The sequence below is a fragment of the Crotalus tigris genome, unplaced genomic scaffold (assembly GCF_016545835.1).
Source record: "Crotalus tigris isolate CLP2741 ecotype Arizona unplaced genomic scaffold, ASM1654583v1 scf7180000018825.4774228, whole genome shotgun sequence".
NCBI lineage: Eukaryota > Metazoa > Chordata > Lepidosauria > Squamata > Viperidae > Crotalus > Crotalus tigris.
In genome coordinates this window covers 266,851-400,000 of record NW_024097215.1, presented here as the reverse complement: position 1 = coordinate 400,000, position 133,150 = coordinate 266,851, and the positions used below count along the sequence as shown (strand labels likewise).

At 43.7% G+C, this 133,150-nt stretch overlaps 3 protein-coding genes and 1 long non-coding RNA gene across 8 annotated transcripts; 2 read left to right on the top strand and 2 right to left on the bottom strand.

Moving 5' to 3' along the window:
* The first annotated feature begins 1,868 nt into the window (after positions 1-1,868).
* Positions 1,869-17,760, top strand: LOC120314024. The gene is made up of 5 exons (XR_005558315.1): positions 1,869-2,094; positions 2,240-2,428; positions 11,220-11,349; positions 15,765-15,856; positions 17,631-17,760. It is a non-coding gene; the product is annotated as an uncharacterized LOC120314024 (long non-coding RNA).
* A 21,576-nt stretch (positions 17,761-39,336) lies between these two features.
* LOC120313992 (major facilitator superfamily domain-containing protein 8-like) lies at positions 39,337-96,885 on the bottom strand. 4 transcript variants are annotated; one of them, XR_005558311.1, is made up of 13 exons: positions 96,401-96,885; positions 63,875-64,060; positions 59,172-59,234; positions 58,646-58,765; positions 55,756-55,835; positions 53,249-53,567; positions 49,642-49,715; positions 47,598-47,681; positions 46,383-46,512; positions 42,426-42,548; positions 41,744-41,874; positions 39,872-40,090; positions 39,337-39,751 (listed from the first exon to the last, which is right to left on the bottom strand). XR_005558311.1 is itself a non-coding variant. In XM_039356570.1 (12 exons), exons 1-12 carry the CDS (start codon positions 96,474-96,476, stop codon positions 40,001-40,003), a joined length of 1,476 nt encoding a protein of 491 aa, XP_039212504.1. In that variant the 5' UTR covers positions 96,477-96,885; the 3' UTR covers positions 39,339-40,000. The 4 variants fall into 4 exon arrangements, 3 of the variants coding, with proteins under 3 accessions (XP_039212504.1, XP_039212505.1, XP_039212506.1); XM_039356570.1 differs by having other exon boundaries at positions 39,339-40,090; XM_039356571.1 differs by lacking the exon at positions 96,401-96,885 and adding an exon at positions 94,545-94,593 and having other exon boundaries at positions 39,339-40,090.
* Positions 96,886-97,597: 712 nt separating this feature from the next.
* POLR2H (RNA polymerase II, I and III subunit H) lies at positions 97,598-105,420 on the top strand. Its single transcript, XM_039356597.1, has 5 exons — positions 97,598-97,865; positions 100,153-100,236; positions 101,904-101,997; positions 102,752-102,835; positions 104,812-105,420. Exons 1-5 carry the CDS (start codon positions 97,793-97,795, stop codon positions 104,927-104,929), a joined length of 453 nt encoding a protein of 150 aa, XP_039212531.1. The 5' UTR covers positions 97,598-97,792; the 3' UTR covers positions 104,930-105,420.
* A 3,019-nt stretch (positions 105,421-108,439) lies between these two features.
* Positions 108,440-132,941, bottom strand: LOC120313987 (thrombopoietin-like). 2 transcript variants are annotated; one of them, XM_039356559.1, is made up of 7 exons: positions 132,841-132,941; positions 125,465-125,556; positions 119,913-120,449; positions 116,727-116,854; positions 114,819-114,905; positions 112,134-112,298; positions 108,440-109,032 (listed from the first exon to the last, which is right to left on the bottom strand). In XM_039356559.1, exons 3-7 carry the CDS (start codon positions 119,983-119,985, stop codon positions 108,853-108,855), a joined length of 633 nt encoding a protein of 210 aa, XP_039212493.1. In that variant the 5' UTR covers positions 119,986-120,449; positions 125,465-125,556; positions 132,841-132,941; the 3' UTR covers positions 108,440-108,852. The 2 variants fall into 2 exon arrangements, with proteins under 2 accessions (XP_039212493.1, XP_039212494.1); XM_039356560.1 differs by having other exon boundaries at positions 119,878-120,449; positions 132,841-132,934.
* Positions 132,942-133,150: the final 209 nt, after the last annotated feature.

Genomic DNA, 133,150 nt, shown 5'->3' with positions numbered 1-133,150 from the left:
CTTGTCCTGCATTCAGGTGCTTTAGAGAATAGGTTGACCCAGTGGTGAGATTCAAATATGTGAACAACCGGTTCTCTGTGTGAATGCAGCTTCTAAAAGTCCATTCTGGGCCTGGGCAACAAAAAATTAGCTACCAGTTCTGCCGAACTGGTGAGAACTGACTGAATCCCACCACTGGGTTGACCCCCTCTTCTTTGTGGCAGCCCCTCAAATATTGGAGCACTGCTATCGTGTCCCCCCTCGTCCTTCTCTTCATTAAACTAGACACACCTAATTCTTGCAACCGTTCTTCATATAGTTTAGCCTCCAGTCCCCTGATCGTTGCTCTTCTCTGCACTCTTTCCAGATTCTCAACATCTTTTTTATATTGTGGTAACCAAAAATGGATGCAAAATTCTAAATGTAGTCTTACCAAGACATTATAAAGTGGTATTAACACTTTGCGCGATCTGGATTCTATAGCATTAGCAATAGCACTTAGACTTCACATTGCTTCACATTGCTTTACGCCCTTTACAGCCAGTTTACAGAGTTAGCATATTTGCCCCCCAACAATCTGGGTCCTCATTTTACCGACCTCGGAAGGATGGAAGGCTGACTCAACCATGAGCCAGTGAGAATCAAACTCCTGGCAGTGAGCAGTGAGTTAGCTGCTTTCTCTCTGTTAATGCAGCCTAGGATCGTGTTGGCTTTTTTGGCAGCTGCAGCATGCTGCTGGCTCATAGTGGAAGGATTGTCTACTACAGTGGTTCTCAACCTTTTTAATGCCGCGACCCCCAACCGGTCGTAAGTCGAGGACTACTCAACCAGGTCGTAAGTCGAGGACTACTCAACTGGTGCAGCACCGTTTGCAGAATGGGACTTTTGGCGGGCTCAGCAGGGCAGAGACAGCCTGGACAATTCCTATTGTCTTTTGAAAGCCAATAGAATTAGACTCTATTCAAGAGAGTCTATTCTATTGGCTTTCAAAAGCCAATAGAATAAAAGGGAGTAGCACAGCTAAAGAAAAGGGGGAAAAATGGCGGACTGCGTTGTTTGGCGACCCCCGTGAAATGGTCGTTCGACCCCAAATGGGGTCCCGACCCACAGGTTGAGAACCACTGGTCTACTAGGATTCCAGGATCCCAATGGCCCCCAAAGTCCTCAGAAGCTAAATTCAAGGGGGACTTTTCCGTCGTTTTTTTAATGACATTAACTGAAAAGCATTGGAAGTGTTGAAGGAAAAGTCTTCATCATGGTTCAGTCCAAGCCGGGAATAAACAACATGGCGACTGCTTTAGAAAGAAGGTTGCAGTTTATTGAAGAGGAGAGCCAGACAGGAAGATGGCTCTGGAAGAAAAGAGAGTGAGTACATGTAGGGAGTCGGTTTTTATACCCTCTGGAGCCTTTTGTTTGAAGTTGTTCCTGTGGTATGAACTTTGATTTGAGTCTGAGGGTGCCCTTTGGCATCTGTGGGTTAATCCTATTATGTCCTGTCTTAGAGTTTGGGTGGGGTATATAGATTTTAGATGTCTTTGTCTTCCTAAGCTTCTAGCTGGGGGCCTCCAACCTTCCTGGATTATTTACATCTGCATTTCTACCGAGTTGGTTTCTATTTGGGGGAGGGAGACTTGGGGTTATTAAGAAAACTGGCCATGCTTTTCTGCCTCTTTAAGATCCTTTGAGGAAATATATTGTTCTGCCCTTTTAATATTTCCTTCTCTGGGGGGCTGACTTCCCACAGAAGGATTTGATGCTTCCATTCTAAGTGACAAAAGCAGCATTACATTGTCACAATGCAAGCCCCACCCCTTTTATATGTGCAAGTGCAACATTGTGATGCGCATATGAAAGAGGTTGAGCATCTGAAACAACAATGTAACACCAATCTTCTAATTTGCTCTCCTTTTGAACTTCTCTATAATCACCTCTAGTTTAGCTTGACAGTAAAGGCACACCTCATTTCATTGTGTTTTGCTTTATTGCACTTCGCAAATATTGTGGTGTTGTTGTTTTTTTACAAGAGTTTCCACCAGCAAAAAGATTACAACTTCCTGAAGGCTCAGGTGGCGATTAGCGGGGGTGTTTTTTAGCAATAAAATATTTTTAATTAAGGTATGTGCATTGTGCTTTTCTTAAACATAATGCTATTGCACACTTAATAGACTACGATATAGGGTAAACAGAACTTTTATATGCACTGGGAAACCAAAAAACAAATTGTGTGACTCACTTTATTGCAATATTCACTTTATTGCAGTGGAACTGGAACTGAACCGGCAATATCTCCGAAATATGCCTGTATTTTAATACGAATTTTTCAGACGGTAAAACTCAGTGAAATTAAAGCAACTTCATCTTTTAACCCGGCTCCTGTCAATGTTTTTGGAACGTGGTCTCCGAAATCCACAGAGGCTGAGACCTTGGCTTGGAAGAACATTGAACTCAGGTATGGTAGAATCAGGGTTATCTGCAGGATGGGGTCAAAAAAGTCTAACCCAGGGGTCTTCAAACTTGGCCCTTTTATGACTGGTGGACTTCAACTCCTAGAATTCCTCAGCCAGGCACTCGTGCCTGGCTGAGGAATTCTGGGAGTTGAAGTCCACCAGTCATAAAAGGGCCAAGTTTAAAGACCCCTGCTCTAACCCCAACCCTCAATTTTTTAAACAAAATACCTTGAAAAACAGAGAAGGGGGTGTGTAACCTGAAGATGGGCTTAGACACAAGTATACAGGCAATCCTCAACTTACAATCACCCTCAGAACTAAAACTTCCATCATTAAGCAGTCCCACCCAATTTTGCGACCTCTTTTGCTGCAGTCATTAAATGAAACGTCATGTCATTAGGTGAATCACGCAGTTGTGAGGTGAATCTAGCTTCCCTGGTCGTCATCTACTTGTCAGAACCCCCCTGGGAAGGTTGCAAAGGCTGATCACGCAACCTTGGGGCTCTGTATCAGTCGCGAGAGGGCCTGTCACTTTTTTCAGCTCCATCGTCATTTCCAATGGACACTAAACGAATAGTCATCAGTTGAGGACTACTGCATATGGGAAACTTAGTGTAGTATATTTGCCAGTGTAGGCCTATCCGTGGATGAGCCGAGCTCAATTTTCAGGGTGCCTTTTGGCAGCAAAAATTCTTGCCTTATCTGCAAATATATACAGTTGTTGAAATTTTGGGCTAGAATTCGTCCTGTGTTCGGATCTTGCTCAGTTGCAAATTCTGTTCTCTCAGCCTGCCCACCAAAGGAGTGGTGTATAAATAAATACAGGGAGGGGGGTAGTTCATGCCAGGATTTCTTTGGAAGGAGCACGCAGGGCACAAGCCCTGAAGGGTCCTTTCACGTTAATGTGTGAGGAATATTTATTTTTCATAATGTTAATGTTTTTGTGCTGTAAGCTGCCCAGTGTCGCTTCAAAATGAAATGGAGGGCAAATAAATTTCAGGAAGAAAGGGAGGGAAGGAGGGAGGAAGGAAGGAAGGAAGGAAGGAAGGAAGGAAGGGAAGGAAGGAAGGAAGGAAGGAAGGAAGGAAGGAAGGAAGGAAGGAAGGAAGGAAGGAAGGAAGGAAGGAAGGAAGGAAGGAGTGGGATGAAGAAAGGGAGGGAGGGAGGAAGGAACGGGAGGAAGGAAGGAAGGAAGGAAGGAAGGAAGGAAGGAGCAGGATGGGATGGAGGGAGGAAGGAACAGGATGAAAAAAAGGGAGGGAAGGGAGGGAGGGAGGGAGGGAGGAAGGAGGGGAGGGGAGGGAGGGAGGGAGGAAGGAAGTGGGGGAAGTGTTAGAAGTAAAGTCTTCATCCTGGTTCATCCAAGCCGGGAATAAATAAGCAAACATGGCGACTGCTTTGGGAAGAAGGTTACAGTTTATTGAAGAAGCAGAAAGATGGTTCTTCAGGAAAGAACAGAGGAGAGAATGGTTGAGCACATGGTGTTGTAGGTTTTTATATCCCCTCTAGCCTTTTGTTTGGAATAGTTTCCTGTTCCTGTGGCATGAACTTTGAGGCTATTTCCTGTGCCACGTATTCTGACCTGAGTCTAGGTGTGCCTCTATGGTATACTTGATGGTAATGGGTTAGTCCTATTATATCCCAAAAGTCATCTCCTGCTTCCCTGGGGCTGGGCTAATGACTCTTAAGAGTTTCTTTGTCTTGAGTTCCCTGGCTCCAACCTAGGACTGGAGCGACAGTGCGCGTGCCCACAGAGAGGGCTCTGAGTGCCACCTCTGGCACCCGTTGCCATAGGTTCACCACCACTGAGCTATTGCATTTCATTAGAGCAGCAGTGCCTGGCAAATCTCCTGGGGGTTCCCATTGCTGGCAAATCTCCTGGGGGTTCCCATTGTCTTCTCCCCCCTAATGGTCTTATATCTGCATTTCTATGAGGTTAGCTCTTGCTTGGGGCAAAGAAATTTGGGGCCAGGTTTGGTTTCTGCTTTTCAAAAAATCCTTTTGGTGAAAAATATATTTTCCTTTTTAATATTTCCTTCTGGGGGGGCTAACTTCCCTCAGAAGGAAGGAGTGGGATGAAGAAAGGGAGGGAGGGAGGGAGGAAGGAAGCAAGCAAGCAAGCAAGCAAGCTTATCTAAGCTCACTGGGTAACTGCCATCACACAGCATATTTAACCCGATTATAGACTGAACCCCTTTTCTGGAACGGCACAATCCACTCAATTCTAAACTAGCCGAAACAGCTGTATTCACACCACACATCCTGCCACAAACTATCCAGGTTAACACTAAGCAATTCTGGCCTGTCAGGCGAAAGATTTTGCTAGGCCTTCACCTGATTCTTCAGGAGGCGCTTGAACACAGCCAGTGAATCGAGGGCTGAGATAAGAAACAAACCAGACCCTCCCCGTTTCTCCCCACAGCCCAGTTCTGACTTCTCTGGATGGTCCCATCCCTTCTGATGCCAACCTCACCCTTGGCTCCTGGACCCGCTAATCCCCTTTGCCAGCATGATGAAATGGGTCTGGATCTTGTTCCAGCCTTGCTTGGGTCTCTCCTGCCGATGGAGGAAGGACCAGCTCCGGCTATTCCCCTGCCTGCAGCGATGAAGGGGTGACTGGAATGGCGTATTACGGCTCTCCCCTCCACCCACACACCCCTCAATAGATGGCAGGCTGAATGGCTCTCCTGACAGCTTGCTGGTGGAAAGGGCACAGATGGGGGGAGGGGGGAGAAGACAATGGGAACCCCCAGGAGATTTGCCAGCAATGGGAACCCCCAGGAGATTTGCCAGGCACTGCTGCTGTAATGAAATGCAATAGCTCAGTGGTGGCGAACCTATGGCAACGGGTGCCAGAGGTGGCACTCAGAGCCCTCTCTGTGGGCACGCGCACTGTCGCTCCAGTCCTAGGCCTTCAGCTGGGTTTTATAAAACCTTTTTGCTTTAGGCCTCCGCCGCCGTGTGCAAAAAAAAAAAAAAAGGTTCAATCAGTCAATTTCAACTTCTCGCGGGAAAAAAAAAGATCTTGCAAAGTTAAAATTGATTGATTGAACTTTTTAGTCCCACCCAGTCTGCCATTAACACCGCAGCCACACCCACCCAATTGGCCACACCTATCCGGCACCCGACAATACATAAGTGGGTTTTGGGTTGCAGTTTGGGCACTCGGTCTCTAAAAGGTTGGTCATCACTGCAATAGCTCATCCCAAAGGTGCTTTTTCAAGTGGCAACTGGACTTTCTTTATTTTTCCTTGAAGATGTTTCACTTCTCATCCAAGGAGCTTCTTCAGCTCTGATTGGATGGTGAGGAAGGGAAGGATTTATATTCCTTGCAGATAGCTGGTCATTTGCCTTCTTTTAGCTCTCTGTTTGTGGACAGACAGGACCGCTGGTTTGAATGGAAACCAAACCACCACTTCATAAATGCATGGCACAACATAGGAGAACAAACCCATCAGGACAAGATTCAGCAGTCCATCTCACTTAGAAGACAAAGGCCGCTCTTTCAAAGATAGCAATGTTCACATTTTGGATAGAGAGGACCGCTGGTTAGAAAGAGGGGTCAAAGAGGCCATCTATGTCAAAATTGAACAGCCCTCCCTCAACATAGGATACGACATCATCTACCTCCAGTCTACAACACAGTCCTCTCAGCAGTCCCAGGAAGGCTCCACACCCATTTGCACCAGTCAGGTGACCCTGAGGACACAGATGGCCTCAATGACTCTCTCAAAGAATGCAAATGACCAGGGGTCTGCAAGGAGTATAAATCCTTCCATTTTCCTACCGTCCGGTCAGAGCTGAAGAAGCTTCTTGGATGAGAAGCGAAACGTCTTCAAAGAAAAACAAAGGAAGTCCATCTGCCTCTTGAAAAAGCTCCTTTGGGACAACCATGACCTGTTTGACGGAGAATCTCCATAGACATTTGTGAAAATGGTGTACAGGTAGTCCTCGACTTATGACCACAATTGACCCCCAAATTTCCATTCTAAGCAAGGCCATTTTTAAGTGAGTTGCACTCCATTTTACGACCTTATTTTTGCCATGGTGTTAAACCAATGACTTTGCTTGTCGGAAGTCAGCTGGGGTGGTTTTTATAAATGATGATCCCGTGATCCCATGGGTATGCTGCAAGGGTCCTGTAAAAAATGTTCATCATTTGTCATTTCCAATGGTAATCAATTTTTGTTGTAATGGTTGTTTAATGACCATTTGTTTAATGACCATTGTATCCCAGGTTTACCTAATGGGATACAATGACCATTTGTTTAATGACCTATCTGTATCCCAGGTTTACCTAATGGTGAGTCAGAGGGCAAAGACCGGGTTTCCTTCTGCAGTTCATTAAGTGAACAACACAGTTGTTAAGCAAAGGGATGGTCTTTAATCAAAGCTGTTGTTGAAAGAAAAATCTTCATCGTGGTTCAGTCCAAGCCGAGGATAAATAACATGGCGAGTGCTTTAGAAAGAAGGTTGCAGTTTATTGAAGAGGAGAACCAGACAGAAAGATGACTCTGGCAGAAAAAAGAGAGAGAAAAAGGGCTGAGCACATGTAGGGAGTGGGTTTTTATACCCTCTGGAGCCTTTTGTTTGGAGTTGTTTTCTGTTCCCTGCTTTAAGGCTTTGTATTTCCTGTGTCATGTATTTTGACCTGTGTCCTTTTGGCATTTGTGAGTTAATTCTATTATGTCTTGTCTTAGACTTTGGGTTGGGTATGTAGATTTTACATGTCTTTGTCTTTCTAAGCTTCTAGCTTCAACCTTCCTAATGGTTTACATTTGCATTTCTATAGAGCTGGTTTCTGCTTGAGGAAGGTAGACTTGGGGCTATTAAGAAAACTGGGCATGCTTTTCTGCCTCTTCAAGATCCTTTGAGGAAATATATTTTTCTGCCCTTTTAATATTTCCTTCTCTGGGGGGCTGATTTCCCACACTGTTTTCACTTTAACTGCCAGAAACTGCCAAAAAAATACCAAAACCCACAGCCAAGTGACCACAGATGCTGCAAACAACTGTACAGGCAAGCCCAGTTGCCAAGGGCCCACAATGTGATCATGTGACCAGGGAGAGTGTGATCATCAGAAATTCAAAAATGGGTCATAAATACCCTGGGGAGGTCTGTCATAACTTCAAACGGTTTCTAAGTGATCAGTCATTAAGCAAGGAGTATCTGTCAACGTCAAAAACCTGGATGCATTCATTTAGCCAGCCTCACTGCCTCAAGATTTGATGGCTGCCTTTATATATCACACTAAGCCTGGTTAGTTTGAAGATTTGTTGATTTTTTTTTTTTCAGTTTAGCCTGGTTAACCAATATAATGCAGTGTTGCATTTCGGCAAAGCATTGCTGAGGGGAGAGTCTGTAGAGTACGTGCACAGCATTGGGTTGAGTCCATTTCCAAGGCTGAATCTGGTGGCAAATACAAAGTTAGAATTAGCATATCTGCAAAACTTCAAGTGGCCACTAGCTGGTAGCAGAGAGTTAAAGAGTTAATCAGTGCATCCCTTTGCTGCCCTCTAATGGTCAACCAGATTTTGCAGAGTCCAGATGAGTTGCACCACCAATCTTTCTCAAGGTGAGTTGTGCCAATCCAGAATGCAAAGGACTGTAAGGCAGGCTGAATGCCGAAGACTTGAAGCTTTCAAATTGCGACGTTGGACAAGATTCTTGAGATTCTCTTGCAATGCAAGGCAATCAGATCAGTCAATCCTAAAGGCTGTCCTTTAGAAAAACAGATACTCAAGCTCAAATCCTTTGGCCACCAAATGAGAAAACAGGACTCATTGAAAAAGACCCTGGGAAAGATGGAAGCAAAAGGTGAAGGGGACGGCTGAGGATGAGATGGTTAGATGGTGTCATTGATGCAATGAACGTGAATTTGGGCAAACTCCAGAAGACAGTGGAGAACGGGGGGGGAGGGGGCTGGCATGCTGTGGTCTATGGGGTAAGAATCAGACATGACTTAGCAACTGAACAATAACAACCAAAACAAAGGTCAGGGGACTGGGGGCTAAAACATGTAAGGAATGGTTGTTGGAATTGGGTATGTCTAGTTTGATGAAGAGAAGGACGAGGGGGGGACATGATAGCAGTGTTCCAATATCTCAGGGGCTGCCCCAAAGAAGAGGGAGTCAAGCTATTCTCCAAAGCCCCTGAAGGCTGGACAAGAAGCAACGGATGGAAACTAATCAAGGAGAGAAGCAACCTAGAACTAAGGAGAAATTTCCTGACAGTGAGAACAATTAACCAGTGGAACAACCTGCCTCCAGAAGTTGTGAATGCTCCAACACTGGAAGTTTTAGGAAGAGACTAGACAACCATTTGTCTGAAATGATATAGGGTTTCCTGCCTGAGCAGGGGTTTGTACTAGATGACCTCCAAGGTCCCTTCAAACATTATTATTATTATGGATCATCGCACAGTCAGCCAGATGTTCAGACTGGATTTGGCATTTTGTCTACCTATCGAGTCCTTACCCAGGACCTGGGATAGGCAGATGTGGATGTTTGATGGTATTACAGATATCGTCGCAGGATGGATGCAGTTCCTAGTAAGGCCACCTTTTGCAATTGACTAATAGCGAATTTGTCAATGCCAATGGTGTTCAAGTGGTGCTCCAGTTTTATCATTATTATATTATTATTATTATATTATATTATATTATTATTATATATATAATAATAATATATAGTAATTATATCATTATTATCATTATCATCATTATCCTCATTATTATTACTGTATTATTATTATTAAGGGCCTGACTGTGGCCAGGCCAAGCCACCCCATAGACTTAAACCATATTTTGCAATCCCAGCTTGATTGACGAGTTTACAGTTCAACAAACAAGCAACGTTGAGTCAATAATTAAGAGCTGTACTGTAATGGGCCTGTTTGGGTTTCCTGGACAGTCAGTTACCTGATCTCAAGGTCTCTTACTTCAGCATTGACACATATAGATTGCAACTGCTACCTGAAAGGCCTTTAAGAACTGCCAGTCCCCAAGAAGAGAAATGGTTTTCTGCAATTCAGTGAAGAAAGAGAGAAGCAATAGATTTTAATTACTGGAAGGTGCCTTGATGGTGTACATATAGAAAGGGGTAGCAGCCTTCTGGAGACAAAAGAGAGATCAAGGATAGGGTCCCCCGGCCCATTAGCCAGACCCGCTGCAGAATCTGACGTATTCAGACAAAATAGCTTTGAAATCGAAGTGGCCACTCTAAGCATAACCTATTTATAATCCTTGGCATATGATCCTTCGTTATTCTCTTTTCATCAGATGTTTATTAAGAGCCAAGCAGCAGCGGATGTCAAAGGCATCTTTGCATTTAATGTGCAGGTCTTCGGAAAGGCAGATGTAGTGGCAAGCAAAGCTGATGGTTTCCAGGGCTGGAACAAGCCAAGATGGAGACGAGAGATTAACTCTTTCCTTCCGAATTTCAGATCGGGGAAGGGGGAACTTGCTTTGCATTAAGGTGAAATCGCCCCTTGGCGCTGACGTGAACTGCATTTCATTAATTAAAAAAAAAGAAAGAAAACAATTAAAAGTCCATCGCTGAAAGGCCTCTAACGTTCTAATCGGGTCCCAAAGAAATCAGCCGTTTCAGCATCTCCCGAATTGGACTGAAGTCTTGCCAAGCCGCACTGGAGGGTCACGGAAGTGCTGAGTGTGGTAAGATGTAGATCTGTACAGAGGTGATTCTTCTAAAGAAGACTGTCTCTTCTCCCAGCTCACTCCACTCCAGAATAAGAACAGAACAGAATAACAGAGTTGGAAGGGACTTGGGAGATTTTGTAGTCCAGGGGTCTTCAAACTTGGCCCTTTTATGACTTGTGGACTTCAACTCCCAGAATTCCTCAGCCTGGCTGAGGAATTCTGGGAGTTGAAGTCCACAAGTCATAAAAGGGCCAAGTTTGAAGATCCCTGTTCTAGTCCATCCCCCTGCTCAGGCAGGAGACCCTATATCATTTCAGACAAACAGCTGAGCACCCCCCATTTTTGGAGGCAAGTTGTTCCACTGGTTAATTGTTCTAACTGTCAGGAAGTTTCTCCTTAGTTCTAGGTTGCTTCTCTCCTTGATTAGTTTCCATCTATTGCTTCTTGTCCTGCCTTCAGATACTTTGGCGAACAGGTTGACCCTTTCTTGTTTGTGGCAAGATGTTGGAACATTGCTATCTTGTGAACCCTAGTCCTTCTTTTTATTAAACTAGACATACCCAATTCCGGCAACCGCTATTGCATTAATGATGATGATGATGATAATGATGATGATGTTGGAAGGGACCTTGGAGGTCATCTAGTCCAATCTCCTGCTCAGGCAGGAAACCCTATACCATTTCGGACAAATGGCTGTCCAGTCTCTTAAAAACTTCCAGTGTTGGAGCATTCACCGCTTCTGGAGGCAGGTTGTTCCACTGGTTAATTGTTCTCACTATCAGGAAGTTTCTCCTTAGTTCTAGGTTGCTTCTCTCCTTGATTAGTTTCCATCCGTTGCTTCTTGTCCTGCCTTCAGGCGCTTTGGAGAATAGCTTGACTCCCTCTTCTTTATGGCCACCTCTGAGATATTGAAACCCTGCTATCATGTCACTCCAGTCCTTCATTTCATTGAGCCAGACAGACACAATTCCCTGACCTGGGGCTGCAAGACGGTGGCTGGGAATGATGGGAGCCGTAGTGCAATGCAATTTGGAGGGCGCCGAAGGACGGAAACCTCGGTCCCGTTGGCAGAAATAGGCCCGAATTGGCTTTCAGTGCAACAACAATAACAACATCCCCTTCCTCTGGTTATCTAGATCTTTTCATTTTCATGGCTTCTGATGCTCAGTCAAGCGGAGGAAGAAAAGACTGCCTTGTGGCAGGAAATGTTGACAGCTTGGCATTTTGGAGACCTTGACCATCGGGGAAACAAGACAAGCTGACAAGGTGAGCTTTTCCCTCTGCGATCCTAGCTTGCCTCTCTCCCCTCCTGCCCAAATTACGCCTCTTCCTCATGTGGGTGGTTTGGGGGAGGTGGTATCCATACTGGGGCTTTGATCTCTTGCCTTTCATTTCATTCTCCCGATCAGCCTGACATACAGAAACCAGGATGCTTTTGGTAGCAGCTTTGATGCCTTTGGGATTCAGCTCTAAACTCCACATAGGGCCTTTTTAAGAGATCACGCAATTACAGGATCATAGGGCTGGGAGGGACCTTGAGGGTCTTCAACCCTCTACCCATGGCAATTGTGAAATATGGTCATAATTCACCTTGTTTCAGGGCCATTGCAACAGTCTGAATGGTCACTAAATGAATTGTTAAGTCACAGACTACCTGCAGATGAATAAGCACTACGTATAGTAGTGGCCAAAATTTTGGAAACCTTTTGGGAAAAGTGTGCAGTAGAAATGCCACCTTTGGTTAAGTTTCCATCCATTTTTCTTCAAATTTCTTTATAACTGTAGCCTTGTTCACTTAATAATACTATTTCTGGGCAACCAGTCAACTCTTTGCACCATTCCTTTAATTTTATTACATTTTACAAGTTCGCTAAATGAAAGAACACAAAAAAACCCCAACCAACTTGATAGCGATCACATAACACACTGACCAATGTCCTCCTCTCGGCTTCAATACATGACATCAATAACTGGATACTACTGTGATCTGATTGGCTCATTGCCAAAACAAGACGACACCCAATTGGCTCTCTAAACACTCATGCTCATTGGCTACAATCAGATGAAGGAAAGCTACCTGATATCAACCTGAGCAAGTTGTGCTTCCTTTTTTCTGGTGATTTGGCTATAACTTTTCATAGAATACAGTACAGATAATTGAACAAACTATGTTGCATTACATTCTTGATTAAATTATCTTTCCATTGATATATAATTTTACTACTCCCCCCAAAAAAGTGGTGTTATTGGCTATCAAACCTCAAAAATACACTTTTCTTCCCAAAAGGTTTCCACAATTTTGGCCACTGCTGTATAAACATGAGGGAAAGTAACAGCGTTCTGTGTTTCGACATATGGTCTGTGCTGTGGCATCATGTCATGTTGGCTACATGACCACAGAAATGTCTTCGGATCACGCCGGCTCTTTGGCTTAAGAAACAGAACTGGCACCACCCTAGTCTAAAGTCAGTTCACAACTAGCAGAACACTGTTTCCTCCGGGTGCAGATTTTGACATTTCTCTCCATCCCGTTCCATCTTACTCATTACAGTCCACCGCTCAAGCTGGCCTAGCTTTTTCTGAATTGTGCCTTTTCTCTCCTATAGTCCTCTGAATTTTGTGTCGTCTCCAGATTTGATAATTTTTCCTTTACCTCCATCTGTTATTAACAAAAATCTTGGAATTGCACAGGATCCAGGACAGAGCCCTATGCCCCTCCACTCAAAAGCGCTCTCTGAGCTGGATTGAAAATATTTATGAGTACGTTCTGAGTGCAGTCACCCAGCAAACTGTGAGCATAATGTGCCCTGATGGTTAATTCGGAAACCAGGTTAACTGGAGGCAAACGCACAGCAGCCCAGTGTACGGTGTAAAATACAGTCATTACGCAGGACAATTTTGCAAAAGCTATCTTTTGACATAAGGAGGGAAAGACCCAATTTAGCACTACGAAAGGATCCAGATGGAAGAAGAAGTTTTCTCGTGATAAATTTAAACTTCATCTTTGAAAGAAACCAAGTCACCCTGCAGCCAGTCCAAAAAATCAGAAGTGGGCAGATGGTGGGATCTAGTTCAATTTGGAATAAAATTTCCAGATCTGCCAGTTCACAGCCAGATGCAAAAATCATGCCTTTCACTTCAGAGCATTCTGATCCCAGGAATTTGTTCTGGGTGCCAGCTCTTATTGCCCACAAAAATCTACTCCTGGTTATTCCCAACCTTTTTTTTTTTTAACATCAGCTGTATAATTTAGTTGGCTACTTTTGTTAAAAAGTAAAGGTCTGGGGAGATTCTTCATCATCCAAGGTCATGGTTGTCCCAAAAAGCAACTGGACTTCTCGTTTTTTTCCTTTGAAAAAGTTTCACTTCACATCCCAGAAGCTTCTTCAGTTCTAAGAAGTAAAGGATTCACCTAGATTAGGTTAACATTCTCTACTGCAGCCATATGAAGCCACAGGGATGGAAAAGTGACCACCGGCATAGGATGACCCCCCACAGTGCAAATCTTACCCTAACATGCTTGTGTGTTGACATCTAATGCAAGTAACATGAACTTTAGGTTTATATCATGGCAGCCCCCCCCCAACACCTGTGTTCTGCATGCAATCAGCTCCAGAACATCAACACCTCGTTGCAAAACAACTGTTTGCTCCAAGTTTGAAGTCCCCTGCATTAGTCAAACTGATTTTGAGCTTAATGATAGCTTTAATTTTGCCTTGTTTTCTCACCATAAGAACATAAAGTTTTTAATGTGTATGTTCTGTAAAATCACCTTGACTGTTGTATGGGCAAAGAGTCAGGATATGAATGAATGAATGAATGAATGAATGAATGAATGAATGAATGAATGAATGAATGAATGAATGAATTGCAAAACCTATGAAAGAATCAAGGTGCGTTCCATTTCTCCTTTGTATTAATAGCTCGTTCATTCATACAAACCCCGCTCAGCTCAAGGCAGCATGAAAAAGTATGCCTTTCCCATCAAGCTTTTCACTGCTGTTATTTGGAGTCCTCTTTTAATGATATTGGTTTGGTTTTCAATCTGGATCCTATAGATTATGTTTTATGAAGCCCTCTTGTGTGCTTACGCAGGCAGAGAGGTGGGATAGAAGATAAAAATTAATCTGAATTCTCAGAACGTTGAAGGTGACTTTATTATTATTAGACCATTAATTAAAGAATTGTTTTACAGGTAGTTCTCGGGTGATGACCACAGCTGAGCCCAAAATTTCTGTTGCTAAGCAAGACAGTTGTTAAGTGAATTTTCCCTCATTTTAGGACTTTTCTTGCCCCACTTGTTAACTTAGTAAAATGGTTGTTAAGTGAATCTGGCTTCCCAATTGACTTTGTTTGTCACAAGGCCGCAAAATGTGATTATGTGAACCGGGAAATTGAGGACCTTGGTGCTCTCTGAGCTGGGTTGTTTTCTTGCAGACATTTCATTGCCAAACCAGGTAACATGATCAGTGCTAGAAGGGAGTGGGATTTTTCCCTTATTTTTATACACTAGTGCAGACATGTCAAACACAAGGCCCGGGGGCCGGATGCGGCCCGCAAAGTGGTTTCATGTGGCCCGCAAAGCCATCCAGGAAACAGTGAGGGAAACGGCCCCTGCTGCCTAGACCCTGGCCCAGGCCAGCCGGGAGCCAATGTACAATTTTGTGGCGGCCATCTATGCTGAAACACATTCAGTCTTAGCTCCACAAGACCGTCTAGAAACAGCAAGGAACCAGCCCCTGCCGTGTCGGCCCCACCCCCTGGGTGCATGGTGGGGAGGTGTCACCCTTTGTGAGGAATGAAGAAATGGACCATGCTTTGGCGCTTGCCCCGGTCCCACCCCCTTCTGCCAGAGACCCTCAGATCTGTCCCACTCCTGCCCAGGCCCCCACAGGCACCCTTGACGCGAACGATGTAGAGCTGGCCATGCCCACCCAGTAGGCCACACCCACTCCATCCACGCCCACCCAGTAGGCCGCACCCACCCTGGCCACCACCCCCCACGGCAACCGCAATGCTGACATGGCCCTCAATGAAATTGAGTTTGACACCCCTGCACTAGTGGCTTGCCCTGTCAGTGTTGGAGGGAGTTTTCTTGGAGGTTCCTTGATTAAATTGTTGTTTATTATTAGTTCGTTTATCTGAGTTGGTAGTTTCTTGACTGGACTATTGTTTACTGCTTGATTGTTGTTCTAGCATTAATCTTGGTATTAATCTCTGCTTGTCTGAGTATTGATTACTGACGAGGAAGCATTTTGGTCTTTTTATTTTGTATTGTTTTGCTTTTTTTATTGTCCCATACTGTCCCTGATAGCATGTAGATGTTGTTTGTCTCTGTGTGTCTATGGATGGCTGATTGTCAGGGTGCCATGCTTCCTAGAATTCTCCAGCATTTTTGAATTTAGGATGTTCCCAGTTTCCCAGTTGAAACTATAGTTACGTTTGTCCATGTGATGTGAAATTAAGGGAAAAAAAAACCCTCTCCCTTCTAGCACTGATGATGTTACCTTCATGGGTAATGAAACGTCTGCAAGAAAACAACCAAGCTCAGCGAATACCAACAACCTCACAGTTCATCCCTGAGCTGTAAATTTTCTATCGGTGTGATGAAAAGTAATCCTTGTTCTTTAGCCCTTTCCTCTATAACTCTTTCATTTGTTCTTCCATTTTTAATATCCTAGTCTGGTCTTCTCCAGATTCTTCTCCAGTTTGACCATCACAGGCTGCTACAAATGATTTTCTTTCATACTTCAGCCATCCAAAGAGCACCCAGGTAGCACCTTAAGAAGAGATCGATATTCTTGGGAGAGAACTGTTTACTTACAATGATGGCTTAGTTCTGAACGGACGGCTTATAGAGTTGGGAAACAGCATGCTCCAAATTTAGAAGCTGTCAGGTGGAGAGAATTTTTCTTGGAAGTCCAACTGAAAGATGGGATCCCTGCCCTGTTTGTCATCCTTGTGGGAAATAGAAGGAAGTTGCCTTTTCTGAAGAGATGAAAGGTGTAGGAAGCATTGAGCAGAGATAGAATTTACCTTTTGAGTCTGGGAATTGCGGGTCCAATCGGAGTGCAATTCTGCCATCTCCTGGACATGCGTACAAAGAGCTCTCCATAGCTGCTCTCCCCAATTAAGTACTTTGCCGATGTTTGGGACTTGCTTCAACCTTTCAACAGAGTTTGTCAACAGTGGCCACTTTAAGATGTGTGGACTTCAACTTTATGCCTTAGACGGGACTAGAACTCACAGTCTCCTGGTTTGTTGGCCAAAAAAGATAGCCAGCCAGATTTCATACTTAAGGCAGGATTAGAATCCACAGTTTCCTGGTGATTGGCCCAAAGTCACTCAGTCGGCTTTGATGCCTAAGGCAGAACTAGAATTCACAGCTCCTGATTTCTAGCCTGAAGCCATAACCACTACACCAGTGGTGGCGAACCTATGGCACACGTGCCAGAGACGGCACTCAGAGCCCTCTCTGTGGCCACACGGGCCATGCCCCGGAGATGGCAACCATCCCTCTTCAACCAGCTGCCCGCTAACTCACCGAGGTCCCGCGTGGTCGGATCCGTTCCAGCATGGCTGGTTTCCCTCCCCACTGTCCCATCCCTCCTGGCCTCGCATGCTCTCCTTTTCCCTGGCACGGCCCACCACATGGCCTTCTCAGCTGTCGGCTGGCCTTCCACCTCAGAGGTAGCTTCTCTGAATTGCTGGTGACGGGCTGCAGAGCCCCAGAGAGCACCGGTTGAGGGGCCGGCAGGCTGTGGCTGCTGACGGACATTGTCGGCCCCATGCACTTGCTGGCCTCTGGTGGCTGATGGTGTCAGGCAGCAGCCACCCTGGCCCCTGCCTCGCCTTGCCCTTTGACAATGGCACCCCCGCCCTGCCTCACCTTGCTTTGCCCCACCCCACAGGATGAGCCTCTTGCCCATTGCCCCACCTGCCAGAGACCCCCTGGATCTCCCCCAACCCTATCCAGCCCCCACAGGTGTCCCTCCCCACGAGCAACATTGAGGTGACCACGCCCACCTTGGCCACACCCACCCAGTCTGCCATGACCACCACAGCCGTGCCCACCCAGTGGGCTATGCCCACCTGGCACTCGGCGATAAATAAGTGGGTTTTGGGTTGCAGTTTGGGCACTCGATCTCTAAAAGGTTCGCCATCACTGCACTACACCAAAGTGGCTCTCCGTGAAGTCATTTTATATCAATTATAATTATACCAATGATATCAACTTAGGAAGCCTAGAATTAGCATCACTTGTGTGATGGAATGTAGTTCGGATTCCCAGGCGGGAGGGGGTGCATTCCAGAGGAGCAAGAGACAACTCCGTTCAGACAGTTTGTGTGAGAGAAAGAGGATAAAGACAGGTCCTCCTTAATAGTTCCCAGAGTATATGATAGATGGGAGTGCCAGCATGCTTTAGTACGGCAAGATCCTGTCTTATGCATGAAGATCTGCTTGAAGAATTACATCTTTCTGGGATTTTGGACCCTGACGCTTGCCTGATGACATCATATTTGTTGTGTCATTTGCCTCCTTTGTAGAAACTCAGCAACTTCCCTGAAGCCTTCAGAGGCCCTCTAAGACGTGAAAATTAAGGGGTGAATTTCTGGAGTTTTGTTCTGTTGCAGTGCATCCATTTCCAGGGTCCAAGAAAAAAAAAACATTCAAGAGAAGAGCTGAATTCACACACCACCCTAAACCAGACCAGTAACTGACTGAGAATTTGAACAACTTATTAAACTTAATATTAACTTTTTATTATATTGTTATATTATTATTATATCTCAGTGGCTGCCACAAAGAAAAGGGAGGCAAACTATTCTCCAAAGCACCTGAAGGCAGGACAAGGAGCAACGGATGGAAACTAACCAAAGAGAGAAGCAACCTAGAACTAAGAAGAAATTTCCTGAGAGTTAGAACAATTAACCAGTGGAACAACCTGCCTCCAGAAGCTGTGAATGCTCCAACACTGGAAGTTTTTAAGAAAGACTGGACAGCCATTTGTCTGAAATGGTATAGGGTTTCCTGCCTGAGCAGAGGGTTGGACTAGATGACCTCCAAGGTCCCTTCCAACTTATTATTATTATTATTATGGATCATTGAACAGTCAGCCAGATGTTCAGACTGGATTTGGCATTTTGTCTACCTATCGAGTCCTTACCCAGGACCTGGGATAGGCAGATGTGGATGTTTGATGGTATTACAGATATCGTCGCAGGATAGAAGCAGTTCCTAGTAAGGCCGCCTTTTGCAATTGACTAATAGGGAATTTGTCAATGCCAATGGTGTTCAAGTGGTGCTCAGTTGTTTTGGGATTGCACCCAAGGAGCCTATGACTATTGGTACTACCCCTGCTTGCTTTTGCCACAGTCTTTCTATTTCTATTTGTAGGTCTTTGTATTTTGTTATCTTCTCCAGTTCTGTCTCTTCTATTCTGCTGTCTCCAGGCACTGCCACGTCCACTATCCAGACTTTTTTGTCTTTCTTATCGACAATTGTTAAGTCTGGGGTGTTATGTTGCAGGTGCTTGTCTGTTTGAATTCTGAAGTCCTAGAGCAGTTTAATTTTATCATTTTCTATGAGTTTCTCTATTTTATGATCCCACCAGTTTTTGCTTACAGGCAAATGATATTTTTTGCAGATCTTCCAATGCACCATTGTTGCTACTTTGTCATGCCGCTGCTTGTAATCAGTCTGTGCAATTTTCTTGCAACAGCTTACCAAGTGGTCCACTGTTTCTTCAGCTTCTTTGCATAGGCGGCACTTACTGTCTGTTGCTGTCTTCTCAATTTTGATTTTGTATGCGTTTGTCCTTAAGGCTTGGTCTTGTGCAGCCAGAATTAGTCCCTCGGTCTCTTTCTTCAATTTTCCTGCTCTTAGCCATTGCCAGGTTTTATTATTATCTGCTTTTCCAGCTATTTTTTCATGTATTGGCCATGTAGTGCTTTGTCTTCCCATGCCTCTATTCTGTTCTTCATTTGGTCTTTCCTGTAGGCCAGTTTGGTCTCTCCAGTAGCTAGTAAGCCTTCCTGATATACTAATTTCAGTGCATCTTCATCATTGTTCTTCAGATATTCTTCCAAAGCCATTTTTTCTTCTTCAACCATCTGATGTACTTGTAGCATTCCACGCCCACCTATTTGCCTTGGTAGATAAAGTCTGTCAATGTCACTGCGTGTATGAAGGGCATGATTCATTGTCATTATTTTTCTGGTCTGCCTATCCATTGCTTTTAGTTCTGCTTGAGTCCAGTCCACTATTCCAGCTGTGTACCTAATGACTGGGATTGCCCAGGTGTTGATTGCCTTTATGGTATTTCCTCCATTGAGTTTGGACTTTAAGATCTTCTTCACTCTCTTGATGTATTCACGTCTAATCTTTTTCTTGACTTCAGTGTGCTTGATGTTGTCAGCTTGAAGAATACCCAAGTATTTGTAGTACTCTTCCTCATCCAGACTCTTAATGTTATTTTCGTGGGGCATCTTGATTCCTTCAGTTTTCATTATTTTTCCTTGTTTGATAGTAAGTGTGGCACATTTGTCCAAGCCAAAATCCATTACAATATCTTGGCTATATATATGGACAGTGTTGAGCAGCGATTCTATTTCAGATGATGTTTTTCCATACAGCTTCAGATCATCCATGTAAAGGAGGTAGGATAGTCTAGCAGATGTTTTTGATGTTTGATAACCATGTCCTGAGTTATTCAGTATTGTTGACAGAGGAAACAGTGCAATAACAAATAGTAATGGTGGTAATGAATCTCCTTGAAATATTCCTCTCTTGATATTAACCTCTCCCAGCTTCTCACCATTGATCTGCAACTGTGTCTTCCATTGTGCCATCAATCTTTGCACAAATTTTCTGATGTTTCTACTGACTCCTGTTATTTCTAGGCACTTTATTATCCAATCATGTGGCAGAGAGTCAAATGCCTTTTTGTAGTCAATCCATGCCACATTCAGGTTGGTCTTCCTTCTCTTGCAGTTTTCCAAGATCATTTTGTCTATTAGGAGTTGATCTTTTGTTCCTCTGCTATTGGGGCGGTTTCCTTTCTGCTCAGGTGGAAAGAGATTGTTTTCAACTAGATGCTGTTGTACTGCATCAGCTACCACACCAGTTAGTAATTTGAAAGTTGTTGGTAAGCAGGTAATTGGCCTGTAGTTACCTGGTGTTGCCCCTTTTGCTGGATTTTTCATTATTAGGTAGGTTTTTCCCAGTTGTTAGCCACTTTTCAATTTCTCCTCCTTGTAGTATATTGTTGAACTGCTTGGCAATGAGTGGGTGTATAACAGTTAGATGTTTCAACCAAAACCCATGCAGTTCATCTTCACCTGGTGCTGACCAATTTTTGATTTTCTTTGCTCTTTTTTCTACCATTTTTGTTGTTATTACTAGTTCTTTCATTTCAACTTCTGTTTTATTTGCATCCACCTCTTTTAACCAAGCCGCATCCTTGTTGTATTTCTTTGGGTTATCCCATATCTGCTTCCAGAACTGCACTGTTTCTTCCTTGTCAGGTACTGACTGATTCCTTGCAGTTTCTCCATTGATGGATTGGTAGAAACGTTTCTGATTGGATTGAAATTGGAGGTTCTGCCTATAGTTTGCAATTCGAGCTTCATATCTACTGATTTTCCTGGCTATAGCTGTTATTTGTTGCTTTATTATTTCCAGTGCTTCCTTGATCTTCCTTGTTTCTAAGTGGTATTTCTTGATTAGGTATTCTTTGGTCTTCTTGTTCTTCAGCTTCTTTTCTTTCATCTGTTCTAGCTTGCTTGCATGTGATCTTAACTTGCTGATCTTATTTTCTAGTCTAACCTTCCATTTTTGTGATGCACTGTTTGTTTGTTTTTCTTCTTTGTTGATTTTGCATCCCAGGTATTCAGTTATAACTGCAGCTGTGCTGTACATTAGTTGGTTTGTTTCTTGCAGTGAATTGGTGCTTATACTTGCTATTGCAGTATTTGCATCTTTTAATGCTTGTGCTAGCTGTTTCTTTGGAACAAGCTTCAATGCAGGCAGCCTTATTCTGTTGTTTTTGTGCTGTTCTAGATGCTCAGTTATTCTTTGTTTCAATTCTTTTATTTCTTTAGTTAGAGGGTTTTGTTCTTCCTGAGGAAGAGGTGCCTGGTTTCCAAATGAGAACAGTTGTATATCTCTGCTGGATTCCTTCACTGCCAACTCCCCCTGGTTTGCCTCTACATTCTGAATTACTTCTGGTAAGGCTTTGATTTCTTTGCCCTGGGTAAACCTTTGCAGTTCGTCCAATTCTGTTTCTGTGAATATTTTATTTCGTGTTATAAATCGGCGTTGATCTGCTAGTCTCTGTTCTGTTATTTCTGATTCTGGATGTTGTTCTTTCCAGAACTGGTGCATTCGTTTTAGATATCCTCTTCTTGTTGGACTTGATCTGTAGTAACAGATCATTATTTCTTTGTTTTCCATCACTGTGTATCTGCGACGGGTAAACACCTTTTCTTCCAGTAGTTCTGCAGCTGCTGGCCCTGGTTGCTCAGCCAACAGTCCTGAGTCCTGTAACCCATTTTTCACCAGATATCCAGGAACTCCAATATCTAGTGCGGACCTTGTTAACCCGGGCGACGTCCGAGCCGGTATGGCATTCTGAAATTTACGTCTCACCATATTTTTTATGGGAGAGACACTCTTTGTCTGACTCCTCTGATGAGACCTGTCCAGTATGGTTGAACCTCTGGCATAGCTCTCATCTTCCTCAGAGTACACAAGCCCCACAACCACGTTATTATTATTATTATTATTATTATTATTATTATTATTATTATTATTATTATTATTATTAATACTATTACTATTATCTTTTATTCATTAGACATGAACCTCAGTCAACTGAACATTCAAATTGGCTGGCGCTGATGGTTGACACGGGTTGCTACCAGCATCCTAGGTGTCAACCAGGTACCTCCTTAAAATATAAGATGTTCCAAGTAGCGCAGTTTTTTATAACATTGCTGGAGTTATTGCAGGAAGCTGCAGTTTCTTGATGTATTTTGCAAAGTTTTTGGACATAGTTCCCAGTGCTCCGATGACAGTGGGTACCACTGTTACACGTTTCATGCATAATCGTGCAGTTTCGATGGCCAGATCGCGATATTTCGTAATTTTTTTTCAGTTCTTTTTCTTTGACTCTGGCATCTCCTGGTACAGCAATATCAATCAGCTGTACGCTTCGGTTCTCTACAACTGCGATATCTGGCGTGTTGTGTTCCAAATGGCGATCTGTCTGTATTCAAAAGTTCCACAAGATCTTCACCCTCTCATTCTCAACAACTTTTTCCACCCTATGTCCCCACGACTTTTCGGACACAGGCAATTTGTATTTTTTACACAATGCCCAGTGGATTAATTTAGCAACTCGGTCATGTCTAGCTTTGTAGTCAGTTTGTGCGATTTTACTGCACTCACATATTAGATGTGAAACAGTTTCAACTTTGTCATTGCAAAGTTGGTAATTAGGCAATTATGATTATTATTGTTGTTGTTAAATTTTTGTATCTCTTACAGCCTTTGCACAATAATATCATAATGCATGTGACATTCTTTGACATCCCTTGTCCCAATGTCTGCTTTGCATCATCTCCATGATCAAAATGAAGAAAACAAATTCAATTTAAGTGAAGGGGGGGTAAAAAAGAAAGCTAAGAGATTTTCATTTAGTAGAGGTCACTTTATGAGTTAGACTTCAGACCTCTTTGAATTTTGAAATGTTTAAATCCGTTTGCGGTTTTATTGCATGAAAATAATTTTAGTTGTTTGAAACGCTCTCTTTTTAAAAAATTATAACTTGATCTGTTTTTATTGGAAACTGCTTGAAGCTCATTAAGGAAAGAAAAATAGACTATCTATTCTGAAATGAATTTTATAAGATGCAAGAAAGCTTTCAAGTTTACTGGAACAGTTTCACTCCCTCCCTCTGTGAAAAAAATTAAAAGGGGGGGGGGAGTGAAGAAAAGACAGTATTTCGTATGATGAAAATGGCCCAACATAGTTTAGATAATCATTGTAAAACCGAATGGAACTGTAAAGAAATTGGTTCTGCTTGCATTTTAATGCAAACGAAACTAATTTGCTTCTCCAACCAGCAAACCAGAAGGCAACTGTTATTCCACAATCAATTTTTATGACCTTTTAAGTTTACATTCTTCAATAAGAAGTAGCTTGAAAAATTAATAGATTATGGAAAACGTATACAAATGTGCTTACATTAGGAGATATAGGCGTATTTTTAAAAAGCCATTAAAAATCATAAAGTGATGTGAACAGAATGAATAAACTCCCTCATGGAGTTTTATGCATCCCCCGGATAAGCCAACTTTCTCTAGTCATCTAGCTGGGGATCAAAGGAAAAAGACAAATATGTCTGGAGGTAAAAATTGATAAAATGCATGGAGAATCCTGTTGTCTCCAGAAGAAATGGCTAAAAGTTAAGACAAGGTAGACTTGTGTCATTAAGAGTGTCATACTTCCGACAGATGAAACTCTTCAAAAGAACTTCGAGGCATTGTTTACCTTAAAGCATCTTTTATTTGAGTAGCATAATATCGGCACTACATAATTGAAGCCAAAAACTGAATTCCTCTCCCCTGGGCACATAGTATCAAAGCACAATTCCCTCTTCCAATTAACAGTCATAAATCACATTCCCCAACTAGCTTGAAGTGCAGGCTTCCTCTCCAGTTCTCCAGCCCACCAATTCTTTATCAGCTCTGGGCTCAATAACCTTGATTCTCACACTAGGTTTAGTGTTGTTATGTCTAACTGGACTCTCATTCACATCCCCCCCTCCCAGCATCATCTAACTCTAAAAGCAAAAGGGAAAAGATGGCTACATTTCCATCTGTTGTCAATTCAAAAACATCTGATGTTAGTAGCATTGACAAAGAGTTTGGATCTTGTGGATGGTTCCTGTGGGATGAGCAAGTTTGACTTGGATGGAAAAGATCATAGAGCTGGAAGGTATTTTGGAGGTCTTCTAGTCCAACCTCTTGTCCAATGTAGAAGACCTTATATCACCCCAGACAAATGATTGTCCAATCTTTTCTTGAAGACCTCCAGCAATGGAGCATCCACAATTCAGGGAGGTAAGCTGTTCTATTGATTAATCATTCTCAGTGTCCATAAATTACTCCTTAGTTCCAGGCTGGATCTCCCAGGTTGGACAATTCAACATTGTATTAATTGTTTCATTCAGTTGCTTTTATTGTTGACGACTACGTTTTCGTCAAACTTATCGTAACTCTTGTATTTCTAGATTGACTTTCTTTATTTTATCATTATTGGCCACGATTTTGTTGAAATTAATTTAACTTTTCTGTTTGTTGAATTGTCACGCACTGAGTTGTCCCACAGCGAATTGTCCCCTTCTGTACATACCTAAAGATTTGTGTAGTCATCCATTTTGAACACAACTCTGGGCAGCTCACAACAGTAAAACCAATAACTACGGTATAAGAAACAACATTCACATGTTGTGAATGCTCCAACACAGGAATTTTTTAAGAAGAGATTGGACAACCATTTGTCTGAAATGGTATAGAGTTTCCTGCTTGAGCAGAGGGTTGAACTAGAAGACCTCCAAGGTCCCTTCCATCTCTATTGCTCTGCTCTGCTCTATTCTATTCTATTCTATTCTATTCTATTCTATTCTATTCTATTCTATTCTATTCTATTCTATTCTATTCTATTCTATTCTGATCATAAACCATAAAAATAAAACAAAAACTCATCACCTCAATCATCTCCTTGGGATATCCCACAACTAATTCCAGATATTGTCATTTCAGCTGGATGAGAAAATGCGATGGCTTCCCAAAGGATGGGAAATTCACTAAATTCAAGACTTATGAACCGATCAAACATGGCCAGAATTACGACTTCCGGTGGTTAAAGCGGTGGAGATGGCGGCTACTTTGTAGCCGTCCTCCTGAGAAGGTGTCAGATCCGCGGAGCACAGCGTTTACCAGCTGGCCCGCGGCTCGCAATCCCCTTCCCGGGCGAAGGGAAGGGGCAGAGATCGCATGAATAGAGGTAGAACCTCTTAACTCTCCCTGGATTTTTATTTTTAGGGGGGTAGAAAGAGGGTTCCCTCGGAGTTCATTGCCTTCTCCGCCTCTCAGCTGTCTTTGTTTCTTCGGAAACAAAGCGAGACGCCGCTACCATCTCCGTACTTAAAGAAACCGTGAGTAATCTTAAACCGGACAGAACTGTTTAAAGGATTTTATTTATAGTTTAGCTTCATTTTATTTTTTTTTAGTTTATTTAGTTTATTTAGTATATGCTGATTTTTTTTTATTTTTTTAAGCTTTCTCTTTTTTTTCGGGCGGAAAAGTGAGAGTGAAAGTAAAATGGCGTTTTGAAAGTTTTTTTTCCTTTAAAAGACGGATCGGCTGAATTGTTGTTTAATACTGCTTTTTTTTTACTTTTTTTACTTTTTTATTCTTGGGGACTTTTAGATTGATCTTATTTTATTCTATTTTATCTTATTTTTAATTTTTTTTTTGGATTACTTATTTTTATCGGTATTTTTAAGAAGAAAGGAAGATAAATTAAAATGGCTTCAAAACGACAACCAGCTACTGCAGCTTCTAAAGTAACTTCTTCTCCTGCTACTTCTACTGTGCAACAACAACTTAAAATAATACCCTCAGTGCAGCAACCTAAATCCACTCCACCTTCACCTCCCCCATCTGGCACATCAGCACAAGACATTAAAGAAATAATGGTAAGTGCTGTCTCACAGTTTAGGGAGGAAATGAAACAACTTTTGGACCAGAATAAATCTGAAACTAAGGAGGAAATGAAGAAAGAGATGAAGGAGCTTTTAGAACAGAATAATGCTATTTTGAGGGATGATATACTTCTAGCTCTATCTGGAATGGCCTCAGTGGTTGTGAAGCTGGACTCCAGAGTAGAGGAAATTGAAGAAACAGTTGAACTTTTGGATTATAAATTTCAAGATATGGAGAAAAAAGTGGAGACTTCACAAGATGATATTCTTATGTTCCAGTATAGACAGATGGAATATGCTTTGAGAATAAGGGGTCTGAAAGAAGATAAAACTCAAGATTTGATGGAAATGGTGATTAATGACTTGGCTGTTATTTTGAATATTGATAAAGAAGAGTTACGTGGGGATGTGGAAAGAATTTATAGAGTTAATTCTTGGATTGCAAAACAGAGGAATTTGCCTAGAGATGTGGTGATATATTTTGCTAAGAAGTCTTTGCGAAATCAGATTCTACAAACTTTTTATAATAAAAGATTTCAGATTGCTGCCCAAGATATTATTATTTTAAAGGAAATTCCACCTAAAATTTTAAGAAGCAGAAAAGATTTTGCTTTTTTAGTAAATGAACTTAAAGCAAGACAAATGCCATTTAGATGGGAGATTCCGATGGGCATTGTTTTGAGCCATGCGGGGACACGTTATAGACTTAATACAGTTGCTAAAGCTAAGGAATTTTATAAAACGGTCCTGGGAGCAGGCTCTCCTTTGCCCATGATGCATAAAGTCTTGAGTGACAAAGAGATGGAACAGAAATCTGAAGGTACAGGGATGATGACTGCTGGACAGGTGGTATGGATGTCTCAACCAGAGGTTAAAGAACAGAGAATGACCCGTGCAGCACATAAACGTAAAGAAAAAGAACAACAGAAAAAAGAAAAAGAAAAAGAAATTGAAGAATCTACTCAGCAAATTGCTTCAGTGCCGGTGGGAGGAGCAAGACCCAAAAGCTCTGCTACATATTCATCAGCAGCAGAATTTGAGCGGATCTTCTCCAGGCTGAAGGCCAAGGGAGATGGCAAAGCTCCTGTCCTGGAATGTTAATGGATTAAACATTCCTCAAAAGAGAAAAAAAATTTACCACTATTTGAAACAACATAACAATGATATTATTTGCTTGCAAGAAACTCATATTACAGCTAAAGATCAAAAATATTTAAATAATCCTCGCTTGGGATCTCATTTTGTATCTCCCGCCCCTGGGAAGAAAGGGGGTGTGGTAATCTATGTTAAACAGAATTTATCCGCTACCTTGTTAGAATCAGACCCTTACGGAAGATATGTTATGCTTGAACTTGGTTTATATGGCAAGAAAATTCTTATTGTGGGGTTGTATGCACCAAACCAGCAACAGGAGCAATTTTATAGGTTACTACATCAGAAAATAACTTTGTTGGACTATAGATCTGTGATTTTAATGGGAGACTGGAATGGTGTCTTAGATATACAAATGGACAAAAAAGGCTCTTCTACCTTTTTTAAACAGGCTAAATTACCTAAAGCCTTTTTTGATATGAAAGAAGATTGGGAATTGAGAGACTATTGGCGTGAACGTAATCAAGAAGAAAAGGATTTTACGTTTTTCTCAGATAGACACCAATCTTTCTCAAGAATTGATTTCTTTTTGATCACAACAGATTTATACAACAGGGTGAAGAATGTAAAAATTTTTCCTAGGACATTGTCCGATCATAGTCCAGTTTGGATGGAACTGTTTGTAGAGAAGGAAGATAGGAGATCCTGGAGGGTGAATGAGAATTTATTTAAACAAGAAAAAAATGTTCATAAATTAAAGGAATGTTTAAAGGAATATTTTACTTTAAATATGAACAAGGGAACATCAATGTCAATGGTCTGGGATGCAAGTAAAGCTTTTATGCGTGGTATTTTGATAAAAATGAATAATTTGCATAGACAGAAACAGACTCAGAAACGGAAAGACTTGGAAGAGGAGATTAAATTAAAAGAGAAACTTTTAATTTCAAATCCCTTAGATGAAAAGGTTAAAGGAGCTTTAAAATTGTTAAAAACACAATTTAACATGCTGATGGCTGATCAAGCTGCAACTAATTTGCTATTTATGAAACAAAATACATTTTGTAATGCTAATAAACCAGGGAGATGGTTGGCTTATCAGTTAAGAAAAAAACAGAAACAGAGGAATATAGATAAAATAAATTATAATGGTAAATTGGTTTATCAGAAAGAATTGATTAAGAAATCTTTTTTAGAATACTATCAAAAATTATATAAGGGTACTAATATTCAAATTACAGATATAAATAATTATTTAGGCAAAGTTAACTTTCCTAAATTAACAGAAGATCAGGAAAAAAAGATTAACGGTTTAATTACTAAGGAAGAAATTGTTACAGCTATTAAACAATTGAAATTGGGCAAAGCGCCGGGTACGGATGGGTTGACATCTATTTATTATAAAGCTTTAGTAGAAGAGATGACTCAACCGTTGTGTGAACTGTTTAATAATTTATTACAGGGGTTAGAGATCCCTCCATCCTGGCGTAATGCATTTATATCATTGATTCCAAAAGATAGTCAAGATCTTACTTTGCCTAAAAATTATAGGCCTATATCTCTTTTAAATGTGGATTATAAAATTTTTGCAAAAATTTTAGCTAACAGGCTTATGGGGATCTTGCAGCAGTTTATACATAGGGATCAATCGGGTTTTATAACTGGAAGGTATATGAAGAATAACGTTAGACAAATTATTAATTTATTAGAGTATTTAGAAAAGAATAACCAAGTCTCTGCAGGCCTGATATTTTTGGATGCTGAAAAAGCCTTTGATCAAGTGAATTGGCAGTTTATGCTGTGTTTAATCAAGGAGATGAATTTTGGACAAAATATATTACAAGTATTATCCAATATATATCAAAAACAGACTGCTCAAATTATTGTAAATGGGGGTTTGTCAGAGGCTTTTGTAATAGAAAAAGGAACAAGACAGGGATGCCCGTTGTCTCCGTTATTGTTTGTTTTAACACTGGAAATTTTGTTGATTAAAATTCGGGAGTCTCAAGAAATAAAAGGAATAGAAATTAATAAAAAAGAATATAAATTAAGAGCCTTTGCAGATGACTTGGTTGTTACTTTGTCTCAACCTGTTTCTTCGGTGGTGAAATTATTACAATTGATTCAACAATATGGACGTGTTTCTGGCTTTAAAATTAATAATAATAAGACCAAAATATTAGCTAAAAACATGACTAATGGTGATAAACAGGCTTTAGTTAACTTAACAGACTTTGAAATTGTTGATAAGGTAAAATATTTGGGGGTTACATTATCTGCTTCTAATGTAAAATTGTATAAAAATAATTATGAAAAGCTGTGGATGGAGGTACAGAAGGATTTAAAAAACTGGAATAATTTACAGTTATCCCTTATGGGCAGAATTGCAGTTATTAAAATGAATGTCCTGCCAAAGTTTATTTTTTTGTTTCAAATGTTACCTATCTTAAAGAACGAACGTAATTTAGATGAATGGCAAAAAGGTATTAATAAATTTGTTTGGGCAGGGAAAAAACCAAGGGTGAAACTTAAAATAATGCAAGATTTTCGTGAGAGAGGTGGACTCAAGGTACCAAATATGAAATTGTATTATGATGCTGTAGTATTGACATTGATTAGCGACTGGGTGAATTTAACAAATACAGAAATACTTCATTTGGAAGGCTGGGACCTATTTTTTGGATGGCATGCCTATTTAATATTTAATAAAAAAGTGGATTGGGTTTTTAAGTCTCATATTATAAGAAACTCTTTGCTAAGAGTGTGGAGAAAGTATTATAAAAGTGACTTCAAAATACCATTATGGGCTATACCTCGGCATGCCATAGAAGGTATAAGGAAAGGGGTAAATATGGACAAGGTCTCTTACGTACAGTTATTAAGATGGGATGGCCAAGACTGGCAGTTAAAATCTTTGGAAGAATTAACACATGAAAACTTAACTTATTCATGGTTCCAATATAGACAAATAGTGGATAGATGGAAGATGGATTGTAAAATGGGCTGGCTTAGAGAAGATGAAATTTTTTTAAAACAAGTAAGAGATCAAAGGCCAACCCATATTAAGAGAGTTTATGGGGTTTTAGTGGAATTAGATTCAGAACTTGAACTAGTTAAAGATTGTATGATTAAATGGGCACAGAATATTGGTGAAACGATTTCAATGGATACTTGGGAACTTATTTGGATAAGAAATGTTAAATTCACACAAGCGCAAAATTTAAGAGAGAATTTTTATAAGATGTTTTATAGATGGCACCTTGACCCAAAGAAAATGTCCATTATGTACCCTAATCTACAGCCGAAATGCTGGAGATGTGGATATTTGGATGCTACCTATTACCATATTTGGTGGACGTGTAAGCATATAAAAGCTTTTTGGATTAAGATATGGTGGAATATTCAAAGAATTTTTAAAAGGAGGGTAAAATTTACTCCGCAATTATTTTTACTAGGTATTGTTATTGACTGTGATGCTAAGGAGGTTATATTGATGTTAAATTTGATTACAGCCGCTAGGTTGTTAATAGGACAATATTGGAAGAAGGAATCTTTGCCTACTTTACAAGAATGGTTTCATAAAGTTTCGTATTTGGCAGAAATGGCAAAGATTTCGGCTTTCTTAAAGGAGCAATCTCAAGAAAATTTTTTTGCGGTATGGGAAAAATGGATAAATTTTATACAACATAATTTGGATATGGAAAAATATTATTCTAGCCTTTTTATAATTTGTAATGATTGTTTTTTCTTTCTTTCTTTCTTCTTTTTCTTTTTTATATATATACATTTTTTATGTATTATTATTCATATATTTTTTTTATATATATATATATGCTTTATTCTTCGTCTACTTTCTTCTTTCTTCTTTCTCTCTCTCTTTTCTCTTTTTATTTTTTTTTTTCTTTTTTAGTATATATTATTCATTTTAAAGTTTATGTTATCTATATTATTATTATATATATTATTATTGTGATTTTTATTATTATTATTAATTATTTTATAAATTGCAAATGTTATTTTTAAAATATTTGTTAAATAATCCTATATTCAGTTCTGGGAAGTCGGGGGGGGGTGGGGTGGTTGGGGAGGGGGGGGTGGATTTTTATTTGTAAAACTTTTGAAAAATTTCAATAAAAAAAAAAAAAAAAAACATGGCCAGAATTACACTATAAAGTTTCCTGTGCGGAATCTCTTCCGTAGAAACTCCATAATTTTTTTTTTTAAACAGACTAAATTGAGAAGTGTGACAGCTATGGCATCTTTCTAGGAAGGCTGTCAAGCATCATTTCAGATGAACATCCTCCCCTGGCACTTTCTGACATGAGAGGAGCTGGGGGTGTTTAGCTTGCAAAAATGAAAACTGAGGAGAATGATAATAGCAGGCTATAAATATTGAAAAAGCTTGTGACGGGTAAGAAAGCAGAGCCGCTCCCTGTTGAACCCAGGTGGGGAGACAATGACTAAACAAATTGACACTTTTTTTAAAAAAGGGAGACTTTCCTGACAGGGAATGCTGTTCAAGACTGGACAGTCACTTGTCTGAGATGGTATAGGCCAGGGGTAGGCAACCTTGGCTCTTTTATGACTCGTGGACTTCAACTCCCAGAATTCCTGAGACAGCATGGCTCAGCTTGGAAACCTCTCCCTTTCCCCTCAGCATGGCTGGCTCAGGAATTCTGGGAGTTGAAGTCCACGAGTCATAAAGTGGCCTAGGCCTAGGCCAGGGGTAGGCAACCTTGGCTCTTTTATGACTCCTGGACTTCAACTCCCAGAATTCCTGAGCCAGCATGGCTCAGTATGGAAACCTCTCCCTTTCCCCTCAGCATGGCTGGCTCAGGAATTCTGGGAGTTGAAGTCCACGAGTCATAAAAGAGCCAAGGTTGCCTACCCCTGATATAGGGTTTCCTGCTCCAATTCTGTTATTCTGGAACAGGACGTGTGTTCATCTGGCTGGGAATTGAAGTCCAATCCATCAGAATAGTGCTGGAAGACACTTTGAAGGTCTTCTAGTCCAACCCCCTGCTCAAGCAGGAGACCCTATACCATTTCAGACAATTGACTGTCCAGTCTCTTCTTAAAAACCTCCAGTGATGAAGCCCCTACGACTTCTGGAGGCAAGCTGTTCCACTGGTTAATTGTTCTCACCATTAGGAAGTTTCTCCTTAATTCCAGGTTGCTTCTCTCCTTGATTAGCTTCCATCCATTGTTTCTTGTCCTGCCCTTTGGTGCTTTGGTAAATAAGTTGACCCCCTCCTCTTTGTGGCAACCTCTCAAATAGTGGAATATTGCACCTCAGATATTGAACTACTGCTATCATGTCCCCCCTAGTCCTTCTTTTCTCTAGACTAGCCATACCCAGTTCCTGCAGCCGTTCTTCATATGTTTTAGTCCCCAGGCCTTTAATCATCTTGGTTGCTCTTCTCTGCACTTTTTCCAAAGTCTCAACATCTTTTTTGTAATGTAGTCATCAAAACTGGATGCAGTATTCCAGGTGTGGCCTTATTAAGGCTTTATAAAGTGGTACTAATACTTCACGTGATTTTGATTCTGTGCCTCTGTTTATACAACCTTGGTTTGTATGAGCTTTTTTGGTTGCTGCTGCTGCTGCTGCTGCACACGGTTGACTCATGTTTAAGTGATCATCCATTAGGACTCCAAGGTTCCTCTCACAGTTACTGTTTTTGAGCCAGATTTCCAGTTGGGAGCAAAGCTTTTTTTAGCTCTTCACTGCTCCTTCCCCAACCACAAGGATGGCAGGCATGTGATTGCCTTCACTTGCTTAAGTTGTTGAAAGATGAGGAGCAGCAGCAAAATAAAGCATTACATTTTTAATCTCTGCACACTGCTGTGGTTTAGCATTTTCTGTGTGCAGAATCAGTTCCTTGAGCTCTCTTGCATTATTGATTATTGTTGGGAGTTTATAACTTTCTACCCTCTATTCAGAAAACACCAGTGTTGCTTTTATAGTTACTACATTTGCTGCTTTAATGGTTTCCTGCTGCATAGAAATTATGTTTTTAATTTGGTTTTGATCTTCTATCTTGCCCAGAAAAATGGTTGGTTAGAAGAAGGAAGGAAGGAAGGAAGGAAGGAAGGAAGGAAGGAAGGAAGGAAGGAAGGAAGGAAGGAAGGAAGATGCAAGGGGAGAGAGGGAGGGAGGAAAGAAAGAAGGAAAGGCAAGGAAGGAAGATGCAAGGGAGGGAGGGAGAAAGAAGGAAAGAAAAGGAAGAAAGGGAGGGAGGGAGGAACAGCAGACATGGGAGGGAAAGGAATTTGAGGATGAAGGGAGAGAGGGAGGGAGGGAGGAAGGAAGGAAGGAAGGAAGGAAGGAAGGAGCAAGATGGATGAGGGAAGGAGGAATGGAGGAAGGAAGGAAGGAAGGAGAAAAAGTGAGCAAAGATTGGTGAAAAAGACGGCAATGGGAAACGGCCCATCTTCTGGGCATGAAGACGCTCTCGGCACCATTTGTTGTGTCATGTTTTCATGATTTTGTCACATCCGTTGCCATTAGCTGAGGCAGTTTAAAGTTCCAACCTCTCCTTTGGAAGGACAGACCCTGAAGCCGAAGCTCAAATCCTTTGGCCACCAAATGAGAAGAGAGGACTCCTTGGGAAAGACCCCCCCCCCATGTTGGGAAAGACGGAAGGCAAAAGGAGAAGGGGACTGCAGAGGAGGAGGAGATGGCTAGACGGTATCATCAGAGCAATGAACAGGAATTGGGGCAAACTCCCGGAGAGCAGTGGAGGACAAGAGGGAGGCAAGGCCTGGCGTGCTGCGGTCCACGGGATCGCAAAGTGTCAGACATGGCTTAGCGATGGAACAACAACAAAGTACTAGGTCCCTGACTGGTTCAGTGGGTTGTGTGAACACAAGCCTTCCCTACTCCCTATGGCCTATGGAAAGATCCAGGACAGCAGGAAGGCAAGCAAGCAAAGCAAAGCAAAGGATCAGGAAGTTGACACACACACAAACACACACACACACACACCCTCCTGTCCTGGCCTCATGGTCCTCCTTCCATGCCTCTCTCCACTGACCTGGCATGGCTTTGGATGCTTGCTAAAAATAACCCTGGGAATTGTGAATTGGGGGGGGGTGGGGAGAGAGAGAAAGAGAGAGAGAGAGAGAGAGGGAGGGAGAAAGGGTGGGGGAAAGGGAGGGAGAAAGGGAGGGAGAGGGAGGGAGGGAGACAGAGATGGGAAGAGAAAGAGAGAAAGAGAAGGGAGAGGGGAGAGAGAGAGAGAGAGAGAGAGAGAGAGAGAGAGAGAGAGAGACGGAGCCGCAGGTTGCCGACCTATGTTCTAGGCCTTGATATCTGTGGTTTAATCCTATTCTCATATCCTGCTTCCCAGGTGATGGGGCTAATGACTCCTAGAGTTTGGGTGGGGCATGCAGATTTTCTCTTTGTCTTCTTGATTTTTCTGGCTTCAACTTTCTGATGGTTTTACATTTGCACTTGTATGGGGCTAGCTCTTCCTTGGGTTAGGGAGATAGATTTGGGGCCAGGTTTGGTTTTAAAAAATCCTTTTGAGGAAAAATATATTTTTCTGCCCTTCTAGTATTTCCTTCTCTGGGCTAACTTCCCTCAATGGAGAAAGCTTTTCCACAGACCGGAGAGTGTGTGGTTTTGTGTGCTGCCAGTTACTAGTATGCTGGGGCCCGGTACCGGTCCATAGACCGGGGATTGGGGTCCCCTGCTGTACGTCAGAATCATAGCATCAATACTCAGGGTTGAAGGTTTTGCGCTAAATGAAGGTATCCTCACACAGGCAGTCCTTGACTTACGGCCACAATGGAGCCCAATATTTATCTTGCTAAGCAAGGCAGATGTTAAGTGCATTTTGCCCCATTTTACGACCTTCCTTGCCATGGCTGTTAAGTGTGAATCGCTGCCGTTGTTGAGTTAGTAACGCGGTGGTTCAGTGACTAAGCTTCCCCATAGAGTTCGCTTGTCAGAAGGTCGCAAAAGGTGATCCAGCCAGTCCACACAGCTTAACGTTGCCGAGGTTGAGAAACACTGGTCTCTAGTGCAGTGGTTCTCAATCTGTGGGTCGGGACCCCATTTGGGGTTGAACGACCATTTCACGGGGGTCGCCAAACAAGGCTGTCCGCCATTTTTCCCCCCTTTTCTTTGGCCACGCCCCTGGCACCCGGTGATGTATAAGTGGTTGGGGGCCACCACAACATGGGGAACTGTATTATGGGGTCGCGGCATTAGAAAGGTTGAGAACCACTGCTCTAGTGTGTTACGTGAACTCGGCCGTCGTGAGATTGAAAAGGACACAGGTGTAAGGAGAATTGGCAGCCTCTACCTGAACTGATCTTGTCAAAATTGAGAATACAGGTAGCCCTTGACTTATAATCAATGGTGGGATTCAGCCGGTTCGCACCGGTTCGGCAAAATCGGTAGCTAAATTTTGCTGAGTTCGGAGAACCGGCTTAATGCACAATGCTTCCGGAAGTCCATTCTAGGCCTCAGAGGCCTGGAGGAGGCCTCTCAGGCCTAGAATGGCCCACCAGAAAGTGCACGGATGCCACTTCCGGAAATCTGTTCCAGGCCTGCATCCAATAAGAGAACCGGTTGTTTAGGTATTTGAATCCCACCCCTGCTTATAATCACAACTGGGACCGGATTTTTCCATTGCTAAGCAAGGTGGTTCTTAAGGGAGTCATGCCTGATTTTACGACCTTTTCTGTCACAGTTGTTCACTGCGGTTGTTAAATGGATCACACGGTCATTAAGCATATCCAGCTTTCCCCCTTGACTTTGCTTGCAAAAAGCCAGCGGGAAGGCTCACAAATCGTGATCCTATGATCCCGGGACGTTGCAAGGGTGGTAAATACGTACCGTTTCCCAAGGGCCCAAATTTTGATCCCGTGACAAGTGGGGATGTTGCAGCAGCTGTTAGTGTCTTTTTTTCTTCAGTGCCCTTATAACCTTGAACGGTCACTAAATGGAATGGTTGTAAATCAAGGGCTACCTGTATTCCAGTTCCCACCCATGGCACATGCAACAATAAGAAGATAAGATCCCCTTATCTTAAGAAGGATGGCGGCTGGATAACGTACAGATCACCAGGAGATCTAGAAACACAGAAACCCTGGGTAGATGTTTCTCGGAAGCCCTCTCCCCTCCCCAAATAAACCAAGCGTGCAGATTGACCCACATGGCAAAAAGGTCCATCTGTCTAACTTGTCATTAGGGATTTAATAAGTTGCTGGGGTCCCTTGCTTATCAAAGATTACCGCATTTGACAATCCACAAGGCCGGCCGGGGGAATTTTAATTAAGAGAAGAAAGGAAGCTGGCCTGCTCTTAACCCCCTGGCATCGCGCAGGGGCTGCCCCCCCCCCCCACCAGCAGGAAATCCTCAGAGCCGCTCTTCCCTCCTAGCCGAGGCCAGCCAGCTTGGAGAAGGTGAGTCCAAGGTTTATCCTCAGGTGGGTCAAGCTGTTCCGCTGGGCGAAGGTTGGATACATCGGACAAGGCAGGAGAGGGTCAGTCCTCACAGGGTCCCCTGGTGGTCCTGTGTGAGGCCTCTGGAGATGCTGAAGGCTTGTGGGATGCTGCAGTAATTCCCTAGCCTGCTGTGCCAGCCCTCCCTTCTTCTGCCTGGCAGAGTTCCTCCTGATCATTCTGGTTCACTTGCAGGCCACCAAATTTCTCTCTCTCTCTCTCTCTCTCTCTCTCTCTCTCTCTCTCCCCTCTCCCTTCTCTTTCTCTCTTTCTCTTCCCATCTCTCTCTCCCTCCCTTTCCCCCTTTCTTTCTCTTCCCATCTTTCTCCATCCCTCTCCCGCCCTTTCTCCCTCCCTCCTTCCCTGTCTCTTTCCCCCTCTCCCTTCTCTTTCTCTTCCTCTTCCCATCTCTCCTCTCTCCCTCTCCTTCTCCCTCTTTCTCTTCCCATCTCTCTCTCCCTCCCTCTTCCCCCTTTCTTTCTCTTCCCATCTTTCTCCATCCGTCTCCCTCCCTTTCTCCCTCCCTCCTTCCCTGTCTCTTTCCCCCTCTCCCTTCTTTCTCTTCCTCTTCCCATCTCTCCTCTCTCTCCCTCTCTCCTTCTCCCTCTTTCTCTTTCTCTTCCCGTCTCTCTCTCCTGACATACAGTCTTTTTTCAAAAGAAAAAAAAAAAAGAATCTCAACCCAACAGGCCTGGTATGGTGGAATTCCAGATCCCCCGTCTTCCTCAACAGAATATTTTTGTGTTCCAATTCTCATTTTTCTTTCCCTCCACCCATCTCTCTTCCCCTCTCCCACTCACCCACCCACCCTCATTTTATTTCGTTTCCATAGAAAAGGAAACACTCAACTCGGCTTCTTCCTCTCCCTTGAACTGGTTTAATGAAGAGAAGGACAAGGGGTGGCGTGAAAGCAGTCTTCCAATATTTGAGGGGTTGCCACAAAAAAAGGGGGGGGTCGACCTATTCTCCAAATCACCAGGAGACAAGACAAGAAGCAACAGATGGAAACTAATCTAGGAGAGAACCAGTCTGGAACTAAGGAAGAATTTCCTGACAGTGAGAACAATTAATCAGTGGAACGACTTGCCACCAGAAGCTGTGGGTGCCCCGTCACTGGAGGTTTTTAAGACAAAATCAGAGAATTGTCTGAAACGGTATAGGATCTTTTGCTTGAACAGGGGGTTGGACTAGAAGACCTCCAAAGTCCCTTCCAACTTTCTGTTGTTCTGTTATTCTGGTAGTAGTCCTCTGCACCGCTTTGATGTTGATGGAACCACAGCGTCCCCTGCTGGAACGAGACCCATCTTCATCTCCTCCTTGCTTGAAGACCAGTAACAAAAATCAGCCCCAGGTTTAATAAGCAGCAGTATATTCATAGAACAGAATCCAAAATACGGAGGGCTGGGAGAGGCTGAAGGCATCAAGTCCAAATGTCTCCCTCCATGAGAAACTCAAAGTTCGAGAAATTCACAGCTGTCTCCTCTCAACTCATCCGGGAAAGGAGAGCCGGAATTCTTGTCCTACTTTCTCACAGCTAAACTTTCCCAGCTCCCGTCCTCTCTATTTTCATAGGGGTACGTTGCCAGTTCCCCGGTCATCTTCTTTTGGAGTGGTTCACACTTGAACCCATCTGGATCCCGCCCAGAACTGGATATGGACCTCAGGGTGAGATCTGACCCCTTAAGAATGAAATGGAGGTGTTCCTTCTAAAGATGTGGAAATAACACTTCCACGGGATCCATCAAAAATGGCGCTCACGTTGCTGGAAACCATCACTCACTCATCGGCCTGTCACATTGGGACCTGCTACAGTTCCTCGGTCGTCTTCATGCATGTCGGATAAACCTCACTCATATCTGAATTCTTCACCTAAATTATGGGAGCAGATGCAGCCTTGGCCACATGAACATGTGCTATATATACTACACAAGAGTTGCATTTCTCAGGATGAAATCCTGAGAACTTAGTCCAAGGGTAGGCAACCTTCGCTCTTTTATGGCTCGTGGACTTCAACTCCCAGAATTCCTGAGCCAGCATGGCTCAGCTTGGAAATCTCTCCCTTTCCCCTCAGCATGGCTGGCTCGGGAATTCTGGGAGTTGAAGTCCACGAGTCATAAAAGAGCCAAGGTTGCCTACGCCTGGTTGCCTACGTGATGTATATTTGGATGCTTGACAACTGACTCACATTGATGACGGTTGCAGTGTCCCGGGATCACGTGATCCCCTTTTGCGACCGTCTGATAAGCAAAGTCCATGGGGAAACCAGTTTCACTTAACGACCGGGTTACTAACTTAACAACTGCAGTGATTCACTTAACAAGAAACTTAGCCAGATGTTCAGACTGGATTTGGCATTTTTGTCTACCTATCGAGTCCTTACCAGGACCTGGGATAGGCAGATGTGGATGTTTGATGGTACTACAGATATCGTCGCAGGATGGAAGCAGTTCCTAGTAAGGCCGCCTTTTGCAATTGACTAATGGCGAATTTGTCAATGCCAATGATGGTGTTCAAGTGGTGCTTCAGTTGTTTTGGGATTGCGCCCAAGGCGCCTGTTACTATTGGTACTACCCTTGCTTGCTTTTGTCACCGTCTTTCTATTTGTGGGTCTTTGTATTTTGTTATCTTCTCCAGTTCTTTCTCGTCTATTCTGCTGTCTCCAGGCACTGCCATTATCAAGTTTTTATTATTAAGTTTTATTATTATTAAGTTTTATTATTATTATTAAGTTTTTAAAAAGAGATTGGACAACCATTTGTCTGAAATGGTATAGAGCAGTGTTTCTCAACCTTGACAATTTTAAGGCATGTGGACTTCAACTCCCAGAATTCCACAGCCAGCAATGCTGGCTGTGGAATTCTGGGAGTTGAAGTCCACATACCTTAAAATTGTCACGGTTGAGAAACACTGGTATAGAGTCTCCCGCTCAGGCAGGGGGTTAGACTAGAAGACCTCCAAGGTCCCTTCCAAGACTATTATTCTGTGTTTGATGTTCTGTTCAGTCCTCAACCCAAAGCAAAGACAGGGTGGAAATACTTTAATAAATAAAACATCCAGCCCTCCCGGTGCAGTTTAACAATCATCAAGGTCAGAACTGTGAAAACAACAGCAGCAGCAGCAGCAACAAAACAATGGGTTGTCCCAAAAGTCATAATAAATTATAAGGAAATAAATATTAAAGGTTCTTCTCTTTTCATAGAAGGGTTTCAGATTCACCCAGGGGCTCGTCTCTTTCTCTTCTGCAAAACGGAACGTGAGATTTGCCATGGATCTTCGCTCAACGGAGGAGTTGCCCCACCTTTTCTGCTCTCCTGTACAGCATCGCAAAGAAAAGAAAAGCTTCGTGTTCTGCTGGGTTCATATCGAAAAAAACAAAAAAAAAAGAGAGAGAAATATCCTGGTGGAAAGAAGAGACCAAAACAAACGCCACACAACTTCCTCCATCTCTAAGGTGGACAGAGCCATTACCAGCTTCTCCTGACGTTCTCGAGCCTGGAATTTGAAAGCCAAAAGGGGTTCCCCTGGCATGGCCGGTTGGCTGGCAACCCCTTCACCTGATGAGCTTCTCCGTGCCTCCAAGGGCGCCTCAACAGGTCCTCATGAGTTGGACTCTTCCCGGGTTGATCGTGGCAATAGGTGTTCACTTGGGATCTCGACCAGGTATCTGTAGGACAGCCCCACCATGATCTGCAGGGAAAAGACAGATAGGTAACCTACTAGGGCAGTGTTTCCCAAATTTGACAATTTTAAGGCCTGTGGACTTCAACTCCCAGAATTCCACAGCCAGCATTGGGACTTGAAGTCCACAGGCCTTAAAATTGTCAAGTTTGGGAAACACTGTACTAGGGGACAGGGGTTCCCAATCCCTGGTCCGTGGACCGGTACTGGTCCGCAGCATGCCAGCAACCGGTCCCCACAAACAAGCAAAGCCCCATTCATGGGATACAGGCAGCACACAAATATGAGTCAGTTGCCAAGCATCTGAATTTGGATCCCATGACCCCGAGGGAGGCTGCAACGGTCGTTAACTGTGAAAAACGGTCATAAGTCGCCTTTTTTAGCGTCCGTGTAACTTCAAACGGTCACTAAGTGAACTGCTGTAACTCGAGGACTACCTGAAGTCATGAAGCTAGGTACTTCCTGCCTCCTGTACGTCTCTCTCGCTCTCTTTTTTACAGTTTTATTGGTTTATAGCATACAATGCAATCGAAATACAAAGCAAATAGCGGGAAAGATGGGGAAGGAAAAAGGGAGTAGAGAAGTGAGGTAAGGGAGAAAAAAAAGGGGGGGAGGGATTGACTTCCAACTTCCTTTGGTGCAATAGAGCAGGGCTTTTCAATCTTTTCACCCATTGTACCAGTTTTAGGATATGGCAACATCCGAGTCGCCTAGCAAGGTGTCAAAAACTTGATGACAAAAAAAAAAAAGGAAAAAAGTGATGAAGTACAGGTAGTCCTCGACTTACAACAGTTCGCTTAGTGACTGTTCGAAGTTACAATGGCACTGAAAAAAGTGCCCCCCAAGCCACAGCCGAGCAAGATGGCTGCCTGCCCACCTGGCCGCGCTCTTCCTCCTGTCCGAGGTTACCATTATTGTGAGCATTTCTGTTGAGGATTGGCAGTGGGGGGGTGTTTGGTTTCTATCCCCCCCCCCCGTCTGCTGGGTGGTTGCAGCAAGTTTTGATCACTTCACATGACCCTAGGACACTGTGACCGTCATAAATATGAATCAGTTGCCAAGTATCTGAATATAAATCACAAGACCCTGGAAATGCTGCAACATTCCAGCTGATCGGCGCTTCTTCTGGGCTCAGCAGAAGCGCCAGGATCAGTGCTGAGCTCCAGCTGATTGATGCTTCTTCAGGCTCAGCAGAAGCACCAGGATCAGCGCCAAGCTCCAACTGGACCCTGTCGCTGATCCCGGCGCTTCCGCTGAGCCCTGACAGCCCTGCAGCTCCAGCCATCTCTCTCTCAGGCTTGTGCGGTGCTGCCACCGGTTCTGCTCATTCCCCTCCCCTGCTACCACTTTTCTAGGATGGTCGTGTACCATCTGCCAGGTGCCAATGTACCACAGGTGATACCCGTACCACTGGTTGAAAAGCCCTGCAATAAACTTCAACCCTCCACTTTTCACTGCCTCCTGCACTTCTCAAATTTTACTTTTCTGTGCTTTTTTTTTCAACCCACAGCTGCTTCTCACAGCTGTGGAAAAACCCAGGAAGATTCCTTCTCAGAACAGAGAAGCTGACAAAACAAAGAAATCTGGGATCTCAGAATTATACTTCGACGCAGGATGTTACGGCTAGAGAATGAGAAAGAATGTGGGCTTTCGAACACTCACCGTCAATAGGCTGAGCAGCCCCATCATCACTCCGAGCATGATGTACAGATTATCCGTCAATCCCCCGGCCCACAGAGGTCCAAGGATGGTGGCAATTCCCCCAACGGAGCGACGGAGCCCGTGGCTGAACCCTGCCAAAGAAGGAAAAAAAAGGAGAAATAAATCCTGTTATACAGGGAAGTCCTCAAAAGTACCATCAAAAGTGAGCCCAAAATTCTTGTTGCTAAGCAAGACGGTTGTTAAGTGAGTTTTGCCCCATTTTACGACCTTTCTTGCCACAGAGGTTAAGTGAATCGCTGCAGCTGTTATGTTACTAACGCCTTTCTTATGTGAATCTGCCCCCCCCCACTGACTTTGCTCATCAGGGTGCAAAAGGTAATTACATGACCCCGGGATGCTGCAAACAGTCATAAATTTGAACCGGTTGTATCCAACTGTAAATCGCATGATTTCTGGGAGGTTGAAGTCCACAAGTCATAAAAGGGCCAAGTTTGAAGGCCCCTGACCTTATCCTTCAGCATCCTTGAGCATAGCCAAGAGAGAGCTTGTTGTCTTCTAACGTGGTGCGGTACGAAGAAAACACATTCAAAGCAGCTTTTCCAACTCTAGAGTAGCCGTGCCACCCCTTTCGAGAGGAAAGGCAGATTGGAGAAGGCTGGAATCAGGAACGGGGTGGGCTTACCTTGTGTTCTCTCTGCTGTGACTTTGGAGAAGAGGGACACCTGGGAGACAGCGACGAAGGGCAGGCCCAAGACCTGCAAAAAGACCCCCACTACCAGCTCCGTGAGGAGGACAGCAAAGGTACCTTGCGCGGGGGAGGGAGACATATGCAAAACACGGTAAGGAGAAAGTTCACAGCAGAGCATACCAAATTGCACCTCGCTCAAAGCCAGCTTCTTCGACTGGACACCTTCCACTGGACACCTTCCACTAGCTCTTTGGTGGGTCAACATGTATGTGCTACTGGTCTTCATCCCCGTCCATGCCAAGATACGGAAAGGGAAAAACCTGCTTAATAAAAACCTTTTCATGCCTATTTGGGCTAAGAGGAGATTACAGGTCGTCCTCAACTTACAGCCACAATTGAGCCCAACGTTTCTGTTGCAAAGCGAGGCAGCTGTGAAGTGACATTTGATGGCCTTCCTTGTCACAGTCGTTCAGTGAATCACTGCAGTTGTTAAATTAGTAACAACTTCCCCCACTGACTTTGCTTGTCGGAAGGTCGCAAAAGGGGATCACGTGACCCAGGGACGCAGCAACCGTCTTAAATATGAGTCAGTGGCCAAGCGTCTGAATTCTTATCACGTGACTGTGGGGATGCTGAATGGCTGTAAGTGTGAAAAACGATCACAAGTCCCTTTTTTCAGTGCCGTTGTAACTTCCAACGGTCACTAAATGAATTGAGAGCTACCTGTGTCGATATGACAATATTCTAGGTTCCTTTTTTATTGAGCCAGCAACATCTGACCGTCATCTAGTTTACACTACCTGCTGAATTTCTCTTTTGCGGGACAAGGATTGTATAAGAGCTGCTCCCATTGACGAGACTATAAAACATGAGCTGGTTAATAATAATAATAATAATAATAATAATAATAATAATAATAATGGTACCACCATCAAACCATCAAACATCCATATCTGCCTGTTCTGGGTAAGGACTCAATAGGTAGACAAAATGCCAAATCCAGTCTGAACATCTGGCTGACTGTGCGATGATCCATAATAATAATAATAAAGTTGGAATGGACCTTGGAGGTCATCTAGTCCAACCCCCTGCTCAGGCAGGAAACCCTACACCATTTCAGACAAATGGCTGTCCAGTCTCGTCTTAAAAACTTCCAGTGTTGGAGCATTCACCGCTTCTGGAGGCAGGTTGTTCCGCTGGTTAATTGTTCTAACTGTCAGGAAGTTTCTCCTTAATTCTAGGTTGCTTCTCTCCTTGGTTAGTTTCCATCCGTTGCTTCTTGTCCTGCCTTCAGGGGCTTTGGAGAATAGCTTGACTCCCTCTTCTTTGGGGCAGCCCCTGAGATATTGGAAGACTGCTATCATGTCCCCCCTCGTCCTTCTCTTCTTTAAACTAAACATACCCAATTCCAGCAGCCGTTCCTTATATGCTTTAGCCTCTAGTCCCCTAATCATCTTTGTTGCTCTTCTCTGTACTCTTTCTAGAGTCTCAACATATTTTTTACATCGCGGTGACCAAAACTGGATGCGGTATTCCAAGTTTGGCCTTACCAAGGCATTGTAAAGTGGTATTAATACTTCACGTGATCTTGATTCTATCCCTCTGTTAATGCAGCCTAGCACTGTGTTGGCCTTTTTGGCAGCTGCAGCACACTGCTGGCTCATATTTAAGTGATTGTCCACTAGGACTCCAAGATCCCTCTCACAGTTACTACTATTGAGCAAAGTACCATCTATACTATACCTGTATATTTGGTTTTTCTTGCCTAAATGTAGAACCTTATTTTTTTCACCATTAAATTTCATTTTGTTAGATAGCGCCCAGTGTTCAAGTCTGTCTAGATCCTCCTATTTCTTAAGCCTGTCTTCGGGAGTGTTGGCTAGTTCTGCCAGCTTGGTGTCGTCTGCAAATTTGATGATTTCCCCATCTATCCCCCTCTTCCAAATCAGCCAGCTGCTATAAAGAGGGAAACGTTCTCTTGGGGTACACAAACAGAAACAAGAGTAATTGAGGAATTATCTATTCTGCCCTGATGAAACCTTTTGTGCAACTCTGGCTCACCACAGTTCAAAGAAAAATTTACAGATTGGAGCAAGTTCAGAGGAGATCTACTAAGAATGTGTAGTGATCTGGAAACCCAGCTCCACGAGGAATAGTTAAAGAATCTGGGAAACAGACAACTCAAGAGAGATGAGGCAGCCGTATTTCAAATATCTAAAAGGTGGCCACAAAGAAGAAAGGGTGGACTTTTTGATTACCCCGGAGGGCAAGACTAGATCCGTAGGTGGAAACTACAAGGAAGAAGGTTCAGGCTAGCCATTGGGAGGAACGTCCTGATGGTATGAACTCTTAACCAGAAATGCTGCTTTGTGATATATAGTTTTCCTCTAGAGCAGTGTTTCTTAACCTTGGCTGTTTTAAGAGGTTCCCCAGACAACTGTGGGAAAGCATGGAGTTTGAAGCCTACACTTCTTAAAGCCCCCAACGCTGAGAAACACTGCTTTAGAGCAGGGGTTCCCAATCTTGGCAACTTTGAGACACGTGGACTTCAACTCCCAGAATTCTTGTATAAGTAGACGAGTTGGGAGTTGAAGTCCATGCATCTTAAAGTTGCAAAGCTTGGGAATCCCTGCTCTAGAGGCCTCAAGCAGACTCCGGATAATCCTCTGTCAGAGTGGATCCTGCATTGAGAAGACTGGACAGTTCCTTATAGCTCTGTGTCTGTGGGGTCCTTGGTGCATTGTGTCTTTGGTTCCTACCGTGTTTCCCCGAAAATAAGACCAGGTCTTTTTTTTTTTTTGCCTCCAAAAGAGGCACTAGGTCTTATTTTCGGGGTAGGCCTTACCTCACCTCCGGCACCGACAGCCCCACCCAGCCGGTCCACTTCTTCTGGGGCCGAAATTTTGCAGCTACATTCAGGCCTGCATATTGCAGTCAGGCCTTTCCAGAAGGCCTAAGCAGCCGAGTACCAAGCTATGGATTCAATCCATAACTCGGTGCTCGGCTGCTGAGATCTTGCACAACTGAGGTACAGATTGAATCCATAGCTCGGTTCTTGGCCACATGGGCCTTCCAAAAAGCCCCCTGACTGAGAAATGCAGGCCTGGCTGCAGAAGAGGCCTCAGAAGAAGTGGGCCGGCAAGGAGAGGCCTGGCTGCAAGGTAAGCGGGTGTGGGGTGGGTGGGGCAGCTCCACCCCCCCTAACTTGATTTGTGTGTGCCTCGCCCTAAACTAGGGCTTATTTTGGGGATAGGGCTTATATTAGGCCCACCCCCCAAAATCAAGCTAGGGCTTATTGTTGGTGTAGGCCTTACTTTCGGGAAAACACGGCAGCAGTCCCAAAGGTGCTTTTTCAAGAGACAACTGGACTTTATTTTTCCTTGAAAACGTTTCGCTTCTCGTCCAAGAAGCTTCTTCAGTTCTGACTGAATGGTGAAGGATGTATATTCCATATAGTCATCTGGTCATTAGCACTCTTTCTGAGAGTCATTGAGGCCAGGTAGAGGTGTACCTGTGCCCTCAGGGTCACCCGAATCAGAGTGCAAATGAAGTGTGGAACCTTTTGTGTTGTAGAGAGAAGATGGCTGGTGTCGTATCCCCCTCCCCAAATGAGAGAGGGTCTCTTTGACCCCTCTTTCAAACCAGCGATCCTCTCTGTCCAGCATGTGGACTTTTGAAAAAAGCACCTTTGGGACAATCACGATCTGGATGACTAAGAATCTCCATAGACCTTTGGTGGCTAGCACTGATGATGTCGCCTAGCTGGGTAATGAAACGTCCGCAAGAAAACAACCAAGTCCAGTCAGCACCAAGAACCCCACGGTTCAACCTTGAGCTACAAATATTCTCTTCCACTAGATCTCTGTGCTTCCAGGGCATCAAGAGGTCAGGAACTGAGAAGATGGAGAGAAGAAACCCTCACGCTTTTCTCCAGCGGTCCGCCATCATTACCTCGGGGGTGTGCCAGGAACAGCAGGCACCAGACACAGGCTACGTTGCAGATGACCAGACCCATGAGCAAGATGATCCGATCTGATAGCCGGATGCTGAGAAAGTGCACCAGGAAGAAGCCAGCAATGACCTGAAAAAGAAGAGGCAGCACACTTGACGGTGTAATCGGGCCCTGTGTGTGCAGTGACCCTCACAGCCTGCTTCCAGGCTGTCAATCCAAGAGATCAGGAATTACTCCCAAATCTTTCTGCATTCAAAGGAAGGGCCTGCCTCTGCATGGCTCCCCTTGTCCACTAACCAAAGAACTTGGTTTCGTGTGCCTGACACAGCTTGTCATGCAAACCCACCCCATTAGGTTGATTTATTTCATTCATCAAATTTTGAAACCGTCCATCTCCCTCCCTCCATTCAGTTTATGCGGAAATGGATTAAGGAGACTCATAAAATTTAGATTAATTCAGTAAACAGCTTAATTGGATTGTACGGATACAGCCCAAATCATGAGATGGACACTGAAATTTAATTGGTGGCCAAGGCCTTCATTCTGACTCACAGAAACATCAATGGGAGGGAGGGAGGGAAGGAGGGAGACCGCCTACTACCTCATAGTTCCCTACGTCCGGTTAGATCCCACAGGCTGGGCCTCCTTCAGGCCCCGTCGGCCAAGCAGTGCCATTTGGCGGGGCCGCGGAGGAGGGCTTTCTCTGTGATGGCGCCCACGCTTTGGAATCAGCTCCCCCCGGAGATTAGGACCGCTCCCACCCTGTTGGTCTTCCGTAAGCTACTTAAGACCTGGCTTTTCCGGCAGGCCTGGGGTTTATAAAACCTTACCCCTGGATGATTGTTTTTGTTATGTTTTATGTGTTTTTTATTGTTAGCCGCCCAGAGTCCTTCGGGAGTGGGGCGGCTTATAAATTTTAAAAATAAAATAAAATAAAATAAGATAGGGAGGGAAGGAGAGAGAGAGAGAGAGAGAGAGAGAGAGAGAGAGAAAGAGAGAGAGAGAGTGAGCGTCTGAGAGAGTTGTACTTTCATACTTGCAAGGCCCTATCAACGTAGCTTTGCAATGAAGTAGAATTAGCTCCGTCCAGTCATGACTCCTACCTGCTTTACCTGGTCAGGCCGACACTCTACCTTATTAAAGTGCAACGGTGAGCAAAATCTCCTGTAACACACAGGCTGCTCAGTTACAGCGTCACCCCTTTTCACCCTTACCTCCACACCACACAGGAAATACATGATGCTGTTCTCCAGTTCTCCAAAGTTCAAATACTTCTGTGTAATTGGAGTCACCATAGTCTGTAGAGGAAAATCAACACACGTTCCAGGTGGTTCATCTACTCTTAGAATGACCTCCAAACACTACGAACAGCAGCTTTCAATACACTAAACGCCGGGGTTTCGATTCTGAACCGTTCAACTTCTGAGTCTATCAAATGAGAATGAAGGAACTTGGTCTGGGGTACCTCAGAGTACAGAAAGGTGGGCTATATCAGGGCTGCCCTTGCTGGCTGGGGAATTCTGGGAGCTGAAGTCCACAAGTCTTTAAAGACTGGACATCCTTAATGTATATTGGTTGATACATACGATGCGCACAAAAACAGATAGCAATAACACTTAGATTTATATACTGATTCACGGTGCTTTACAGACCTCTCTAAGCGGTTTACAGAATTGGCATATTCCCCCCCCTCCCCCCAAAAAATATGGGTCCTCATTTTATCAACTTTGGAAGGATGGAAGGCTGAGTCAATCTTGAGCCGGAGAGACTCGAACTGCTGAACTGCTGGCAGCGGCAGTCAGCAAAAGTAGTCTGCAGTACTGCATTTGAACCACGGCGCCACAACGGCTGTCAAAAAATGAGGAGGCTTTGACCACACAGTCGCAACCACCATTGTGATTTTTTTTTAAAAGAAGTCCCACCCCTTATCCATGAGTTTGTATCTTTTGAAAAGTTGATCAATGAAAGTTGGGAGTCACTTTGAAGCACGAAGGGAGAAAATCCCAGCTAAGCTGAAATGGAACTGGATAGTTTGGGGTGGTTTAGGGTGTTGTGAAAAGTAGCTAATGTCTTAAGGTTGGGTTGAACTGAGCCATCACATCAAGTTTGACTGGGCTGGGTGATTCTGGCCTAATCGCCCCAATCTTAAGCCATCTCACAGGGTTGCAGTTGTGCGGAAACAAAAGAGAAGCAATAAATTGTAAAGATTATCCAGGAGGTTCTAGATCAGGAGTGTCCAACCTTGGCAAATTTCATATTTGTGGACTTCAACTCCCAGAATTCCTCAGCCAGCATGCCTGGCTGAGGAATTCTGGGAGTTGAACTCCACAAGTCTTAAAATCCCCAAGATTGGACCCCCTTGTTCTGGATCATCCAGTCCAATGTTTTTCAAACTTGGCAACTTCAGAACAGGTGTGGACTTCAACTCCCAGAATTCCTCATCCAAATAGTTGCCATGTTTGAAACGCACCAATCTAGTTCCAGCCCTCTGCTCAGTGAAGGAATGCTTAAATACTTGTTCTGCGAAGACAAAAATCACACTTTAATCAACCTAGCTGTAGGGCCTAGTGCAGAGGTAGGCAACCGTGGCTCTTTTATGACTCGTGGACTTCAACTCCCAGAATTCCTGAGCCAACATGGCTCAGCTTGGAAACCTCTCCCTTTCCCCTCAGCATGGCTGGCTCAGGAATTCTGGGAGTTGAAGTCCATGACTCCTAAAAGAGCCAAGGTTGCCTATCCCTGGCCTAGGCCTGTGTTTTTCAACGTTGGCCACTCGGAGATGGGTAGACTTCAACTCCCAGAATTCCTGAGCCAGCATGGGGGAACTATGGCCCCTTCATGACTTTGGATTTCAACTCCCAGAATTCCTGAGCCAACATGGCTCAGCTTGGAAACCTCTCCCTTTCCCCTCAGCGTGGCTGGCTCAGGAATTCTGGGAGTTGAAGTCCACGAGTCATAAAAGTGCCAAGGTTGCCTCTACCCCCTGGCCTAGTTGTGTTGGGTGAAGTCAGACAACCTATCCCACACAGCTCCCCCTAACTTGCCCTCCTTCATCCTTGAAGACAATCCCCCTTTTTTTTTGCCACATTCTCTTGCCTGGACCCTCCAGATCTAAGCAAGAGGAGCTGGCACTAACCATCCACATTCTTGCTTCCAGAATGTGACAATGGAAGCCGAAGAAAGGACACGCAGAAAAGCTCCACTTTCTGCTTTTAGATCTACGAAATGAGCCCGGGGTCAGTGCAAAAGCAGACCTACCTCCAACGCCGTTTGGTTGAAGAGGGTAATGAACTGGGCAGTGAGGAGAACCACCACTTCCTCCCGCAAGTATTCTGAAATGAAAACACAACCCCCATCAAAATCTGTTAGAGGATGCAAGAGGCCCTTTTTACACGGTGGGGGGGGGGAGAGAGAAGAAATGAAGGGTTAATCATAAAACTGTCCCTCCGGGTGTTTTTTTGGAGAGCTCTACTTGGGAAAGTTCAAGGTTCTCTTTCTGGCTGGATACACACACACACAACCCTCTGAATCAGGCTATCAAAAAGACCCTGGGTGAATTTTGTTAGGGAGTAATAATAATGATGATGATGATAATGATGATGATGATGAAGTTGGAAAGGACCTTGGAAGCCATCTAGTCCAACCCCCTGCTCAGGCAGGAAACCCTAAACCATTTCAGACAAATGGTTGTCCAATCTCTTCTTAAAAACTTCCAGTGTTGGAGCGTTCACCGCTTCTGGAGGCAGGTTGTTCCACTGGTTAATTGTTCTCACTGTCAGGAAGTTTCTCCTTAGTTCTAGGTTGCTTCTCTCCTTGATTAGTTTCCATCCGTTGCTTCTTGTCCTGCCTTCGGGCGCTTTGGAGAATAGCTTGACTCCCTCTTCTTTGTGGCAGCCCCTGAGATATTGGAACACTGCTATCATGTCCCCCCTCGTCCTTCTCTTCATTAAACTAGACATACCCAGCTCCAGCAGCCGTTCCTTATATGTTTCAGCCTCCAGTCCCCTAATCATCTTTGTTGCTCTTCCCTGCACTCTTTCTAGAGTCTCAACATATTTTTTACATTGTGGTGACCAAAACTGGATGCAGTATTCCAAGTGTGGCCTTACCAAGGCATTGTAAAGTGGTATTAATACTTCACGTGATCTTGATTCTATCCCTCTGTTAATGCAGCCTAGCACTATGTTGGCCTTTTTGGCAGCTGCAGCACACCGCTGGCTCATAAATATTTAAGTGATTGTCCACTAGTACTCCGAGGTCCCTCTCACAGTTACTACTATTGAGCAAGGTACCCCCTATATTATACCTGTACATTTGGTTTTTCTTGCCTAAATGTAGATCCTTACTTTTTTCACCAATTAATTTCATTTTGTTAGATAGCGCCCAGTGTTCAAGTCTGTCCATATCCTCCTGTATCCTGTCTTCTGGAGTGTTGGCTATTCCTGCCAGCTTGGTATCGTCTGCAAATTTGATGAGTTCCCCATCTATCCCCTCGTCCAGATCGTTGATGAAGATGTTGAAAAGCACTGGGCCCAGAACAGAGCCCTGGGGCACCGCACTACACACTTCCCTCCATGTAGATGCGGTTCCATTGAGGACCACACGCTGAGTACGGCCGGTCAGCCAGCTACGGATCCATCTTGTGGTGATGCTGTCTAACCCGCATTTTTCTATCTTATGAAGTAGTAGGTTGTGATCTACTTTGTCAAATGCCTTACTGAAGTCCAAGTAAATTATATCCACAGCATTCCTCTGGTCCACTAATTTTGTCACTTGGTCAAAGAATGCAATAAGATTTGTCTGGCATGATCTGTTTTTGACAAACCCGTGTTGGCTTTTAGTAATGACTTTGTTTGCCTGTAGGTGTTCGCTGATTCGTTGTTTGATTATCTTTTCCAGAATCTTCCCAGGTATTGAGGTCAGGCTGATAAGTCTGTAATTTCCTGGGTCCTTTTTTTTCCCTTTTTTGAAGATGGGAACTACATCAGCTCTTTTCCAGTCCTCCGGTAGTTCCCCTGTGCTCCAGGATCTAAAGTTTAGTGCAATGTGTGAGCTCCGCTTATCTGGTTAGCTTATGGTTCAATCTATTACATGGATGCCAAATAAGTTAATTCGGTAACTGAAGTCATTATAGGAGGAAAGCCGTGTTGGTCTACGGCAGCCAAAACGTTCTTCCACATTTGCACTGACTTTCAGTAATTAAATTGCTTTACGTACTAAGCTACTGTTATTTTTACGTACTAAGCTACTGTAATTTTTAATTAGCTGTCTTGTTTGTGTTGTTGTATTTTACTGAAACTAACTTATCTGGTTCAATATATTAACGGAAAAATAGAAAACTACAGAATTCGGGGTAGTGGCAATGTGGAAGACCACTGTGATTGCGAGGATAATAAGAAAATTATGAAATTATGAAAATTATTCGTAATAAGGAAAGTCTAGACCAGTGGTTCTCAACCTGTGGGTCGCGACCCCATTTGGGGTCGAACGACCATTTCACGGGGGTCGCCAAACAACACAGTCCGCCATTTTTTTCCCCCTTTTCCTTAGCTGTGCTACTCCCTTTTATTCTATTGGCTTTTGAAAGGCAATAGAATAGACTCTCTTGAATAGAGTCTAATTCTATTGGCTTTCAAAAGCCAATAGGAATTGTCCAGGCTGTGTCTGCCCTGCTGAGCCCGCCAAAAGTCCCATTTTGCAAACGGTGCTGTACCAGTTGAGTAGTCCTCAACTTACGACCGGTTGAGTAGTCCTCAACTTACGACCGGTTGGGGGTTGCGGCATTAAAAAGGTTGAGAACCACGGTCTAGACGTTTAGAGCTCATTCTGAGCCAGCCTGCTTGTTTTTCACTCTTGCTTTCCGAGCAAAGAAGAACTGACTAACTGACACCCCCTGGAGATTTGAAAGTATTCTTTTCATGCGATGCTAAGCATTAGAATTATTCTGTATTTAAGACAAGAGACAAAGCAAATTTGGGGTTTCCTTAATTCTTGGACGTGTGCCTTTGTAGAGGATAATAGGAGTCGAGTGATTGTGCCACACAGAGGTATTTACAAGGAGACAGTATGGCTAGAGATAACACAAATGACACAGGAAGTGCACAGGACCAAAATGGATGCCCTTTCTGGTGGGCTAGTGGTTGATTTAAGGAGTAATATGGGTGCCTTATCCCTTACCATCAAAATTAAGACTATTTAGCCCAATTGTAAGGGAAATTTTCAGAAAACTTTCTAGAAGAGGTGGATTTCACCTCTGCAAGGTTGATGCATTCATTTTACCTTTTAAACATCTCAAAAGAAAAACGGATCAAAAGCCCCCTTATTCCTACTCTGTAGGTCACAAAAAAAAGGGTGCAGAGAAGAGCTACAAAGATGATTTATAGAACTGGAAGCTAAACCATATGAGGAATGATTGAGGGAATTAGATATGTCTATTGTAACAAAGAGAAAGACCAGGGGTGACAAGATAGCAGTCTTCCAGCAGGCTATCACAAAGAAGAGGGAGGCCAACCTCTTCTCCAAAGACTCCCAAGGCAGGACAAGAAGCAATGGATGGAAACCTACCAAGGAGAGACACATGCTAGAACTAAGTAGAAATTTCCTGAAAATGAGAAAGAATTAATCAGTGGAACGGCTTGCCTTCAGAAGTTGTGGGTGCTCCATCACTGGAGGTTTCTAAGAGATTGGACAACCATTTGTTTAGATATAGTCTCTCCTGCCTGAGCAAGGGGTTGGACTAGAAGACCTCCAAGATCCCTTCCAACCATTATTCCATGTTCTAGGTTCTAAAAAGGGACCACATGCTGGCCACAGCCTGGGCAACTATGACCTCACCTGTTCCTGCCATAAGCGAAGGTCACCTCACCTTTCACAGAGCTAAATTGATGGAAGGGATTCGTGTCTTCTTCAACTGATTCTTCATCTGCCAAGTGTCCATTGGGCACATACCGACATTCGTCGCCAAGGGAAGGTTGCGGAAGTCCCACAGGGGTGCTGCCATAGCAGGTCCCTCCCGTGGCCTCTTCTCGGCCAACCTCATGTCGTATCAGTGGTTTCTGCTCCTCTTCCAAAGCCTCTTGCTGCACCGTTGATATGGTCCTTGCGGTGTGAGCCGGTGGCTGGATGTCATAGTACATCACCATCACAATCACTTGAAGCAGAATCCACACCAGACACATGAAGAGCTGCCGACAGAAGTCAAGAGCAGAGAACAAAAGAACGGAAAGCCCTTTTGCGTAACACAAAATTGGATGAGGGATCCTTGGGTGCTCTTCAAGCTTGGCTGCTTTCTTGCAGACATTTCATTACCCAGCTAGGTAACATCATCAGTGCTAGGAAGGAGAAGGGGTTTTGTGCTTTTATATTCTATTACAGGGGTAGGCAACCTTGGCTCTTTTATGACTCATGGACTTCAACTCCCAGAATTCCTGAGCCAGCATGCCTCTCCCTTTCCCCTCAGCATGGCTGGCTCAGGAATTCTGGGAGTTGAAGTCCACCAGTCATAAAAGAGCCAAGGTTGCCTACCCCTGTTCTAGTAGCATTGATGATGTTACCCAGTTGGGTATTGAAATGTCTGCAAGAAAACCAACAAGAAAGCATCAAGGATCCCTCATGTCAACCCTGAGCTACAAATATTCTCCTTTAATGGTACAGAACGGAGTGCAAGATTAACCAGAGGTCTTTGTATTCCATTGCATCAAAGTACAGAAAGTATTTACAATGCTGAAATTTTAAGACGGCACTGAAGTGTTATTCAGCAGCAGCATTTAAGAGCAAAACCCTTAAAAAAGATATTCAAGAACTATTTTATTAATCTAAAGCTAGATTGGGATCTTCAGGAACCCAAAGGTTCTTGTTTCTGAGTACCTTTGCATAGAGCTATGGTAGGAATCTAAAATCTTGCTCTTAAAAAAAAGACTCCTAAAGCACATTCCTTTTGAACAGGTTTGGAAATATGCATCTGAATTCATGTTTAACATTATTTTAACTGTTCTTCTGATGAAGTGAGAGAAGAAAAGTACTTGAAAGAATATGAACTTCTCAGGAGTGGAAGCTAGTCTTATTGCCTCAGACACCGATGAGAATCTGGTCAGGGATTTAGAGAATGGATCTCTTTCATTATACAATCCTCTAACCCAGACATGTCAAACACAAGGCCCGGGGGCCGGATGCGGCCCGCAAAGTGGTTTCATGTGGCCCACAAAGCCATCCTGAAAACAGTGAGGGAACGGCCCCCGTTGCCTTGGCCCTGGCCCAGGCCAGCCGGGAGCCAATGTACAATTTTGTGGTGGCCATCTATGCTGAAACATATTCAGTCTTAGCTCCATAAGGCCGTCTAGAAACAGCGAGGAACCGGCCCCTGCCCTGTTGGCCCCGCCCCCTGGGTGCATGCTGGGGTGGGGTCACCCTTTGTGAGGAATGAAGAAATGGACCATGCCTTGGAGCTTGTCCCCGTCCCACCCCCTTCTGCCAGACACCCCCAGATCTGTCCCACTCCTATCCAGGCCCCCACAGGCACCCTTGACGCGAACGATGTAGAGCTGGCCACGCCCACCCAGTAGGCCACATCCATCCTGGCCACACCCACCCGGCCCCCTGAGGGCAACCGCAATGCTGATGCGGCCCTCAATGAAATTGAGTTTGACACCCCTGCTCTAACCGGGGTATAGGTAGTCCTCAACTTACAACAGTTCGTTTAATGACCGTTCAAAATTATAACGGCACTGAAAAATGTGACTTACGGCCTTTTTTCACAGTTACGACCTTTGCAGCATTCCCTCACAATGATGTGATCAAAACTCAGACGCTTGGCAACGGGTTCCTTATCTAGGCCCTTTGCCATGTCCCGGGATCACGCGATCCCCTTTTGGGGATCTTCTGACAAGCAAAGTCAACGGGGAAGTCAGACTCACTTACCAACTTATCGATTGCAGTAATGCACTTAACTGTGGCAAGAAAGTCATAAAATGGGGCAAAACTCACTTAACAACAGAAAATTTAGGTCTCGGTTGTGATCGTAAGCCGAGGACAACCTGGGGTCTGTTAGCACCCTGACTTCCCACTCTTCCCATTTATTGGTGCTAAGGTCCTTCTTAAGAAAGTGTCTTGTCCTAGCAAAATTGGATGAGAATTTCTCTGAGAAATATGGAAAAGCTGCCCACCCATTTTTTATTTTTATTTTATTTTTTGCCCCAAGTATTGATGGAGGATTTAATAAACGTTGGTTAGGTTGGGTACCTAATCTTGTTAATATTTTAATATTTACCATTTTAATTGCAAGCCACACAAAGTCACCTCACAGAGTGAGACAGGCAGCATATACATTTAACCAATAAACAGTGCTTCCAAAAAGAACAAATTCTTGTGACTTACCCCTGGGGATGTAAACTTATTGACTACAAAGGGCCCCAGATGGAAATTGCAGAGGCGCAGGAAGAGATTACAGGCTGGCCCTGGAAACAAATATGACAGAACAGGTGTATAAAGAAGGCATACAAGTTGCCTGCCAGGACATTAGCATCTTCTGCAGTCACCTTCCTTCAACGCCCCCCCCCCCAAGCCACCCAGAGTTGCTGCATAAAAATTTAATAAATAAACAAATAAATAAACTCAGAGCAACTAAAACGATCAAAGGCCTGGAGACTAAAAAATACGAAGAACGGCTGCAAGAATTGAGTATGGCTAGTCTAGAGAAAAGAAGATATAGGGGTGACATGATAGCAGTATTCCAGTATTTGAGGGGCTGCCACAGAGAAGAGGGGGTCATGTTATTCTCCAAAGCACCAGAGGGCAGGACAAGAAAAATGGTTGGAAACTGACCAAAGAGAGAAGCAACCTGGAATTAAGGAGAAACTTCCTGACAGTGAGGACAATTAACCAGTGGAACAGCTAGCCCCCAGAAATTGTGGGCGCTCCATCACTGTAGGTTTTTAAGAAGAGACTAGACAGTCACTTGTCTGAGATGGTATAGGTTCTCCTGCTTGAGCAGGGGGCTGGACTAGAAGACCTCCAAGATCCCTTCCAGCTCTATTCTATTCTATTCTATTCTATTCTATTCTATTCTATTCTATTCTATTCTAGTCTAGTCTAGTCTAGTCTAGTCTAGTCTAGTCTAGTCAAACTCTCCTTTTCCTCATAAGATGGGAGCTACAAGAAAAAGACTCTTCTTGGCGGTGGCACCCCAGTGACAGGTATGAAAGTTAACTGATCCTAGAATTGTAACTTTAGGAAAAGGCATTTAGGACCATCAACTCCAACAAAATTGTAATTATTTGGAGATGCACTAAAAGCCATGTTCCCATTTGAACTGGGCAGCGTCTATTTGCTGCGGTGTGCTCATGAGGTTATCCTCATGGTCCCCAGTTCAGGAGGCAAGAGGCCTTATTTCTACCAGCATTAAAACATTTTCCTCCCTGTTCCAACACTACATGTGGTCCTCGAATTAACAATCATTCATTTAGCAACCGTTCGAAGTTACAACAGCACTGAAAAAAGCGACGTATGACCATTTCTTACTTACGACCATTTGCAGCATCCCCACGGTCACGTGATCAAAATTCTTGATGCTTGGCAACCGACTCACATTAATGACGGTCGCAGGGTCTCCCCGGCGTCACGCGATTCCCCTTTTGCGACCTTCTGACAAGCAAAGTCAGTGGGGAAGCCAGATTCACTTAACAACCGTGTCGCTAACTTAACAACTGCAGTGGTTCCCTTAACAACTGTGGCAAGAAAAGTCGTAAAATGGGGCAAAACCCGGAACAGCCATCTTGCTTAGCAACAGAAATGTTGGGCTCACTTGCGGTCGTAAGTTGAGGACTAACTGTACCTAAGAGCAGCCCACGGATGCGTCGTATCTGCTAAGCCTTGTCAATCGTTACCATGAAGGAAATTCAGGAAAGTGATCGGGATAAAGGCCGGCCAGGGGGACAAAGAATTTCATCCCTGCGTAATTTTTGGTGATGAGTGAACACAACTCAGCTGTGACCAAAAAAAACCCCTAAGCCACAAAAAAAAAAATTATCTAGGAAGATCAGGAAACTTATGGTACTCCCAATGATGTTAATATTATTAGTGCCGATGGGGGCAACTGCTAAGGATGTATTCAACTTCGGGGCAGCTACAGGTTCTTCAACTTATTCTAGAACTTCCAAATAACAAGTATCAGAGCATGCACAGCCTTATTGCGCTGAGATAACCCAGGAGTAAATACAGTAAACAGTGGTCTATATTAAATGGTGGTTTATCTTATACTATCTACAATATCATACACCAGGAACAATATACATACACATGTTAATACAGCAGTTCCCCAACACACAGCAGCTACAGCAGGAAACAGAAGAGAGAGAACACATCTGCAGAGCCTTCCCTTTTATACAAGGCTCTTAAAGAGACACAGACCCTGCTGAGTCATTCCCATCATTACATCATACATCTTACATCAGCTGGTTAGCTTCTAAATCATTACTTTGACATTAAGATGAAAGAACAGTTGCCATTTCTGCTGCTGTTTTCAAAACTTTTTTTAAAAACACATGTTTTTATTGAAAGAGCAGCTTCTCAGCACGTATGTTTGTTTAAAAACTGATTTGAAGTTACAGCGTTAGAAGTTTATCTTCTAAAACGGGCCCTTTTCAGGCCAATTTTAATTTCATCCACAAACTGCCTTGACTGAATAACTCAGTGCTGGTAAAGGGCCTACATAACTAATCTTCTACATTTTTATTTTTATTTTCTCCTTCCCGAAATCCTTCTAGATGATGTAAAGGCGGCCAGGGACAAACTACAGGTCAGTCCTCGACTTACAACAACAGTTGAGCCCAAAATTTCCGTCGGTCCCTCTTCAGTGAAACATTTGTTAAGTGAATTTTGCCGCATTTTACGACCTTGCTTTATCACGGTTTTTAAGTGAATCACTGCAATTGTTAAGTTAGCAAAAAGGTTGTTAAGTGAATCTGGTTTCGCTGGTCAGAAGGTCGCAAAAAGGGATCACACAACCCTGGGTCACTGCAACCGTCATAAGTATGAATCAGCTGCCAAGCTTCCGAAGTTTGATCACATGACTATGGAGATGTTGCAACGGTTGGTAAGTGTGAAAAATGGTCATAAGTTGCTTTTTTCACCGCCGTTGTAACTTTGAATAGTCACTAATTGAACTATTGTAAGTCGAGGACTACCCGTACCGCAATGCAAACTTCCAGTGCCAGCACAAATGTCAAGTTTTTGTGGGGAGGGTTCTGTCAAAAAGTGGAGTCCTTACCAATAAGAAGCCCAACCTGGCGGCAGGCCATGACGGCCGCAAAGACCTTGGACCTCTCCTGCAAAGTGGTGGAACGGGTGAGGTAGCCAAAGATGGAAGCACCTGCTCCAGTTCCCACACCTGTAGTGGAGATCCAGAAAAGAGTGTTGGAAAACGAAGGAATGGCAAATGAAGCACATCTTCTCTCACCCACCCAAAGGTGTTTTTTCACGAGGCAACTGGACTTTCTTGTTTTTGCTTTGAAGACGTTTCGCTTCTCATCGAAGAAGCTTCTTCAGCTCTGACCAGAAGGTGAGAGAAATGGGAGGATTTATACTCCTTGCAGACAGCTGGTCATTTGCCGTCTTTTAGAGCAGGGGGTCTTCAAACTCGGCCCTTTTATGACTTGTGGACTTCAACTCCCAGAATTCCTCAGCCAGCGTGCCTGGCCGAGGAATTCTGAGAGTTGAAGTCCACAAGTCATAAAAGGGCCAAGTTTGAAGACCCCTGAATTAGACTCAGAAAAGTGGTCCTCTCCAGTCCTTACCTGCTACTAGTCGGCTGCCGAGGAGCATCCATTTGGAGCCACCAACAAAATACATGAAGTTTCCTGAAAACAAAGACAACGTTAAGAAAGACTAGAAGCAAGATGGCTTGGTAGAGATCAGACAGCCATACATCACAGGACCAGAACCCAGCTGGAGTGAAGCTGCCCATGATGTCACCAAAGTTGATGGCACCCAATGCTAAATCATTCGTGGTCAGCATGATGCTAGGTGGGGTTTTGTGCACAGCAGAACAGCTCCCTCACTAGGATCAAGGGAACAAGTGGATTAGTTCATATTAGTAAAGTTGGAAGGGACCTTGGAGGTCATCTAGTCCAACCCCCTGCTCGGGCAGGAAACCCTACACCATTTCGGACAAGTGGCTGTCCAGTATCTTCTTAAAAACTTCCAGTGTTGGAGCATTTACTGCTTCTGGAGGCAGGCTGTTCCACTGATTAATTGTTCTCACTGTCAGGAAGTTTCTCCTTAGTTCTAGGTTGCTTCTCTCCTTGATTAGTTTCCACCCGTTGCTTCTTGTCCTGCCTTCAGGTGCTTTGGAAAATAGCTTAATTCCCTCTTCTTTATGGCAGCCCCTGAGATATTGGAATACTGCTATCATGTCCCCCCTTGTCCTTCTCTTCGTTAAACTAGACATACCCAATTCTAGCAACCGTTCCTTATATGTTTTAGCCTCCAGTCCCCTAATCATCTTTGTTGCTCTTCTCTGTACTCTTTCTAGAGTCTCAACATCTTTTTTACATCGTGGTGACCAAAACTGGATGCAGTATTCCAAGTGTGGCCTTACCAAGGCATTGAAGAGTGGTATTAATACTTCACGTGATCTTGATTCTATCCCTCTGTTAATGCAGCCTAGCACTGTGTTGGCCTTTTTGGCAGCTGCAGCACACTGCTGGCTCATATTTAGGTGATTGTCTACTAGGACTCCGAGGTCCCTCTCACAGTTACTACTATTGAGCATGGTGCCACTTATGCTGTACTTGTGCATTTGGTTTTTCTTGCCTAAATGATTATGGGTAGATGTGTCTCCTAAACCTGGAAGGAGTGACTGACTCACTGTTGGAATAAATTTTCTGAGGGTAAGATGGAACAATGGATCAGTGGAACAGTCTATCTCTGGAGACTATGGGTTCTCCATTTCTGGGGGCTTCCAAAAAGAGATGGACAGTCACCTCTCAAGGTTGGTTTTGCTGGTGTTCCTGCAGAAGGATGGGTTAGATCAGGGGTGTCAAACTCAATTTCATTGAAGGCCGCATCAGCATTGCGGTTGCCCTTGGGGGGCCGGGTGGGTGTGGCCAGGGTGGGTGCAGCCTACTGGGTAGGGGTGGATGGAGTGGGTGTGGCCTACAGTGTGGGCGTGGCCAGCTCTACATCGTTCGCGTCAAGGGTGCCTGTGGGGGCCTGGGCAGGAGTGGGACAGATCTGAGGGTCTCTGGCAGAAGAGGGTGGGACCCGGGCAAGCACCAAGGCATGGTCCATTTCTTCATTCCTCACGAAGGGTGACACCTCCACAGCATGCATCCAGGGGGCAGGGCTAACACAGCAGGGGCTGGTTCCTCGCTGTTTCTGGACGGCCTTGTGGAGCTAAGACTGAATATGTTTCAGCATAGATGGCCACCACAAAATTGTACATTGGCTCCCGGCTGGCCTGGGCTAGGGCCAAGACAGCGGGGGGCAGTTCCCTCACTGTTTCCAGGATGGCTTCGCAGGCCACATGAAACCACTTTGCAGGCCGCATCCGGCCCCCGGGCCTTGTTTGACATGTCTGGGTTAGATGATCCTTGCAACTCTACAGTTCTATGATCCTGGGATTAAATGCCTGGCCAATTAGGAAAGAATTTCTATATGCATGGGGAATTGTTGCCATGGATTACCTTCTCAGACAGAATGCATTCAACAACTCTATGTTATTTTTATGGTGTGCCACACAGTCAGCCACATGTTCAGACTGGATTCAGCATTTTTGCCCACCAATCAAAGGCCTGGGATAGGCAGATGGGGATGTTTGATGATATTAAAGGTACTGTCACAGGAGGAAAGCTGTTCCAAGTAAAGCTGCCTTTTGCAATTTACCGATTTTGTCAATAGTGTTCAAAGTGGTGCTCCAGATGTTTTTCGGATTGCACCCCGGGCACCTACTTACTATTATACTACCTTTGCTTTCTTTTGTCACAGAAATTCCATTTCCACTGTTGCGAAAGAAAACAAAGGTAGTACCAATCGTATAGAGCAGGGGTCTTCAACCTTGGCAACTTTAAAACTTGTGGACTTCAACTCCTCAGCCAGAAACCACTATTGGTTTCTGGAATTCCAAACTCTGTTAATGATATTTCTTAAGGTCAGAATCTGGTCCTCACAAGAGCATCCTTTCCTGAATCCTGCTTGTTCTTCATGCAGGTATGCATCCAGATGATGCTGCAGTCTCCTCAACAACACAAGGCATAAAACTTTTCCAGGGCCTAATAACAACATCTTGCTGTTCCAGTTGTTTACAATTGCTGAGGTTCCCTTTCTTTGGTACTTTTAATGATTAGCCCTTGCTTCCAATCTTCTGGTATGTATTCCTGGAGCCAACAGTTGCTTAATAAAATAGTGGGTTCTTGCTGTCTCCACCAGCTCTTCGGAGATCTGATCTAAGCCAGCTACTTTTTTTTTTATCGACCGTGTTGTATCCTCAATTTCAGTAACTATAATTGGTTCCATATTGTGTAATGTTGGTAAAATCATATGTTGTTAATGGGCTAGGGCAGGGGGTAGGCAACCTTGGCTCTTTTATGACTGGTGGACTTCAACTCCCAGAATTCCTGAGCCAGCCTGGCTCAGTATGGAAACCTCTCCAGTTCTCCTCAGCATGGCTGGCTCAGGAATTCTGGGAGTTGAAGTCCACGAGTCATAAAAGAGCCAAGGTTGCCTACCCCTGCCCTAGAAGGTATATTGAATAATCCAGCCAGCCAGCACAGTATGGGCCCCTTCTATTCCTAGAGGGATAGGCAAATTTATCATAAAATTTTAAGGAAACAATAAAACTCTATGCACAATTTGAAATCCAGATCCTCATATGGCTGAGCACCAGTTAGGGCAGGGGTAGGCAACCTTGGCTCTTTTAAGACTCGTGGACTTCAACTCCCAGAATTCCTGAGCCAGCCATGCTGAGGGGAAAGGGACAGGTTTCCAAGCTGAGCCATGCTGGCTCAGGAATTCTGGGAGTTGAAGTCCACGAGTCATGAAGGGGCCATAGTTCCCCCATGCTGGCTCAGGAATTCTGGGAGTTGAGGGATCCTTGGGTGTTCTTTGAGCTTGGCTGCTTTCTTGCAGACATTTCATTACCCAGCTAGGTAACATCATCAGTGCTAGGAAGGAGAAGGGGTTTTGTGCTTTTATATTCTATTACAGGGGTAGGCAACCTTGGCTCTTTTATGACTCATGGACTTCAACTCCCAGAATTCCTGAGCCAGCATGCCTCTCCCTTTCCCCTCAGCATGGCTGGCTCAGGAATTCTGGGAGTTGAAGTCCACCAGTCATAAAAGAGCCAAGGTTGCCTACCCCTGGGCTAGGCTGTTTCAACATGTCGCTAAAACATTCAGTCCAACGTTTGTCTTGCTCTTCTTTACTAAGCAACGTGTTCCTATGTTGATCTTTAATTGGTACACTGGCATTAGTTCAAGTTCTTGTTGGTTCCCAGGCAAGGAGAAGATAGCATCTTAACATCGTTCTTTGCTGGTGCATCCTGTATTCTCAGCTGCTTTTCCTTCCAACCATCTTGTTTGTCGTCGTGGCAGGTACGTTTAACTCCGCCTTCCAAGGTTTCATATAATCTCATTGCTTCTGTCTTCTCTTGATCTAACTGGCATTTTGCTTTGTTTCCGTTCACCAATTAGCTGCCGTGTTCTGTCTTAGATCCACCATTCTTTTTGGATCCCTCTTCTTCAGCCGATCGTACTCTCCTCTGTTTCAACTATGATTTCTTTAAAGAATCAACAACAATAACAACAACAATAATAATAATAATACTTCCAGTGTTGGAGCATTCACCATTTCTTATGACCACATTTCACACTTATGACCATTGGAGCTTCCCCATGGTCATGTGATTTACATTCGGATGCTTGACAACTGGCTCACCTCTATGACGGTTGCCGTGTTCTGGAGTTATGTAATCCCCTTCTGATAAGCAAAATCAATGAGGAAGCCAGATTCACTTAACAACCGTGTTACTAATTACACAACTGCAGCGATTCGCTTAACAAAATGGGGACTTAACCAATGTCTCACTTAGCAACATAAATCTTTTGCTCAATTGTGGTCATAAGTTGAGGACTACCTGTGGTTAAAAATAAATTAAAAAGAAAACAAAAAAAATAATTAAAAAGAAAAAAAAACAAATAAACTTAGAGAGAAGACTCAATGGACCACTAGGTCTTTTTCTACTGTCAGTTTTCTATATTTTTATATTTCCACAGTGTGGACATTTATTAGGCTCCATCGTACTGGAGGGAAAAAAAAAATGTGGAGCTGCAGGGGCTACAAAAGAGAGAAAACGGCGATTTGGCAAAGCAGAATCCACGCCAACCTTTCTGTCAATGCAAGGATGGGTGAAGAGCAGTTCAGCTCACCTGGGGGCAGAAGATGGCAAAGTAACTTGTGAGGGGCAACGTGTGCCAACCTCCCCCCAGCAGGGCCCACTTACCTGCTATCTGAAACAAGTTGGCAAACATGATGCTCCCTTTGGTTCGATGGGTCCGATCGGACCAATATCCAAAGAAGGGGCCCGTGATTAAGCCAGCGAAGCTAAATGCGGAGAGAGCCAGGCCCAAGTAGTACGGTTCGGCATTCAGCTTTTGCAGGTAGGCCCAAATGGTGGGCAGGATCACCGCTGACCATGGAGGGAGAAAAGAGAGACAAAAAAGAAACAGGTCAAAAGAAGCATGCATCAGAAGACGCCCTTCCTATATAGCCAAAGATACAGGTGGTCCTCAGCTTACGGCCACAGTTCAGCCAAAATTTCCACTGACGGTCGTTAAGCAAGTTATGACCCATTTTATGACCTTTCTTGACACAGCTGTTAAGTGAATCATTGCAGTTATTAAGTTAGCAACACCGTTGGTAAGTGAACCCGGCTTCCCCATTGGCTTTGCTTGTCAGACGGTCGCAAAAGGCGATCATGTGACCCCAGGACCTTGCAACCGTCTTAAGTACATGCCAGTTGCCCAGCGTCAGAATTTTGATCACGGGACCGTGGGGATGCTGGAAAGGTTGTTAAGCGTGGAAAACAGTCATAGGTCACTAAATGAATGTTTGTAACTGGAGGATTGCCTGTATCATTTTGAATGAGGGCTAACAGCAGATTCCCACCAAGCATCTCTTTCTACTCCAGTGTTTCTCAACCTTGACAATTTTAAGGCATGTGGACTTCAACTCCCAGAATTCCACAGCCAGCACTGCTGGCTGTGGAATTCTGGGAGTTGAAGTCCACATGCCTTAAAATTGTCAAGGTTGAGAAACACTGTTCTACTCTTATGCCCCAACTATTTCCTTTCTCATTTTGAAATCCCTAAGGTGCTTTTTTTTTTTTCTTTCTTTTTTCCCCTGGCTGGATGGCAAGTTCAGCTTTGCTCAACTGTTTCAGACTGCCAAACCTTTGATCCGAGCTATGCAGCTGCTGTGGTTAGCCACGTTTCTCAATTAGCTTAGAACCAAGCCAGGGCTTGGGTGACTCCTTTGAAGCTCCGTAGGTGGCTTTATACAAAAGTCTAAAGCCCAAACTCCAAAACAACAAACCCACATTACAGCTTTATGCCAAAGTGTAAAGCGGGGGTCTTATCTTGCTTGTTTTCCCTTTAAAAAAAACAACAACCCTCATTTCTATTGCCAATAATGTGGTCCTACGGAAACCACAACTAAGGGGAGGGGAAAGCTGGAAACAAAACTGAGGATTTATACATCGCGGGAGAGGTATTTTTATTTGATATGTGCTTATATTTCTTTTTGGTATTTAAGTGCAGAACAAGATGTGATTCTCCCCACAAAGACCACCCTGTGGGTGAGGTTGGACTGAGAAACAATTAGTCCTCACAAACATTTGTTTAGTAACCATTCAGAGTTACAGCAGCACTGAAAAAAGTGCATAAGTTTTTCACACTTACGGCCATTGCAGCTTACGCACCGGAGACCAATTCCTGGTGTGTCCAATCACATTTGGCTACTACATAATTCTATTCTAAAGCCATTTTCTGGACTGTCACAATACATGAAACCCTGAGCTACCTAAACAGACCACAGTTAGAGTCATCCAACTCACCACGGTCAACTAGGCACAGCCAACTATGGTCAACTTGCCCCGGTCATTGAGGTGCCGTCAACTTGCCATGGCCAACTCACCGTAGGACATCTCACAGGAAGACAATTCAACAATTCAATTGAAGTAGTTAAAATAATTTAAAAAATTATTTTAATTTTTGTCATTCACATTTTTATTTTTCCCCTCCTTTTGCGTTCTTTCTTTAATGATTCTATTCCAGCATTTCTTCAACATTTGTGTAACTCTTGTCCTCTGGGGAGCTGGCCATGGCAAGATGTCCTGGAACGAGGTAGCTGCAGCAAGTTGGCCATGGTGAGTTGGCTACATCGAGTGGTCCTAGGCCAGGGGCGGGCAACCTTGGCTCTTTTATGATTCGTGGACTTCAACTCCCAGAATTCCTGAGCCAGCCATGCTGAGGGAAAAGGGAGAGGTTTCCAAGCTGAGCCATGCTAGCTCAGGAATTCTGGGAGTTGAAGTCCAAGAGTCATGAAAGGCCATAGTTCCCCCATGTTGGCTCAGGAATTCTGGGAGTTGAAGTCTACCCATCTCCGAGTGGCCAAGGTTGAAAAATACAGGCCTAGGCCAGGGGCGGGCAACCTTGGCTCCTTTATGACTTGTGGACTTCAACTCCCAGAATTCCTGAGCCAGCCATGCTGAGGGAAAAGGGAGAGGTTTCCAAGCTGAGCCATGCTGGCTCAGGAATTCTGGGAGTTGAAGCCCACGAGTCATAAAAGAACCAAGGTTGCCTTTCAAAAGAAAAAAAAACTTTCAAAACGCCATTTTACTTTCACTCTCACTTTTCCACCCGGAAAAAAAAGAGAAAGCTCAAAAAATAAGAAAAAATCAACACATGCTAAATAAACTAAATAAACTAAAAAAAAATAAAATAAAACTAAACTATAAATAAAATCCTTTAAACAGTTCTGTCAGGTTTAAGATTACTCACGGTTACTTTAAATACGGAGATGGTAGCGGCGTTTCGCTTTGTTTCCGAAGAAACAAAGACAGCTGAGAGGCGGAGAAGGCAATGAACTCCGAGGGAACACTCTTTCTACCCCCCTAAAATAAAAATCCAGGGAGGGTTAAGAGGTTCTACCTCTATTCATGCGATCTCTACCCCTTCCCTTCGCCCGGGAAGGGGATTGCGAGCCGCGGGCCAGCTGATGAACGCTGTGCTCCGCGGATCTGACACCATCTCAGGAGGACGGCTACAAAGTAGCCGCCATCTCCACCGCTTTAACCACCGGAAGTGGTTAAACTGTTGTTTAATACTGCTTTCCTTTTTAAGTTTTTCTTTATCTTTTGGGAGCTCTTAAATTGATTCCATTTTATCCTATTTTACCTTATTTTTAACTTTTGGACTATTTATTTTTTATTGGTATTTTTACGAAGAAAGAAAGATAAATTGAAATGGCTTCAAAACGACAACCAGCTACTACAGCTCCTAAGGTAACTTCTTCTCCTGCTACCTCTACTGTGCAACAACAACTTAAAATAATACCCTCAGTGCAGCAACCTAAAACTACTCCACCCTCCCCTCCCCCATCTGGCACATCAGCACAAGACATTAAAGAAATAATGGTAAGTGCTGTGTCACAGTTTAGGGAGGAAATGAAGCAACTTTTGGAACAGAATAAATTTGAAAGCAAGGAAGAAATGAAGAAAGAGATGAAGGAGCTTTTAGAACAGAATAATACTATATTGAGGGATGATATACTTCTAGCTTTATCTGGAGTGGCTTCAGTGGTTGTGAAGCTGGACTCTAGAGTGGAGGAAATTGAAGAAACAGTAGAACTTTTGGACTATAAATTCCAAGATATGGAGAAAAAAGTGGAAACTTCACAAGATGATATTCTTATGTTCCAGTATAGACAGATGGAATATGCTTTGAGAATAAGGGGCCTGAAAGAAGATAAAACTCAAGATCTGATGGAAATGGTGATTAATGACTTGGCTGTTATTTTGAATATAGACAAAGATGAGTTACGTGGGGAAGTGGAAAGAATTTATAGAGTTAATTCTTGGATTGCAAAACAGAGGAATCTGCCTAGAGATGTGGTGATATATTTTGCTAAGAAGTCCTTGCGAAATCAGATTCTGCAAATTTTTTACAATAAAAGATTCCAGATTGCTGCTCAAGATATTATTATTTTAAAGGAAATTCCACCTAAAATTTTAAGAAGCAGAAAAGATTTTTCTTTTCTAGCAAATGAACTTAAAGCAAGACAAATGCCATTTAGATGGGAGATTCCGATGGGCATTGTTTTGAGCCATGCGGGGACACGTTATAGACTTAACACAGTTGCTAAAGCTAAGGAATTTTATAAAACGGTCCTGGGTGCAGGCTCACCTTTGCCCATGATGCACAAAGTTCTGAGTGATAAAGAGATGGAACAGAAATCTGAAGATACAGGTGCGATGACTGCTGGACAGGTGGTATGGATGTCTCAAGTAGAGGTTAAAGAACAGAGAATGACCCGTGCAGCACACAAACGTAAAGAAAAAGAACAACAGAAAAAAGAAAAAGAAATCAAAGAATCTACTCAGCAAATTGTTTCAGTGCCGGTGGGAGGAGCAAGACCCAAAAGCTCTGCAACATATTCTTCAGTAGCAGAATTTGAGGGGATCTTCTCCAGGCTTAAGGCCAAGGGAGATGGCAAAGCTCCTGACCTGGAATGTTAATGGATTAAATATTCCTCAAAAGAGAAAAAAAATCTACCATTATTTGAAACAACACAACAATGATGTTATCTGTTTGCAAGAAACTCATATTACATCTAAAGACCAAAAATACTTAAACAATCCTCGTTTGGGATCTCATTTTGTATCTCCCGCCCCTGGGAAAAAAGGGGGTGTGGTAATTTATGTTAAACAGAACTTATCTGCTACCCTGTTAGAATCAGATCCTCATGGAAGATATGTTATGCTTGAACTTGGTTTATATGGCAAGAAAATTCTTATTGTGGGGTTGTATGCACCAAACCAGCAACAGGAGCAATTCTATAGGTTGCTACATCAGAAAATAACTTTGTTGGATTATAGATCTGTGATTTTAATGGGAGACTGGAATGGTGTCTTAGACATACAAAAGGACAAAAAAGGCTCTTCTACCTTTTTTAAACAGGCTAAACTACCTAAAGCCTTTTTTGACATGAAAGAAGATTGGGAATTGAGGGACTATTGGCGTGAACGCAACCTAGAAGAAAGGGATTTTACCTTCTTCTCAGATAGACACCAATCTTTTTCAAGAATTGATTTCTTTTTGATCACAACAGACTTATACAACAGGGTGAAGAATGTAAAAATTTTTCCTAGGACATTGTCTGACCATAGTCCAGTATGGATGGAACTGTTTGCTGAGAAAGAAGACAGGAGATCCTGGAGGGTGAATGAGAATTTATTCAAACAAGAAAAAAATGTTCATAAATTAAAGGAATGTTTAAAGGAATATTTTGCTTTAAATATGAATAAGGGAACATCAATGTCAATGGTGTGGGATGCAAGTAAAGCTTTTATGCGTGGTATTTTGATAAAAATGAATAATCTGCATAGACAGAAACAGACTCAGAAACGTAAAGATTTAGAAGAGGAGATTAAATTAAAAGAGAAACTTTTAATTTCAAATCCTTTAGATGAAAAGGTGAAAGGAGCTTTAAAACTGTTAAAAACACAATTTAACATGTTGATGGCTGATCAAGCTGCAACCAATTTATTATTTATGAAACAAAATACATTTTGTAATGCTAATAAACCAGGGAGATGGTTGGCTTATCAGTTAAGAAAGAAACAGAAACAGAGGAATATAGATAAAATAAATTATAATGGTAAATTGGTTTATCAGAAAGAATTGATTAAGAAATCCTTTTTAGAATACTATCAAAAATTATACAAGAGTGCCAATATTCAAACTACAGATATAAACAATTATTTAGGTAAAGTTAACTTTCCTAAATTAACAGAAGATCAGGAAAAAGAGATTAATGGCTTAATTACTAAAGAAGAAATTGTTACAGCTATTAAACAATTGAAATTGGGCAAAGCGCCGGGTACGGATGGGTTGACATCTATCTATTACAAAACTTTAGTAGAAGAGATGACTCAACCATTGTGTGAATTGTTTAATAACTTATTACAGGGTTTAGAGATCCCTCCATCTTGGCGTAATGCATTTATATCATTGATTCCAAAAGATAATCAAGATCTTACATTGCCTAAAAATTACAGGCCTATATCTCTTTTAAACGTGGATTATAAAATCTTTGCAAAAATTTTAGCTAATAGGTTTATGGGGATCTTGCAGCAGTTTATACATAAGGATCAATCGGGTTTTATAACTGGAAGGTATATGAAAAATAATGTTAGACAAATTATTAACTTATTAGAGTATCTAGAAAAGAATAACCAAGTCTCTGCAGGCCTGATATTTTTGGATGCTGAAAAAGCCTTTGACCAAGTGAATTGGCAGTTTATGTTATGTTTAATTAAGGAGATGAATTTTGGAAAAAATATATTACAAGTATTATCTAATATATATCAAAAACAGACTGCTCAACTTATTGTAAATGGGGGTTTGTCAGAGGCTTTTGTAATAGAAAAAGGAACAAGACAGGGATGCCCGTTATCTCCGTTATTGTTTGTTTTAACATTGGAAATTTTGTTGATTAAAATTCGGGAGTCTCAAGAAATAAAAGGACTAGAAATTAATAAAAAAGAATATAAATTAAGAGCCTTTGCAGATGACTTGGTTGTTACTCTGTCTCAACCTACCTGTTCGGTGGTAAAATTATTACAATTGATTCAACAATATGGATGTGTTTCTGGTTTTAAAATTAATAATAATAAGACCAAAATATTAGCTAAAATATGACTAATGGTGATAAACAGGTTTTAGTTAACTTAACAGATTTTGAAATTGTTGATAAGGTAAAATATTTGGGGGTCACATTATCTGCTTCTAATGCAAAACTGTATAAAAATAATTATGAAAAGCTGTGGATGGAGGTACAGAAGGATTTAAAAAATTGGAACAATCTACAGTTATCTCTTATGGGTAGAATTGCAGTTATCAAAATGAATGTCCTGCCAAAGTTTATTTTTTTTGTTTCAAATGTTACCTATTTTAAAGAATGAACGTAATTTAGATGAATGGCAAAAAGGTATTAATAAATTTGTTTGGGCAGGGAAAAAACCAAGGGTGAAACTTAAAATAATGCAAGATTTTCGTGAGAGAGGAGGACTCAAGGTACCAAATATGAACTTGTATTATGATGCTGTAGTATTAACATTGATCAGCGACTGGGTGAATTTAACAAATATAGAAATACTTCATTTGGAAGGTTGGGACTTACTTTTTGGATGGCATGCCTATTTAATATTTAATAAAAAAGTGGATTGGGTTTTCAAGTCTCATATTATAAGAATCTCTTTGCTTAGAGTGTGGAGAAAGTATTATAAAAGTGACTTCAAAATACCATTATGGGCTATACCTCGGCATGCCATAGAAGGTATAAGGAAAGGGGTTAATATGGATATGGTCTCTTATGCACAGTTACTTAGATGGGATGGCCAAGATTGGCAGTTAAAATCTTTGGAAGAATTAACGCATGAAAATTTAACTTATTCATGGTTCCAATACAGACAAATAGTGGACAGATGGAATATGGATTGTAAAATGGGCTGGCTTAGAGAAGATGAAGCTCTTTTAAAACAAGTAAGAGATCAAAGGCCAACCCATATTAAGAGAGTTTATGGGGTTTTAGTGGAATTGGACTCAGAACCTGAATTAGTTACAGATTGTATGATTAAATGGGCACAGAATATTGGTGAAACGATTTCAATGGATACCTGGGAACTTATTTGGATAAGAAATGTTAAATTCACACAAGCGCAAAATTTAAGAGAGAATTTTTATAAGATGTTTTATAGACGGCACCTTGATCCAAAGAAAATGTCCATTATGTACCCTAATCTGCAGCCGAAATGCTGGAGATGTGGACATTTGGATGCTACTTATTATCATACTTGGTGGACGTGTAAGCATATAAAAGCTTTTTGGATTAAGATATGGTGGAATATCCAAAGAATTTTTAAACTGAGGGTAAAATTTACTCCGCAATTATTTTTACTAGGTATTGTTATTGATTGTGATGCTAAGGAGGTTATATTGATGTTAAATTTGATTACAGCCGCTAGGCTGTTAATAGGGCAATATTGGAAGAAGGAATCCTTGCCTACTTTGCAAGAGTGGTTTCATAAAGTTTCGTATTTGGCAGAAATGGCAAAGATTTCGGCTTTTTTAAAGGAGCAATCTCAAGAGAAATTTTTTGCAGTATGGGAAAAATGGATAAATTTCATACAATATAATTTGGATATGGAAAAATATCATTTAGCTTTTTTATAACTTGTAATGATTGTTTTTTCCTTCTTTCTTTCTTCCTTTTTTTTTTTACGTATTATTACTTATATATTTTTTTTTATATATATATGTTTTATTTTTCGTCTACTTTTTTCTTTTTTCTCTCTCTCTCTCTTTTCTTTTTCCTTTTTTTTCTCTCTTTTTTAGTACATATTATTCATTTTAAAGCTTATGTTATGCATATTATTATTATACATATTATTATATATATTATTATTATGATCTTTATTATTTTTGTTAATTATCTTATAAATTGTAAACGTTATTTTTTAAAATTTGTTAAATAATCCTATATTCAGTTCTGGGAAGTCGGGGGGGGAGGGTGGGGTGGTTTGGGAGGGGGGGGATGTTTATTTGTAAAATTTTTGAAAAATTTCAATAAAAAAAAAAAAAAAAGAACCAAGGTTGCCTACCCCTGGCCTAGACTTTTCTGAAATGTCCTTCTCACACCCTCCTCTCCTTCCGACGGCTGAGAAATCTTTTATATACAGATTGTCCAGTCTATGGCTCTTCCTGAGGTCTCACAAGATCTTTTGCCCAGGCCATTACACCCAGGAAGCTTTAATGGCTGAGGGGCAACTAGAACGTGATTCAACTCTCTCCCAGTCCCACTTCACCACTCCTCCATTTGACCCATTCATGGTCATTTGAATCCAGGCCTGTCAAAGCTCAAGATCATATTTCTGAGCCCTCTCTTTTCTGATCTTGCAATTTATTTCTCTCAAGAGCCCAGGAAGCAACGTGGGGTACGTTATTCCCGCAGAGTGTCCTTGTCCCCCAAATTCTGAACCATTAATAAAGCGTCAAGAAGCTTCATCGGAGTGAGATTCATTTGCTTCCAAGGTCTCTCAATCTTTAGGAATCAGTCTAGCTCAGGGGTAGGCAACCTTGGCTCTTTTATGACTCGTGGACTTCAACTCCCAGAATTCCTGAACCAGCCACGCTGAGGGGAAAGGGAGAGCTTTCCAAGCTGAGCCATGCTGGCTCAGGAATTCTGGGAGTTGATGTCCACGAGTCATAAAAGAGAATTCTGGGAGTTAAGTCCACGAGTCATAAAAGAGCTGGTACAGCAATTGAAAACCCCACTGAACACCTTCCATGCTTATATGCATATTTATTCTTCACAAGGCTGGTTTCTAAGTATGAGGTTTCAACATCGTCAGCTCTGGACCTGCAGTTTCCTGGAAGGAAAGCAGTTTGATAACTGGGCTAAGGCATCACAAACCAGTTTTCTTTATAATAGCCTTAACGTGATTGTTTAATTATACATCTTCCAGGTTTGCACAATTGGCTGCACTGGTGCCCTCTGCAAACAAAAGCTTGACTAAGTACTATTCAATTCTGGTTGCAAAACCAAGGAAAGATTATGCAAACTTTCAAATTATTCTTATGCAGACACACGACTTAAACAGGGGAAGACCGATCAAGGCTTTTTTTAAAAATTTGGAGCCCTCCTCATGTGGTGATTTATAGTCTTCATTATCCATAAACAAAGGAAACAGAAGATCTGATTCACACACAGCACTAAGCCTTAATGTGTCTTCTTTAGTGAACTGCCACTATGATTAGGAAGCTGTATTATTACCCAAAAGCATATTATTATTATGTCTCATCGCACAGTTGACCACGTGTTTAGACTGGATTTGGGGGTTTAATCCACCTTCCCAACTGTTCTGGACTTAGCATAGACCTACGCAACAATAACTAGGGAGCATGTATTAGTATGTTAGAATATCTGGCAGTTATTGGGTTAAATGCTGGGTATGTTGATGGGTCAGTGGGAGGAGTCAAAAGGGTCATTGGGAGACTTCCTGGACACAAGCCAGATGGAAGCCTTTGTTCATCCAGCCACATGTGTTTTGCCAACATGTGACTCTCAGCAGAAGAAGAGGGGAAAATTCAATATTAAATTACCTATAGGAATGAACAAATATGGAAAACCAGATGCATCTACAGCATAGTAAGTCTCTGCTTAGAATTCCTGGACAATAAATGTTTGTTTAATTCATTTCTATCTAGTTATCTGACTGTTTTGATTGGATTCAGAGCCACGAGTTCAGTCCGGGCAGAACACCAACCACCTGGGATAGGCAGATGTTGTCTTCGATGGTGTTAAAGACAAATTCACAGGATGGAAGCAGTTGCAAGTAAAGCTCCTTTTTGCAATTGAGTGTTGGATATTTATTCAGAGAATAGCACAGTGCAAAGCATGAACAAATCCCACCTTTTAGAAAGATAAAGTCCAGCCAGAAAATTAGAAATAATCCAAATTAACAAGGAGAGGAATTTTTGGTTTTGGGTTTTTTTTTTTTTTAGTAAATCCAGAGTTAATTTTTCTCTTTTAAAAATCTATCTGCTCTGTTGTTATTTTGTGAACTATAGATATGACTTTTGCAAGATATCTCCATAATCCGTATGATCAGTACAGCCCGATATTTCATCATTTCTTCCAATTCTTTTTCCTTGACTCTGCTACCCCTGGGTACTGCCATGTCAATAGAAATTACTATTTTCAATCGTTGCATACGACAGGGCTTTTCAACCTTTTCACCCATTGTATCACTTTTAGGATATGGCAACATCCAAGTCGCCTAGCAAGGTGTTAAAAACTTGATGACCAAAAAAAAAAAAAAAAGGAAAAAAGTGATAAAGTACAGATAGTCCTTGACTTACAACAGTTCGCTTAGTGACTGTTCGAAGTTACAATGGCACTGAAAAAAATGCCCCCCAAGCCACAGCCGAGCAAGACACCTGCCTGCCCACCTGGTGGCACTCTTCCTCCAGTCTGAGGTTTTCATTGTTGTGAGCATTTCTGTTGAGGATTCACAGTGGGGGTGGGGTGGGAGGTGTTTGGTTTTTATTCCCCCTGTCTGCTGGGTGGTTGCAGCAGGTTTTGGTCACTTCACATGACCCTGGGACACTGTGACCGTCATAAATATGAATCAGTTGCCAAGCATCTGAATGTAAATCACAAGACCCTGGAGATGCTGCAACATTCCAGCTGATCGGCGCGTCTTCTGGGCTCAGCAGAAGCACCAGGATCAGTGCTGCTTTCCAGCTGATTGGTGCTTCTTCAGGGCTCAGCAGAAGCACCAGGATCAGCGCCGGGCTCCAGCTGGAGCCTGGCGCTGATCCTGGCACTTCCGCTGAGCCCTGAAAGCCCTGCAGCTCCAGCCATCTCTCACTCAGGCTTGTGCGGTGCTGCCACCGGTTCAGCTCATTCCCCTCCCCCACTACCACTTTTCTAGGATGGTTGCATACCACCTGCCAGGTGCCAATGTACCACAGGTGGTACCCGTACCACTGGTTGAAAAGCCCCGGTATACGGTGTGCTGAAGCAGTCAGCTGATACTTGAAAATCTAAATTTTTAATGGCACCATTTTCAACACAGGACAGTATGTTAAACCATAACATGGTTCACTGGATTATGCAACGCCAGCCTCGAGGATCTACAGAAAGTGTATTATTATCATTATATTGCTCTAAAAATCCTAACAGGCTATTTTGTTTGTTATTTGTTAAATTTAGTTATTTGTTAAATTTAGTTGCCACCTATCTCAACCTCAACCAATTCTAGGCTAGATTTTTTCCCAGCCGTACAGATTTGCTTGGGTGAACCAAGGCAAACATGTTCACCTTTTGGGATACGTGGGGACGGTTTGATGGTTCTAAGATCCAAAATGGATTCATAAAGATTCCAAAGTATTTTTACACTTAATTTAGCAACCCTTTAGCACAATCTCAGGGCACTCCTTGGCCATAAATTGGAGAATGAGGATTTGGCCTCATTTATCCTGGCCTCCCTGCGTCATATGAATCTTCTAGTCAGTGGTGGTTTGTCCACCAAACTATGGCTTAGTGCAGGGGTCTGCAACCTTGACAACTTTAAGACTTGTGGACTTCAGCTCCTAGAATTCTTCAGCCAGCATAGCCGGCTGAGGAATTCTGGGAGCTGAAGTCCACAAGTCTTAAAAAGTTGTCAAGGTTGCAGACCCCTGGCTTAGTGCAATGTATGAATCCTTCCACTATTTTTTATTAATGTGAACGTGTATCCAAGCCTATCCAGAACCGTCCTGTGCTCTGTTTGAAAGGCTCCCTGACGTGTCCAGTGTCAAAATAAAGAGCTGTCATCTCAAATCCATGGTTAACAATGCTTCATTCTATAGCTCCCGTGCAAAACAAGTGCACGATAAGGCAGACTTGTCAATCTAAGAACAAAACTGGTTCTAACCCTTTCTTAGAAAAGCGAATCAGTGTCCTGCTAGTTGGCATTTAATGCATTTAATGGGCCCCAGCCCATTAACTAAGAAACACCGCCTGCTTTTCTGGCTGAAAAACACCAGGACACACAATACAACATATTATGCTTGACCAAGCACCAAATAATGTTTGCAGTTCTACATCCAGTGGTGTGTGCTAGTCAACCTTCTCCTCCCCTCAAGATTTTAGGCTAAGGTTTGTGCTCTTCCCTCGTTGCCAACCCAAAATGGAGCGCAGCATTCTTCAACGGATGATCCGAAGAAGCATCAAATGCATGAGCTGCTCAACGTTGTCCTGAACCCGAACGATAGATAATCCAGATCACTGGTTCTCAATCTATGGTCCATGGACCACTGGGGGGGTTCAAGATGTCATCACAGGTGGTCCACGAAGGCTTGAAGAAATGTCATGATTTAAATCTTGAGTCGTGTCTTGGGGGTCCGTGGCCATAAAATGTGGCCACAGGACGACAACCGAAAACAAGAATCCACGAACACTGACTAGCAGTCAACCGAGACGACCACCAATCCCTGATCTCGACTCACACTGACAACGACTAATACCAGTTTGACTGGGATGGAACAAAAATCATGAGCCATGCCACCAAACGCCACGCACACGAATTTGTCAAAGCCCGGTATTCAACAAACGAGTCAATCAACAAGCATATTGATTTACAACCAGCCTAAGAGCCCAGAGGGAGATGGATCAATTGAGCAACCAACGACAGCACCAACCTCCTCGTCACCAGATGACCTTTGCAGGATGTGACCAGTCAGTCATGCAGCCAACCAACCATGTGACCACATAAGATCAATATAAGCAGAGGAGAACTGAAACAAGACACGTCAACCGAAGTCCCACTGATGATGTTACCTAGCCTGGTGATGAAACGTTCAGAAGCCAAGTAGAACAAAACACCGCCAACAACCACAAAGGGTATTTAAAGGGGGGGGGCTGTGGTGAAGAAAAGGTTGAGAACATCAGTTGCAAGAAAATTGTATTGTCTCATCGTCTTTAATCAATGCATTTATGAGGTAAACCCATTCTTTGGGTGTGTACAATACACTCCATTTAAATAGGCACTACGAGATTGCATAAGATGACTGAATCAGCTCAGTTATTATCTTGTCACAATTAGACCCACACGCTAACCCAGCTAATGGATTAAAGGCAGAATTCAAAAGGGGTGTCCTACTTATCCTTCTTCAGGAATCTTTTTCCACATGCTGACCTAAAAGGCAATGCAATGCCAGGAATGGCATGGGAATTATTGCAGCAAATTAAGAAACCCACTGCCTGCTTCTCCTGGCCTAGCTCTAAGACTAAAATTGACATTTACTTCCTGGGAACAAGATCAGAGGTTCAAGAGCAGCTAAGGCTTCTCTCTGGAGTGGATAAATCCGTTAAAAATGTTTACATTCCTCTTCTACCCATGTTGGCTTTTAGTAATGACTTTGTTTGCCTCTAGGTCAGCGGTTCTCAACCTGTGGGTCGCGACCCCTTTGGGGGTCGAACGACCCTTTCACAGGGGTCGCCTAAGATCATCGGAAAACACATATTTCTGATGGTCTTAGGAACTGAGACACCACTCCTCTATCTGTCTCCAGGCAGCGGGTCTGTCCATGCTGGCGTCGAGGCCGGGGTCCGGCGGGGTTGGGCGGCGAGGCCGGGTGCTGGAAGAGGAGGTGTGGGCCGCGTGGAGCGAGGCATCAGGCAGGAGGGTGGCGAGGAGGCGGGCGAGGAGGCTCCTGCTGCTGATGTTGAGGCGGCAGATCATGTCGCAGAAGCGCGACAGCATCGAGCGGCGCAGCCAATGGGGAGACGCGGCCCTCCGCATGATGAAATCGCAGGCGGCGGTGCCTCACCAGCTCCACCTCGGCCGGCGCAGGGGGTGGCACCACACAGGTGCGGCACTCCTGGGCTGAGGCAGTTGCTGGGCGACGGCCCGCGTATGCCCTCGGCCTGCCCAGCGCACACTCCAGCCACAGGATAGGAGGCAGAGCGCGCGCACCAGAGAGAGAAAAAGAAAAAGTGTGTGAGAGAGAGAATGAGACCGAGCAAATCCCACCCCTCCTCCTGCCCCCGCCCACAGGGGTCGCGGCATTAGGAAGGTTGAGAACCACTGCTCTAGGTGATCACAAGAGTACATGCCAGCTGCCAAACATCTTTTGATCATGTGACCACGGGGATGCTGCAACAGCCGTAAGTGTGAAAAATAGGTTAACTATTACTTCCAAATACGTTAATGTTTCACCTGCAGATGAAAATCCTAAAATTACAGAGGCAACTGCCAGATTTTTAACTATGGCTATAAAAACAAGGTCTTTAGTAATACAAATAAGTTGGAGTTTAAAGTGTTTTATATAATATTGGTTAAGTTATTTTATTTATTAAATAAAATGCCAAAGTTTTAGATTGCATTTGTAACTTTCTACTTGGACCCTGTAACCATAAATAATATTTTTTTAAAAAAAAAAACCTTGCTTCCTTCCTTTAAATTCAAATTTAAATTTAACAAACTTGCTTTAAGAGTCATTGACTGAGATGGACAGCTATAGAAACTGAACAAACAAACAGAAATGTGTGCATCCACATCTCTGAAATTATGGTTTAATGAATAAACCACAACTGGTTGGGTTCACTTAGTTCACTGTCCCATAAATCTTTTTTTTTTTTTTAACGTCCACCCTTCCAGATGAACCAGTCAGGAAACGTTAAGTAGATGACCTAATTCTACTTTATTGTAAGGCTATGTTAACTTAATCTTGCAAATCTGAAGATACAAATCTCCAGTCACCATTTTTAAGCACCTGAACAATTAGAGTGGGTCTTTCCTACGTTTCTTCCTCTGACCGTTTCTTCCTCTGACCGTTAAACCACTGAGGCCTCCTGCCTCTCTTCTCCAACTGTTTCCTAGACAGCTTTTCTTCCCTGCATTCCTGGAGGTCATTTCCACATCCCATTACAGCAGTGGTTCTCAACCTGTGGGTCGGGACCCCATTTGGGGTCAAACAACCATTTCACAGGGATCGCCAAACAACGCAGTCCGCCATTTTTTTCCCCCTTTTCCTTAGCTGTGCTACTCCCTTTTATTCTATTGGCTTTCAAAAGCCAATAGAATAGACCTTCTTGAATAGAGTCTAATTCTATTGGCTTTCAAAAGCCAATAGGAATTGTCCAGGCTGTCTCTGCCCTGCTGAGCCCGCCAAAAGTCCCATTCTGCAAACGGTGCTGCACCAGTTGAGTAGTCCTCGACTTACGACCGGTTGAGTAGTCCTCGACTTACGACCGGTTGGGGGTCGCGGCATTAAAAAGGTTGAGAACCACTGCATTACAGTTACTGAGCCAGGATGCCCAGCGCTCACACCATGATTGATTGACTGATTTGCCAAACAAATCTTATTTCATTCTTTGACAAAGTGACTAAAGTATTGGACCAGCGAAATGCAGTGGACACAGTATATTTGGATTTCACTGCGGCATTTGATAAAGTAGATCACAGCCTACTTCTTGGTACGCTAGAAAAATGTGGGACAGACAGCATCACACCAGATGGATTTGTAACTGGCCGACAAACCATACTGAACGAGTAGTCCTCAATGGTACTACATCTACATAGAAGGAAGGAAGCAGTGGGATACCACAAAATTCTGTCTTAGGCCCACTACTCATCAATATCAATAATAACATTGGGATCGGAGGATAAAATGATTAAAAAATTATACCACTATTTGTTAGATCAGGCAATGTATGAGGAACAAGTAAAAGTGACTATGTTAAAATGGAGCAAGGATTTTGGTCTTAATTTTGACCTGCACATCTGGCAAGAACTATGGGCAAGAAACAAGAAACTTACTTTGGCCACCTCTTACAAAGAAAACTTCTACAAAATGTTCTATAGATGGCATCTCCCACCCATAAGATTAGCTAAAATGTGTTCCAATGTCTCCTCTAAATGTTGGAAATGTAATCTGACAATTGGAACATACTATCATATGTGGTGGGAGTGCACGCGAGCTCGTGATTTTTGGAATAGGATCAAAGAATGGTTGGAAGAAATACTAGAGCGAGCGGTAGAGCCAAAACCAGAACTTTTTCTATTAGGTATAATCACGCAAAAGTACGACAAAGGCGTACTTTATTTAATGTTACACATTCTAACGGCTTCCAGACTGGTTTTTGTTCAAAATTGGAGGAATAAAGGAATTCCAATGGAAGTAGAGATCCTGTATAAAATCCTTTCATGTGCTGAGATGGACAGGCTTACAATGATTATGAAGGACAAGAACTCAAATACTATGAAATCTGGGACAAATTTTACCGTGGGTATGAATTAAGGAGAACTGCTCAGATCTCAAGTTAACGATAGGATTGAAATATATATATAACTGTACATATAATTGTATATTTAACTGTATTACATAGAAGGATGAGGCTTATATAGAGGTTAAGAATGATGTATTAAGTTTTTGTACCACGAGAAACAAACTGTTAGGAATACTTACTCTGGAATGTCACGCTTGTCCATTTTTGTTTTAATTGTATTATAAATAAAAAACTTTTTAATAAAAAAAATTCTGTCTTAGGCCCACTACTTATCAATATCAATAATAACAATAACAATAGTTGGAAGGGGCCTTGGAGGTCTTCTAGTCCAGCCCTCCGCTCAGGCACGAAACCCTATACCATTTCAGACAAATGGCTGTCCAATCTCTTCTTAAAAACTTCCAGTGTTGGAGCATTCACCACTTCTGGAGGCAGGTTGTTCCACTGGTTAATTGTTCTAACTGTCAGGAAATTTCTCCTTAGTTCTAGGTTGCTTCTCTCCTTGATTAGAAAAGAAGGATGATAGCAGTGATCCAATATTTGAGGGCTGCACAAAGAGGGAATCAACCTATTTTCCAAAGCACCAGAAGGCAGGACAAGAAGCAATGGACGGAAACTAATCAAGGAGAGAAGCAACCAAGAACTAAGGAGAAATTTCCTAAATGTGAGAACAATTAACCAGTGGAACAGCTTGCCTCCAGAAGTTGTAGATGCTCTGTACTGGAGGCTTTTAAGAGGAGACTGGACAGCCACTTGTCTAGAATGGTATAGGTCTCCTGCTTGAGCAGGGGGTTGGACTAGAAGATCTCCAATGGCCCTTCCAACTCTTGTTATTCTATTATTCTATCTGATATATGGCATCAAGCAACTATCATCTCTTAGCGACCACACAAGATTATCTCCATGACATCATGGCCTTACCCTAGTCCAGTGGTTTTCAACCTGTGGGTCGAGACCCCATTTGGGGTCGAATGACCATTTCACAGGGGTTGCCAAACAACGCAGTCCGCCATTTTTTCCCCCTTTTCCTTAGCTGTGCTACTCCCTTTTATTCTATTGGCTTTTGAAAGCCAATAGAATAGACTCTCTTGAATAGAGTCTAATTCTATTGGCTTTCAAAAGCCAATAGGAATTGTCCAGGCTGTCTCTGCCCTGCTGAGCCCGCCAAAAGTCCCATTCTGCAAACGGTGCTGCACCAGTTGAGTAGTCCTCGACTTATGACCGGTTGAATAGTCCTCGACTTACAACCGGTTGGGGGTTGCGGCATTAAAAAGGTTGAAAACCACTGCCCTAGTCCTTTGAGTCTTCTAATGGTGCGCTGATTGTGACAAATCAATTAACTTTGCTGTCAATCATCCTCTTCTCTTTCTTTCAGGTTGATACCATATACTAAGCCAAAACTAAGAAATCCACATAATAACTGAGCATCATACTGGATAAATCCAACCAGATACGGCCAAATCAAGATCTGGCTGAGCCAATAAGCGAAAATGGTTTACAAGAACCAGTTCCAGCAGTCCCATTTAGATGTGAGGCATGATGGGAACCGTAATCCAAGACATCTAGAAGGCCTCAAATTAAGAAAGACTGAGATACATCCAATCTATTCCCACTTCATCGTTATTGCAAAATTTGAGGAACCAGACAGATTATTAAAGTTTTGGTGAGGTTAATACTTCTAACTATCGTGCAACAGTTGTTTGAATCTCCTTTGCTAACATCATTTTTCTACTGCATCCCAGTGATGTTTGCCTTCAGCTAGTCCACAACCCAGGTGTGGGATGGAGTTAAGTTATAGCCCCCAGCATTAAAGCAGCATTTTCCTCCTTATTCCAACGCTGCCCAAATCTAGCCTCAAAAATGCATAAAATTGAGTTGTATACCTTGTTGTCTACAAGGGAAAGCAGCTGTCTTTTCACACTGGGGAACAGAGGTAGCAAAAGCAGGATAGATCATCAAGCATGATAGCATCCTTCACGCAGGCTACAATTTTATGTCAACATAAAGGTAAACTTTCACGCTGTGGCTGTGATGTGGGCAAATTTGGATGCCTCTCCCCAAGGGTTGTGCAAGTAACACGTCTGCTATGTGAGCTGCATGGGGTGTCCCTGTGCTTCAAGGTGTTTAAAGTTCTTCATGGCATGGGAACCAGGTTACCTAAGGAAGTGTCTCATCCCAATCATAATCTCTCTTCCTATCCGATCTGCCATTGCTACATTGTGGATCCCATAAGTTAAAACAATTTCACCTGAATTCCTGGTGGGATCCAGGGAAGATGGCCTTCACTGCCACTGAAACATCTCAGCCCCAGAGGGGAAGAAGTCACCCATTCTCCTGGCCTTTTCAAAGAGTGTTAGGATTTTGGCTCTGCCAATTGGCCTGGGGGCCAAAGAGTGATATGCAACCTTACGAGATGGTTGGTGAGATGAGGGGGCTCCCCCTGCCTTTTTACATTTGTACTGCAGGTATATCCTCAACTTACAGGCATTTGTTTAACTTTAGGGACTGTTCAAAGTTACAACGGCACTAAAAAAAGTGACTGATGACTTGTTTTCCACATTAACAACCATTGTAGCATCCCTGTGGTCACGTGATCAAAATTCGGAGGCTTAGCAACTGGCATGTACTCAAGACAGTTGCTGTTTCCTGGAGTCATGTGATCAACTTTTCTGATCTTCTGACAAACAAAGCCAATGGGAAAGCCAGGTTCGCTTAACAACCGTGTTACTGATTTAACAACTGCAGTGATTCTTTTTACAACGGTGGCAAGCAAGGCCGTGAAATGGGCCAAAATTCACTTAACAACTGTCTTGCTTAGCAACAGAAATGTTGGGCTCAATTGTGGTCATACGTCCAGGACTACCTGTATTCTGATTTTAGGTCTGCTCTTAATTCCGTTTTAACTTTTTTTTTTTTTCTTTTGGTTGGTGCTTTTAAACCACTTTTTAATGTTTTTTATTTTAAGCCTCCTGGAGTCACTCAGATGAGATGGGCAGTAGAGAAATGTGATTAAAATAAAATGAAATAATACAATATAATATAAAATATAATAATAAATAAATAAAAATAAAATATAACATAATAAAATAAAATAAAATATAAAATAAAATAAAATAAATAAAATATAATATAATTATAATATAATAAAATAAAATATAAAATAAAATAAATAAGATAAAATGAAATAAAATATAATAAAATAAAATATAAAATAAAATAAAACATAAAATAATAAAATAAAATTAAAAATAATAAAATAAAATAAATATAAAATAAAATATAAAATAATAAAATAAAATAAAATAAAAAATAAAAAATAAATATAATATAATATAATTATAATAAAATAAAATAAAATATAAAATAATAAAATAAAATATAAAATAATAAAATATAATAAAATATAATAAAATATAAAATAAAAAAATAAATAAAATATAATATAATTATAATATAATAAAATAAAATATAAAATAATAAAATAAAATATAAAATAAATAAAATAAAATATAAAATAAAATAAAATATAAAATAATAAAGTAAAATAAAATAAAAAATAATAAAATAAAATATAAAATAAAAAAAATAAAATAAAATAAAATAATAAATAAAATATAAAATAAAATAAAATCTTTGGAGTAGGGACAGGCTCTCAAGACAAAAAAAATGAGGGATGCCTCAGCGCTTCAGAAACTTGGAAAGGAAACCATAATAACAGATTCTGAAGCTTGCGAACCAACAGAAAGGACGACGTTTCTGCCTGTAATCTGAAAACACACCTTGGAAAGGCAAGCAGAAGCTTGCTTCTTTTTCATCTAAAAAGCATGCCACCTCCTCATTTTGCAACCCGACTGAGTCTGCCAATGGGCCATTTGGATCCCTGTTGTGGGCAATGTTAAAGAAAGGGCCTGGGAGATTTCCCCAACTTTTGTTTTCTTTCCTCAACTTCGTTCTCCCTCCCTCCTTCGCTTTCCATCAAATAGCACAATGTGGGGACGAATTGGCAGGAAGAGGAAGGGCGAGTTTAAGGACCTTACAGACTGCAAGCAAAAGGCAATGAGGCAGAGAGACCAACCTTTTCCTTAATTTAAAACTGTAATTGGCCCCAGAATTTCATAAGTCAGGGCAGTCATTAAGCGGGTTACCATGTGACTGTGTCCAATTTTACGACATAACTTAACAACTGCAGTGATTCACTTAACAAATGTAGCAAGAAAAGTCATAAATGGGGAAAAACTCACTTAACAAAAGCTTCACTTAACAACAGAAATTTTGGGCTCAATTAAGGTCGTAAGTTGAGGAATACCTATACTCCTTCCTGTTCCTCTTTTTCTATCATCTGTCTGTCTGTCTGTCTGTCTGTCTCTGCCTGCCTGCCTGCCTGCCTCTCTCTTTCTCTCTCTCTCTCTCTCCCTCTCTCTCTATCTATCATTTATCTATCTCTATCTATCTTCCGTCTATCTATCTATCTATCTATCTATCTATCTATCTATCTATCTATCTATCTATCTACTATCTCTATCTATCTACTATCTATCATCTGTCTATCTATCTATCTATCTACTATCTATCATCTATCTATCTACCTATTTATCTATCTATCATCCCTTTATCTATCTATCTGTCTATCTATGATCTCTATGTTTATACAGTATCTATATAGAGGTAGTTCGTTTAGTTACTGATTGAAGTTACAACAGCACTGAAAAAAGTGACTTATGATCATTTTCCACGTTTACGACCCATAGTTACATGATCAAAATTCAGACACTGGGCAGCTTGCTGATATTTATGATGGTTGCAGTGTCCCAGGATCATGTGATCACCTTTGATAAGCAAAGTCAATGAGGAAGCCAGACTCACCTAGCTGGTTTTCAGGCCTAAGGTGAGACTAGAACTCACAGTCTCCTGGTTTCTAGGCCAGCACCTTAACCATTATACCAAACTGACTCTCCCCTAAGTGAATGTTGCAGTTGTTAAACAAACCATTTTAACTAATGGGCTTTTTTGTTTGTTTGTTTGTTTGTTTGCTGGAAATTAGACATAGAGGGTAGTTCCAGCTAAAAATGCCAAAAATTGCAGTATGCGATTGCAGGATGCTTGCAATGGCCATAAGATGGGGTTGGTTGCCCAGCACCCAAAATGCATTCATGGTGATCGCACAAGGGGAGGGTGGCCATTGGATCCTCAAAACCAGGTCGTAAGAAGCTCTGGGAGGACTCTGATAACTTCAAAAGATGCTAAGCGGCTTTATTCATTCATTCATTCATTCATTCATTCATTTACAAATAAAGTGGTGAACATATCCAACACACCTTCCTCCTCCTGTATGTCTCACGACAACAACCCTGTGAGGTGGGTTGGGCTGAGAGAAAGAGAGAGGGACTGGCTCAAAGTCACCCAGCTGGCTTTCACAGCTAAGGTAAGACTTGAACTCACAGCCTCCTGCTTTCTAGCCTGGTATCTTAACCACTACTAGACCAAATGGGCTTTCACTGAAAGAGAGGAAGATCGTAAGTCATAAGTCGAGGACTATATGGACTTGTGATCTGTCAGTCACTCTTTCAGCCCTTCTGAAAGATCTTGAACGCAATTCTCCTGAAAGATGAGTGTGGAGAACCAAGCATGTGATCTTAGAGAAGGTATCCAGAAGCTATTAGGACAATAACATGTACAGAAGAATCATGTCTTAAGTCCAGAGAGCTTGTTGTTGTTGTTAGTTGCGAAGTCGTGTCCAACCTTTCGCGACCCCATGGACAACGTTCCTCCAGGCCTTCCTGTCCTCTACCATCTCCTGGAGTCCATTTAAGTTCACGCCTACTGCTTCAGTGACTCCATCCAGCCACCTCATTCTCTGTCGTCCCCTTCTTCTATTGCCCTCCATCTTTCCCAGCATTAGGCTCTTCTCCAGTGAGTCCTTCCTTCTTATTAGGTGGCCAAAGTACTTGAGTTTCAACTTCAGGATCTGGCCTTCTAAAGAGCAGTCAGGGTTGATTTCCTCTAGGACTGACTGGTTTGATTGCCTTGCAGTCCAGGGGACTCACAGGAGTCTTCTCCAGCACCATAGTTCAAAGGCCTCCATTCTTTGGTGTTCAGCCTTTCTTATGGTCCAACTTTCACAGCCATTCATTGCAACTGGGAAAACCATGGCCTGGACTATACGCACTGTTGTTGGCAGGGTGATGTCTCTGCTTTTTAGTATGCTGTCTAGATTTGCCATAGCTTTCCTCCCCAGGAGCAAGCGTCTTTTAATTTCTTGGCTGCAGTCCCCATCTGCGGTGATCTTGGAGCCCAGGAAGATAAAATCTGTCACTACCTCCATTTCTTCCCCATCTATTTGCCAGGAAGTGACAGGGCTGGATGCCATGATCTTGGTTTTCAGAGAGGTAGGAAAGTATTAAAAAAGTGACTCAGACTGGCTCCCCCATGATTCCCTGGATATAAAGAGGGAGGCAAAGGAAAAACACAAGCAGACTTGCACAATTTTGCTACTATCCATATCTCGGGGTGGGGAACTCTGGCCCTTTTAGGACTTCTGGACTACAAGTCCTACAGCCATGCTGGCTCAGGAATTCTGGGAGTTGAAGTCCATAAGTCATAAAAGGACCATCCTTCCCCACCTCTGCCCTATCTCAATAAAACAGAGTTCTAGTCTTCCTGCAGAGTCAGTTTCCTCCTCAATCAACTCATATAGCTGACAAATGCTGAATGTGGGTTTATAAATAGCCTGGCTGACAAGCAATAGATACAAAGAGGCATAGGGCAAACCATTAACAATTACAAGCAAGGTGTGCCTTGCACTAGGTCCCAAAGGCAGGGGAATTCTGGGAGTTGAAATCCACACATCTTAATGTTGCCAAGATTGAGAACCCTTGCTTTAAGGCAGGGTGTAAGGACCCACCCCACTTTGCATCTTAAGAAGACAGAACTCTTGGAATAGCTCTTCCAACAGGAATCCTTTATTAAGAGAAAATGGTTGCAGGCATGCTAGACAGGACTTGGGGTTCAAGCTCTCCCATTCAAGGTTTTAAGGGGTTCCCCAGTAGTCCCACCCAATCAACCCCCCTTCCAGTGATAGTTTCAAGTATCACAATTCCATCCCCTTTCTTCTTCCGTCTGGATGGAGACTTCAGATAACTACATGAAAGGCAATTACTCTTCTTTGATATGTTAAAGCTTAGAGGCCACAATAAACACACATTCAGTCCTTTGAAGTGTGCTGAAGGAAGTGAGGGCCATAAAGCCCCTTTGCTCTCCCCCTTTTCTCCCTCTTATGGCAGAATCCAGAGAAGGCAGAATTGGGAGTTTCTATGTTTGATAATTAAAGATGAAATATAATTGGATTCTGACATCCGGCCCCTCTTAACAATAAGAGAGATCCACCTGAAAGAAAACACAAGTAAAAAATTTAGTTAGGCTTGTTAGGATACTCTGTGTGAAACTTCTTCAATAGCTTCGGGGCTCTGACGTGACGTTTATGGACCCACTCATTTTGTGAGGCAGGGAGGTGTTTCCAGGCAACTAGGTACTGAGTTGTTCCATGATATCTCCTAGAGTCAAGGATCTCTTTTATTTCGAAGTGTTGTTCCCCCTCCACCATGATTGGAGGTGGTGGGGGGGGGGATTTTGGCCGTAGAGGTGACTGATGCTCTCTTTTCAGCAAGCTGCAATGAAAAATTGGGTGTATTTGCCTGAGGTTTTTGGGTAATTCTAATTCTACTGTTACTGGATTTATGATCCTTTTAATTGGAAAAGGTCCTATATATTTTGTTCCAAGTTTTTTACAGGGCTGTAGGGACTTTAGGTATTTTGTAGATAAGTACACCATTTCTCCTATAATGAATGGTGTAGGCTCAACCCTTTTTTTATCGGCTTGTGCTTTGTATGCCCGCCTAGCTTCATCTAGTGATTTTCTGACTATTGGCCAGGTGTTTTGTAGGTTTTCCATCCATTCTTTCAGTGAAGGGATCGTTGGTTCTTTTGGGGTTAACTCTGGCATAGGGTTGAAACTTTGGCCGTTGGCTATTTGAAAAGGAGTGTAGCCTGTGCTGGAGTGGACTGCATTATTGTAGGCAACTTCTGCAAAAGGAAGTAAGTCCGTCCAATCACTCTGTTGGAAATTTAAAAAACATCTCAAATATTGCTCAAGTACCGACTGGCAGCGTTCCGCTTGTCCATCTGTCTGAGGGTGATGGCTAGATGTCAGTCCCTGAGTGGTCCCTAAGAGGGATAAAAATTCCTTCCAAAATGTAGACGTAAATTGCACTCCCCTATCAGAGATGATGCGTTGGGGTGCCCCGTGCAATCTGTAAATGTGCTGGATAAAAAGTTTTGCTAAGGCCTTTGCAGTGGGAATTTTTTGGCAAGGGATAAAGTGCACCTGTTTGGAAAATAGGTCCGTGACTGTCCAGATAACAGTATTCCCATTGCTTTCAGGCAATTCCACTATAAAATCCATGGCTATTTCCCTCCAGGGGGCTGAGGGACTTGCCACTGGTTGTAACAGCCCTGGCGATTTCCCTTGCAACCTCTTTGCTGATGCACAGGTTGGGCAGCTGGCAACATAACTTTCTATGTCCTTTTTTATTGATGGCCACCAAAATTGCCGTTTAATTAAGTGTAAAGTTTTTACAAATCCAAAATGCCCTGCTGATTTTGTGTCATGGCAAAGTTGCATGAAAGTTAGTCTTTGAGTTGTTGGTATATATAACTTTTCCCCTACCCAAGGCAATCCGTCTCTCATTGTGCACACATGTTTGTTTTTCTGGAACCAATCATCTGTTTCCAAACTTTTTCTGAATTCAATCCCAGTTTGGCTGTCCAGTTGTGGTTTTATTTTGGCTTGGGTTCTTGTGGTTACTGGCGCTGCCAGTTGTGATTCTGCCATTATTGGTCTAGAGTCTGTGGTTCGTGCGCTGTTATATTGGGGCATGCGAGATAGTGCATCTGCCAGGAAGTTCTTTCTTCCTGGTAAATGTTTGAGCTTAAATTGGAATTGGTGAAAATGCTGGGACCAGCGGGCTTGTTTGGGATTGAGTTTCCTGGAAGTTTTCAGGGCTTCTAAATTTTTGTGATCAGTCCATACCTGGAAGGGGATTTTGTTGCCTTCCAGGAACTGTCGCCACGTGAGTAATGCCCAACGTATCCCATAAGCCTCCTTCTCCCATACGGGCCAGCGCTGTTCTGTTTCCGTGAGTTTCTTAGATGTATATGCACAGGGTTGCAATACTGCATCATCATTTTCTTGTAATAGCACAGCCCCCACTGCCACATCACTTGCATCTGCCTGTATTATGAAGGGCTTGTCCATATCTGGGTGCCTTAGTACTGGTTCGGCAGAAAAAAGTCTCTTTAGTCTCTCAAACGCTGCTTGGCACTCCATTGTCCATGTTAGTGGCTGGCTAGGTTTTACTGAGGATGTTCCCTTCGTTTTTAGTAAGTTGGTGAGGGGCAAGGCTATCTGTGCAAATGAGGGGATGAATTGGCGGTAAAAATTTGCAAAGCCCAGGAAACTTTGTAGTTGCTTTCTTGTGCGGGGTGGTGCCCATTCTAATACTGCTCTGACCTTCTCTGGGTCCATTTCAATGCCCTGTGGGGATATGCGATAGCCTAGGTAGTCTATCCTTTCCTGGTGGAATTCGCATTTTGAGAGTTTGGCATATAGGTGAGCGGCTCGCAGCTTCTTTAAAACCGCTCTGACAAGTTTGACGTGTTCTTCTTTTGTTTCGGTAAAGATAAGAATGTCGTCCAAGTAAACAAGGACCCCCTTAAACAGGTGCTCCCTTAGAACGTCATTGATTAATTGCATAAAGACTGCAGGGCCCCCTTGTAATCCAAATGGCAAGACTTTGAATTGATAGCACCCCATGGGGCAGTTAAATGCAGTCTTCCATTCGTCCCCTTCCTTGATTCTCACGCGATAGTAAGCTTCCCTTAAGTCTAGTTTAGAAAAAATTTTCCCTTTCGATAGGTGTGACAGCATGTCTTTCATGAGGGGCAGCGGGTATAGGTTGCTTTCACTGATTGTGTTCAGGGCCCTATAATCCACGCATAAACGTAAAGAGCCATCCTTCTTCTCTCTAAAAAGGACCGGGGCAGCCACTTTAGGCTTAGCTGGCTCAATGAAACCTCTCTCCAGGTTTTTTTTTATAAATCTTTCCATTTCCTCCTTCTCCTTTGGGCTCATGGAGTATAATCTGGGCTTCGGGAGTTTTGCCCCAGGCTTGAATTCAATGGTACAGTCTGTGGGTCGGTGGGGGGGAAGCTCATTCGCCCTCTCCTCACTGAAGACTTCAGCAAGGTCCCTATATTCCTCTGGTATTTCTGTTAATCTTTTTTCCTCTCCTATGGATGCTTTTTCTATTCTTGATTCTGGTAGCCTCCCTTGGGGTTTTAAGTCCATAGGGTCCCCCTTCGGGAATTTGATTTCTGTCGTCCTCCAATTTACCCAGGGGTTCCATTTTTTCAACCATTCCATCCCTAGAATCATTGGGCATTCCATACCTGGGGTCACCACAAACGTTAAGTCCTCTTCATGGTTGCCCAGGGAGAGATGTATTGGCAAAGTGGCTAGGGTAGCTGGCACCCCCCCTGCTATGGATCCATCTAGCTGGCCAAATGAGATTGGTTGTTCCAGTCTCCTGGATGGGATGCCCAGATTCCCCACTAGTGTTGGGCTAATGAGGCAGCGGGTGCAGCCAGAGTCTATTAAGGCTTTCACCTTCACAGCTTCGGGCATGGGGGGGATTAATATAGTCACTGTTTTGAAGATGGGTGTGATGCGTCCACTTACCAGGGGTTCGCCTTCCGAGCTGTCATCTGAGGCATCCACCGTCCCTGTGGTGTAGGCTGGAGTTCTTTCCCCTTGGTGAGCAGAGGTGGGGTTTTCTGCAATTTCCATCATTTTCATGGCTGTTTCTTTTGGCTTAGCTGAATACCCTCTGGGTTTGTTGATTGGGGATCTGTCTGGGTTGTGCTGGGGGGCCTTTGAGCGGCATTCTACAGCTCGATGCCCTTCTCTTCCGCACTTGAAACACCCCATCTGCTTCTTGGCTGTATCCGATGATTTCACCGGTTGGTGTGTCAGCTCAGGCGGGGGGCGGCTCCATTGTTTTCCTCGGCGATGCCTCTTCAATATGTCGATCTCTGCTTCCTCTGCCAAGACGTACCATTCCTCAAGTCGATGTGGGTCTCCTCGGGGCAGGCAAGCATCATATAGATCATAGTTTAGTCCGTCTTTGAAACGGCCAAGGAGGATGTCTTCTGGCCAATTCAGTTTGCTGGCAATGGCTCGGAATTCTTGTGTATACTCAGCCACTGGGCGTTTGCCCTGCCTCATCGTTGTTATTCTTTCACGGGCTTTGCGATCAGCCAGGGGGTCTTCAAATCGTCTTCTCAACGAGGACATGAAACGGTTGAAGTTACTGAGTTCTGGGGCATTGGAGTCATGCAGGTTCACCACCCAATCTGCAGCTGGTCCATCCAGGGCAGATTGCACGATCCGGATGCGGGCTTTGTCGCTGGGGATGTCCTGCCCATATTCCTCCATGTAGCTGAGGACTTGGGTTAGGAAAAACCCCAAGCGTGTTGGCTCCCCTTTGAATTTCACCTCCAACGGTGGACGTCTTGGAATGGATCGGTGCCTCCATTGTGGGTGGTAGTGTCTTCCGTCCAGATTTCCATCTGTGGTCCGGTAGGGGGTGGGAGCTCCTGGATCAGTAAATGTCCCTGGGGTTGCAGGTTCCACGTCCCCCTCGGTGTCTCTCCCTTTGTGGCTCCAGGAACTGGGGCGGGCGTAGGGCTCAGGAATCTCCTCTCCTAGGGAGCTGAGAGTTCTCTTCATCAGGTCAATAGCTCTCTCTAGGATCCAGTCTGAGTACGGCATACAGCTTCCTCCCTCTTCACTTGCGTGCAGGGATTTCTCCATCTCCTGCTTCCATTCTGGTTGCTTGGTCCCCCGTCTCAGGGTCACTTTTCTTGATTCCTTTCCCCACTCGCTTTTCTTTCCAACGCCCATCGACCAGCTAGGCTTGTGGTCCTGTGTCTCCACCACTTCTTCTTCTGAGAAATCTGGCCTCTCGGATCCCAACATCTGGCAAGGTTCCAACTGGGTCAGCGGCTCTCTTTCCAGGGAGTTTTCTCCCTCTCTTGCTTCGTTGTCTGACATGGTAAATTTTTGCAAAATCCCCCGGCAAGGGTCTACCTTCCAGGTGGATTAATTTTGCAAGTCCTGTCTAATGTAAGGACCCACCCCACTTTGCATCTTAAGAAGACAGAACTCTTGGAATAGCTCTTCCAACAGGAATCCTTTATTAAGAGAAAATGGTTGCAGGCATGCTAGACAGGACTTGGGGTTCAAGCTCTCCCATTCAAGGTTTTAAGGGGTTCCCCAGTAGTCCCACCCAATCAACCCCCTTCCAGTGATAGTTTCAAGTATCACAATTCCATCCCCTTTCTTCTTCCGTCTGGATGGAGACTTCAGATAACTACATGAAAGGCAATTACTCTTCTTTGATATGTTAAAGCTTAGAGGCCACAATAAACACACATTCAGTCCTTTGAAGTGTGCTGAAGGAAGTGAGGGCCATAAAGCCCCTTTGCTCTCCCCCTTTTCTCCCTCTTATGGCAGAATCCAGAGAAGGCAGAATTGGGAGTTTCTATGTTTGATAATTAAAGATGAAATATAATTGGATTCTGACACAGGGGTCCCCAACCCCCGATCTGCAGACCGGTAGCGGGCCGCAGCATGCCAGCAACCGGTCCACACAAACAAGCAAAGCCCCATCCTTGGGATGCAGGCAGCACACAAAACCACGCACCCTCCGGTCCACGGAAAAACCTCTCTCTACAGAACTGGTCCCTGGTGCCCAAAAGGTTTGGGACCTCTGCTTTAAGGCATTGGCAGCAATCACCATAAATAACGAAGGAATTCAAAGTTTTCACCTCATGGCCAACAGCAGTCAGAAGTAGTCAGTCAACAGCCATAAAAGGGGTGCAACTATGACAGGCCTGCACATCTTGGCAACCTTGGCTCTTTTATGTGGACTTCAATTCCCAGAATTCCTGAGCCAACCATGCTGAGGGGAAAGGGAGAGGTTTCCAAGCTGAGCCATGCAGGCTCAGGAATTCTGGGAGTTGAAGTCCACGAGTCATGAAGCGGCCTAGGCCTAGGCCAGAGGTAGGCAACCTTGGCTCTTTTATGACTTGTGGACTTCAACTCCCAGAATTCCTGAGCCACCATGGCTCAGCTTGGAAACCTCTCCCTTTCCCCTCAGCATAGCTGGCTCAGGAATTCTGAGAGTTGAAGTCCACGAGTCATAAAAGAGCCAAGGTTGCCTACCCCTGTCCTAGCTGGAGTCATCCTGGTGGCGCTTAATATCACCAAAGACTGAACTCAGGAGGCAAAATGGTGCAATCCTCACTAAAAAGAATTGTGGCTCCACAAAATCCCTTGCTGGCACAACCGACAGAAAGCCTGTTAACTCTATCCTTAACCACACGATCCATGAAATATCCTTGATTAGGTAGAGAAGAGCATAAGCACTGTATTCAAACTAGAATTGCTAGAGAGGATTTTAAGCTAATGTGGGTACAGGACTAACAATGTTAGGAAGAATAGAACAGAATATCAGAGGCTCAGGATTGAATTGGGGAATCCTTGGTGTTGTGCAAGTTTGGTCCTTTGCTTGCAAACTTTTAATTATTCAATTAGATAACATAATAAAAACACCCAGGAAGCCACATGTGACAAGAAAACATGAAATTCCAGCATAATTAATTCCTAGGAGAAAGAGAGAGCCAGTTTGGTGTAGTGATTAATACATTAGAAACCAGGAACTGTGAGTTCTAATCCTGCCCGAGGCATGAAAGCTGGCTGGTTGACTTTGGGCTAGTCTCTCTCTCTCAGCCCAACTCACCTCATAAGATTGTTGTGGAGAAATCTGGAGGAAGAAGGAGCATTAGGTATGTTTGACACCCTAGTTATTTATAAACAAGGCGGGATCAAAATATAAACATAATAAAGGTGGGATCAAAATAAATAAAACTATTCAAACCTGTTAGGGAAAGCAGTGGAAAAATCTTGTTCATTCAGTTACAGATCCAGATCTTTTGGCAACCCAGAACATGGATTAAATTAAATGTTGCGTGCAGCCACAAACCTACAATTTTAACCAAGAAAGTTGGTCCTCTAATCCAGTGTTTCTCAACCTTGTCAACTTTAAGACGTGTGGATTTCAACTCCCAGAATCCCCCAGCCAACAAAGCTGGGGGTTGGAAGTCCACACATCTTAAAGCTGCCAAGTATGTGCAGCGCTGCTCCAAGTCTTTGGTGAAGCTGAGTGTCCCTCCATGCAGCATCCCTCCAAAAATCTGGGGATACCCAGCGGCAAAGTTACCCCTCTAAAAAGAGGTAAGGAGCCTTAACTCTAACCTGATTCCTATTTTATATTTCAGTTCCACCCCACTTTCTCCTGCCCGGAGTAATGCACAGGAACCTGGCACAAAGAAGACCAGGACAAGAAACAATGGATGGAAACTTATCAAAGAGAGAAGCAACCTGGAATTAAGGAGAAACTTCCTAACAGTGGGGACAATTAACCAGTGGAACTGCTTGCCTTCGGAAGTTGTGGATGTCCATCACTGGAGGCTTTTAATCAATCAGAATAGAGCTGGAAGGGGTCTTGGACGCCGCTCAAGCAGGAGACTCTACACCAGTGACGGCGAACCTTTTAGAGGCCGAGTGCCCAAAACCCGCCCCGCTCGCTCTGCCCCTGCCCCTGCTCCATCCCCTCCACCCTGCCCTCACTATGCCCCCGTCCCACCCACCCGCTGGACCACCCACCGCCTCTACAGCCCGCTATAGCAGATTGCCCAGGCGGCCCAGCAGCATCATGGCAGCCATCCCCTCCGCCCGCACCCCGCAGCATCATCTATGCACGACAGGACACGAGGGTGGAGTCTTGTCCCTGCTGCCCTGTGCTTGGGTGCACTGCTCCATGCAGGCCGTGCCCGAGGGCGACTCTCAGCCAGGGGGGCTGCTGGTGAGGAGGGCTGTGGGGGGAGGCAGGACTGGGGCAATGGCGTGCGTGCCCACAGAGAGGGCTCTGAGTGCTGCCTCTGGCACACGTGCCATAGGTTCGCCACCATCATCCTATACCATTTCAGGCATGTGGCTGTCTAGTCTCTTCTTAAAAACCTCCAGTGATGGAGCACCCACAACTTCTGAAGGCAACTTCTGTTCCACTGGCTGATTGTCCTCACTGCTAGGAAGTTTCTCCTTAATTCCAGGTTGCTTCTCTCTTTGTCAGTTTCCAACCATTGTTTCTTGTCCTGCCCTCTGGTGCTTTGGAGAGTAATTTAACCCCCTCTTCTTGGTGGCAGCCCCTCAAATATTGGGTCACTGCTATCCTGTCACCCTTACAAACCTCCAGTGGTGAAGCACCCACCAACTTCTGGTGGCAAGCTGTTCCACTGGTTAATTCCTCTCACTGTTAGGAAATTTCTTCTTCTTAATGCCAGGTTGCTTCTCTCCTTGATTAGTTTAAGATAACCTTTATTGTCGTTTATTTTACTGTGGGCACAACGGCACACATCAAAAATGAAATTTAGCTGCCCACTCTCAAAGTGAAACACAGCTAAAACATACTACATACAACATATGTAAGAAAAGATTGGACAGCCCCTTGTCTGAAATGGTAAGGGATCTCCTGCTTGAGCAGGGGGTTGGACTAGAAGACCTCCAAGGTCCCTTCCAGCTCTGTTCCGAGTTCAAAAAGATGACCTCCAGGTCGCAGACAGCGAGGCTAAACACTAGGCAAATCTGCCCCGAGGTCCCCGCCTCCTGCTACCCTCGCCCCCTAAGCCTGCTCCCCAGTGATCCACTCACCCGCCCCCCCGGAACTAAACCTACCATACTCGATCCCTCCGGAGAGGAAAAGCAGCCCGATGGTGAAGCCGGTCCGTTTCTTCTTCCGTTGGGGATCCATCCATGCGCTCCCGGCGCTGCCTGAGTAACAGATGCGGAGCGAGGGGCCCGGGGAGGAACTGCTGCCGGGCCGGACTCGGCCGGGCGCTTATAGGGCGGCGGACCCGGGCATCCCCGCCCGGCCACCTCGCGCCTCCTCCGGCTCGTTATGCGGCGCACCTGGCACGGGCGCGCTCGGTTTGCCGGCACCTCCCTCCCTCCCTCCGATCCGGCGGCTTTGGGGCGACCTAGAGCGGCGGTCTGCCTGGGTTGCCGGCCTGCCTCCCCCCCGCGGAGAGCCCTTTGGACCGGCCCGCAAAGTCCGCGAGCCGGGAATGAATGGAAGGTACTAAGCTGAAAGGGGGGGGAGGAGAAAACGACCCTCACCAGGGTTGTTGCTTCTCGAAAAGCCAAGAGCGAAAACAACCGAAAGAAGGCGCCAGCACCTGGATTCCGAATATGTTACTACTTGCAAAAGCTGTTCCATACAGGGTGTAGTTTACTATATATAAAGTGTGTGTGTGTGTGTGTGTGTTTTCATGTGTGTGCACTTTTTTTCTCTGCATTTTTTCCGAAGTCTCAACATCTTTTTTGTAGTGTGGTGGCCAAAAAACTGGGATGCAGTATTCCAGGTGTGGCCTTACTAAGGCTTTACAGAGCGGTACTAATACTTCACTTATACTAATAGTTCCTCTCCTGTGCATTCTTCCATCAGCTCTGTGAAGGAGGTCCATTGCCAACCTGCTGGTTTAGGCACAGCATGCAAAGCGAACTTCCTTGCAGACAGTCTCACGCCAGTGTGGCACTACAACTCCCATCATTTCCAGTCAATGGCTGCCCAGAAGGAGGAGTCCTTGCGAGAGGCAAAGCTTATTCGTTTCATCTACATTTAAAATAGATTATCTCTCCCCCCCCCCAATAGTGATAATAGGCTTTTTCAACAGGAATACAAATATTCGAGATGTTCACGGGCGCCTTAAAAGAGGCCGGGCAATCCCTTTGGCTCCGAGCGTCACGGCAACGTCTGCGCGTGCGCAGCTCAAAGACATCCGGACCCTCTGGAGGCGCTGTTTTTTTTTTTCCCTTCATTCCGCTTCTCGCGCCAGGAACAATACGGCTGGGCCGCCTTCAAGCCTCTGACGTCATCGTCGGGCGCCTGCGCCGGAAGCGGAAGAGCGCGAATGTCTGGGTCGTGCAGTGTCTGAATGTGTGGATGTTTCACGTGCGTTTCTCGTGGAGTTGTGTAGCTGCTCTGGCTCCTAGCGGAAGGCTTGTGGGGCCCTCGGCTCGCCCCCTCCCCGTTTAAATCTTGCGCCTGGCCTGCTCTTCCTCCTCGCCATGGCGGGCATCCTCTTCGAAGACATCTTCGACGTGAAGGATATCGACCCCGAGGGCAAGAAATTCGACCGGGGTGGGGCTCAGATGCAATCTCGTTTTTCCCCCTCCCCAAACTATCCCTCCATTTTGCTTGTTCTGCTTTCGAGGAGGCCTTGGTGGTTCAGCTCCCCGCTTTATCCGCACAACAGCCCTGTGAGGTAGGGCAGGCTTCGCCGTGCTGAGCAGCCCCAGGTCCTCCGCAGGAGAGTCGTGTCTCTTGATGTTTTTGATTTGAGGCCAGCTGCTAAACTATTACTCGAGATTTGAGGCTACAGTTCCGAAAACTCTTTAAATTGGGAAGTCGTTTGTGTGTTGCCGTTGCAAAACGACTTGGACGTGACCGTGAAATCCCCGAGGACGGAACTCAGTTTGGAAACGTTGCTTTTTGGGCAAATGCATTCTGGAAAGTAGCAGGTTGAAAGCAACTGGTTTCATTTGGGTAATGCAGCACAGGGGGTAGAATATTTTCCCTTCATTGTGTAGCCTGCCTCACACGGTTGTTGTAAGCATTAAAGAAAAAGAATTATTATTATGTACTTTTACCAAGGCAAAATATAAGTCAGGTAATTTATGAAGGCTGGACTATTCCATCAAGCCGTGGGATGGGGCTGCTATGATTACCCCTATGAATGAGTAATTACTTTTAATTGTGTTTTTGGAATATTTGGTTCCTGCTGTATATGGTTATTTTATGAAGCATAAATTTGGTTTTACTCTGATTAGCATTTATTTACTTTAACCCAATCACAGATTGGGGTATTGCACGTTGGTTGCTTGAAACAGCCACCAAGGAGCCTTAAAAATCAAATGACTTTCCATTTTAATCCATCTAATCATACTGGGTTCCTTGAAGGAAGCATTTATTGCAGTGTTTCCCAAACTTGACAATTTTAAGGCATGTGGACTTCAACTCCCAGAATTCCACAGCCAGCGTTGCTGGCTGTGGAATTCTGGGAGTTGAAGTCCTCATGCCTTAAAATTGTCAAGTTTGGGAAACACTGATTTATTGGAACAACTAATGCCAACTTTAATGTCAATTGTCCCATTAGCATATACAGGAAAAGGAACGCCCAGGACATAATTTTACCAAGAGTATAATTTTACTGATAAATCCATATAGGTACAGACAAAGTAATGACAGTTCTAAAGGTTTCCACAGACAGCTGCATAGGTAAAGTTTCCCTTTTCCTCTTCAGGCTTCCTATTGCCCATTGTTCACCAATCCAACGCTTGCTTTGTGTTTTGGAAAACAGTCTGTGCTGTTCGAAGAGTTCCCATAACACAGGGGACTTCAAACTTGGCAACTTTAAGACTTGTGGACTTCAACTCCCAGAATTCCTCAGGGCTGGCTAAGGAATTCTGGGAGTTGAAGTCCACAAGTCTTAAAGTTGCCAAGTTTGAAGACCCCCTGCCATAACATGACCTTGAAGTGAAGGAACTTTCACAGGGCCCAGCTGGCTTTCTGGATTCCTCAGCCCTTCCCAAGTGCCCCCAAGGCTTCCATCTCCTCCTTTCCGTTTCTGTTGTCAAGCTGCAAGGAAAATGGCAGGCAGGGATAGAATCCAAATCAGCTGACATTTACTCTTAACTCTTAAGGGTTCCTGACCTCCTGTTTGATTCTTGTGGTAGAAGAAAAGTACCACTTATCCCCATTCTAAGAATAAGGTACTAGTGGTCTTCCCTCAGTAAGGCTGTGTTTTACTGCAGCCTTCAAATCTGGCTGTGCATAGGTACTCCTTCAACATGTATCTGTTCCCCAAATAAATGGAAATCCCAAGAATTTTATTGTAATCATTTCAACAATGCTGAAGAATTTTTCAGCACTTTGTAGAAAACCTAGATCAGTGGTTCTCAACCTTTTTAATGCTGCGACCCCCAACTGGTCATAAGTCGAGGACTACTCAACCGGTCGTAAGTCGAGGACTACTCACCTGGTACAGCACCGTTTGCAGACTGGGACTTTTGGCGGGCTCAGCAGGACAGAGACAGTCTGGACAATTCCTATTGGCTTTTGAAAGCCAATAGAATTAGACTCTATTCAAGAGAGTCTATTCTATTAGCTTTCAAAAGCCAATAGAATAAAAGGGAGTAGCACAGCTAAGGAAAAGGGGGAAAAAATGGCAGACTGTGTTGTTTGCGACCCCCGTGAAATGGTCGTTCGACCCCAAATGGGGTCCCGACCCACAGGTTGAGAACCACTGACCTAGATGAACTGGAGACTTTTCCCTAAGCCTCGCACACTTTTGGAGTGAAATTTGAGCAGTAAAAGTCTTTCTTGAAGGTTTTACCTTTCAACAACTAACATCTTGGCATGTCTTTAGTTTCCCGGCTGCACTGTGAGAGCGAGTCCTTCAAAATGGATCTGATCCTCGATGTGAACGTACAGATCTATCCAGTTGATCTTGGTGAGCACACACCTAGTCATGTTTCTTGAGTTCCTATATCCTTATAAAATATATTTGGATGGTGTTTTTTTCCTGCAACCAAATTCAGACCTGCAACATAAGATTTTCATTAATATATGTAGCTCAGGGTTAATCTGTGAAGTTTTTGGTGCTCTCTTTGTTTGCTTGCAGATGTTTCATTATCCAGCTAGGTAACATCATCAGTGCTATTCAGGGTGGAGTTTATTCTTTGTTTATATACAGTAACTTGCTCTGTTACTGCTGGTGAGGTGTGGTTGTCTCCTTGGTTCCTTAATTAGGCTATCATTTTTTTCTTGATTGCTTGGTGTTAATCCCTGCTTATTTGGGTGTTGGCTGCTGAAGAGGATGTTTTCATGTCTTTCTGGTTCCTTTTTTGTTGCTGTTGTTGAATAGTATGTAAACAAGCAAACGACCAAGCACAGAAAGCACCAAGGACACCGCATAATTTTTTTTTGCTTATTACTAGAAAGAATAATAGCAGCATCTAGAATATTCTGGATTTGCATAATGCATTGAATCATGAACTAAAGCTGCTCAGAAGCCTTTGTAAGGAGATCGGTGGCATAAAAACTTAATATGTTCTCCCTTGACCCCAGTGATGAAGGGAGAGATATAGAGGCTCGGGTACGGAAGCCTGCTTGGCACAAAAAGAAAGCTAGAGTTAGATTTAAAAATGGAATTTAAAATCACATTAATGGGTTAAAAAGATTTTTAGAGATATTGATTGAGTTAGTATTTAGGATTTAGAATTAGGATAAGAAATAGAATATATTTGTGAAATAGAGTAAGAATGTAAATTTTGGAATAATATGGTTATCTCAGAAATACATATTTTGTAATGGAATGAGATTAAGGAAATGGAATTGTGAAATGAGCTATTAGATAAAAAAAATAGAACGGAATTGGGAAAAGTAAGAATATAATTTTTGGAATAATATGTTTATTTTAGATATCACAACTATTACGTAATGAAATGAGGGAAAATTGGGTTACCTAAAGAATAAACAATATGGTCATTTAAGGCTAATTGGAATATGGCAATTGGAATTATGTAAAGCTTAAAAACAGGACATGGATTTGTATAAGTAAAGGGTATTGATTGATTGAGCTCTATTTATAAATGCATTAATTTTAACATTTTATACTAATTAAGGGAAATAGAGAGGGAAACTTTAAGGAGTTAACCTGAGGAATATATTTTATGACTTTGTTATTGGATTATTGATTACCCCATCATCACGTTGTTTCCTAAGCACTTGGATGTAAAAACTGAAAAATTAATAAAACTTGTGTTAAAAAAACCTTAATAAATAATCATAATAACTAATCAGAGGCTTGACTCAGTTAAGCATGCCAAGTCATACTGATCAAATCTAGCACATCCATAACTTAGTAAATAAAGTAATAGATTCCAGTGTTTGATATTTCTTGAGATGTTTTCCTCCAAGAAAGCCCTGTTCTGTTCATGCATGCACAATTCTTTTCAAGTCCTGCACTCGGATCTTTCCCAAATGTTGTCATGAACCTTGACATACTAGAGTTGTGCATTCGTCCACTGATTAAGTCTGGCGAGTCTGATTCACAGGCTTTTTGCTTTTTCGTTTTGTATTTCACTTCTAACGTTTTATCATTTCTTGCCATTTCAGGAGACAAATTCCGCCTTGTGATAGCCAGCACTTTGTATGAAGATGGGACATTGGACGATGGCGAATATAATCCTACGGATGATAGACCCTCCAGGTGAGAAAAGGCCTTTTCTGCAGAGCTAGGGTGGAGGCCAGCGTAAACAAAATGCCATTATTGTCACAGATCTTTGATCTCCTCCTCTAAGCTTTGAGTTTTTAGATCTGATGGAGTAATAAGGGAGAATTGGAGAATTCTGGCTGGAAAATTATGGGAGTTGAAGTCCACAAGTCTTTTTAAGGTTGCCAACTTTGGATCCCTGATCTAGAGAAACAAATATGGCCACCTTGATTCTAGGGTGCAAAACTAGTCTACAAATGTTTCCCTTTCCCTCCCCCACCTCAAAACTTTATGCCAATCCTATGAGATAGGTTAGACCAGGGGTCTTCAAACTTGGCCCTTTTATGACTTGTGGACTTCAACTCCCAGAATTCCTCAGCCAGGCACGCTGGCTGAGGAATTCTGGGAGTTGAAGTGCACAAGTCATAAAAGGGCCAAGTTTGAAGACCCCTGGGTTACACTGAGAAAATGTGTTTTGAGTTCTATTACTCAATGACTTTCATGGGTGAATCACGATGGAACCTGAAATAATCCAGTCTTAAGTGTGCACAATCATAGAACAACAATGTAAGAATTCAAGGCCAGGACGTTGGCTCTTTCACAAAGGAATATTTTGATGTCTGTATGTCACAGGTGGAAGGCTTGAATTCTGGACTGATGCTGAACGTACTCCTTCATTTTTGATGTTTCTGGTAATTTTAATGTATGTTTTAATGTATGTGCCCTTCTTTTGGCCGATTCTTCTTCACAGGGCGGACCAGTTTGAATATGTGATGTATGGGAAGGTGTACAGGATTGAGGGTGATGAGACATCAACAGAAGCAGCCACACGCCTGTGAGTGTCCTCTTCTGAAATAGGCTGAAGAGTAATTGTGTTTTGACATCATACAAAGCCGTAACTTGATTGGTTGGATTTGGACAGAGGATGTTGTTTGAAGGTCTAAGGCAGGGGTAGGCAACTGTGGCTCTTTTATGACTTGTGGACTTCAACTCCCAGAATTCCTGAGCCAGCCATGCTGAGGGGAAAGGAATTCTGGGAGTTGAAGTCCACGAGTCATGAAGGGGCCATAGTTCCCCCATGCTGGCTCAGGAATTCTGGGAGTTGAAGTCTACCCATCTCCGAGTGGCCAAGGTTGAAAAATACAGGCCTAGGCCAGGGATAGGCAACCTTGGCTCTTTTATGACTTGTGGACTTCAACTCCCAGAATTCCTGAGCCAGCATGGGGGAACTATGGCCCCTTCATGACTCGTGGACTTCAATTCCCAGAATTCCTGAGCCAGCCACGCCGAGGGGAAAGAGGTTTCCAAGCTGAGCCCTGCTGGCTCAGGAATTCTGGGAGTTGAAGTCCACAAGTCATAAAAGAGCCAAAGTTCCCCACTTCTGGTCTATGGCAACTCGTTGTGACCAACTCACTACAGCTAATTAGCTAATTAGCTGTAAGACAACTCGCCACGATCAAGGCACAGGACGACTTGCCAGGGGGCAAGAATTATACTGATATCAAAGAAATAGTTGAACAGGATCATTAAGGAAAGGATGCGAAAGGAAGGACAAAATAAAATGTGAATGACAAAAACTAAAATAATTTTTAGATGGTTTTATATGATTAAATAGAATTGTTCCGCAGTGAGTTGTCCTGCGGCAAGTTGGCCACTGCATGTTGGCCGTGATGAGTTGGCTACGGCGAGTTGCCCTGTTCCATTCTCAAGATGCTTTATACCAGTGTTTCTCAACCTTGAAAATTTTAAGGCATGGGGACTTCAACTCTCAGAATTCCACAGCCAGCTTTATGCTTTCTGAGTTTAAGAGCTGCAGTAGCGCAGTGGTTAGAATGCAGTATTGCAGGCTAATTCTTCCGACTGCCAGCAGTTCGATTCTCACCAGCTCAAGGTTGACTCAGCCTTCCGTCCTTCCGAGATCGATAAAATGAGGAGCCAGATTGTTGGGGGAGGCAAATATGCTGACTCTGTAAACCACTTAGAGGGGGCTGTAAAGCACTGTGAAGCAGTATAGAAAGTGCTGTTGCTGTTGCTATGAGTCCCCTGTGCATGGTTTTTGGGTGGTCCTTTTGCTCATTGCGCTAGATCCATAAGCCATGGTTTTAAGCACCAAACCATCTGAATTACGGCTTAGAGCTTGGCAACTTTAAGAATGGTGGACTTCAACTCTCAGAATTCCTCAGCGAGCTGTGCTCTCTGGGGAATTCTGGGAGTTGATGTTCACAAGTCTTAAAAGTTCCCAATGTTTTGGAGACCCCTGGCTTTGAGCAACATGTGGTTCATCCAGTTTGCTAAGAACATCTGCTTTCCGCGAAGATCATTCTATTTTTGCATCTTCGGTTAAATAAAGGGACCAGATTGCAGATAACGGGAAAGGCTGACTGTTTAAGATTCTCCCCCTAACTAACCTGATATTTTCTACATAGTTGGGTCTTCAGCTCCCTCATTTCCTAAGTAGCATGAGTAGGGATTGACTAAATGTTAAAGATGTGATATACAACCTCTTGAGGACAGAAGATTAAAGAAGGATGATCTAAGAAGTTGTATGGCAGAGGACAGTCTTTGTGATGTATCACGAGCGCAGTGTTTTTCGCCATCGTCCGTAGCGTTTCTCAAATCTCGGCTGCTTGAAGTTGTGTGGACTTCAATTCCCCCATGCTGGGGAATTCTGGGAGTTGAAGTCCACACACCTTCAAACAGCCAGGGTTGAGAAACGCCGAGGCAGCCTGTGGCAGTGTGGCCTATTCAGGCCATTTTCTCTCTGTGAGCAGGCTGCCTCCTCTCTCACACCCTTCTCTTCCCCTCCTCCAGCTCTGCCTACGTCTCCTACGGCGGCCTGCTCATGAGACTCCAGGGAGATGCCAACAACTTGCACGGCTTTGAAGTGGATTCAAGGGTCTACCTCCTGATGAAGAAATTAGCCTTCTGACCAGCTTCTGCCACCAGACGGTTGGAGGCTCCATTAGCAGCTTGGAACATTACAGAAAATAGCCCAGATCTGCTCCTTCCTCTGCCTTATAGAGGCATATGGAGCAAAGCTTGTTGATGAGTTAGAAAGATCCTTCTAATGTTCTCCACTGCCTTGTCAGCCACGAGAAAGACAAACTTTTCTCCCTCCCATTTTCCCAGGGCCCTTTGCAGGTAGGAAGTGGCTGCCACATGCCTTCCTCATGAAGCTAAGCAGTAATATTTCCAGGCACCGGAAACTCTATGCTTTTGATGAGGTGATCTGTTTTACAGTGAAGGAAGGTCATTTTTCTACAAAGGCAACACTGCCATTTCTGGAAAACTGGAGCCATTTTTCTCTGGTGTTTTGGTCGAAAACACAGAGAAAAAGACGTTAGCTCCTGAGTCAAACTCCTACAGGTAATCGGTGCTCCTTTTTTAAAAAACCTCAAATAAAAGTGTTTTTTTTTATTATTTTGATGGTTGTTTGAGTTGTGCATAGGAAGGAACTTCTCTATTTCTTTGATTAACACAGCTAATCAGTCTGGAGTGCAAAGCTTCCACCACCTCTCCCACTTTTCTGTTGATCATACGTTGTTGTTAGTTGCGAAGTCGTGTCCGACCCATCGCGACCCCATGGACAGCATTCCTCCAGGCCTTCCTGTTCTCTGCCATTTTCTGGAGTCCATTTAAGCTCACGCCTCCTGCTACAGTGACTCCATCCAGCCACCTCATTCTCTGTCATCCCCTTCTTCTATTGCCTTCCATCTTTATCAGCATCAGGCTCTTCTCCAGTGAGTCCTTCCTTCTCATTAGGTGGCCAGAGTACTTGAATTTCAACTTCAGGATCTGGCCTTCTAAAGAGCAGTCGGGGTTGATCTCCTGTAGGACTGACCGGTTTGATCGCCTTGCAGTCCAGGGGACTCACAGGAGTCTTCTCCAGCACCAGAGTTCATAGTTCCATAGATAATATAGAGGGACCCAGAAGGCAACTTGGGTGCTCTCCAGATGCTTGAGACCTCTACGCCCATCATCCACAGCTCTTGGGATGCAGCAGAAAGGGATTGTGGGAGCTAGAATAGTATAGTGGTTAAGCTTTCCAGAAGACTTGAGTTCAAGTCCTTGAGTAACGAATTCCAAGGGTGAGTTGGGGACAGTTTGTATTTCAGATCAAACAATTTCACAGGGTGGTAAAGATACAATAGAAAAAAATTCCTGTCCTGTTCACTGATTTGAAATGTCCAAAGAAAAGTGAACTAGGAATGTTTAGCGATGTGTTTGTGTGTGTGTGTGTGTTGAAATTATCTCAGGATTACGGATTTGAAAAAGTCTCTTATGCTGGCTGGGGATGGCAGGATTTATATAGCTGATGGAGGTGATGCCATATTATAGGTAGTCCTCAACTTACAACTATAATTGAGCTCATAATTTTGGTCATATGTCATGATGGTTCAAAAAGTGCATCAACATATGATCATGCCTGATCTGCAGCAGTCATTAAGTGAATGCCACAGTAGTTAAGGGACCGCATGGTTTGCTATGGGATGGGTTTTTTCCCCAGTAAACCCCAGTTTCCGACAAAAAAGATGTCGTAAATAACTGTGGGGTACTGCAAACAATTGTAAATGCAGGCTAGTTGCTGAGCCCCCAAAATGCAGCAGTGTGACCTGGGAGTGCTTCTTGATATAAAGGAGGACACCCAAGCAAAATTTTTGCCGATTCTCAAATTCATTGACATCTCCAAATGTTATTGCCTAGATGTGATTTTCATAGACAGTTTTATTAAAATGGGGTCCACAGACAAGAAAGTAGATCTGGAATTTAGCTGGGATTAGTAGCTTGCTGGGAGATGCTCTACGTCAGTGGTGGCGAATCTATGGCAACGGGTGCCAGAGGCGGCACTCAGAGCCCTCTCTGTGGGCACGCGCGCCGTCGCCCCAGTCCTAGGCCTTCAGCTGGGTTTTATAAAATCTTTTCGCTTTAGGTCTCAGCCGCCATGTACAAAAAAGGTTCAATCAATCAGTCAATTTCAACTTCTTGCGAGAAAAAAAAAAGATCTTGCAAAGTTGGAATTGATTGATTGAACTTTTTAGTCCCACCCAATCTTCCGTTAGCACTGCAGCCACGCCCACCCAATGGACCACACCCACCCAGCACCCAATGATACATAAGTGGGTTTTGGGTTGCAGTTTGGGCACTCGGTCTCTAAAAGGTTCGGTATCACTGCTCTAGGTCAGCAGTCCCCAAACCTTTACTGTTTGACAGCCTGGCCGGGGGGGGGGGGGGGGGAGAGAACTGGCCCCGACACACAGACAAGTCAAGTTGTGGGTGTGTGCACTCCAGCCAGCCATTCGCACAACCCGGTAGTGGGCCGAAGCCCGGGGTTGGGGACCCCTGGTTCAGGTTTCGGTTCTTGTCCTTGAGAAAATCCCAGTATGTACATACCCACTGATAAACGGTTAAACTCTAGGGCACAGCAGCAAAAAAATTAAAATAAGGGGACCTTGTAGAGCATGGATGTCAAACTCTTCATGTGACGTGTCATGACATATTGTGACTTTTTTTGCATTGCCAGAGCTGGGGTGGACGCAGCCTCCGCGTGCTGCCACCGGCCCCGTGGGCCAGCAGATGGACACCCCTGTTGTGGAGCTTCTATTGCAAAAGCCCAGATTATTTCCTTTATCCTTAATGACTAATTACTAAGATAACCATCTTTATTAGGAACAAGTCGGTTGACATTAAGATAAATTATTGAGAGAAATGGGGTCACTCAGCAGCTGATTCCGATTCAATGGCCCCGAGTTGATGGGCTGAATGCACGTCATCTTTTCCACGGAGTTTTCCGTCGAGTTCATCCGAGCTGCTTATTCTAGAGCTGCCATCAGGTCAGAGGAGAAGGATTCGGAGGCTTTGGGTTCCTTTTAGGGCAGCGGTTCTCAACCTGTGGGTCGGGACCCCATTTGGGGTCGAACGACCATTTCACGGGGGTCGCCAAACAATGCAGTCCGCCATTTTTTCCCCCTTTTCCTTGGCTGTGCTACTCCCTTTTATTCTATAGGCTTTTGAAAGCCAATAGAATAGACTCTCTTGAATAGAGTCTAATTCTATTGGCTTTCAAAAGCCAGTAGGAATTGTCCAGGCTGTCTCTGCCCTGCTGAGCCCGCCAAAAGTCGCATTCTGCAAACGGTGCTGCGAGTTGTCTGCAGCGAAGGTCAGCTGTCTGGAAGTTTCCACCCCTCCCTTCTGAGCAACTACTAAAAATGTAAGCAAAAGAGGGCCAGGGGTGGGAGGTAGGAGGCCGGCGGGCGCAGGGAGGGTTGCTGGCGCGCGTGGGGCCCGGCGGGTGCCTTACCTCCCTTGGGCTGGGTCAGCTGGTGACCCAGCCGGTGGTCGGCCTGTGCCGTCTCTGCCGCTTGCCAGCTATGCCTCGGCCGGCGCAGGGGGCGGCACCATACATGCACGGCGCTCCCGGGCAGGGAAAGTCCTTGACTTATGACCGGTTGGGTAGTCCTCGACTTACGACCGGTTGGGTAGTCCTCAACTTATGACCGGTTGGGGGTCGCGGCATTAAAAAGGTTGAGAACCACTGTTTTAGGGGAAGAGTCAGATTTGCCCTACTCTGTAAGCCCTGAGATTGATTTGTGTTTTTTGCAGGCAGCTGAAGCAAGCCGGTACTAAATGCAGAGGACTAGAATCTCCAGGGTTAACACAACACCCCCTTTTTCTCCCAAACCTTTTAGCACCAGCCACCACCACCCCCCACTCTGAGGCCTTGGTCAGCCCTGTTCTTCCACCCTGGCTTCCAGATGGCTTTTCCCCCCTCCAATAGCAGCGCTATAGATGTCTCTTGCCAGACACCCGGAGGATTACTCGGTGCCCGCTTGACGTGACCAAACGGAGAAGGTGCTAAGAAGGAAAGGCAATTCCAGGTTGATGGCCCTCGGCACAGGAGTCTTTCCGGAGGTCATAGAAGAGGAAGTTCAGTTTTCCTTGCAAAAGCTGCACATAGGTCCAGAAGACAGTTCTAAGATTCCTCGTGGAAATGAGTTTGGGGACGTTTTCTGGCCGTGTAGTTGTGCTTTGTTCCTAGGGCAAGAAAAGAAAGCAGTCAGATTGTAACCTTCACCTGGTCCAAAGCTGCTCTTGACAGTTTTGGAGCAAATTCTTGAAGAAAGTTAGCTGGGCCATTGCTCTAGCACAGGGCTAGGCAACCTTGGCTCTTTGATGACTCATGGACTTCAACTCCCAGAATTCCTGAGCCAGCCATGCTGAGGGGAAAGGGAGAGGTTTCCAAGCTGAGCCATGCTGGCTCAGGAATTCTGGGAGTTGAAGTCTGCAAGCCATAAAAGAGCCAAAGTTGCCTACCCCTGCTCTAGCACAAGGGTCTTCAAACTTGGCCCTTTCATGACTTGTGGACTTCAACTCCCAGAATTCCTCAGCCAGCATGTCTGGCTGAGGAATTCTGGGAGTTGAAGTCCACAAGTCATAAAAAGGGCCAAGTTTGAAGACTCCTGCTCTAGCAGTTTTTCAAACACGGCAACTTTTAAGATATGTAGACTTCAACTCCCAGAATTCCTCAGCCAGCATGCTAGGGTCCACACATCTTAAAAGTAGCCAAGTTTGGAAAATACTAGAGGTAGTCCTCGACTTACAGCCATTCATTTAGTGACCATTTAAAGTAACAACGGCACTGAAAGGTTACTTACGACCATTTTTCAGTTATTATATAACTCAGCAACTGCTTTCACTTAACCACTGTGGCAAAAAAAAGGTAAAATCTGTCTTGCCTGGCAATGGAAATTTTGAGCTCAATTGCGGTCGTACATTGTGGACTACCTATACTGGCAGTTGAGGGTAGGAAAGAATATTGTGAGCAAGGACACACGTTCAATTTTGCAGCTACTAAAATTGTTGGACCAAGGTCGTGGCATCCGGCCCCCTCAATTCCTGGCAAATAGATGGGGAAGAAATGGAGGTAGTGACAGATTTTATCTTCCTGGGCTCCAAGATCACCGCAGATGGGGACTGCAGCCAAGAAATTAAAAGACGCTTGCTCCTGGGGAGGAAAGCTATGGCAAATCTAGACAGCATACTAAAAAGCAGAGACATCACCCTGCCATCAAAAGTGCGTATAGTCCAGGCCATGGTTTTCCCAGTTGCAATGTATGGCTGTGAAAGTTGGACCATAAGAAAGGCCGAGGACCAAAGAATGGAGGCCTTTAAACTATGGTGCTGGAGAAGACTCCTGCGAGTCCCTTGGACTGCAAGGCGATCAAACCGGTCAGTCCTAGAAGAGATCAACCCCGACGGCTCTTTAGAAGGCCAGATCCTGAAGTTGAAACTCAAGTACTTTGGCCACCTAATGAGAAGAAAGGACTCACTGGAGAAGAGCCTCATGCTGGGAAAGATGGAGGGCAATAGAAGAAGGGGACGACAGAGAATGAGGTGGCTGGATAGAGTCACTGAAGCAGGAGGCGTGAGTTCCAATGGACTCCAGAAGATGGTAGAGGATAGGAAGGCCTGGAGGAACATTGTCCATGGGGTTGCGATGGGTCGGACACGACTTCGCAACTAACAACAACAACAAAGATTGTTGGATGAGCAGGTACAAAAACAGCCAGGGAAGTGATTGAAGCCTGGGAAAAAGACGGAGTGCTGATTTACCACCAGCCTATCCAGTACTTAGAAGGGGAGGGCTGGGCAGCACAAGCAAACAACAGCTAATGACTTAAAAGCCAGCCATCAACACACCCCAATCAGCATCTAAAAAGCCACTTACAACAGGCACTATAAATAATACACACACTCCAGCATGTATGTGAAAGCTCGGAAGACAAATCTCTGGTCCCAGTGACCGACCCAGATTGGATCCTCCAATATTATCATGTGACATGTAGATTTGCCTTCATTTGTGAATATCATTTGTTGTTATTAGTTGCGAAGTCGTGTCCGACCCATCGCGACCTTTTGAGGGAAGTTAGCCCAGAGAAGGAAATATTAAAAAGGCAGAAAAATGTATTTTTCCTCAAAAGGACTTTTTTAAAACCAAACCTGGTTCCAAATCGATCTCTCTGCCCCAAGCAAGAGCTAGCCCCATAGAAGTGCAGATGTAAAACCATCAGAAAGTTGAAGCCAGAGCAATCAAGACAAAGAGAAAATCTGCATGCCCCACCCAAACTCTAGGAGTCATGAGCCCCATCACCTGGGAAGCAGGATATGATAATAGGATTAAACCACAGATATCAAGGCCTAGACAAACACTCAGAAACAGCCTCAAGGTTCATGCCACAGGAACAGGAAACTATTCCAAACAAGGCTAGAGAGGGTATTAAAAAACCTACTGCCCATGAGCTCCCTCTCTTTTTCCTCTCTGCTCCTTGCAAGGACCATCTTTCTGCTTCTTCAATAAACTGTAACCTTCTTCCCAAAGCAGTCGCCATTTTGCTTATTTATCCCAGCTTGGATGAACCAGGATGAAGACTTACTTCTGACACCTTTATCTACGACTTTCTCTGTCTTCCCTTTCATCTCCATTCATTCCATCATTAAACAATACGGGACACATCACACGTTCTTCCTATTCAGGGTTGACTCACTAGCTGCTACCCAATTTACTTTCAGCTCATGGTTTATTTAAGTCAGATACCACCCTTCCTGCATTCGTCAATCACCAACAACTCCATGTTTTCGATTTCTGTAATTCTGTACATTCTCTAGATCAGTGGTTCTCAACCTTTTTAATGCCGCGACCCCCAACCGGTCGTAAGTCGAGGACTACTCAACCGGTCGTAAGTCAAGGACTACTCAACTGGTGCAGCACCGTTTGCAGAATGGGACTTTTGGCGGGCTCAGCAGGGCAGAGACAGCCTGGACAATTCCTATTGGCTTTTGAAAGCCAATAGAATTAGACTCTATTCAAGAGAGTCTATTCTATTGGCTTTCAAAAGCCAATAGAATAAAAGGGAGTAGCACAGCTAAGGAAAAGGGGGGGGAAATGGCGGACTGCGTTGTTTGGCAACCCCTGTGAAATGGTCGTTAGACCCCAAATGGGGTCCCGACCCACAGGTTGAGAACCACTGATCTAGATCCATATAGAATTATCTTTCTCAGCTCAGAGACTTCTCATGGTGTTGTGGCTTCTTCAGAGCCACCACCACCACCCCAAAAAAATTCTGGGATTGGCTCACCTGCCCTTGGAAGTTCCTTAAATGCAGAAGGAAGAAGTTGGCTTTCTCATGAAGCTGCTGAAGACGTATCAAGAGGCAACTCTCGTTCATTGATTGTTGGGCAACAGCTATGCCATCCATCAGCTTGATCAACGCTTGGAGGATTTCCTGTGTTTTGACTTCATTCTGCAACAGAATGAACATTCTGTAATTTTGCCATCTCGGTGTTTCAGTGTCTCTCAACCTTAGCAAATTTAAGATGTGTGGGCTTCAGCTCCCAGAATTTCCCTTTGCAGCTAAAATGATCAGTCCTACCCCTTGAATTTTAAGAAAATCCCTCATTCCAGTCTCACCTTTCCCAGTAAATAGAACAGTGTTTCTCAACCTTAGCAAATCTAAGGCATGTGGACTTCAACTCCAAGAATTCCCCAGCCAGTCATGCTTTGGGAGTTGAAGCCCACACACCTTAAATTTGCTAAGGTTGAGAAACACTGCTCTATTTACTGGGAAAGACAGGACAAGAATAGGGGATTTTCTTAAAATTCAAGGGGTAGGACTGATCATTTTAGCTTTAGTGCCATCAGCCTCCATGTTTTTTATTACAGCAGAAATTCAGCATCCAAAACAAAAATCATCACTAATCCATATAAGCTATTTGTCCGTGATGGCGAACCTATGGCACGCATGCCACAGGTGGCACACAGAGCCCTCTCTGTGGGCACGCACGCCGTCGCCCCAGTCTTCGGCCTTTAGCTGGGATTTATAAAACCTTTTCGCTTTAGGCCACCGCCGCCGTGTGCAAAAAAAAAAAAGTTCAATCAATCAATTTCAACTTCTTGCAGGAAAAAAAGATCTTGCAAAGTTGGAATTGATTGATTGAACTTTTTAGTCCCACCCAGTCTGCCGTTACCCCTGCAGCCATGCCCACCCAATTGGCCACACCCACCCAATTGGCCACATCCATCCAATTGGCCACACCCACCCAGTGGGCCACACCCACCTGGCACCTGATGATACATAAGTGGGTTTTGGGTTGCAGTTTGGGCACTCGGTCTCTAAATGGTTCGCCATCACTGCTATATGTCATGGTTCCAACAGATGAAACTCTTCCAAGAACTTCGAGGCATTGTTTACCTTAAAGAATCTTTATTCGAGTAGCAACACATCGGCACGTACATAGTCCGAGCCAAAATCTGACTTCCCCTCCCCTAAGCACACAGCATCAAAGCACAATTCCCTCCTCTAACTGAACCGTCATAAATCACATTCTCCAATTAGTTTGAAATGCTGGCTTTCCCACCAGTTCTACAACCTGCCATGTCTTATCATCTCTTATTTCAAAAAGCCTCAGGTTCTCACCCTTATACAGTATTGTTATGTCTAACTAAACTCCCATGCTCATTCCTCCTTCCCCCAGTATCATCTAATTCTAACTCTAAGAGTAAAACATAAAGCAGAGGAAAATGGCTGCATCTCCATATGTTGTCAAAGCAAGAATATTCGATGTTAGCAGCGTTGACACTATATACTAATCCATAGAATGTCATGCTTAACTACCACACTAGCTGCCATTAGCCCGCTAAGGTAGACCAGGCTAGGAAACCAAACTGATGCATGCTAATGTTACTTTTATTATAAGTTCTAAGTTTAAAAAACCTTGCAAATCTGAATGCATCTTCACCCTCTCGCCCTTTATCTGCATGAGAACTAGGAAAGGACTTGTTCTGAGATGCTTACTCCGTTTACCGTTCTGTCCTGGACTCAAATTTCTTTTACCTGAAGATTACCTTCATTAGAACTTATCCTGCTGTTCCTCAAGGTTATTTATGCTTCCCATTATATCTAATTCTGTTTCCCAACCTGGCAACTTTAAGATGTGTAGACTTCAAATCCCAGAATTCCCCAGCCAGTGTTTCAAGTTGGAAACACTGGTCCACTTGGCCCAGGCAGAGAGGACAACTGGTTTGAAAGAATAGTAAAAGAGGCCATCTATGTCAGAGGTCCCCAACCTTTGGGGCACCAGGGACTGGTTCCGTGGAGAGAGGTTTTTCTGTGGACCGGAGGGTGCGTGGTTTTGTGTGCTGCCTGCATTCTGAGGATGGGGCTTCGCTTGTTTGTGCAGACTGGTTGCTGGCATGCCGCGGCCCGGTACTAGTCCACAGACCGGGGGTTGGGGACCCTATGTTAATACTGAGCAGCTCTCTCTCTCCTAATCGGTGAAACAACCGGCCTCCAGAAGCTGTGGGTGCTCCAACACTGGAGGTTTTTAAGAAGAGACTGGACAGCCATTTGTCTGAAATGGTATCGGGTCTCCTGCTTGAGTAGGGGGTTGGACTAGATGCCCTCCAAGGTCCCTTCCAACTCTGCTATTCTGTTATTAGGATATGACACCACCTATCTCCTGTCTACAAAACAGTCCTTTCAGCAGTCCCAACCATTTGCACTCTTTCAGGTGATTCTGAGGATACATATAAACCCCCAAGTGGCCTCAACGACCCTCAGAAAGAGTGCCAATGACCAGATGACTGTAAAGAATATAAATCCTTCCATTCCCACCATTCAGTCTGAACTGAAGAAGCTTCGTGGATGAGAAGTGAAATATTTTCAAGGAAAAAACAAAGTCAGTTGTCTTTTGGAAAATCATCTTTGTGGCCCAAAACAGTGAATCCCAAAGAACCATGACTTCCATACGGCCTACATACTTACTGTCTTTGTTTTCCACACCCTGAGGTTCAACCCCACCAAGGGTAAATGCACAGGTTCCAGAAGCAATGGAAGTTCTTCACATTGGCTCTGCAGAGACAGAACAAAAGCAGAGGAAGATCAACTCAAGGATGGCTAAATTCCACTTTTGCCTTTCATTCACACCCCTTCCAGATAACAGAAATGCAAATATTATTATGGAGACTAAATTGTATGATGAACGACTATTGGAACTACAGTATGAATGTCTAGTGACTAATGAAGAGAAGAACCAGGGGTGATGTGATAGCAGTGTTCCAATATTGGAGGGGCTGTCACAGGGAAGAGTGGGGGTCAACCTACTCTCCGAAGAACGTGAAGGCAGGACAAGAAATCACAGTTGGAAACTAAGAAGGGATTTCCCGACAGTGACAACAATTAATCAGTGGAACAGCTTGCCACCAGAAGTTATGGGTGGCTCCAACACAGGAGGTTTCTAAGCAGAGATTGGACACCCATTTGACCAGAATAGCATAGGATCTCCTGCTTGAAAAGGGGATTGGATTAGAACACCTCCAAGATCTCTTCCAACTCTGTTATTCTGTTATTCTGTCCCCCAAAGCATCTGAAGCAGGCTAAGATCAAGATCGCTCAAAGTATTAGTACTACTTTATAAAGCCCTAGTATAGTGGTTCTCAACCTTTTTAATGCCGCGACCCCCAACCGGTCGTAAGTCAAGGACTGCTCAACTGGTGCAGCACTGTTTGCAGAATGGGACTTTTGGCGGGCTCAGCAGGGCAGAGACAGCCTGGACAATTCCTATTGGCTTTTGAAAGCCAATAGAATTAGACTCTATTCAAGAGAGACTATTCTATTGGCTTTCAAAAGCCAGTAGAATAAAAGGGAGTAGCACAGCTAAGGAAAAGGGGAAAAAATGGCGGACTGCGTTATTTGGCGACCCCCATGAAATGGTCGTTCGACCCCAAATGGGGTCCCAACCCACAGGTTGAGAACCACTGCCCTAGTAAGACCACACCTGGAATACTGCAGCCAATTTTGGTCACTATATCACAAAAAAGAGGTTGAGAGTTTGGAAAAAATTCAGAGAAAGGCAACTAAGATGATCAAAGGCCTGGAGAGCAAAACATACAAAGAACGGCTGCAGGACTTGGGTCTGGCCAGTCTAAAGAAAAGAAGAAATAGGGGAGACATGATAGCAGTGTTCCAGTATCTGAGAGGCTGCCACAAGGCGGGCGGGGGGGGGGCAGGTTGTTCACCAGAGCACCAGAGGGAAGGACGAGAAACAATGGTTGGAAACTGATCAAAGAGAGAAGCAACCTGGAATTAAGGAGAAACTTCCTGACAGTGAGGACAATACTAGTGGAACAGCTTGCCCCCAGAAATCGTGGGCGCTCCATCATTGGAAATTTTTAAGAAGAGACTGGACAATCATCTGTCTGAGATGGTTTGGGTTCTCCTGCTTGAGCAGGGGGCTGGACTAGAAGACCTCAAGGTCCCTTCCAGCTCTATTCTATTCAAGAAGGAGGAACTGGAGAAGATGGATTGATTATATTCAGAAGAAATATGAAATTGAAAAGTATTATCTTGCTTTTGAGGAGATTTTAGATAATTATTAGTAGCTTTAATTATATTATTATTATTGACTTAATTGGTTAATATTTGTATTGATAAAGAGTTAAAGTGTCTTATGGTTTTGATTGATAGTATAGTTGGTTTATGTTAGTTGGATTATATTTGTTTATTCTTTTGTTTTACCCTGTAATCAGCTCTGGGAAGTGGGGGGACGGGGGGAAGGGGTGGGGGGGTTATATTGTAATAAATTTATAAAACTTTTAATTAAAAAAAAAAGAAGGAGGAACCAGCTCTGTTCAAACTCAGCCCGCTTGAACAGACCAACAGAGGCTTTCTTACCAAGCTTTCTTCCATTTCCACAGCTTCAGCCACGTATTTCTGGATCAGTCGCCTGTCACATACAAGCTGTGTGGGCCACATCCCGGAGAGTCTCATCTGGAACAGGAATACAACGAAGACCAGCAGTCCTGGAGGAGACAAAATGAGACAGACCAGAGAAGGGCTCACTAACTATAGTTTGATGGTGGGTACTCTCACAAAATGGAAACTGCTGGCCTGATCCACAAATAGCTAAAGGGTACCGGTGCAAGCAGTCCCAAGCTTACATTTATTAGAAGACAAACCAATCATGGTGGTTTCCCATCAACAGGTGCTCTTCACCACAATATCACCACAACTGACTTTCGTCCGTTTCCATCGTTTTTTTCATGTGTTTTATTCTATTTTGTTTTCTGAGCCAGAAAGTATGGCTTCCCCACCCAATTCAGGGTCACTTCCCCACAATGTTGATCTTCTAAGAACACAGAGCTTCCTTGGAAATAAAAAGGATGCTTGCAAACTTCTCACTTTTTTAAAATAAATTATTAAAAATTCAACAAAGAAGATTCAGTCTGACAGGCCAGAGAGCTTGGTGGATGCCAAGAGAGATGGCCTTGAGGCTCCTGAGCAAAAAGCAGAATAGAAATCTAATCATCGCTCAGTCCTGATGTCCACTGGGGCCATTTTGCCATCTTCCAGGCAGGAGATTAAAGGCCATCAACTCTCATTAAATCTGCTTTCCAAACTTCAGGATCTTCATCGTCCAGGTCATAGAGATACAAGGGATTGGAGCCTAGAAGGGACTGGGCAAGGGCCTAGACTAGAGCCAGGGGTAGGCAACCTTGGCTCTTTTGTGACTCATGGACTTCAACTCCCAGAATTCCTCAGCCAGCCATGCTGAGGGGAACGGGAGAGGTTTCCAAGCTGAGCCATGCTGGCTCAGGAATTCTGGGAGTTGAAGTCCACGAGTCATGAAGGGGCCATAGTTCCCCATGCTGGCTCAGGAATTCTGGGAGTTGAAGTCCACAAGTCATAAAAGAGCCAAGGTTGCCAATCCCTGGCCTAGAGGGATCACATGAGGCCTGTTTAGACTAAGGCAGTGTTTCTCAACCTTAGCTACTTTTAAGACAGGGAATTCTGGGAGTTGAAGTTCACAAGTCTTAAACTTGCCCAAGATTGAGAAAACTGGAATAGAATAGAATAGAATAGAATAGAATAGAATAGAATAGAATAGAATAGAATAGAATAGAATAGAGCTGCGAGGGACCTTGAAGGTCTTCTAGTCTAGCCCCCTGCAGAAGAACCTATACCATCTCAGACAAGTAACTGTCTAGTCTCTTCTCAAAAATCTCCAGTGATGGAGCATCCACTAAGAAGACAGCTAAGCCTTTGGGTCAGGATGATACAGAAAGCAAGGATAAATGGTTTTAATTGCCATCTGATTCTGATATTTCCTTTTAGTCTCCTTCTTTTAGTAAAAGTAATCCTGTAGTAAACTTTCCTTAGAGTCAAACTCAATTTCCTGAGGATTGGGGGAGGGGGAGGGGAAGCAGATTCACACAGTTCTTTTCCTCAACACCACAGAAGAGATTTAGTCTGAGATGCTTTCACTTTCACTGTCTAGCTGACAGCCCTGGGATCTCCTGGTGGTGTACCATCAAACTACTTTTGCCTCACATTTTGAGGTAGCCCAGATTGTTTGGGGTTAGACATAATCTTAAATGTATATTAAAAGGCAAAAAAATCAGAAGTGGGAGAGAATTTCCCCTCCCACCCCATCAAACGTGAATGTAAAACCACAGTCCTATATTTTAAGTACAATCCTATTTAATTTAGACTGCACACTTCAAAAAATCCAGGATTAATTTTGCTCAATATTGAGTCAGATGCATCTAGTTTCAAACCCAAAAGACCAGTTATGTAATCACCGTGGCTCTCTGCTCAGCTTGGGATAATGGATACTGTAGTTTGGCAGTCAAGGCCACAAAGGTTGTAATAGTAGTAAAGTTGGAAGGGACCTTGGAGGTCATCTAGTCCAACCCCCTGCTCAGGCAGGAAACCCTACACCATTTCGGACAAATGGCTGTCCAGTCTCTTCTTAAAAACTTCCAGTGTTGGAGCATTTACTGCTTCTGGAGGCAGGCGGTTCCACTGATTAATTGTTCTCACTGTCAGGAAGTTTCTCCTTAGTTCTAGGTTGCTTCTCTCCTTGATTGTTTTTGACCACTCAGGGAGTGGTTAAAAAAGTCAAGATGGCGGCCACAACAAATACAACCAAAGCTCTGTCTGGTTTCTCTCCCTGCAAGAAAACAGGAAGGGCTTCTAATACAGGTAGTCCTCAACTTACGACCGTTTGTTTAGTGACCGTTCGAAGTTACGGCAGCACTGAAAAAGTAACTTATGACTGTTTTTCACACTTATGGCCATTGCAACATTGCCACGGTCAAAATTCAGATGCTTGCAACTGGTTCATATTTATAACAGTTGCAGTCCCTCAGATCCCGTTTTGCGGCCTTCTGACAGGCAAAGTGCCTGAGGATGCCAGATTCATCTAACAATTATTAATTTAACAACTGCAGTGATTCACTTAACATCCGTGTCAAAAAGGGTCGTAAAATGGGGCCAAATTCACTTAACTGTCGCTTAGCAACAGAAATTTTGGGCTCAATTGAGGTCGCAAGTTGAGGACCACTTGTGCATCATTGAGGCCTCCAGGTTGACCTTTTGGGCCATCCTCTGTAGAAAGCCCTGCAGAGCAGTTGGGCTTAAACCTCCATCATCCCCAGCTGAGGTGACAGCATGAACAGGAGACAGATCCCATCTTCGGCCAAGCTGAATTACAGATCCCTGATTCTACCCAAACCTAATTTCCCAGATTCCAGAGGGAAACCCGTCCTCACTTGGACATTTCTTATCAAGTGTTAACATTCATTCTAGGAGTGTGATGGGTGGGGGGAGAAGGTAGTTCTCCTTGCTCAGACCTCGTCCTGAGTTGCTAACCATCTAGCCTCAGCTCATGTGCAGAGTGCCTCTCCCTTTGCACGCATCGCTAGGCTTTCAGGGAAGAGCTGATTCCCAGCCCTTCCATTAACCCTCCTTCCCTCCCTAATACTTTGGGGTGCCCTGCCCTGCCCTGCCCTGCCCTGCCCTCTCCTGCCAGGCTGGCACTCACGGTTCAGCTCCATGCCCCCCTGTCCATCTGGTCACCTCCTCGCTCCGCTGGGGGACAGCAGCCGCTCTCCAGCCCCTGCCTGGCGTCCATTGACGACGGCTTGACCATGCAACCCGGGGAGGCTGCTGCGGGGAGCCTGTTGGCTTCTCTTGCCAGGCTCTCTGCTGCGCAGTTCCAGCTTTCCAAGCCAGCCTTGCGTCGTCGCTTCCTGTTGTGCTGCTGCTACTGGTGGGGGTGACCTCTGGGCCAAGGCACTAGCGAAGGGAACACGGCCGTCCGTCAGGAAAGCTTCTCACTTCCAGATATTTCCGACTTGGCTCACAGATGACGGAGGAGGCCAGCACAGGCTACGAGCCACCAGAAGCCATCCGCAGGGATCTTGCAAACACGCTCCAGCCCCAGGCTTTCAGGCACCCCATGCAGCCCCCAGGGCCCTGGAGAAAGGCAGAGAGATTTGGGGTGCCCAGTATGGCCGCCATAATCCCATGGGACATGGGTGCCACTTATGGATGTCCCCAAAGCTGGATCTTAGCCTGGCTGCCTCTCATTGGGATCGACCAAATCCAGAATGTCTGGAACAAAAGAACACAAATCTCTTAAACAAAACCTCAGGGTGGTTTAAATCAGTGGTTCTTAACCTTTTTGAATGAATCGTCCCCTTGAGCCAATGAGGAAGTTGTCATCGCCCCCCTCTCAATCACAACATAGGAAATAATTCTTCGATTTATGCAAACACTTCTTTTGTTTTCTTTAAAATTGCCATCTGGACATATCGATGCAAATAATTTATTTCCAGTCTTTTCCCCATATCTCAACTGTGTGAAAAAGTTTGGTGCCACCCGTCACTTTATTCCCAAACTTTCCTTTTGAAAGCCACCTTACTTCACTGTACGAAAAAATCTCAAAAGTGTCCCCAAAACTTCTCGCTCCATCGCCCCCATATCGCCCCCTTTTTGTTCCATTGCCCCCCTGAAAAATGGAATCACCCCTTGGGGGGGCGATATCGCCCAGGTTAAGAACCACTGGTTTAAATGAACATCCAGGTGTTTTACTAACTGAACCAATTAGGATATTACAGATAATCCTCAACGTATGACCACAGCTGAGCCCAAAATTTATCTTGCTAAGCAAGACAGTTATTAAGTGAGTCTGGGCCCATTTTTCTTGCCACATTTGTTAAGTGAATCACTTCAGTTGTTAAGTTAGTAACATGGTTGTTAAGTGAATCCGATTTCCCCATTGACTTTATCGGAAGATCACAAAAGGGGATCACGTGTTCCCGGGGCGCTGCAACCGTCATAAATACGAGGCCGTTGCCAAGTGTCTAAAATTTGATCAGGTGACTGTGGGGATGCTGCATGGGTCGTTAAGTGAAAAACGATCATAAGTCGCTTTCTTCTGTGCTGTTGCAATTTTGAATGGTCACTAAACGAACGGTTGTAAGTCAAGGACTACCTGTATTTAAATAAACTGGATATTATCCAGGAGATGATTAAGATTTGGAGAGCCCCTCTGGGCCAATCTATAAAGAGCTAGCTGGTAGATTCACACAAGATGTGAAACCTAGTTAATGCTAACCTTGGTTTGTTTGCTCTATGGGACAACATGTAATGCAAACATCATCTGTGGGACAAAATGGCAGCTGCAACAGTACAATCAATTTGCCTAGTTTTGCACATAAAAACCAGGACAAGCTCCATTCGTACTATTATGGCCACCATCTCAACTTTGGATGACCCTAACTGTAGTCTATTTAGGTAGCTCATGGTTTCATATATTGTGCCAGTCCAGAAAATGGCTTTAGAATAGAATTATTTATTAACCAAATGTGATTGGATACACCAGGAATTTGTCTCCGGTACATAAGCTCTCAGCGTACATACTGATAAGGATAACAATAATAATTATTGCTTTATTTACTAATTAATATACATCTAGGTCACCATGATGTAAAAAAGATATTAAGACTCTAAAAAGAATGCAGAGAAGAACAACAAAGATGATTGGGGGACTGGAGGCTAAAACATAGAAGGAACGGTTGCTGGAATTGGGGATGTCCAGTTTAATGAAGGGAAGGACGAGGGGGGACATGATAGCAGTGTTCCAATATCTCAGGGGCTGCCACAAAGAAGAGGGAGTCAAGCTATTCTCCAAAGAACCTGAAGGCAGGACAAGAAGCAATGGAATGAAACTAATCAAGGAGAGAAGCAACCTAGAACTAAGGAGAAACTTCCTGACAGAACAATTAACCAGTGGAACAACCTGCCTCCAGAAGCGGTGAATGCTCCAACACTGGAAGTTTTTAAGAAGAAACTGGACAGCCATTTGTCCGAAATGGTATAGGGTTTCCTGCCTGAGCAGGGGGTTGGACTCGATGTCCTCCAAGGTCCCTTCCAACTTTATTATTATTATTATTATTAATAATAATAATAATAATAATCCTTGACTTATACCATGATCATTTGAAGCTATGGGTGCAGTGTCCCGCGGTCACATGAGCCCCTTTTGCACCCTTCTGACAAGCAAAGTCAATGGGGAAACCAGATTCACTTAACAACTGTCTTCCTAATCTAACAGCGGCAGCGATTCATTTAACAACCATGGCGAGAAAGGTCATAAAATGGGGCAAAACACACTTAACGAGTGTCTCATTTCGCAACAGAAATGTTGGCCTCCATTGCGGTCGTAAGTCGATGACAACCTGTACAATGGCAAACGCAAAGGCCAGTGCGCCAATCAGGTATGCTTCCCCCATGTTATTATCCTGACAGTTGCTCCCTTGTGCACTTGACACCCTTGGCCAGGGACCTTCAAACTTGGCCCTTTTATGACTTGTGGACTTCAACTCCCAGAATTCCTCAGCCAGGCATGCGTTGAAGTCCACAAGTCATAAAAGGGCCAAGTTTGAAGACTCCTGCCCTTGGCAGGGGTGGGATTCAGCCAGTTCGCCCCACTTCGGCAGAACCGGTAGCTAATGTCTTTGTTGCCCAGGCCCAGAATGAACTTCCGGAAGCAGCATCCAGACAGAGAACCGGTTGTCCACATATGTGAATCCTACCACTGACCCTTGGACTTCCTGTGCAAACACATCGAAGGCTCCATCTCGGCAGTTGACCCTGTCTAGCAAACACCGATCTTGGTCCTGGCTCTGAGACTTGACGGATCACTGGGAGATCCGGGGTGAAATGAGGGGATAGCCAGAAGCCTCGATGACACTCCAGGACTGGGAGAGGAATGGAAAGGAAACGGGAAGAAGGGAGAGCTGATGATAAGGAAGGTCAACTAACTCATCCCGGCAACCTGAAGCTGCCGAAGCTCACGTATGCAGCTGGGCGCCGGCCAGAGTCCCTCTGGATCATGTGAGATGACTTTTCCCAGTCATAGTAAAAGCTAACAAGCGGGATTTCCGAGCAAACCACGGGCTTTGGTGGGAAATCAGCTTGTTCCAGCTGCAGGAAGCCGGCGAAACACTTCATTCCTGTGAGATTCTTTGGAAATTTGACTGAAGACCTCAGGGTGACTAGACAGAGAACAGTGAGTTGGCTCCTGTCAAAGTAGAATCTCATGCAGTGGTGGCATTCAGTCGGTTCACACCAGTTCGGCAGAACCGGTAGCTAATTTCTTTGTTGCCCAGGCCCAGAATGGACTTCCGAAAGCGGCATCCACACAGAGAACCGGTTGTTGACATATTTGAATCTCGTGGCACTTTAAAGGCTGGCACATCTCTTTGGGGCAGATGGCCAGTTTTTCTCAATCTGGGTCCAGCAGATATGGAAGAGGGTAATATTTATTTATTTATTTATTTATTTATGAGACTTATATATCGCTTTAAGTGCAAGCACTCTCTAAGCGGTGTACACCAGTAAGCAATGTATGTATGTATATATTTACATTGCCCCCAACAATCTGGGTCCTCAGTTTACCTACCTCGGAAGGATGGAAGGCTGAGTCAACCTTGAGCCGGTGAGATTTGAACCGCTGACCTGTTGAACACAGTCAGCTAACGTGGCCTGCAGTACTGCACTCTAACTGCTGCGCCACCTCGGCTCAATATAAGGAACGGTTGCTGGAATTGGGTATGTCAGTGGTGGCGAACCTATGGCACGCATGCCAGAGGCGGCACCCAGAGCCCTCTCTGTGGGCACGCGCGTCATGCCCCGGAGATGGCAACCGTCCCTCTTCAACCAGCCCGCCTGCTAACTCGATGAGGTCCCACATGGCCGGATGCATCCCAGCACCCATGTGCTTGCTGGCCTCTGTGTGCGGAGTCCAATGGTGTCAGGCAGCAGCCGCCCTGGCCCCTGCCTCACTTTGCCCTGTGACAATGACACCCCCGCCCTGCCTTGCCTTGCCTCGCCTCACCCTGCAGGACGAGCATCCTGCCCACCGCCCCACCTGCCAGAGACCCCCTGGATCTCCCCCAATCCTGCCCAGACCCCACAGGCATCCCTCCCCACGAGCAACATCGAGGTGATCATGCCCACCTTGGCCACACCCACCCAATCTGCCATGACCACAGCCACACCCACCCAGTGGGCCACGCCCACCTGGCACCCAGCGATAAATAAGTGGGTTTTGAGTTGCAGTTTGGGCACTCCGTCTCTAAAAGGTTTGCCATCACTGGAGTCTGTCTAGTTTAATGAAGAGAAGGACGAGGGGAGACATGATAGCAGTGTTCCAATATCTCCAATATTCTCCCCAAAGAAGAGGGAGTCAAGCTATTCTCCAAAGCGCCTGAAGGCAGGACAAGAAGCAACGGATGGAAACTAACCAAAGAGAGAAGCAACGTAGAACTAAGGAGAAACTTCCTGACAGTTAGAACAATTAACCAGTGGAACAACCTGCCTCCAGAAGCGGTGAATGCTCCAACACTGGAAGTTTTTAAGAAGAGGCTGGACAGCCATTTGTCCAAAATGGTGTAGGGTTCCCTGCCTGAGCAGGGGTTGGACTAGATGACCTCCAAGGTCCCTTCCAACTTTATTATTATTATTATAAGCAAGTCCTTGACTTACCATTCACTTAGCGACTGTTCAAAGATACAACAGCCCTGGAAAAAAAAAACAATGATAAGTGTTTTTCATGCTTAGGACTGTTGCAACATCCCTGCAGTCATGTGATCAAAATTAGGACACCACTGGCTCGCATGTATGACGGTTGCAGTGTCCCGGAATCATGTGGTCACTTTTGGTGACCTTCTGACAAGCAAAGTCAATGGGGGGGGAACCAGATTCACTTAACAACATCACTCAGTTAACAACTGCAGTGGTTGGCTTAACCACTGGAAAAAATGGGGCAAAATTCACATAATGACTGTCTTGCTTAGCAACAGAAATTTTGGGCTCAGTTGTGGTCCTAAGTCGAGGACTGTACTTTTGTTGCAACGTACCAAGGACAAAATGCAATTGGCATTTTTAACCTTCCTAGCTGACTTCCCACAAGCAAAGTCAATGGGGAAAACCGGAATTGCTTAATGACGTGATTCAACCGAAGGACCATGGCAGAAAAGATTGTAAAATCAGATACGACTGAGTTAAAATCCTGATTGTGGTTGTAAGTCAAAGACTATCTGTAGCCTGCTCTTGCTTACCTGACAGGGGAGCAGAATGTTGTTTAGTGGACAATCACTTGACCATGAGCCAGCCGTGTGCAGCAGCAGCAGCCAAAAAAGCTAATACAATCCTGGGTTTCACAAACAGAGGCATAGAATCAAGATCAGGTGAAGTATTAGTACCGCTTTACAAAACTCTAGTAAGAACACACCTGGAATACTGCAGCCAATTTTGATCACCATATCACCAAAAAAGATGTTAAGAGTTCAGAAAAAATTCAGAGAATTTGGAAACCAAAACATACGAAGAATGGCTGCAGGACTTGGGTTTGGCTAGTCTAAAGAAAAGAAGAAATAGGGGAGACATGATAGCAGCATTCCAGTATCTGAGGGACTGCTACAAAGAACAGGAGGTCAAACTATTCTCCAAAGCACCAGAGGGCAGGACAAGAAACAGTTGGAAACTGACCAAAGAGAGAAGCAATCTGGAATTAAGGAGAAACTTCCCGACAGTGAGGACAATCAACCAGTGGAACAGCTTACCCCCAGAAATTGTGGGCGCTCCATTACTGAAGATTGTTAAGAAGAGGCTTGAGATTCACCTATCTGAAACGGTATAGGTTCTCCTGCTTGAGCAGGGGGGCTGGACTAGAAGACCTCCAAGGTCCCTTCCAGCTCTATTCTATTCTAATCTGATTGCAGTATCACAGGAAGACAGCAGAGGGCAGCAAAACAATGCTGTTTTCAAGGGAGGAACAACTGGAGAGGCAATTTTCTTTCAAATTGGCAAGTAATCTTGAATAAGTTAAGCTCCAATTTGTGAACAGCAATTTCATGAAAAGTTGATGCATGCGGTCCTTTCTTTAATCATTTCTCATTGTCTCTTTTTTTTATCCTCCAGCTGCTGTCGAATTAGAAAATTGTAATGTTCCCCAATCTCCTGGTGACTTCATGGACATCTGGAAAAGTTTCCCGACAGAAGTATTGAAGTAATTTAACAGAATAACGGAAGGAACCTTGGAGGTCTTCTAGTCCAACCCCCTGCTCAAGCAGTAGACCCTATACCTTTTCAGACAAGTAGCTGTCTAATCTCCCCTTAAAAAATTCCAGTGTTGGAGCACCCACAATTTCTGGAGGCAAGCAGTTCCACTGGTTAATTGTTCTGTCAGGAAATTTCTCCTTCTTATCCCACATTCTGGTGCTCTGGAGAATAGGTTGACATTCTTTGTGGCAGTCCCTCAAATACTGTAACACTGCTATGTCATCCCTAGTCCTTCTTTTCACTAGACTAGACATACCCAATTCCTGCAACCATTTTTCGTATGTTTTAGTGTCCAGGTCCCTAATCATCTTTGTTGCTCTTTTTTACACTCTCTACATCAGTGGTTCTCAACCTTTTTAATGTCGCGACCCCCAACCGGTCGTAAGTTGAGGACTACTCAACCAGTCGTAAGTTGAGGACTACTCAACTGGTACACCACCGTTTGCAGAATGGGACTTTTGGCGGGCTCAGCAGGGCAGAGACAGCCTGGACAATTTCTATTGGCTTTTGAAAGCCAATAGAATTAGACTCTATTCAAGAGAGTCTATTCTATTGGCTTTCAAAAGCCAATAGAATAAAAGGGAGTAGCACAGCTAAGGAAAAGGGGGGGAAAATGGCGGACTGCGTTGTTTGGCGACCCCTGTGAAATGGTCGTTCGACCCCAAATGGGGTCCCGACCCACAGGTTGAGAACCATTGCTCTACATCTTTTGTATAATATGGTGAGCAAAACGAGATGCAGTGTTCCAAGTGCAATCTTACTAAGACTTTATAAATTTGGCACAGTCCATCTTCCAAAACCACGTCTCTCAATTTCAGCAACTATAAAATGTGTGGACTCCAACTCCCAGAATCCCCCAGCCAGTGCAGAGCTTTATTATTATTGTTGTTGTTGTTGTTTTGTTTATTATTGTTGTTGTTATATTATTATTATTATTATTATTATTATTATTATTATTATTATTATTATTATTATTATTATGGATCATCGCACAGTCAGCCAGATGTTCAGACTGGATTTGGCATTTTGTCTACCTATCGAGTCCTTACCCAGGACCTGGGATAGGCAGATGTGGATGTTTGATGGTATTACAGATATCGTCGCAGGATGGAAGCAGTTCCTAGTAAGGCCGCTTTTTGCAATTGACTAATAGCGAATTTGTCAATGCCAATGGTGTTCAAGTGGTACTCCAGTTGTTTTGGGATTGCACCCAAGGAGCCTATTACTATTGGTACTACCCTTGCTTGCTTTTGCCACAGTCTTTCTATTTCTATTTGTAGGTCTTTGTATTTGTTATCTTCTCCAGTTCTTTCTCGTCTATTCTGCTGTCTCCAGGCACTGCCACGTCCACTATCCAGACTTTTTTGTCTTTCTTATCGACAATTGTTAAGTCTGGGGTGTTAGGTTGCAGGTGCTTGTCTGTTTGAATTCTGAAGTCCCAGAGCAGTTTAATTTTATCATTTTCTATGACTTTCTCTGTTTTATGATCCCACCAGTTTTTGCTTACAGACAAATGATATTTTTTGCAGATCTTCCAATGCACCATTGTTGTTACTTTGTCATGCCGCTGCTTGTAGTCAGTCTGTGCAATCTTCTTGCAACAGCTTACCAGGTGGTCCACTGTTTCTTCAGATTATTATTATTATTATCGATCATCGCACAGTCAGCCAGATGTTCAGACTGGATTTGGCATTTTGTCTACCTATCGAGTCCTTACCCAGGACCTGGGATAGGCAGATGTGGATGTTTGATGGTATTACAGATATCGTCGCAGGATGGAATCAGTTCCTAATAAGGCTGCCTTTTGCAATTGACTAATAGCGAATTTGTCAATGCCAATGGTGTTCAAGTGGTGCTCCAGTTGTTTTGGGATTGCACCAAGGAGCCTATGACTATTGGTACTACCCTTGCTTGCTTTTGCCACAGTCTTTCTATTTCTATTTGTAGGTCTTTGTATTTTGTTATTTTCTCCAGTTCTTTCTCTTCTATTCTGCTATCTCCAGGCACTGCCACATCCACTATCCATACTTTTTTGTCTTTCTTATCGACAATTGTTAAGTCTGGGGTGTTATGTTGCAGGTGCTTGTCTGTTTGAATTCTGAAGTCCCAGAGCAGTTTAATTTTATCATTTTCTATGACTTTCTCTAGTTTATGATCCCACCAGTTTTTGCTTACAGGCAAATGATATTTTTTGCAGATCTTCCAATGCACCATTGTAGCTACTTTGTCATGCCGCTGCTTGTAATCAGTCTGTGCAATCTTCTTGCAACAGCTTACCAAGTGGTCCACTGTTTCTTCAGCTTCTTTGCATAGGCGGCACTTACTGTCTGTTGCTGTCTTCTCAATTTTGACTTTGTATGCATTTGTCCTTAAGGCTTGGTCTTGTGCAGCCAGAATTAGTCCCTCGGTCTCTTTCTTCAATTTTCCTGCTCTTAGCCATTGCCAGGTTTTATTATTATCTGCTTTCCCAGCTATTTTTTTCATGTATTGGCCATGTAGTGCTTTGTCTTCCCATGCCTCTATTCTGTTCTTCATTTGGTCTTTCTTGTAGGCCAGTTTGGTCTCTCCAGTAGTTAGTAAGCCTTCCTGATATACTAATTTCAGTGCATCTTCATCATTGTTCTTCAGATATTCTTCCAAAGCCATTTTTTCTTCTTCAACCATCTGATGTACTTGTAGCATTCCACGCCCACCTATTTGCCTTGGTAGATAAAGTCTATCAATGTCACTGCGTGGATGAAGGGCATGATTCATTGTCATTATTTTTCTGGTCTGCCTATCCATTGCTTTTAGTTCTGCTTGAGTCCAGTCCACTATTCCAGCTGTGTACCTAATGACTGGGATTGCCCAGGTGTTGATTGCCTTTATGGTATTTCCTCCATTGAGTTTGGATTTTAAGATCTTCTTCACTCTCTTGATGTATTCACCTCTAATCTTTTTCTTGACTTCAGTGTGCTTGATGTTGTCAGCTTGAAGGATACCCAAGTATTTGTAGTACTCTTCCTCATCCAGACTCTTAATGTTATTTTCGTGGGGCATCTTGATTCCTTCAGTTTTCATTATTTTTCCTTGTTTGATAGTAAGTGTGGCACATTTGTCCAAGCCAAACTCCATTACAATATCTTGGAGTGTTGAGCAGTGATTCTATTTCAGATGATGTTTTTCCATACAGCTTCAGATCATCCATATAAAGGAGGTGGGATAGTCTAGCAGATGTTTTTGATGTTTGATAGCCATGTCCTGAGTTATTCAGTATTGTTGACAGAGGAAACAGTGCAATAACAAATAGTAATGGTGATAATGAATCTCCTTGAAATATTCCTCTCTTGATATTAACCTCTCCCAGCCTCTCACCATTGATCTGCAACTGTGTCTTCCATTGTGCCATCGATCTTTGCACAAATTTTCTGATGTTTCTACTGACTCCTGTTATTTCTAGGCACTTTATTATCCAATCATGTGGCAGAGAGTCAAATGCCTTTTTGTAGTCAATCCATGCCACATTCAGGTTGGTCTTCCTTCTCTTGCAGTTTTCCAAGATCATTTTGTCTATTAGGAGTTGATCTTTTGTTCCTCTGCTATTGGGGCGGTTTCCTTTCTGCTCAGGTGGAAAGAGATTGTTTTCAACTAGATGCTGTTGCACTGCATCAGCTACTACACCAGTTAGTAATTTGAAAGTTGTTGGTAAGCAGGTAATTGGCCTGTAGTTACCTGGTGTTGCCCCTTTTGCTGGATTTTTCATTATTAGGTAGGTTTTCCCAGTTGTTAGCCACTTTTCAATTTCTCCTCCTTGTAGTATATTGTTGAACTGCTTGGCAATGAGTGGGTGTATAACAGTTAGATGTTTCAACCAAAACCCATGCAGTTCATCTTCACCTGGTGCTGACCAATTTTTGATTTTCTTTGCTCTTTTTTCTACCATTTTTGTTGTTATTACTAGTTCTTTCATTTCAACTTCTGTTTTATTTGCATCCACCTCTTTTAACCAAGCCGCATCCTTGTTGTATTTCTTTGGGTTATCCCATATCTGCTTCCAGAACTGCACTGTTTCTTCCTTGTCAGGTACTGACTGATTCCTTGCAGTTTCTCCATTGATGGATTGGTAGAAACGTTTCTGATTGGATTGAAATTGGAGGTTCTGCCTATAGTTTGCAATTCGAGCTTCATATCTACTGATTTTCCTGGCTATAGCTGTTATTTATTGCTTTATTATTTCCAGTGCTTCCTTGATCTTCCTTGTTTCTAAGTGGTATTTCTTGATTAGGTATTCTTTGGTCTTCTTGTTCTTCAGCTTCTTTTCTTTCATCTGTTCTAGCTTGCTTGCATGCGATCTTAACTTGCTGATCTTATTTTCTAGTCTAACCTTCCATTTTTCTGGTGCACTGTTTGTTTGTTTTTCTTTTTTGTTGATTTTGCATCCCAGGTATTCTGTTATAACTGCAGCTGTGCTGTACATTAGTTGGTTTGTTTCTTGCAGTGAATTGGTGCTTATACTTGATATTGCAGTATTTGCATCTTTTAATGCTTGTGCTAGCTGTTTCTTTGGAACAAGCTTCAATGCAGGTAGCCTTATTCTGTTGTTTTTGTGCTGTTCTAGATGCTCAGTTATTCTTTGTTTCAATTCTTTTATTTCTTTAGTTAGAGGGTTTTGTTCTTCCTGAGGAAGAGGTGCCTGGTTTCCAAATGAGAACAGTTGTATATCTCTGCTGGATTCCTTCACTGCCAACTCCCCCTGGTTTGCCTCTACATTCTGAATTACTTCTGGTAAGGCTTTGATTTCTTTGCCCTGGGTAAACCTTTGCAGTTCATCCAATTCTGTTTCTGTGAATACTTTATTTCGTATTATAAATCGGCGTTGATCTGCTAGTCTCTGTTCTGTTATTTCTGATTCTGGATGTTGTTCTTTCCAGAACTGGTGCATTCGTTTTAGATATCTTCTTCTTGTTGGACTTGATCTGTAGTAACAGATCATTATTTCTTTGTTTTCCATCACTGTGTATCTGCGACGGGTAAACACCTTTTCTTCCAGTAGTTCTGCAGCTGCTGGCCCTGGTTGCTCAGCCAACAGTCCTGAGTCCTGTAACCCATTTTTCACCAGATATCCAGGAACTCCAATATCTAGCGCGGACCTTGTTAACCCGGGCGACATCCGAGCCGGTATGGCATTCTGAAATTTACGTCTCACCATATTTTTTATGGAAGAGACACTCTTTGTCTGACTCCTCTGATGAGACCTGTCCAGTATGGTTGAACCTCTGGCATAGCTCTCATCTTCCTCAGAGTACACAAGCCCCACAACCAAATCAAGGTAGTGCCTCACTGGGGGTTATTATTATTATTATTATTATTATTATTAGTAGTAGTAGTAGTAGTAGTAGTAGTAGTAGTACTAGTAGTAGTATTTCAGATTTGAAGAGTTTGTCCAGGAAAGTCACAGAGCCTTCTTGGTAGTTTTGACTGATCTTGGAAAGCTAAGCAGGACTTAGGTATGAAATCCCAGGAATCAAGATCAGGCTAAGTATTAGTACCATTTTACAAAGCACTACTAAGACCACACCTGCAACAAAACTGCAACAAATTTGGTCACCATACTACAAAAAAAAAAAATGTTGAGACTTTGGAAAAAGTTCAGAGAAGAGCAACTAAAATGATCAAAAGCCTGGGGACTAAAACATACGAAAAACGGCTGCAGGACTTGGGTTTGGCTATTCTAAAGAAAAGAAGAAATAGGGGAGACATGATAGCAGTGTCCCAGTATTTTAGGGGCTGCCACAAAGAAGAGAGGGACAAACTATTCTCCAAAGCACCAGAGGGCAGGACAAGAAACAGTGGATGGAAATTAATCAAGGAGAAAAGCAACCTGGAATTAAGGAGAAATTTCCTAACAGTGAGAACAATCAACCAGTAGAACAGCTTACCCCCAGAAATCGTGGGTGCTCCATCACTGGAGGTTTTTAAGAAGAGGCTGGACAGTCACCTGTTTGAGATGGTATAGGTTTTCCTGCTTGAGCAGGGGGCTGGACTAGAAGACCTCCAAGGTCCCTTCCAGTTTTATTCTATTTCTCTCTCTATTTCTCTCTCTCATATATATATATATGTGTATATGTATATGTGTGTGTATGTATGTATGTGTATATATATATATATATATATATTTCTTAGTTCCTACTTTCCTGCCATTTTTTGAAATGGCAATTATAATGGAATAATGCATAAAATAAATGGAATAGTTTATATCATTGTTCCCTCCCCATCCTTTGTGATTTTCACAGACTAAAAGACCTGAAAAAAAGGGAAATTCTTAGCTTCCACCCCCCCCCCTACTATTTTCTGAAAATCAGAAAATAAATCGCATCTTTTCACATCTTATCACCTGTTAATGCCAGCATCTCAAACAGCAATTAAGGGTCCAGCTGCATCCATCCTAAAGCTGGCTGCCGTTGATTGGCTACTAATTGGCATCACAACTCCTGGGGAGAAAAGCAAAGACAGCTGTTAATGATCTGGAGATTGATTTATACCTTCAATTTAACTGGAGGTGTCAAAAATCAGGTTTCAAGTCCTTGGCTGGCTCAGAGGCCCCAGGCGGAGGGATGGAGTGAATCCACATTGGAAAGATGGGGCTTGATCATCTCCCATTCATTGCAACAATCACATTAATTTAGTGATAAGCATGTAATAAG

Coding starts and splice junctions, on each gene's coding strand:
- LOC120313992 (XM_039356570.1), bottom strand. CDS start 96,476: ATGGATCCCCAACGGAAGAAGAAACGGACCGGCTTCACCATCGGGCTG. Junction 53,568..55,755: donor ATAAGTTTACATCCCCAGGG/GTAAGTCACAAG, acceptor TTCTGTCGGCAG/CTCTTCATGTGTCTGGTGTG. Junction 49,716..53,248: donor TCAATTTAGCTCTGTGAAAG/GTGAGGTGACCT, acceptor TTTTCATTTCAG/AATACTTGCGGGAGGAAGTG.
- LOC120313987 (XM_039356559.1), bottom strand. CDS start 119,985: ATGGTCAAGCCGTCGTCAATGGACGCCAGGCAGGGGCTGGAGAGCGGC. Junction 116,855..119,912: donor TCCCCCAGCGGAGCGAGGAG/GTGACCAGATGG, acceptor TGTCTCCTCCAG/GACTGCTGGTCTTCGTTGTA. Junction 112,299..114,818: donor GGGTGTGGAAAACAAAGACA/GTAAGTATGTAG, acceptor ATTCTGTTGCAG/AATGAAGTCAAAACACAGGA.
- POLR2H (XM_039356597.1), top strand. CDS start 97,793: ATGGCGGGCATCCTCTTCGAAGACATCTTCGACGTGAAGGATATCGAC. Junction 97,866..100,152: donor GGGCAAGAAATTCGACCGGG/GTGGGGCTCAGA, acceptor GCATGTCTTTAG/TTTCCCGGCTGCACTGTGAG. Junction 100,237..101,903: donor GATCTATCCAGTTGATCTTG/GTGAGCACACAC, acceptor TTGCCATTTCAG/GAGACAAATTCCGCCTTGTG.